The 144179-nt window shown below is 41.0% G+C and overlaps 2 pseudogenes; one reads left to right on the top strand and one right to left on the bottom strand.

The window, feature by feature from the left end:
• Window positions 1-29374: 29374 nt before the first annotated feature.
• LOC132625253 (5S ribosomal RNA) lies at window positions 29375-29494 on the top strand (annotated as a pseudogene).
• A 30773-nt stretch (window positions 29495-60267) lies between these two features.
• On the bottom strand, window positions 60268-119581 carry LOC132624174 (protein NRT1/ PTR FAMILY 4.3-like; annotated as a pseudogene).
• Between the last annotated feature and the right edge of the window lie 24598 nt (window positions 119582-144179).

Here is a 144179-nt window from a genome sequence, read left to right as displayed (position 1 = left end):
TGCTATCAAATCTCTCACCGGTAGGCTGTGGGGGTGCACTTCGCACTGGCTGAGAAGACAGTCTAACATACTGTTGAGCCTGCCCGCCTCGAAACTCCCTAGAATAACCAGCTGATCTAGCTCTCTTGGGCTGGCCCCGGTCATAATCTCTGTCGGGCTGACGCCCTCTACGTCTATCCTCCATCCCCTGGGCATATGCCTGTACCCGGGCAATATCCATCCCCGGCTGGGATGCCACCGCCATACAGCTAGCAATCAGATAATCATCCAACCCCATCACATATCGATGCAGCCGATTAGTCATATCAGCTACAATGGTGGGTGCATATCTGGCTAGGAAGTCAAACTCTAGGCTATACACTCGAACACTTCTGCCCCTCTGTCTCAACTGTACAAATCTATCGACCCTCGATCGCCGCATCTCTGGAGGCAGAAAATGGCCAAGAAAGTCCTCTGTAAACTCATCCCACACCACAGGGGGAGCATCCTCACCCCTAGACAGCTCCCAGGACTCGTACCAATAAACAGCTACGTCACGTAATCGATATGAAGCCAGCTCGTCAGACTCAGTCTCATAAGCTTTGACAATACCAACAGTCATTCTAATAATATCAACAATCAATTCAAGACGCGTTCTAACCATAGCAACATTCTTTCTACAAACTTCAACGATATTTCACTTATGTTCAATTCATATTTACTCACACATTCAAGTACCGCTCCAAAACCATTCAAACAATATTCAAGAACGCTTCAAACAATCCGCTCGACATTTCAAACGGCCAAACCAACACACTACCCGGGATCTTCCAAACTCAACAAGAACAATGACAACACATTTCTTTCTTTCAACTTCATGAATTACACCAACAATTCACACTAACAACATTATCTTCTATAAATACAAGAACACTATATTCAATTCACATTAACTTCTAAAACAAGTCCCCAACCATTACAACTTCACTAGGATCATTAAACTTTCATTATCAATACGAAATCCATAACAACAACAACCAAAATACTAAGCAAAATTGGTCCCTTAATTTTACACACACATACATATACACGACTACATCTAACATTCATATTTTCATGAATTTCTTTCATTTCCACATACCACAACATACAAAACCATCCATCATATATAAATGAAGATTAAATCTTACCTTTTTCCTTCAACTCCTCACTTAGCTAGGGTTGTGAACTTGCAACAATAAGAGGGATTCTTGCTTCAACAACTATACCACGTTAAAGAGGACCTTCAAATTAGTAGGAATACTAGAAGAAATAATTTTTTTGGATCAAGATTGAAGGCTTCAATTTTGCTTTACCTTGGCCGAATATATGGTGGTCTTTTATTTTCTCCAAGCTTCTTGATTTTTCTCATGTGATGAAGATGATAAAATGATAAGTTGGTCCTCCTGTTATTACTTATTTTAGCCTTCATATGGGTCTTGGCCCATATCCCTTTGGCCGGCCACCTTGGCCATTTGAGCAAGCCCATCTCTTTTTTTTTTTTTTTGCAATTCATGAAAATTATTTTTCAAATTCCAAATTTGCCCTTAGCCTTCCTTAATATTTCTATGAGCCTTCTTGCGAATTTCCTTTTTTACCCTAACCTTTTCTAATATTTCCATATCAAAATTTCTCATAAACAACTTATGTATTAAACAAGATAAAAAATATAGCTTTGCTCTTAACTTCCCGCACTTATCTTTAATTATCCGGATACGTAAAATGCGGGATATAACATCCTCCCCCCCTTTAGAACATTCGTCCCCGAATGTTGGACTGGCCTCATGGGGTATTACAATACTTCGGGGAGGTTTCCCGTATAGTTGTCACACACGATCATTTAGAACATCCATTTTTTTGAAGCTCAGATTGCTTGTGGCGTAGAAAACAATTAGGGATACTTCTCCTTCATTTATTCTTTCGGCTTCCCAGCCTTAACTAGTGGTGGAACCAGTATCAGTTTACTTTGTAACATCTGTACCATATGTTTCGCGTTTTCTCTTAAATTCCGTTCAACTAATGTCTTTCATATATCGCAACACTGGCTGTTGGGGTCCACCTGCCGATCGGTACAGTCATAAACGGGATATTATATGCATACTTATGCATTTACTACCATTTTGCCTACAAAATATTTCCAAACGCTATTCAAAATTACTCTGATTCTAAAGCTGCGTTGCGCTTTCTCCCTCTTCACTAACTTAGTCTGCCTTAGCCTACGCAACATCTTGATGGTTTCTAACCACTCTGTATATTCTAAATCCCTTTAGGTTATTCCAAAATTCCCATTTGTCTCTTATATCTACATTTGTGAAAAATTTTAGCATACTTCCCAGGGGGTCACCCATCCCAAAATTGCACTGGCCCTAGCACGCTTAACCTCAAAATTTTAATGCATTTCAATGCGTTAATGCTGGTATAATTGCACCCACTACCCCGAACGACCTCTTTCACGTAATCTAGGGCGAATCGGGGTCTTAACAATTTCCGGAAGGTTTTCGTAGCGGGTCCCACTCCGATCTACAGACGGTCGTTTATTTTTCTGATTATGTAATTACCGAGTTAGCCTTTTAAACTCTCAACATTCACCTTTTTATCTGTATGAATAGCTACCTCAAACGGTTCTATCAATTCGGGTTCTATCCCAAGTTTTTTTTTTTGGACAACCAGGGGAAGAATATATCCATCAATGCATATACATTTCGGAAGAAAATAAGTAGTATATCTGTAATTACATTCGGTGACGCCTCCTGATCCTGCCGGCTGACCAAAGCATATGTGCGGTTTGAAGGACCGCTAGGACCGGGAACTCCGCCTCGACCTCTACCGCGACCTGCCGGTGTCGGCCGCTTAGCTACAGAAGGGGAAGATGAACCATCAACTGATCCGGTGGGCTGGGCTGAACCACCTGGACCACCCCTAAATGGGCATTCCCTCATAACATGGCCCTGACGGCCACAAGAATAACAGGCACCGGTGGCAGGACGGCATTCTCCCAGATGGCGCCTGCCGCACTGGGGGCACTGAGGCATAAGTGGCCTCGTCTGGCTGACCTCTCTACTCGCCTGCGAACCGGAAGCCCTAGAGCTTTGACCAGCTCCTGAATATCCGATGCTAACAAATCTCTCACCGGTAGGCTGTGGGGCTGCACTTCGCGCTGGCTGAGAAGACTGTCTAACATACTGTTGAAGCTGCCCGCCTCGAAACTCCCCAGAATAACCAGCTGATCTAGCTCTCTTGGGCTGGCCCCGGTCATAATCTCTGTCGGGCTGACGCCCTCTACGTCTATCCTCCATCCCCTGGCATATAGAAAACAGAATCATAACCGGAATAACAGTACAGAACTAGGTACACCATCCAGAATACCATGATGTTTACCTTCCAGACACAAATCATGTATACCGATATCGTATGTCAGAAAAACTACAGAAAATAAGTGAATCTTCCAGAGTACCAAAAGAGCTCGCTTTCCAGACACAGATCAAGCATGACAGAATCATATATCATATATGCATATAACGTGCCCCGGCCCTCCCGTGAGGGACACGGTAAATCATATATCATGTAAACATATAACGTGCCCCGGCCCTCCCGTGGGGGACGCGGTAAATCATATATCATGTAAACATATAACGTGTCCCGGCCCTCAGTGAGGGACGCAGTGAATCATATATCATATATGTCAATATCATGTATCATATATGCATGGAACGTGCCCCGACCCACTTTTGCGGAACACGGTGAATAGAGTCATCATATGCCATCCTGGCCACCACCCTGTCATCATATCATCCTGTCAACATATCATATATAACGTGCCCCGGTCCGCAAGTGAGAGGGACGCGGTGAACAATGCAGAGGAGTACGCACGAGAACATATCCTGGCCCGGGCTCGGTTAAATCCGAACTGAGGCTTGCACGAACAGAATAATGCGAAACCCTATGCACATAAATCAAGACTCGATAGACACGTATACTTACCGACTACTGAAGGCTCAGAAACAAGTTTCGGGTCAATCCAACTTAGTATGAGAAAGTTACGGACATTTGAAGTACAGAACCTTCTACGAGCATTTCAGAAGCCATTTCTGAAAAACCAAAGCAATAATCATATCAAATATCCTTCGGATATCGTATAGATCAAATCAAATATAACTTTTAGAGTCATATGTACATATCAAGTATATCAGAGACTCGACGGAATAGTCGGACGTGCTAGCATTTGAAAAATCAAGACTTTAGTCATATCGATTATCTTTCGGATACCGTTATGGATCAAATCAATATACCGACGCCATATACCATATATACATATAACAGATTCATGCATGCATACTCATAGAACGTCATACAGTGTATTGCTGCGGAACGTGCAGCCCGATCCGTAAATATAATATATTACTGCCGAGGAACGTTCGGCCCGATCCAAGATTGTATGCAGAAGTTAGAAACATTAATACTTACAGAATCATTTTAAAAATATGAACTCTTAAACTTGGCTCATTATCCAATTATGCAATAATCTCAACCATGCTAAGTATACTCATATCGGTAGGCCAATAAGAATCGTAGACAAACTCGGAAACTTATCAACAGAGCTTCGGAATCATGGATACGTATCGGAACCATATGAAGTGACTTATGGAGATCAAAAATATTAGCCATCCTAGTGGATCTAAGATTAGGAATATCTTTGGAATCATACATATACATCATTTACTTGTTTCGTAAAGATCATGCCAGAAGGAAGAAAGGGGAAAGCCTTACATACCTTGCCCGCTTTCTACGCTAATCCAAATTTGAGACTCTGGCTCGCAAGATCTACAACAATATTCGTACATACCAAACATTAGCCATAAACACTTAGGAATCCAATTCTGGACCAACACTCTATCTACAGAAATTTCGGCAGCATTTCCCCTGTAAATGCAACATCCCCGAGAATTCAACTCGGCCAAACATACAACAACAAATCCGAGAATTTAACTCGGCCAAATTATCGACAACAATACCAACAGTCATTCTAACAATATCAACAATCAATTCATGACGCGTTCCAACCATAGCAACATTCTTTCTACAAACTTCAACGATATTTCACTTATGTTCAATTCATATTTACTCACACATTCAAGTACCGCTCCAAAACCATTCAAACAATATTCAAGAACGCTTCAAACAATCCGCTCGACATTTCAAACGGCCAAATCAACACACTACCCGGGATCTTCCAAACTCAACAAGAACAATGACAACACATTTCTTTCTTTCAACTTCATGAATTACACCAACAATTCACACTAACAACATTATCTTCCATAAATACAAGAACACTATATTCAATTCACATTAACTTCTAAAACAAGTCCCCAACCATTACAACTTCACTAGGATCATTAAACTTTCATTATCAATACGGAATCCATAACAACAACAACCAAAATACTAAGTAAAATTGGTCCCTTAATTTTACACACACACACGGCCACACACATACATATACACGGCTACACCTAACATTCATATTTTCATGAATTTCTTTCATTTCCACATACCACAACATACAAAACCATCCATAATATATAAATGAATATTAAATCTTACCTTTTTCCTTCAACTCCTCACTTAGCTAGGGTTGTGAACTTGCAACAATAAGAGGGATTCTTGCTTCAACAACTATACCACGTTAAAGAGGACCTTCAAATTAGTAGGAATACTAGAAGAAATATTTTTTTTGGATCAAGATTGAAGGCTTCAATTTTGCTTTGCCTTGGCCGAATATATGGTGGTCTTTTCTTTTCTCCAAGCTTCTTGATTTTTCTCATGTGATGAAGATGATAAAATGATAAGTTGGTCGTCCTGTTATTACTTATTTTAGCCTTCAGATGGGCCTTGGCCCATATCCCTTTGGCCGGCCACCTTGGCCATTTGTGCAAGCCCATCTCTTTTTTTTTTTTTTTTTTGTTTTGCAATTCATGAAAATTATGTTTCAAATTCCAAATTTGCCCTTAGCCTTCCGCAATATTTCTATGATCCTTCTTTCGAATTTCCCATTTAACCCCTAACCTTTTCTAATATTTCCATATCAAAATTTCTCATAAACAACTTATGTATTAAACAAGATCAAAAATATAGATTTGCTCTTAACTTCCCGCTATTATCTCGAATTATCCGGATACGTAAAATGCGGGATATAACATCCTCCCCCCGTTTAGAACATTCATCCTCGAATTTTGGACTAGCCTCATGGGGTATTACAATACTTTGGGGAGGTTTCCCTTATAGTTGTCACACGCGATCATTTAGCACATCCATTTTTTTAAGCTCAGATTGCTTGTGGCGTAGACACAAATTAGGGATACTTCTCCTTCATTTCTTCTTTCGGCTTCCCAGCCTTAACTAGTGGTGGAACCATTATCAGTTTACTTTGTAACATCTGTACCATATGTTTCGCGTTTTCTCTTAAATTCCGTTCAGCTAATGTCTTTCATATATCGCAACACTAGCTGTTGGGGTCCACCTGCCGATCGGTACAGTCATAAACGGGATATATATGCATACTTATGCATTTACTACCATTTTGCCTACAAAATATTTCCAAACTCTATTCAAAATACTCTGATTCCAAAGCTGCATTGCGCTTTCTCCCTCTTCACCAACTTAGTCTGCCTTAGCCTACGCGACCTCTTGATGGTTTCTAACCACTCTGTATATTCTAATTCCCTTTAGGTTATTCAAAATTCCCATTTGTCTCTTATATCTACATTTGTGAAAAGTTTTAGCATACTTCCCAGGGGGTCACCCATCCCAAAATTGCTCTGGCCCTAGCACGCTTAACCTCGAAATTTTAATGCATTTCAATGCGTTAATGCTGGTATAATTGCACCCACTACCCCGCACGACCTCTTTCACGTAATCTAGGGCGAATCGGGGTCATAACAATTTCCGGAAGGTTTTCGTTGCGGGTCCTACTCCGATCTAGAGAGGGTCATTTATTTTTCTGATTATGTAATTACCGAGTTAGCCTTTTAAACTCTCAACATTCACCTTTTTATCTGTATGAATAGCTACCTCAACCGGTTCTATCAATTCGGGTTTTATCCCAAGTTTTTTTTTTTGACAACCAGGGGAAGAATATATCTATCAATGCATATACATTTCGGAAGAAAATAAGTAGTATACCTGTAATTACATTCGGTGACGCCTCCTGATCCTGCCGGCTGACCAAAGCATATGTGCCGTTTGAAGGACCGCTAGGACCGGGAACTCCGCCTCGACCTCTACCGCGACCTGACGGTGTCGGCCGCTTAGCTACAGAAGGGGAAGATGAACCAGCAACTGATCCGGTGGGCTGGGCTGAACCACCTGGACCACCCCTAAATGGGCACTCCCTCATAACATGGCCCTGACTGCCACAAGAATAACAGGCACCGGTGGCGGGACGGCATTCTCCCAGATGGCGCTTGCCGCACTGGGGGCACTGAGGCATAAGTGGCCTCGTCTGGCTGACCTCTATACTCGCCTGCGAACCGGAAGTCCTAGAGCTTTGTCCAGCTCCTGAATATCTGATGCTATCAAATCTCTCACCGGTAGGCTGTGGGGGTGCACTTCACGCTGGCTGAGAAGACTGTCTAACATACTGTTGAGGCTGCCCGCCTCGAAACTCCCCAAAATAACCAGCTGATCTAGCTCTCTTGGGCTGGCCCCGGTCATAATCTCTGTCGGGCTGACGCCCTCTACGTCTATCCTCCATCCCCTGGGCATATGCTTGTACCCGGGCAATATCCATCCCAGGCTGGGATGCCACCGCCAGACTGCTATCAATCAGATAATCATCCAACCCCATCACATATCGATTCACCCGATCAGTCTAATCAGCTACAATGGTGGGTGCATATCTAGCTAAGGAGTCAAACTCTAGGCTATACTCTCGAACACTTCTGCCCCTCTGTCTCAACTGTAAAAATCTGTCGACCCTCGCTCGCCGCATCTCTGAAGGCAGAAAAAATGGCCAAGAAAGGCCTCCTTAAACTCATCCCACACCGCAGGGGGAGCATCCTCACCCCTAGACAGCTCCCAGGACTCGTACCAATTAACAGCTACGTCACGTAATCGATATGAAGCCAGCTCGTCAGACTCAGTCTCATAAGCTTTGACTAACCTCAGCGTACGCTGCATCTGTCGAATAAAGTCCTGGGGATCCTCCTCAGGCGTCGACCCGTAGAACTCTGGGGGATTACAAGTCAAGAAATCACGAACTATCCAGCTGTCACGTCTATCCACATCATCACCCCTAGCCCGCGTCTGCGAGCCTGCCCTGCTACTAGTCTAGTTAGCAACTGTACGACATCTCTCATCGCCCTATCCTCCGCCCCTGGCTGAGGAGCTAGAGGCTCGGGCGCTGGAGCCTCCGGAGCTAACGGTGGAGCCGCCCCCTGATCCATGGCGGCAGCTGCTGCTGCTCCAAGCTCCTCTGATGACGGCGGCGTAGCAGAGTCCGCTGACTGGGGTATAATCTCAGGTATAGTCTGGTCACGGGCCCTGGTAACTCTCTGGGCCTGGCTAGTCTCTCCAATTGCTGCTGACTTGCCCTTCTGGGCAGCTGTCGCCTTTCTCGGGGGCATCGCTGAAAACATAACATTTCGTTAGAATGGAACCATCCTAATAATACCGCTCTATCGCACGATCTAAGACCGAAAGAAAGGGTAACATCCTAAATGTCCTGTAGCCTCCTATTTATAGATGTGGTGCACAACACACCGATAAACAAGACTCTACTAGACACGGCCTGTAGAAATTCCGAGGACAAACCGTTCTGACACCACTTTTGTCACGACCCAACCCCCTGGGTCGTGACTACTGCCCGAGCTGGGCACTCATACTCATTCACTTACCAATTCGACATATGCAGAGGAGTACGCACGAGAACATATCCTGGCCCGGGCTCGGTTAAATCCGAACTGAAGCTTGCACGAACAGAATAATGCGAAACCATATGCACATAAATCAAGACTCGATAGACACGTATACTTACCGACTACTGAAGGCTCAGAAACAAGTTTCGGGTCAATCCGACTTAGTATGAGAAAGTTATGGACATTTGAAGTACAGAACCTTCTACGAGCATTTCAGAAGCCATTTATGGAAAACCGAAGCAATAATCATATCAAGTATCCTTCGGATATCGTATAGATCAAATCAAATATGACTTTTAGAGTCATATGTACATATCAAGTATATCAGAGACTCGATGGAATAGTCGGACGTGCTAGCATTTGAAAAATCAAGACTTTAGTCATATCGATTATCTTTCGAATACCGTTATGGATCAAATCAATATACCGACGCCATATACCATATATACATATAACAGATTCATGCCTGCATACTCATAGAACGTCATACAGTGTATTGCTGCGGAACGTGCAGCCCGATCCGTAAATATAATATATTACTGCCGAGGAACGTTCGGCCCGATCCAAGATTGTATGCAGAAGTTAGAAACATTAATACTTAAAGAATCATTTTAAAAATATGAACTCTTATACTTGGCTCATTATCCAATTACGCAATAATCTCAACCATGCTAAGTATACTCATATCGGTAGGCCAATAAGAATCGTAGACAAACTCGGAAACTTATCAACAGAGCTTCGGAATCATGGATACGTATCGGAACCATATGAAGTGACTTATGGAGATCAAAAATATTAGCCATCCTAGCTCTAAGATTAGGAATATCTTTGGAATCATAAATATACATCATTTACTTGTTTCATAAAGATCATGCCAGAAGAAAGAAATGGGAAAGCCTTACATACCTTGCCCGCTTTCTACGCTAATCCAAATTTGAGTCTTTGGCTCGCAAGATCTACAACAATATTCATACATACCAAACATTAGCCATAAACACTTAGGAGTCCAATTCTGGACCAACACTCTATCTACCGAAATTTCGGCAGCATTTCCCCTGTAAATGCAGCATCCCCTAGAATTCAACTCGGCCAAACATACAACAACAAATTCGAGAATTAAACTCGGCCAAATTATCGACAACAATACCAACAGTCATTCTAATAATATCAACAATCAATTCAAGACGCGTTCTAACCATAGCAACATTCTTTCTACAAACTTCAACGATATTTCACTTATGTTCAATTCATATTTACTCACACATTCAAGTACCGCTCCAAAACCATTCAAACAATATTCAAGAAAGCTTCAAACAATCCGCTCGACATTTCAAACGGCCAAACCAACACACTACCCGGGATCTTCCAAACTCAACAAGAACAATGACAACACATTTCTTTCTTTCAACTTCATGAATTACACCAACAATTCACACTAACAACATTATCTTCTATAAATACAAGAACACTATATTCAATTCACATTAACTTCTAAAACAAGTCCCCAACCATTACAACTTCACTAGGATCATTAAACTTTCATTATCAATACGAAATCCATAACAACAACAACCAAAATACTAAGCAAAATTGGTCCCTTAATTTTACACACACATACATATACACGACTACATCTAACATTCATATTTTCATGAATTTCTTTCATTTCCACATACCACAACATACAAAACCATCCATCATATATAAATGAAGATTAAATCTTACCTTTTTCCTTCAACTCCTCACTTAGCTAGGGTTGTGAACTTGCAACAATAAGAGGGATTCTTGCTTCAACAACTATACCACGTTAAAGAGGACCTTCAAATTAGTAGGAATACTAGAAGAAATAATTTTTTTGGATCAAGATTGAAGGCTTCAATTTTGCTTTACCTTGGCCGAATATATGGTGGTCTTTTATTTTCTCCAAGCTTCTTGATTTTTCTCATGTGATGAAGATGATAAAATGATAAGTTGGTCCTCCTGTTATTACTTATTTTAGCCTTCATATGGGTCTTGGCCCATATCCCTTTGGCCGGCCACCTTGGCCATTTGAGCAAGCCCATCTCTTTTTTTTTTTTTTTTGCAATTCATGAAAATTATTTTTCAAATTCCAAATTTGCCCTTAGCCTTCCTTAATATTTCTATGAGCCTTCTTGCGAATTTCCTTTTTTACCCTAACCTTTTCTAATATTTCCATATCAAAATTTCTCATAAACAACTTATGTATTAAACAAGATAAAAAATATAGCTTTGCTCTTAACTTCCCGCACTTATCTTTAATTATCCGGATACGTAAAATGCGGGATATAACATCCTCCCCCCCTTTAGAACATTCGTCCCCGAATGTTGGACTGGCCTCATGGGGTATTACAATACTTCCGTTCAACTAATGTCTTTCATATATCGCAACACTGGCTGTTGGGGTCCACCTGCCGATCGGTACAGTCATAAACGGGATATTATATGCATACTTATGCATTTACTACCATTTTGCCTACAAAATATTTCCAAACGCTATTCAAAATTACTCTGATTCCAAAGCTGCGTTGCGCTTTCTCCCTCTTCACTAACTTAGTCTGCCTTAGCCTACGCAACATCTTGATGGTTTCTAACCACTCTGTATATTCTAAATCCCTTTAGGTTATTCCAAAATTCCCATTTGTCTCTTATATCTACATTTGTGAAAAATTTTAGCATACTTCCCAGGGGGTCACCCATCCCAAAATTGCTCTGGCCCTAGCACGCTTAACCTCAAAATTTTAATGCATTTCAATGCGTTAATGCTGGTATAATTGCACCCACTACCCCGAACGACCTCTTTCACGTAATCTAGGGCGAATCGGGGTCTTAACAATTTCCGGAAGGTTTTCGTAGCGGGTCCCACTCCGATCTAGAGACGGTCGTTTATTTTTCTGATTATGTAATTACCGAGTTAGCCTTTTAAACTCTCAACATTCACCTTTTTATCTGTATGAATAGCTACCTCAAACGGTTCTATCAATTCGGGTTCTATCCCAAGTTTTTTTTTTTGGACAACCAGGGGAAGAATATATCCATCAATGCATATACATTTCGGAAGAAAATAAGTAGTATATCTGTAATTACATTCGGTGACGCCTCCTGATCCTGCCGGCTGACCAAAGCATATGTGCGGTTTGAAGGACCGCTAGGACCGGGAACTCCGCCTCGACCTCTACCGCGACCTGCCGGTGTCGGCCGCTTAGCTACAGAAGGGGAAGATGAACCATCAACTGATCCGGTGGGCTGGGCTGAACCACCTGGACCACCCCTAAATGGGCATTCCCTCATAACATGGCCCTGACGGCCACAAGAATAACAGGCACCGGTGGCAGGACGGCATTCTCCCAGATGGCGCCTGCCGCACTGGGGGCACTGAGGCATAAGTGGCCTCGTCTGGCTGACCTCTCTACTCGCCTGCGAACCGGAAGCCCTAGAGCTTTGACCAGCTCCTGAATATCCGATGCTAACAAATCTCTCACCGGTAGGCTGTGGGGCTGCACTTCGCGCTGGCTGAGAAGACTGTCTAACATACTGTTGAGGCTGCCCGCCTCGAAACTCCCCAGAATAACCAGCTGATCTAGCTCTCTTGGGCTGGCCCCGGTCATAATCTCTGTCGGGCTGACGCCCTCTACGTCTATCCTCCATCCCCTGGCATATGCCTGTGCCCGGGTAATATCCATCCCAGGCTAGGATACCACCGCCATACAGCTATCAATCAGATAATCATCCAACCCCATCACATATCGATGCACCCGATCAGTCATATCAGCTACAATCATGGGTGCATATCTGGCTAGGGAGTCAAACTCTAGGCTATACTCTCGAACACTTCTGCCCCTCTGTCTCAACTGTAAAAATCTGTGGACCCTCGCTCGCCGCATCTCTGGAGGCAGAAAATGGCCAAGAAAGGCCTCTGTAAACTCATCCCACACTGCAGGGGGAGCATCCTCACCCCTAGACAGCTCCCAGGACTCGTACCAATTAACAGCTACGTCACGTAATCGATATGAAGCCAGCTCGTCAGACTCAGTCTCATAAGCTTTGACTAACCTCAGCGTACGCTGCATCTGTCGAATAAAGTCCTGGGGATCCTCCTCAGGCTTCGACCCGTAGAACTCTGGGGGATTACAAGTCAAGAAATCACGAACCCTCCAGCTGTTACGTCTATCCACATCGTCACACCCTAGCCCGCGTCTGCGAGCCTGCCCTGCTACTAGTCTAGTCAGCAACTGTACGGCATCTCTCATCGCCCTATCCTCCGCCCCTGGCTGAGGAGCTGGAGGCTCGGGCGTTGGAGCCTCCGGAGCTAACGGTGGAGCCGCCCCCTGATCCATAGCGGCAGCTGCTGCTGCTCAAAGCTCCTCTGATGCCGGCGGCGTAGCAGAGTCCGCTGACTGGGGCATAATCTCAGGTATAGTCTGGGCACGGGCCCTGGTAACTCTCTGGGCCTGGCTAGTCTCTCCAACTGCTGCTGACTTGCCCTTCTGGGCAGCTGTCGCCTTTCTCGGGGGCATCGATGAAAACATAACATTTCGTTAGAAAGGAACCATCCTAATAATACCGCTCTGACACCACTTTTGTCACGACCCAACCCCGTGGGCCGTGACTACTGCCCGAGCTGGGCACTCATACTCATTCACTTACCAATTCGACATATCAATGACTTATTAAGCTAATTTACATAGATACTGAGAACAGACGTCATCTTAAGTGGACACGTGTATCGGAATATCATACAAAAGCCAGTCATATGCATAAGTATATATACATGCAAGTCGTTAAGGCAGTCATAGCAGACAGGACCGCTTAGAGGCAAATCACAGACAAAACCGAACAAGCACGACCCATGACCCCGCATATATGTCTACAGGCCTCTAACGAACATAACAGAATCATATGACGGGACAGGGCCCCGCCGTACCCCTGAATAGTCATATATACATAAATATGTACAACGGAAAGATCTGTACCAAAAGTGTGGGCTCCGGATCAAAGGAGCACTTCCAAGTAGCAGAATGGGTACCCCAGGCTGGCGGAACACCACAATAAGCGTCTGTACCTGCGGGCATGAAACGCAGCCCCCCGAAGAAAGGGTTCAGTACGGAATATGTATTGAGTATGTAAGGCATGAAATACAGAAAACAGAATCATAACCGGAATAACAGTACAGAACTAGGTACACCATCCAGAATACCATGATGTTTACCTTCCAGACACAAATCATGTATACCGATATCGTATGTCAGAAAAACTACAGAAATTAAGTGAATCTTCCAGAGTGCCAAAAGAGCTCACTTTCCAGACACAGATCATGCATGACAGAATCATATATCATATATGCATATAACGTGCCCCGGCCCTCCCGTGAGGGACGCGATAAATCATTCTAATAATATCAACAATCAATTCAAGACGCGTTCCAACCATAGCAACATTCTTTCTACAAACTTCAACGATATTTCACTTATGTTCAATTCATATTTACTCACACATTCAAGTACCGCTCCAAAACCATTCAAACAATATTCAAGAACGCTACAAATAATCCGCTCGACATTTCAAACAGCCAAACCAACACACTACCCGGGATCTTCCAAACTCAACAAGAACAATGACAACACATTTCTTTCTTTCAACTTCATGAATTACACCAACAATTCACACTAACAACATTATCTTCTATAAATACAAGAACACTATATTCAATTCACATAAACTTCTAAAACAAGTCCCCAACCATTACAACTTCACAAGGATCATTAAACTTTCATTATCAATACGGAATCCATAACAACAACAACCAAAATACTAAGCAAAATTGGTCCCTCAATTTTACACACACACACGGCCACACACATACATATACACGACTACACCTAACATTCATATTTTCATGAATTTCTTTCATTTCCACATACCACAACATACAAAACCATCCATCATATATAAATGAAGATTAAATCTTACTTTTTTCCTTCAACTCCTCACTTAGCTAGGGTTGTGAACTTGCAACAATAAGAGGGATTCTTGCTTCAATAACTATACCACGTTAAAGAGGACCTTCAAATTAGTAGGAATACTAGAAGAAATAATTTTTTTGGATCAAGATTGAAGGCTTCAATTTTGCTTTGCCTTGGCCGAATATATGGTGGTCTTTTATTTTCTCCAAGCTTCTTGATTTTTCTCATGTGATGAAGATGATAAAATGATAAGTTGGTCCTCCTGTTATTACTTATTTTAGCCTTCATATGGGTCTTGGCCCATATCCCTTTGGCCGGCCACCTTGGCCATTTGTGCAAGCCCATCTCTTTTTTTTTTTTTTTTGGCAATTCATGAAAATTATTTTTCAAATTCCAAATATGCCCTTAGCCTTCCTTAATATTTCTATGAGCCTTCTTGCGAATTTCCTTTTTTACCCTAACCTTTTCTAATATTTCCATATCAAAATTTCTCATAAACAACTTATGTATTAAACAAGATAAAAAATATAGCTTTGCTCTTAACTTCCCGCACTTATCTTTAATTATCCGGATACGTAAAATGCGGGATATAACATCCTCCCCCCCTTTAGAACATTCGTCCCCGAATGTTGGACTGGCCTCATGGGGTATTACAATACTTCGGGGAGGTTTCCCTTATAGTTGTCACACACGATCATTTGGCACATCCATTTTTTTGAAGCTCAGATTGCTTGTGGCGTAGAAAACATAGGGATACTTCTCCTTCATTTATTCTTTCGGCTTCCCAGCCTTAACTAGTGGTGGAACCAGTATCAGTTTACTTTGTAACATCTGTACCATATGTTTCACGTTTTCTCTTAAATTCCGTTCAACTAATGTCTTTCATATATCGCAACACTGGCTGCTGGGGTCCACCTGCCGATCGGTACAGTCATAAACGGGATATTATATGCATACTTATGCATTTACTACCATTTTGCCTACAAAATATTTCCAAACGCTATTCAAAATTACTCTGATTCCAAAGCTGCGTTGCGCTTTCTCCCTCTTCACCAACTTAGTCTGCCTTAGCCTACGCAACATCTTGATGGTTTCTAACCACTCTGTATATTCTAAATCCCTTTAGGTTATTCCAAAATTCCCATTTGTCTCTTATATCTACATTTGTGAAAAATTTTAGCATACTTCCCAGGGGGTCACCCATCCCAAAATTGCTCTGGCCCTAGCACGCTTAACCTCAAACTTTTAATGCATTTCAATGCGTTAATGCTGGTATAATTGCACCCACTACCCCGAACCACCTCTTTCACGTAATCTAGGGCGAATCGGGGTCTTAACAATTTTCGGAAGGTTTTCGTAGCGGGTCCCACTCCAATCTAGAGACGGTCGTTTATTTTTCTGATTATGTAATTACCGAGTTAGCCTTTAAAACTCTCAACATTCACCTTTTTATCTGTATGAATAGCTACCTCAAACGGTTCTATCAATTCGGGTTTTTTCCCAAGTTTTTTTTTTTGGACAACCAGGGGAAGAATATATCTATCAATGCATATACATTTCGGAAGAAAATAAGTAGTATATCTGTAATTACATTCGGTGACGCCTCCTGATCCTGCCGGCTGACCAAAGCATATGTGCGGTTTGAAGGACCGCTAGGACCGGGAACTCCGCCTCGACCTCTACCGCGACCTGCCGGTGTCGGCCGCTTAGCTACAGAAGGGGAAGATGAACCATCAACTGATCCGGTGGGCTGGGCTGAACCACCTGGACCACCCCTAAATGGGCATTCCCTCATAACATGGCCCTGACGGCCACAAGAATAACAGGCACCGGTGGCAGGACGGCATTCTCCCAGATGGCGCCTGCCGCACTGGGGGCACTGAGGCATAAGTGGCCTCGTCTGGCTGACCTCTCTACTCGCCTGCGAACCGGAAGCCCTAGAGCTTGGACCAGCTCCTGAATATCCGATACTAACAAATCTCTCACCGGTAGGCTGTGGGGCTGCACTTCGCGCTGGCTGAGAAGACTGTCTAACATACTGTTGAGGCTGCCCGCCTCGAAACTCCCCAGAATAACCAGCTGATCTAGCTCTCTTGGGCTGGCCCCGGTCATAATCTCTGTCGGGCTGACGCCCTCTACGTCTATCCTCCATCCCCTGGCATATGCCTGTACCCGGGTAATATCCATCCCAGGCTAGGATACCACCGCCATACAGCTATCAATCAGATAATCATCCAACCCCATCACATATCGATGCACCCGATCAGTCATATCAGCTACAATGGTGGGTGCATATCTGGCTAGGGAGTCAAACTCTAGGCTATACTCTCGAACACTTCTGCCCCTCTGTCTCAACTGTAAAAATATGTGGACCCTCGCTCGCCGCATCTCTGGAGGCAGAAAATGGCCAAGAAAGGCCTCTGTAAACTCATCCCACACCGCAGGGGGAGCATCCTCACCCCTAGACAGCTCCCAGGACTCGTACCAATTAACAGCTACGTCACGTAATCGATATGAAGCCAGCTCGTCAGACTCAGTCTCATAAGCTTTAAATAACCTCAGCGTACGCTGCATCTGTCGAATAAAGTCCTGGGGATCCTCCTCAGGCTTCGACCCGTAGAACTCTGGGGGGTTACAAGTCAAGAAATCACGAACCCTCCAGCTGTTACGTCTATCCACATCGTCACACCCTAGCCCGCGTCTGCGAGCCTGCCCTGCTACTAGTCTAGTCAGCAACTGTACGGCATCTCTCATCGCCCTATCCTCCGCCCCTGGCTGGGGAGCTGGAGGCTCGGGCGCTGGAGCCTCCGGAGCTAACGGTGGAGCCGCCCCCTGATCCATAGCGGCAGCTGCTGCTGCTCAAAGCTCCTCTGATGACGGCGGCGTAGCAGAGTCCGCTGACTGGGGCATAATCTCAGGTATAGTCTGGGCACGGGCCCTGGTAACTCTCTGGGCCTGGCTAGTCTCTCCAACTGCTGCTGACTTGCCCTTCTGGGCAGCTGTCGCCTTTCTCGGGGGCATCGCTGAAAACATAACATTTCGTTAGAAAGGAACCATCCTAATAATACCGCTCTGACACCACTTTTGTCACGAGCCAACCCCGTGGGCCGTGACTACTGCCCGAGCTGGGCACTCATACTCATTCACTTACCAATTCGACATATCAATGACTTATTAAGCTAATTTACATAGATACTGAGAACAGACGTCATCTTAAGTGGACACGTGTATCGGAATATCATACAAAAGCCAGTAATATGCATAAGTATATATACATGCAAGCCGTTAAGGCAGTCATAGCACACAGGACCGCTTAGAGGCAAATCACAGACAAAACCGAACAAGCACGACCCATGACCCCGCATATATGTCTACCGGCCTCTAACGAACATAACAGAATCATATGACGGGACAGGGCCCCGCCGTACCCCTGAATAGTCATATATACATAAATATGTACAACGGAAAGATCTGTACCAAAAGTGTGGGCTCCGGATCAAAGGAGCACTTCCAAGTAGCAGAATGGGTACCCTAGGCTGGCGGATCACCACAATAAGCGTCTGTACATGCGGGCATGAAACGCAGCCCCCCGAAGAAAGGGGTCAGTACGGAATATGTACTGAGTATGTAAGGCATGAAATACAGAAAACAGAATCATAACCGGAATAACAGTACAGAACTAGGTACACCATCCAGAATACCATGATGTTTACCATCCAGACACAAATCATGTATACCGATATCGTATGTCAGAAAAACTACAGAAATTAAGTGGATCTTCCAGAGTGCCAAAAGAGCTCGCTTTCCAGACACAGATCATGCATGACAGAATCATATATCATATATGCATATAACGTGCCCCGGCCCTCCCGTGGGGGACGCGGTAAATCATATATCATGTAAACATATAATGTGCCCCGGCCCTCAGTGAGGGACGCGGTGAATCATATATCATATATGTCAATATCATGTATCATATATGCATGTAACGAGCCCCGGCCCTCTTTTGCGCAACGCGGCGAATAGAGTCATCATATGCCATCCTGGCCACCACCCCATCGTCATATCATCATGTCAACATATCATATATAACGTGCCCCAGTCCGCAAGTGAGAGGGACGCGGTGAACAATGCAGAGGAGTACGCACGAGAACATATCCTTGCCCGGGCTGAGTGAAATCCGAACTGAGGCTTGCATGAACAGAATAATGCGAAACCATATGCACATAATTCAAGACTCGATAAACACGTATACTTACCGACTACTAAAGGCTCAGAAACAAGTTTCGGGTCAATCCGACTTAGTATGAGAAATTTACGGACATTTGAAGTACAAAACCTTCTACGAGCATTTCAGAAGCCATTTTTGGAAAACCGAAGCAATAATCATGTCAAGTATCCTTCGGATATCGTATAGATCAAATCAAATATAACTTTTAGAGTCATATGTACATATCAAGTATATCAGAGACTCGATGGAATAGTCGGACGTGCTAGCATTTGAAAAATTAAGACTTTACTCATATCGACTATCTTTTGAATACCGTTATAGATCAAATCAATATACCGACGCCATATACCATATATACAAATAACAGATTCATGCATGCATACTCATAGAACGTCATACAGTGTATTGCTGCGGAACGTGCAGCCCGATCCGGAAATATAATATATTACTGCCAAGGAACGTTCGGCCCGATCCAAGATTGTATGCAGAAGTTAGAAACATTAATACTTACAGAATCATTTTAAAAGTATGAAATCTTATACTTGGCTCATTATCCAATTATGCAATAATCTCAACCACGCTAAGTATACTCATATCGGTAGGCCAATAAGAATCGTAGACAAACTCGGAAACTTATCAATAGAGCTTCGGAATCATGGATACGTATCGGAACCATATGAAGTGACTTATGGAGATAAAAAATATTATCCATCCTAGTGGCTCTAAGATTAGGAATATCTTTGGAATCATACATATACATCATTTACTTGTTTCATATAGATCATGCCAGAAGAAAGAAAGGGGAAAGCCTTACATACCTTGCCCGCTTTCTACGCTAATTCAAATTTGAGTCTTTGGCTCGCAAGATCTACAACAATATTCGTACATACCAAACATTAGCCATAAACACTTAGGAGTCCAATTCTGGACCAACACTCTATCTACAGAAATTTCGGCAGCATTTCCCCTGTAAAATGCAACATCCTCGAGAATTCAACTCGGCCAAACATACAACAACGAATCCGAGAATTTAACTCGGCCAAATTATCGACAACAATACCAACAGTCATTCTAATAATATCAACAATCAATTCAAGACGCGTTCCAACCATAGCAACATTCTTTCTACAAACTTCAACGATATTTCACTTATGTTCAATTCATATTTACTCACACATTCAAGTACCGCTCCAAAACCATTCAAACAATATTCAAGAAAGCTTCAAACATTCCGCTCGACATTTCAAACGGCCAAACCAACACACTACCCGGGATCTTCCAAACTCAACAATAACAATGACAACACATTTCTTTCTTTCAACTTCATGAATTACACCAACAATTCACACTAACAACATTATCTTCCATAAATACAAGAACACTATATTCAATTCACATTAACTTCTAAAACAAGTCCCCAACCATTACAACTTCACTAGGATCATTAAACTTTCATTATCAATATGGAATCCATAACAACAACAACCAAAATACTAAGCAAAATTGGTCCCTTAATTTTACACACACACACGGCCACACACATACATATACACGGCTACACCTAACATTCATATTTTCATGAATTTCATTCACTTCCACATATCACAACATACAAAACCATCCATAATATATAAATGAAGATTAAATCTTACCTTTTTCCTTCAACTCCTCACTTAGCTAGGGTTGTGAACTTGCAACAATAAGAGGGATTCTTGTTTCAACAACTATACCACGTTAAAGAGGACCTTCAAATTAGTAGGAATACTAGAAGAAATAATTTTTTTGGATCAAGATTGAAGGCTTCAATTTTTCTTTGCCTTGGCCGAATATATGGTGGTCTTTTCTTTTCTCCAAGCTTCTTGATTTTTCTCATGTGATGAAGATGATAAAATGATAAGTTGGTCCTCTTGTTATTACTTATTTTAGCCTTCATATGGGCCTTGGCCCATATCCCTTTGGCCGGCCACCTTGGCCATTTGTGCAAGCCCATATCTTTTTTTTTTTTTTTGTAATTCATGAAAATTATTTTTCAAATTCCAAATTTGCCCTTAGCCTTCCGCAATATTTCTATGAGCCTTCTTACGAATTTCCCTTTTTACCCCTAACCTTTTCTAATATTTCCACATCAAAATTTCTCATAAACAACTTATGTATTAAACAAGATGAAAAATATAGCTTTGCTCTTAACTTTCCGCAATTATCTTGAATTATCTAGATACGTAAAATGCGGGATATCAAAAAAGGTGAAACTGGCAGCATCGGAGCTTTTCCTGGTTACTCCACTCTTAACAAAGTCTACTATATATGTTGCACTGATTCATCCGGAACCTCCAACGGGTCTGTTTCCATAGAAGACATGATCTTAGATGGGTCCGTCTCAATGGAGGGTACGTCCTTACTTGGGTCTTCCTCTAAAGTGTAAATTCTCCCTCTGTTATCATCACAATCCTCCCATCACCCGTAGTTATTTCTAAAGAAGTCATCGTCAACTGTAAAGTAACAAAGGTCAGAATTGAAGATTTACACCCTATGACTCAGCTCTATAGCACGATCTAGGATATAAAGAAGGGTAACCATCCTAAATGCCCTGCAGCCTCGTGTTTATAAGTGTGGCGCGCTTCACACCCATAAATAAGACTCTAGTGGACATGACTCGTAAACACATCCTAGGACGAACTTCTCTGATACCACTTTTGTCACAACCCAACCAGAGGGCTATGATGGGCACCCAAAGCTAACCTACCAAGTACCATAACACGTCCATGCATCTCATATCCATACATGAGTGGGCCATAATGCTACCTATTAAATGCCATAATCTGTAAGGGACATAATCCCAAAAGAAATATATACATATATACGTTATCAAGCTGGTCTCAAGTATTCGAGCCGACAAGGCTACTAAAATAATTATACAAAATAAGAGGGACGGAGAAGATCACCAAACATCTAGATGTACATATCTGTCTACGAGCCTCTACTGGAATCATAACATAATAAGGAAGGGACAGGACCCCACTATACCTATATGTACATAAAACCATGCCAACTGGACTGCGACTACGGAATAAGTGGAATGCTCCTGTACAGGCGCTGAAATGGCAGCCTATGAGTCTGAACCGTCTCCTTGTCTGTCTGCGTGCATGAACGCAGCGTCCACAAGAAAAAGGACATCAGTACAAATAATGTAACATATATGTAAGGCATGAGTGACAACATAATGAAAGTATGAAAAGAACATATGATAAAAGAAATCAACATGTACCTCGGAATACCTATTAAGGCGAATGTCATGCATGCTTAGCATTTAAAAAAAACATTTTCATACATATATTTGTATATTGCTACGGAACGTGCATCCCAATCCGTATATCATATCATCCCGCGTCCGGGGCAACATCATAACGTACTTACTGTAGTGGTTTGCACATCTACGTGTCGTACCCGGCCGACTATAGTGCGGCTCGGTGTGAGAAAATACATACATACATATAAAGCATGCATAAGATCCCAAATAAAAGCCATAAATCTATCGGAGTGACATAAGGTCGGTAATCCTCCGATGTGTCATTATGGAGTCATCATCATCGCTATATCTCACCTTAAAGGAACAAATATCATAAGATGAGATCAACAACAATGAGTGAAAATCAACAATCACACAACAATCTCAATAATATCATGAGAACATAAAAAACTTTATGCTTCGGTATCTCTGGAAATGAAATCATCATCATCATATTTATCAATAATATCATAAGAACCTTAAGAATCATGAGTTTCTAGAATTTTTAGGAATTGGGATATTATAGATATCGTGTGAAAGTTTACAATAAAAGAATCATGTATGTGAAACCAACTCCAAATCAAAATAAAGCCCAAACATCAATAACACATCAACAACAACATAATCAAGAGCCACATATCAAAATATAAGTGAAACCATCTCAAAACCCCTTTCAAAAATTGTCCCTAAGCAAACAATATCTACACGCCAAATTTCAACATTTATGCCACGACTTCCTTTACTTTAAACTAACAAATTTCTTGAAATACCATTTATCAACAAAGTTTAGGGTAAGAACATACCTTAATAGATTCAAAACTCCAACTATAACACTCCTCTTCCGAGCTATGAAGCCAACAACTTGCCAACAACACTAGCTACAACCTTATCTTAACTTCCCTCGGGTTCTACGAGGTTAATCTGTGCTTCAACTTAGACACAAGGTTATAAGGTGCTAGGGGGAGTTTAGGGTGTTTAGGATCTATTGGGATGAGAAAATTGAAGGGTTGAAACTAAACAAATAAATATATAACAATTGGAACAACCTATCCACCGCCTTACTATTACGGACCGTCAATGCACATCGACGGTACCGTCGAACTTCGATGGTCCTTATTTCTCACCATCCTTCTCCAAATTGAATTCTGCCAGTTGTGTTGGAAAGAAGACTCGCTGAACTTCAGTTTATATAGGTTATGGATTCCATAATTCCTCGTATTCTAGGAGACATTCCTCTCTAAATTTTACCAAAAATTTCCTATCCAAAATTTTGCTAATTTTTTCAAAATTTTGATAAACTTAATTTCTTTGATTTGCTTGATCCTAGAACTTTTAGACACTTGCTTGGCACTTGTTAAAAGTATTACTTAGCCTTATAAGGGTTCCATGACCTCTCCGAGCTTACGTTAGTTTACGTACGATGCTAACGACGCGAAAGTTATCTAGGCGTAATAATAGCTTTCCCCTTTCGCAAAGCTTCCGAATGTTCAAAGTCTAGAAATATATCGCTACATGAGTATTCGAATTATCTACTCAGACAATACAACAATTAGGTAAAAGAATCCAACTACTTCTACTACTTTTAAATGGGTGAACTATCACTAAGCGTGAATTCATACTAGTATTGATCCCAATAATCATATTATATCCGTTCATGCATTTTCTAATCATTTCAATCCTTTGACAAGCAGATTTTATGCTAAAGTTACCATCTTTGAGAAACCCCAAGTCTCAATACATCATTCCCATCATGCAATAATCAAATTCTCATCCTAGAAAGTGATAATCTATGCTCCTAGATGATTACACTGCAATAAAATCAGTAACCCATTCATTTATTCGAGGGTTTACAGTTTATAGGGTTCTATTCTTTCATTCACAATTAGAGACCCTTTAATTAATCATGAAACCTAACACTATGATGGAAGGAACAAGGTGAAGGATTGAGACTTACCTCTCAAGAGCATTTTAGCCCTAGCCTTAGAATTTCGCCACAGGAGTTCTTGGAAACTGTTTTGGAGTTGTGTGGGGAATGAGTTCGCAATAAAGAATGTAAATCCAGGATTCTACCTCGCGTCCACCACTGCAAAGGTCACTCTATAGCGGGAAGCCTCCCGCTATGACGGACCTCACTAATCTCCTGCTCCCCGCGATAGCGACCGTAGCACCACTATAACGTAAACGCTACAACGGTTCCTTACCCACTGCAGCTGTCCATTTTGACTAGTAGCTCGAATTTTCCACCAGTTTTTCACCGAAAAATCCCAACACCAATCTAAGGCCCTACAGACACAAACAAAACATGCACATATACATAAAAACACGCTACGGACTCACTCGCTAATTTAGAATTCCCAACGGAGGTCTAGTTTTCTAAGTCACCCCTTATAATTAGAATTCCTAATGGAGGTCTAGTTTTCTAAATCACCCCCCCCCCCATAACGACCTAGCGGCTCGTTACACTACCTTACTATGATTTCTTTAATATTCCTAGACCCTTCCGTCTCGGCTTTCTATTCAAAAATGGAAGATGAAGACCAAATGGATGTTCGTGGCACCTGCTCAGCGTTGAGGTAGGTTACGCCTTACTTGATTTAGGATTCAATTAGGATTTCAAATATGTGCAATAGAGAGTGACGGAGAAAGCGTGCCTAGGTCTCCAAACATGAGGTTGGTACAGTTATGTGTTTTATTGCCTCTTGTTCTTATTGGTTTTCTCCTTGGTTGTGAATGTTAGTGTCGGTATGACATGACTGAGTCCGTACCATATTTTGTAGTCCTATTGATGATTATTATTACCTTATGGTTAGACTTCAGTTAGCAAAGTATTTGTAGAGTTAGGGATTGTTGGAGAAAGAATGTTACACCTTCGTGTATGAAGTTGGGATAAATTACTTAGGTTGGTACTATTGTTTGATGGTGGTTTGTTGCCTTGCTGTGATCTTGTGGCTTTTTTCCATGTTTGTGATACTAATTTTGATATTAATAGATTCACGTGATATGTTTCCATGTGTGGCACCATTGATATTGGAAGATTCTCGTGATATGTGTCCATGTGTGGTACCGTTGTTATTGATAGATTCTCATGATATGTGTCCATGTGTGTCACCGTTGATATCCATAGAGTCTCTTGGCATTTATATCATTCAAGCATTCGTACCCCTACATGTGGATCGGGTTGTGCCGCAACATATCTTGTACTTATAATGGATCGGGTTACATGCCGCAACATATATTAAACCTATTTTGGTTTGGGTTACACGTTCCACAGCATATATATATATATATATATATATATATATATATATATATATATATATATATATATATATATATATATATACTATTGTTAGATTGTGGCTTGTTGCCTTGTTGTTTTCTTTGGGCTTTTTGCCACGTTTGTGATACTAATTTTGATATTGATAGATTCACGTGATATGTGTCCATGTGTGGCACAGTTGATATTGATATATTCTTATGATATGTGTCCATGTGTGGTACCATTGATATTGATAAATTCTCGTGATATGTTTCCATGTGTGGCACAGTTGATATTGATATATTTGTTATATCCCGTATTTTCGAGGAAGCACTTATCAAATTTGAAACATAAGTATGTTGAGTTATGGTTAAGTAAAACAACTTTGGAATAAGGAGTAAGCATTATTAAGTATATTTAATGAGGAAGGATGTATATAAGGTATACCAGAAGGTTTTATAAGGAAATGAGTGGAAGAAAACGAGTAGTACAACTTCGGAGAAAGGATGGGTACTGTTTTGTGTGAAAATTTTGGTCCAACTTGAGGGACGCGTATCTCTTAGCATATGAATTGTTTTAAGGTGAAACAAAAGCCTAAAATGAAGTTTGTCGAGTCTAGTTGCCAACGCAACAAACCGCTAGTCGATAGGATATAGGAGTAGAGAATTATGGACGTTACAAGGTCAGCTGATAGAGCAGAAACGCGTGCTACAGTAACCGGCTGCTACAGTGCTGCTACAGTAAAATTCTACAGTGAACCCGGCCCGAATTTGACCCTTGTAAAAAGGATAAGGACCCCTTTTTTTCACCAGATTTTGCTGGAAAATTCCAGAAATTGAAGAGAGAGAGTGAGGAAAACAAAAAGTATCGGAGTAGTGGTTTAGGTCCGGGTAAAGCATGGCTGTGATTCTAGTATTGTTTTACGGTGGATTTTAGAGTGGATATTGAGGATATTGCTGTCTTACCAATAAAAAAGGTATGAATCTATCTCTTTTGGTATTATTTAAGGATTATTTACGGAAATAAAGTCCCTAAACAATCATGTAGTAAGTTTGTTAGTTATGGAAGTTGGAAAACAGCGTGTGGGTTGTTTTATGGTACATATTGGTGTTGGAAATGATGTTGTAGATGTTGGTATTGTTATTGTTGTTGTTGGTTGTTGAATTGAGAATTCGGGCTAGGCATATAAACAGGGGAGGTGCCGCCCGATTTTCGGCAGAATATAGAGTAGTATAATTTGAAACTTGGTACAAGTGTGCGATGAAGAGGCTAACGTTAGTATAAATCCTCTTAAATGTAGACTTGCGAGCTCGGACACGTAAGCGTAGCTACTAGGAGGTTGAACAGGTATGTTAAGGCTCGTCCCTTTCTTTCAAAGGCATGATTCCTATGGTACAATTCCATAAGTGTTTTCATAACCTCCTTGATTTCAAAGCTAGAATTTTATGAATCTTAAAGCTTCTTATCATGTTAAAAATGAAAATGTTTTTATGAGGATTACATTGAGGATGATTTTATGCTTAAAGGTCTCAAATATGATTTCAACGATGATATGAAAATGTTAAGCTATTTCATGATTTTCTCGATTTATTTCATTGTTGTTGATCTCACCTTATAAATTGTTCCTCCAAGGTGGGATAGAGCGATACTTTTCATTTGAACTCCTATGCATGCCATGAGTATAATATATGAATATGGCTATTTTGTGACATTACAGAGAGCTCTATTATTTCATTTTGATTATGCACTGCACTCATTTTCATTGTTCATGCATATGTAAGGCACAACTGACAGGGGTGTGCTGTGGCCTTTGTTTTGTATATATATGGCACAGTTGACAGGGGGGTGTGCTGTGGCCTTTGTTGTGATGTGTATATGTATGGCACAGTTGACAGGGGGTGTCCTATGGCCTTTGTTGTGTATATATATGGCACAGTTGACAAGGGGTGTGTTGTGGCCTTTGTTGTGATGTATATATGTATGGCCCAGTTGACAGGTGGTGTGCTATGGCCTTTGCTGTGATGTATATATATATGTCACAGTTGACAGGGGGTGTGCTGTGGCCTTTGTTGCGATGTGTATATATATGGCACAGTTGACAGGGGGTGACGCTGTGGCCTTTGTTGTGATATTTCTATGGATATATGTGTTTCTTTGATATAGCTATACTGATGCATTTATTTTGCCCATTCATTGACACGCCTCAAATGTTTTCCATGATTTTATGTATATATTGATTTCATGCCTTACATGCTTAGTACACTATTCGTACTGACCCCCTTTCTTCAGGGGCTGCGTTTCATGCCCGCAGGTACAGACTCTCAGCTTGGTTACCCTCCGGCTTAGGATTTCTGCCTAGCTGTTCGGAGAGCTCCATTGTCCCGGAGCTTGAGCTATTTTGGTACAGATCTTCTTATACAGACTTTGTCGTACTCCTAGAGGTCTGTAGACATGTGTGGGTTATGTATATGGTTTGGTCAGCTATACAGATGTAGTTCGTTTTGGATATTCCCGTGTATATTGGCAGCCTTGTCGGCTTGTGTATTTTGTTATGTTTGGTTAACTGTGACTCTTCAGGAGACAGGTTTATTCTGATATATGGCATTATGAGTCTACAACATATTTTCCATATTTCCACATTGTCCTTAGTATCAGTCTGATTGTATTTAACAGGTTCCTGTACGAGTGTCCAATTCCGACACTAGTCATGGCCCATCGGTTTAGGTCGTGACAAAAGTGATATCAGAGCAGTTCATCCTCGGAGTGTCTATAGACCATGTCTAGTATAGTCTTATTTATCGGTGTGTTGTGCACCACATCTATAAACAGGAAGCTACAGGACGTTTAGGATGTCATCTTTCTTTCTGATCTTAGATCGTGCAGTAGAGCCAATGATAGGAAAGCTCGTTCTTGGTACGATTTTTGTTAAATTCAAGGATTGTATTGGAGAAGAGGACAAGTTCAGTTAATAGGAACGTAAGTGAGGCTCCGAAGGGGGACATGAGACCCGTATCGCCCGTCGACTCAGGATCAAAGATGTCAAGAGGTATAAGAAAGGGCATCAGTTATTCCATTAAGGCAGACCCATTGGAGGATGTGGCTCTAGTAGGAGGAGACCCGACTGAGAAATCAAATGACAAAGACCCGTTTAAGGGTCACGAGACTCTTATGGATGAAGACGTAATTGAGGAAGTACAAAGTTGGCACATCTAGATTTTCCTTATGTTTCAGCATTATGTTAGGCCAGACTAGTAGATGGTGGGAAGACAAGGATGAAGAGCACACTTCACTCTATAGCCTACCAGATCAGGCTAAGGACCGATCGACTACAGGTATACGTGTTATTATTGGAACTTCCTATGTGCGTATGTATTTACTTCAGGGTAATACTGAATAGTGATGAGCGGAAATCCTAAAGGGGATCAGTGACTTAAGTATTTGGAAGTAACTGCGATCAAGATGCCTTCGCTACCATTGGGAATCTTGAAAGCTAGGATGAAAAGTAGTCATACATGTAGATTGAAGGTGATTATTGAGGATTTCAAAGGCCAAAATAGCATTTGCTTAGTCGGACGAGTAAGAGATCCTTTCTATTTCTGAGGGAGATGCATTACGAGAATGTTTCGGAATCTGTTAAAACTTCAACTTGCTTTAAGTTATGTGAGGAAGGTCACTCAGTAAGGTGTATGCGATTATACCAGCACTAACGCACCGGATCCCATTAGCACTCCAAGGTTAAGCGTGCTGGGGCTAGAGAAATACTAGGATGGGTGACCCCCTAGGAAGTATATTAAGAGTCCTACAAATTCAGACATAAGAGACAGATGAGAAGCTAGAGTAGCCTAAGGGAAATTGGAGTATGCGGAGTGGTTAGAAACCATAAAAGGTCGCGAAGGATGAGGCGGACTAGACCATGTCACGACCCAAACCCCGTGGGCCGCGACTGGTACCCTAACTGGGTACCCATACGTACCTACCCGATCGAATTCGAATCAAACAGATTTTTTTTTTTTTTAAAACAGAAGTTACAGAAGTAGGCCGATACAACTACGGCACGCGCGCAAACATATATATATCTGGACATACAGAAACATACAGATAAGTCGATAAGGCTAACATACAGACGAAACCCGTAACCCACACATCTATCTACAGGCCTCTACAGACATACAGAATCATATGATGGGACAGGGCCCCGCCGTACCCAGAATATCCATACATACAGAGTATACAGAAGACAGAAGATATATATACCAAAAGTATACGCTCCGGATCAAAGGATCTCTTCAAACAGCAGAATTAGAACCCTACGCTGGCGGCGTATCACCTGGTGCGTCGGTACCTGCGGGCATGTAGCGCAGCCCCCGAAGAACGGGGGTCAGTACGAAAAATGTACTGAGTATGTAAAGCAGAACATAACAGATATAAACATAGTCCGAACTGGAGTCACAGAAATATAACGAACAGAACCATAAATCAGACTGATGGACAGAGTCATGATCCAGACAGACATACAGAACCGAGTCCCATACAAATAAACAGAATTATGGTTCGGACAGACAAACGAAATCATAATACGGACAGACGAGCAGAATCAGAATCCATACGGACATACAGAATCAGAATCCATACGGACATACAGACGTAGTCGTCTTTCAGACGGACAGACAGAAGTATGTCGGACAGAATTATGCATGCAGAGTAGTACAGAATCATACCGAATCATACAGAGGCATGTGCTTATATAAATATAGATAGCACACGCATACATTCATACAGATCCCGGCCCTGTCTGGGGGCACGGTAACAGAACCCGGCCCTCTTAGTACGGGACGCGGTGGACAGACAGAATCAGATCAGATCATATGCCATCCTGGCCGCCATCCCCATACACAGATCATAATATCATACAGACATACAGATCCCGGCCCGTACGCCGAGGGACGCGGTGAACAATGCAGAGAAATATGCACGATAACAGAACCTGGCCCGGGTCGCAGTGAAAGAATGCATTGGGACAGACACGAACCGATAAATGAGAAACTACTTACATACAGACTCAACATACAGACTCAATCAAACTGAAGGGTGCCAAACGGCGAGCCCAAATCAGAATATCCAGATAGTATGCATAGTACGCGCCTATGTCCTAGTTGGGAAGGCACGACAGATTATCATCGGAATCGGATTCTCAGATGTTCAAAAATCATTTGTATAAATTACACAAAAATAGCCATATTATACACAAAATAATAGTCCAGAAGTTTTTTAGAGAAAATCGGACCAAAACGGAAGTATTTAAAATTTTACAGAAGATATCGGGCCTTGTGGGCCCGCCTCGGACCAACTCGAGGCTACATAGGTAAATTATTGCTAATAGACCTTATGAGGTCATCCATAGTCGTTTGGAAGTGTTCCGACTCCGTTTAGGGAAGTTTTGTACAAAAATTCACTTTAAAGGCAATTTGTAAGAAAATAGCTTCAATTGAATTGAAGGAATTGGAGCGGTTTTCCGTCTCGAATTCCGGGGAACGGAGTCGTACTTAAGGCTCGCGGCCGAGCCTATCACATCCAGAACATGCCTAGGAACAAAGGGAAATGCTTCACATACCTCGATGGCGCCTTATGCTCGCTTGGCGTCAATCCAAATTTCGTCCAAATTCTGGAAATGGTCAAGTTTACCATTTGTTAGTTTCATTCTTTCCATATTCCAATTTTACACATACTTGCCTACCGAAATTTCGGCAGCATTTCCTCTGTATATACGACATCCCCGAGACTTAGCTCGGCTCAATTCATCAACACAACAACCCATGAATGACATCAAAACATCAATGGACATTAAACATGCACTAAAGCATCATTAGCCATCTTTCGACATAACGAAACATTTTTTCGTTTCAAACTTGCATTTCCAAACCAAACTTATTATTTTCATATTCATTATCCATCAAAGTCATTACGACATACATCGGAGGCATCCATACCATTTTCACATAATATTCATAAGATACACAACATTCAAACTTTCCATTAAGTCACTACTTTTCCAATCTTTTCCTAACTTTCAACATACAAGTTCATTATACATTTCCATCCTCCAAATTCATCAACAATAATCATAATTTGCCTCTTGACACATTCATTTCCATTTTTACATAATTCATAACAAGGTTGCATACTTTCCTGCAACAACTTGATAACCATTTTTCCAAAACAATAAAGATTGTTATCTTTCCATTCACTTCACCATAACATACTTAACATACAAACAAGATCAAATTCATACTCCATCAACACATAACAATACCACACGGCCACCTCCTACATTCTTCAATTTTCACTAATTCATTCCACTTCCATTTCTAATAAAATTTCCACCATACTACGACTAAATTACAACATGAATTCAAATCATCCAAATCATGCAATATACATATATATATTCGGCCAACACACACTTAGTTCCAACACACAAAATTTCCATGTTTTTCATTCATTCACACATACTACATCATACATATACCATTTATAACATAACAAGAGCATGAAATCCTCACCTTTCTTCAAGTTCTTCACTTGGAGGATAAGATTCTTTTCTTGCTACAATACTTATATCAACTTGTAGAGGGCTTTGCACTTGGTAATAATTTCACAAGAGATGAACTTTTAAACCAAAGAATTGGCTCCAAAAAAAATTTCTTTCTTTTCTTTCTTTTTCTCCCTTCCACCCGAATTCTCTTCTTTCTTTTCCTTTGTTCTTGCTTTTTGTGTTTCTTGAAGGTTCTTGATAATTATCCAACTATATAATACCACATAATTAAATTGTGGACTTGGGCTATTTTTTTCACACCATGGCCGGTTGGGCCTTCCATTATTGGGCCTTGCTTTATTATTTTTTTTGAGCCCAAAATTGATGGCTTAATCTTGTAATTCACTAAGCAAGTTTCCAAAATTCCAATTTTGCCCTTGGCCTCTTTTCGTAATTTCACACCAATACATTCATAGCCGACACATTCATACCAAGTAAGGTCCAAATATGGCCTTATTCATTTCAAGTCAAGTTATCTCGAATTTTTTGAATATGCAAAAATGCCGGATGTAACAGACCAGCAAAGAGAAAAAAAAAAGTGTATCACAGCTCTAGAATTAGCATGAGTTCGAATAGTATTGGGAAGTACTTTGTAAGCGAGGCGTTAGTAAACATATATATATATATATATATATATATATATATATATATATATATATATATGTGTGTGTGTGTGTGTGTGTGTGTGTGTGTGTGTGTGTGTGTGTGTGTGTGCGTGTGTGTATGACATCCTATATGTGGCTGCGCCAATCGGTATATGTGTCCCAGCAACCGACGTTGCGGTATACTGAAGGCATCAATCGAACAGGGTAGTGAAGTTCAAGTGATAGATGTTACAAGGTAAGTTGATGATATTGTCACCATAGGCTAGAGTTGGAAAGTCCTAATGCAACAACATCAGGGAAGGAAGAAATTGAATATATAGAAAGTAAAGAGATTAGAATGCCTTCAGAAAAAAAAAGTGTAAGAAACGAGGGTAAGTGAAGCTTCCAAGAGGGACGATGGGTAAGGCAAGGGACTATTTCGATAAAATTCGAAGGTAGGCATGCGAAAGGGATAAAGTATGGTAGTGTGAAATAAAAGATGAATGTGTGGGGTCAGAACATATATTTCGATCAGTGGGACTAAAGGATGGTAATCACAAATAAGGATGTGAAGTAAGAGAGAGAATGATCAGGCCTTGCAACGATACTAAGATATTTCCAGCTCTCGTGAGGTTTCTAGAGGGATAAATGTGTAGTCATACTGATACGGTTGCCTCGGAAACAGAGAAGCTTTCCTAAAAAATGATTTAAGAATAGAACGAATTTGCACGTTTAAAGGAATATTTTTCGAACGTTAGGGTCAGTACTATAAAATAACAAGTGGAGAAGGGTGCTTGGGGAGGAACGAACTCAAGGAAGGTTTGAGGATGAAAGCAAAAAAGGTACACTAATGGGCTGGTCAAAAGAAGAAGAAAGGAAGAAAAGAAAAATTGAGCAATCACCAAGGACAAGCGAGAGGTTAATGAACTAACAAAGCTAACCGGGAGGTAGTACATCAATGAAATGGGATGAGGATAAGGAATACCGAGGTTTAATTATAAAGGAAATAGAATGATGCATGGGAAATATTCATGAGTATGGACTAGCCTTGGCGGCAGGAAAGAGAAGAAAGAAGAGGGTATAATTGCAAGGAATTCATGACACGAACAGGAAGTGGCAGAACACTGGACGAACTACAACGCATAGGTGGGACGCAAATAAGTAGTCAAGGAAAATTTCGGATAAGTGAGCCAAGAGAATGAAAAGATTGATAGTGGAAGGGAAAGAGTGTTGCATATTAACCCTCAATGATATATTGTAGACGTAGAGTGAAACCGGAAACTCAGAGTAAGAAGAATTTCAGTGATAATAGTTGTGGAGGAAGACGAGGGATAAAAAGAGCAAAGTGTGACCAAACGTTCCGTAAAATGTTTTGATGGATTCCAATGTTTCCATTAACCCGTTGATTCGGGAAATGTTCAGTCATAAAAGGTAGAAGTAGAAAGGCCTTAAAAATGGCAGCGAGAATGGATCTGTAATGCATAAGCGCTTCATTGAAATGCAAAGCCCTCGATTAGCAGAAAGGAAAATAAGTCAAGCTATACGATGAGAGAATTCTGGTATTATAAGAGACCAAAAGAGTCGAAGGATCATTAGGCTAGGCCGATGACTACTGATACTCGGGAGTTACTAGTGTATAAGAATACCCTTAAAAAAGGGGGAAGGGCAGATCTAGTCCTGAAACGAGGTATGGCATTGTCAAAAGTCCAAGGAAAGAAAGAGGTTAGGTTAAGGAGGCCAAAATTCAGGACGTAGTGGCATACCAAGAATGCATTAGCAGGCAGCAGGAACAAATTAAAGATAAGCATAGCACAAAGCAGGTATGAAAAGGAATTAAAATGGATCAAGAGAATACTTCATGCGGACGTGAGATATGATATTTCTAGACTAGGGAAATTTGTGCTGCACCTAAATAGGCAGCGGCATATCCTAAAGAGTAATAAAGAGAGTAAGAAAGCTCTGCAAGCTAACTACAAAGAGAATGATGAAATGGATGATGAGTACAAAGGACACTTTGGGTTACAACGGAATAAAATCTTGATATTAAAGGAAAAATATAAGAATCTTAACAAAGGGAGTAACGATAAGCGGTGTGGCGATCTCGAAAGAGAGGAAGAACGATGTGGGTGAGAATAGAAAGGCAGCAGCATCACTAGAAATTAGAAAGTATATCACGGGTCACTAACCATACTGAGCATAAGGGTATGTATTATAGAATTATATGAACCATCAGCATAAGGTTATGCCCCACATATGGGAATGGACACACGGGAAAGCCAACAAGGAATGACAGCTAACTAAGTGATCACTGGAATAAGGAAGTCAAGGGTAAGTATACCCTACCGATGTTGGAAAGAAGATGTGGTAAAGTGAGAATTTCCCTAACCTTATAATTATAAGTTATATTGCCAGATTTGAGGCAAAGGAATTAAAGGGAGAGTTTGACAAGAACTCGAAGATATTGTGAGCTATAGACTAGTTCGAACTATGATTATTGGTTCATCGCAATATATAATCCTGCTACGAGGAATAATAGAGATGGTGATGGAATATTAGGAATGTACGTAATTAAGAAATCGTATTGAGGATATGGTTATAACCCATCATGGAAAGGAATTAAGACGGATAGTTGAAGAATCGTAACCGTTAAAAGTAAGGATTTTTCAGTAGCAGAGTAACGTTGAAGAATCAACGGGACATTAGTATAAGAAAATCTATGATGAATCGGAAAGCTTGGCTAATGAATTACGAGGGGATAATCTAGCATGTATCTAAGCTCAACAAGTACAAGTAGGGATAGCCAAGATAGCATCGGAGGAGTCAACAAGAGAAAGAAGAAAGTGCTATATTCGAGCAAGGGAGTTATCCGTTAATAAAGAAATAAGGAACGAAGAGGAAGGACGCTCGCAGGACGGCGAGTAACCGTGGCGTGGCTAGTTAAATTATAGGAAGGAAGACAGAATGAGAATGGAATACTAGCTAACTTGTATACATGAGGATTGAAGACTTTACGACTCACAAATGAATTTGATAAAGAGTTAAGAAAGAGCAGGACGAAACTGACCAAATTATAGTATAAGTATATAGTAATCGAACAAAAATATTCAATGAGGATATTGAGGATCGGCTCACTACAACATTCGAGGACGAATGTTTTTTAAGAGGGGAAGGATGTTACACCCCGTATCTTCAAGGAAGCACTTATCAAATTCGAAACATAAGTACGTTGAGTTATGGTTAAGTAAAACCACTTTGGAATAAGGAGAAAGCATTATTAAGTATATTTAATGAGGAAGGATATATATAAGCTATACCAGAAGGTTTTATAAGGAAATGAGTGGAAGAAATCGACCAATACGACTCCGGAGAAAGGATGGGTACTGTTTTGTGTGAAAATTTTGTACCAAATTGGGGGACGCATATCTCTTGGCATATGAAGTGTTTTAAAGTGAAACCAAATCCTAAAATGACGGTTGTCGAGTCTAGTTTCCAACACAACAAACAACTCATCAATAGGACATCGGAGTAGAGAATTATGGACGTTACAAGTTCAGTTGACAGAGCAGAAACGCGTGCTACAGTACTGCTACAATACCGACCTGCTACAGTGCTGCTACAGTAAAATGCTATAGCAAACCCGACCCAAATTTGACCCGAATTTGGCCCTTATAAAAAGGGTGAGGACCCCTTTTTTCACCAGATTTTGCTGAAAAATTCCAGAAATTGAAGGGTGAGAGTGAGGAAAACAAAAAGTGAGCAATTTTCCCTGTATCTTCGAGGAATCACTTATTAAATTTGAAACATAAGTACGTTGAGTTATGGTTATGTAAAACCACTTTGGAATAAGGAGCAAGCATTATTAAGTATATTTAATGAGGAATGATGTATATAAGGTATACCAGACGGTTTTATAAGGAAATGAGTGGAAGAAATCTAGTAGTACGACTTCGGAGAAAGGATGGGTACTGTTTTGTGTGAAACTTTTTGTCCAACTTGGGGGGCACATATCTCTTAGCATATGAAGTGTTTTAAGGTAAAAAAAAAAGCCTAAAATGAATTTCATCGAGTCTAGTTTCCAACGCAACAAACCGCTCGTCGATAGGATATCGGAGTAGAGAATTATGGACGTTACAAGGTCAGCTGATAGAGCAGAAACGCGTGCTACAGTAACCGACCTGCTACAGTGCTACTACAGTAAAATTCTACAGTGAACCCGGCCCGAATTTGACCCTTGTGAAAAGGGTAAGGACCCCTTTTTTTCACCAGATTTTGCTGGAAAATTCCAAAAATTGAAGAGAGAGAGTGAAGAAAATAAAAAGTGAGCAATTTTCAAGTATCGGAGTAGTGGTTTAGGTCCGGGTAACGCATGGCTGTGATTCTAGTATTGTTTTACGGTGGATTTTAGCGTGGATATTGAGGATATTGCTGTCTTACCAAGAAAAAAGGTATGAATCTTTCTCTTTTGGTATTATTTATGGCTTATTTACGGAAATAAAGTCCCTAAACAATCTTGTAGTAGGTTTGTTAGTTATGGAAGTTGGAAAACAGCGTGTGGGTTGTTTTATGGTACATATTCGTGTTGGAAATGATGTTATGGATGTTGGTATTGTTATTGTTGTTGTTGGTTGTTGAATTGAGAATTCGGGCTAGACATATAAACAGGGGAGGTGCCGCCCGACTTTCGGCAGAATATAGAGTAGTATAATTTGAAACTTGGTACAAGTGTGCGATGAAGAGGCTAACGTTAGTATAAATCCTCTTAAATGTAGACTTGCGAGCTCGGACACGTAAGCGTAGCTACTAGGAGGTTGAACATGTATGTTAAGACTCGTCCCTTTCTTTCAAAGGCATGATTCCTATGGTACGATTCCATAAGTGTTTTCATAACCTCCTTGATTTCAAAGCTAGAATATTATGAATCTTAAAGCTTCTTATCATGTTAAAAATGAAAATGTTTTTATGAGGATTACATTGAGGATGATTTTATGCTTAAAGGTCTCAAATATGATTTCAACGATGATATGAAAATGTTAAGCTATTTCATGATTTTCTCGATTTATTTCATTGTTGTTGATTTCACCTTATAAATTGTTCCTCCAAGGTGGGATAGAGCGATACTTTTCATTTGAACTCCTATGCATGCCATGAGTATAATATATGCATATGGCTATTTTGTGACATTACAGAGAGCTCTATTATTTCATTCTGATTATGCACTGCACTCATTTTCATTGTTCATGCATATGTAAGGCACAGTTGACAGGGGGTGTGCTGTGGCCTTTGTTGTGTATATATATGGCACAGTTGACAGGGGGGTGTGCTGTGGTCTTTGTTGTGATGTGTATATGTATGGCACAGTTGACAGGGGATGTGCTATGGCCTTTGTTTTGTATATATATAGCACAGTTAACAGGGGGATGGCAATCCGTTCCTGTAGTTAATGAATTTCAGGATGTATTCCCCGATGAATTACAAGGTCTACCTCCCGAAAGGGAAATTGAATTTGCGATTGATGTGTATCCGGGCACTCAGCCCATCTCCCTTCCTCCTTATCGTATCTCCCCTGCTGAATTGCGGGAATTGAAGGTGCAATTGCAGGACTTGTTAGACAAGGGCTTCATTAGTCCCAGTACTTCTCTGTGGGAAGCACCGGTATTATTTTTGCGCAAGAAGGATGGCTCACTAAGAATGTGTATTAACTACCGAAAATTGAATAAGGTGACTATAAAGAACAAATATTCATTGCCTAGAATTGATGATTTGTTTGACCAGCTACAGGATACCAAATGTTTCTTGAACATTTACTTAAGGTCAGAGTATCATCAACTACGTGTAAATGGGGAAGACATTCCAAAAGACAGCCTTCCAAACGAGATATGGGCATTTTGAATTCTTAGTTATGGCTTTCGGATTGACAAATGCTTCTGCGGCATTTATAGCGCTAATGAATACATTATTCCGGCCCTTCTTCGATGTTTTTGTTATTGTATTCATTGACGATATCTTGGTATATTCTCGTTCGGAGACGGAACATGCTGATCATCTCCGAAGGGTGCTGCAAACATTGCGAGATCAAAGGTTGTACGCAAAAATTTTCAAATGTGAATTCTAGCTGACCTCAGTGGCTTTTCTAGGCCATATTGTGTCTGATGAGGGTATTAAAGTTAACGATCGGAAGATCGAAGCCGTTAAGAATTAGTCTCGGCCAACAACAGCTTCGAAAATCCGAAGTTTCTTGGGCTTTGCGGGGTATTATCAGAGATTTGTAGAAGGATTCTCTTCTATAGCAGCTCCCTTTAATAAATTAACTCAAAAAGGGGCCAAGTTTCAATGGTCAGAAGCGTGTGAGCGAAGTTTCCACAAATTGAAAGATAAGTTGACATCCGCTCCTGTTCTCATCCTTCCAGAACGCACTGAGGGTTACACCGTATACTGTGATTCGTCACGCACAGGATTGGGATGCGTGCTAATGCAAAATGGTCAAGTTATCGTTTATGCCTCTCTACAGTTACGAAAACAAGAGCAAAATTATCCAACCCATGATCTGGAGTTGGCAGCAGTGATTCACGCTCTGAAGATATGGAGGCAACGAAGATGGCTTAAATTGCTAAAGGATTATGATGCCGAAATTTTATCACCCTGGCAAAGCTAATGTTGTAGATGATGCTCTAAGTCACAAATAAATGGGCAGTCTATTGTATGTCCCCGCGGAAAAATTGGAAATGACTAGAGAAATTTATCGCTTAGCAAATTTGGGAGTTCGCCTACTAGATTCAGAAGACATGGGATTACTTTACAGAATATATCTCAATCGACTCTTGCCTCAGACGTAAAGGTTCAACAGTATGAGGATCCAGTCCTAATCTCTATCAAGGAAGGAGTTCAACAAAATCGGATCTTAGCTTTTGAACTTGACTCAAATGGGGTTCTCAAATATCGAGGCCGCCTGTGCGTTCCAAATGTAACCAGGCTTCAGGACAGGATCATGTCAGAATTTCATTATTCCCGGTATTCAATCCATCCCGGATCCACGAAGATGTACCATGATCTCAAGGGCTTTTATTGGTGGAATGGTATGAAGAAGGATATTGCTAATTTTGTAGCTCAATTACCTACTTGCCAACAGGTAAAGATCGAACATCAAAAACCCAGTGTCTTATTACAAGAAATAGAGATCCCAACGTGGAAATGGGAAGTGATTAACATGGATTTCATCACGGGATTGCCCCATTCTCATCGCAAATTCGATTCTATTTGGGTAATCATTGATAGGTTAACCAAATCAACCCATTTCTTGCCGGTAAGGACCACCTATGCTGCCGAAGACTATGCTAAATTGCATCTTAAGGAGATTGTGTGCCTTCACGGCATTCTTGTGTCAATTATTTCTGACAGAGGCGCTCAGTTTACGACAAAGTTCTGGAAATCTTTTCAGGAAAGTCTGGGTACTTGAGTAAAATTTAGTACGACTTTCCATCCGTAGTCAGACGGGCAAGCTGAGCGGACTATTCAGACTTTGGAAGATATGTTACGAGCCTGTGTACTAGATTTTCAAGGAAGTTGGGATGATCATTTGCCTCTGATAGAGATTGCTTATAACAATAGCTACTATACCAGTATAAAAATGGCTCCATATGAGGCTTTATATTGTAGAAAGTGTAGGTCTCGTGCTGGTTGGTTTGAAGTTGGAGAAGCAAACTTATTCAGACCAGACCTTGTTCATCAGGCTATTGAAAAGGTAAAGCTTATTCAGGAACGGTTATGCACAGCTCAGAGTCGTCAGAAATCTTATGCAGATGTACGACGACGAGAATTGGAGTTTCAAGTAGGTGATTGGGTGTTTCTAAAAATATCACCTATGAAGAGCGTGATACAGTTTGGTATGAACGAGAAGCTTAATCCCCGATATATCGGAGCTTATAGGATCATCCGAAGGATAGGCCAGGTAGCTTATGAATTGGAGCTACTGTTATGTCCCGTGTTTTCGTATAATTGGAAATCGAGAAATAATTACGACTTGTATGTTATAAGGAAATATTTTGATTTTTGTGCATAGGACCATGTTGGTTATGGAATCATTAATGTCAAGACCTCGGGAAAGGCCGAGGGTAAATTTGGAATTTCGGAAATTAGTTTCGGGAATTACAAAACGGGACTTTTAATGAATTGGGCCAAGAATTGGACAACAAAAATTGAAGCCCAAAATTGTAGGGTGGCCGGCCAAAGGCCAAGGCCCAAACCCATTTTTTTTTGTGTCATGTGCTATGCACATGACCATTACTAATGGATATATATCAAGATGTCTTGCTAATTATCAAGAACAATAACCACACAACAAAAAAAAAAGTGAGCTAGTCCATAAGAAAGGCTCTCGGCCGAGAGTGAGGAGGAGAGAAAGGAAAAAAAAATTCTAGCCCTTGTTCAATCCAAAAATCTTAGTTTCCACATAGTTGTGAAGTACTCAAGGCCCTCTTCCACGGGGTATAATTAGTTTGGCACAAGAACCTCGTTTGCGACAAGTCGGGTTTTCAAGAAAAGGTAAGAATTCTTCCACTTTTATGTTATGGAATTGGTATGAATGTTATGATGAATGAAATGAAATGAGAATTTTGTGGTAGTAGTGTATATGTGTGCAGCCGTGTGTGTGTGTGTGTTGGTGTGTGGCCGTGAGCCATGAGAGTTAGAAGGGGAGGTGAATTGAATCCTATTTAGTTCGTTAGTTGTGTCGTTATAACCTTTAAGACGCAAATGATCGATTGATGAATTAAATTGGCGTTGAAAGATGATTTCGGACATCCTCGGAAAGTGTATGCCTTTTGTATATTTACGTATATCATTGTATATCGGTGGTACTAAGGACTTTAAACATGATTTATTGTTGATATTAATGAATTCGCAATGAAACGACGCAAGTTAGAATGTTCGTTGTAAGTTTTGATGTTTTGAAAGAATTATGGAAAGTAATGGATTTTGGGCAATTTCGTGTATGGCACGGAATGTATTTGGAATGTGTTGGCATAATCTTGAATGAGAGAATGAATACAATAATATGGATATAGATTTGGGATTTTGAAGTTTGAATGAAAGATCTCCAACTTGTGCAGTAAGGTGGACCTTTGAAGTTAGAGTGGTTTGATTATGATTTGTGTTGTTGTTGATGTGTGGGCTGTGGTTGTTGATGTATTTTGAGCCGAGCTAAGTCTTGGGGGTGTTAGATTTATAGGGGAAATGCTGCCGAAATTTCGGTAGGCAAAAATGAAGTTAATGGCATTTTTAAGCCTAAGAATCTCAATTGCTAACTTTGACCATTTGCAGATTTCAGACGAAGCGGGACTTGACTTTTGGGAGAGCATACGACGTCTGTAAGGTATGTAAAGCTTCCCACTTCTTCGTTTGGCATGTCTTAGTATGCTAGGTGAATATTGGAACCTCCGCAGCATCTCTGCTCCTCGAAACCCGATCCACAGAAAAGTTACTATTCATTCAATTCAATTGAAGCCTAAGGGCTCTATTTTGGCTAGAATGCCACCAATCGTTCGAAACCTATCGAAACGTGGTCGGGTAACTTAGAAATGATTACGTATGAACTTTTGGCCCCTAAATGTTCGTAAATTATGTTCGCCACCTCAATTCGACTCGAGGTGGGCCCGCTAACCCCGAGACGCCCTATTTGTCTTATTGGGTTGTCCCTTTGAATAAAGTTTGATATGATACTTTCGGTTTTGGAACTTCCTCCTACGAGTTATGTTTTGAATATTATGATATGCTAAGTTACGTTTTGAGCCATACGTAATATTTTGGAAACGCTTTGTGAAATGAAACTTTGTATCGACTAAGTATTCGATTATTTTGTACTATGAAATGACTTATGAGACTACTAAGTTTTGAAAGGCTATTTTGAAATATGAATTGCATTTGTTTGCTCACGACTCCGCTCGTGCCTTATTATGACTTCGTTCACCGGTTCCCGGGCCGGTTATGATTCGTGCGCCTTACAATAATTCGGTCGTATGCTGTGTTACGGTTCCCGAGGCTTCGCCATAGGGCCGGGTTCCGTTTGGAGTTATGCTGTGATATGGCTCGTGATGCGATACGCTCACCTATGTTGTGTTTGTGTTCGGAGATACGGAGATTTGAAACTTTCTGGTGTTATGCTGTGTGTGGCGCCAGCGTCGGAGTGGCGACCACGTTCTTAAGCGTTTGCATGATTTCGTTTGCATTATGTATACGTATACGACTTTGATACGGATTTTGACATACTGATTTGTACTCCACTTTGTTATCTGATTTGCTTTCAGTTTTGATCCATATTTCTGTACTCCGTGCTTTACACACTCAGTACATATTTCGTACTGACCCCCTTTCTTCGGGGGCTGCGTTTCATGCCCGCAGGTACAGACATTGGTGATCCTCCACTGTAGGCTTCACTTTCTGTTATTTTGGAGTACTCCTTCTGATCCGGAGTCCACTTTTGGTACAGACTCCTTTTGCTATGTATATGCTCTGTATATTTGACGATTTGGGTACGGCGGGGCCCTGTCTCGCCATATGTCTTTGTTTTGAGTTCGTAGAGGCCTGTAGTCATATATGTGGGGTGAGGGTCCTATATATGTTTGTTTGATTTGTTTTCTGGTCTTAAAGCGGTCCGTTTGTTTTGATGGCCCTAAATGGCCCTTATGCTTATGTTTGCACCTTCGACCGGCGATGTCTATTCCGCCGCTCAGTTTGTATTTGATATGGCATTTTGATTTGTGCGACCGCTTAAGACATATTTGATAAAGATTCAGTTTGATATGACTTTTATGAATTTTTGGAACATGCTCGGATTTGGGAAATGAATATGCGGTTTGGTCTGGGTACCCAGATAGGGTGCCAGTCGCGGCCCACGGGGCTGGGTCGTGACAAAAGTGGTATCAGAGCAGTTTGTCCTCGGAATGTCTACAGGCCGTGTCTCGTAGAGTCTTGTTTATCGATGTGTTGTGCACCACATCTATAAACAGGAAGCTACAGGGCATTTAGGATGTTGCCCTTCTTTGGATTCTTAGATCGTGCGGTAAAGCTATATGATTAGGATGATTCTCCCCTACGAATTGCTGTATCTACAGCGAGGCTCCAGAAGAGCAGAAGTGTCGGTATTTGGGGAAAATGTTTCTGACCCTCTTCCTGCAGGTGATCGTAGGTTGATAAATAATGAAGAGGAGCGCTTCGGATGATGGGGATGGGGGTGCTAATAAGGCCCCTAGGACATCACCAGGACCGAGTAGGCAGATCCCCAGCTACTCGATTGAGACAGATCCTTCGGAGGATCCAGAGACAATTCCTCCAGAGTTTTTGATCCCCAGAGCAGAGGCTCCCAGGGAAGACAGTTATGATACCGACCCTTCGGAGGACCCAGCGACGATACCTCCAGAGTTTCTTACTCCCAGGGAGGAGGATAGCCCCGAGGCTGTGCCACTAGAGCACTCCTCTGGGACGCCGGAGGAGGAGATCCCCGAGGATGTGCCAGCAGCTCCGGTAGTGGAGCAGTATGTTAGACAGGCTTCCCCAGAGAGTGTTACGCCCTATTCCAGCCCTTTGTCCTGGCCGTCGGTGAACCAGGAATTGCCAGGCTACCTACACTCCTCCGATTCAGATGCAGGTAACAGTGGGGGCCAGACCGACGACGATGATGAGGGACACAGTTCCCACGGCAGCTCCCCAGGTTAGACCCGAGTTGATCAGTTATGAGTACGTAAGTTTCCTAGAATTTTCGATATGTGTATGATATCTGTAAAACGCTGTTCTATGAAGACGACGGAAATTTAAAAGGATTAGAGACCTAGTGACCAAAGGCAAGGGCGACTGAGATGTCCCCACCGGCAATGTGAGTCTAGAAATCCCGGATGAAAGTAAACAGGAAAGTGCCTCCGATGCTGTCGAGTTGGGCACGTGTGGTAGGTGTCGACAACGTTATAATTCTTACTTGAGGTTATCAGCCCCGTGTGGCTGCGATACGACCTGATATGATATGTATGTGTGTGTATATGTGTTGGCCCTGTGAGGCATAATTGGTATTTCTGGTGTACAGGTTTCGGACAGTAAGAAAAACAGAGGAACCTCTGCCCAAATTTTTCCAGAAATATAGAAGTAAATATGTAGACTAAGTACAAAGAGGTCCCGCAATGCTTGTTGGACTTTAGTTTTCTTCTGCCAGTGGCCGGAGGACACCTTACGGTGATATTTTATCAGATTCCACCGATTATTTGGAGGCGGAATTCGTGGGACGAAGACTTAAATCCGTGGGTTATCCGTAATCACATGTATATGTGTATGAAGGTGAATGTTTAAGATTCAGAAAGGCGACATGGTAATGGTACAACTTAGCCGGGGGTGGGACCCGCTACAAAAATTTTCCGAAAATTTGCTAAGACCCCGATCTGCCCTAAAATTATGTGACAAAGGCCCTGCGGTGTAATCGACGGAATTATATTAGCCCTAACGCGTCAAAATGCATGAAAGTTTCGGGGTTAAGCGTGCTCAAGACAGAGCAATTCTGGGATGGGTGACCCCTGGGAAGTAATGTAAAGTTTTTCATAAGTGAGTATGCTAGATATAAATAAAAATTTGGGGTAATCTAAAGGAAAAGAGAATGTGTGGAGTAATTAGTGCCCTTACAGGAGTCGCGCAGAACGAGGCGGACTAAATGGGCAAAAAGAAAAGGGTACAACACCGCTTGGGAAATTGAGCGAATTTGAATAACAGTCAGAGACGTTCGTCAGTAAAGGATGAGTAAATATATCCGTATGTGTGTATGTGTATGTGTATGTGTATGTGTGTGGGTGTATGATTTTCGTTTGGTGCCCATGTGGGATAAGAGCCGAGTCCCGGCAACCAAAGTTGTGATAGACGAAAGGTTTTACTAAACCGAATACTTGAAGCGAAGCGGGGGCGACGATCCGAATATTGTCAAGGGATAGAAAATCCCCAACTACATTATAACTTAGTTTGGAAGGATGATGTCTGAAAGAGAAAATGAGTATGGAGGGTAGGAAAGATGAAGGATAATCAGTGGGAATAAGTGGGATCTTTGAAAGAGTTGATACGCGAGACGCAAGACAATTTGTGTGACAGCTTGGCGAACAAGTTTACAAATAAAGGGAAATTTTTCATGAATCATTGGAGCCTTAATAAGAGTGATCTGATCCTAATTCGGATTCTATCTGCTATACTTCTGCACTCCCGATGATGATAAGGCTCTGTCTATTACGCCTCTATGCTTCCGGCCTCGATTGTGTTCCCATTTGATAAACCTTGGTACATCTGGTTCTGAATCTGATTTTGGTTGTAATACCTCTGCATGATTAGCTCTGATCGCGAATCCGTCTGACACATCTCTGTTTGTCTGACTCTGGATGCGAACCTGTCTGATATGCCTCTGTACGTCTGATTTTGATCACGCGTTTGTCAGATACATCTCGGTATGTCTGATTCTGATTACGACTCTGTCCGATACATTTCTGCCTGTCTGACTTTGGTCATGATTCTGTGTGATATAGTTCTGTACGTCTGATTCCGGTTTCGAATCTGTCCGATCTGATTCCGTACGTCTGACCCCGATTGTGAATCTGTCTGCTAAATCTCCGGTATGTTCGTATGTGGATCTGTTTTGCCTTCTTAAGAGGCCCGTATGCTACTATGGCCAAGGTGGCCCATGAGGTTGTACGTGTGTATGCATTTGGGCGATGTATATTCCGCCACCTTTATGATTTTGATATGACTGTTCTGCACGGGCGACCGCTTAGGAAAAGTGTTCGATAAGTGCTTGTGTGACGTCTGTTGTTAATTTTCAGCTCGAACAACGTATGTTGAGTCTGAATGAGCCTGAGTACGATGATCTGGTTGTGAGTTCGTTTGGAGTGACAGAATATTTCCGTGTGTTTGATTCTGATTACGAATTCGCCTGATGCGCTTTTGTACGTCTGACTCTGACCTCAGATTTGTCTGACATACTTCTGTACCTCTGATTTTGACTATGAGCCGTCTGCGATAGTCTAGTATGTCTGCCTCCGATTACGAGTTCGTTCGATATGCTGCTAGGCGTCCGGTCCTAGTTTTAAATCCGTTGATGTGAAGTGCTTGGTATGATTTTGAATTCGTTGCTGTGAACTGTCTGGTATGAAGTGATTTTGAATCCGTTGGTGTGAGGTATCCGGTATGAAGTGGGATTTCGATAATGTGGTAGGGAAATCAGTGGTGTGATAAGGAATGATATTGGCTATGACGTCTGGAAAGCGTTTGTCCGTTACAGAATATAGCGTGTGGCCCTTAATAAAACAAAGACTCAGTTTGAACTCTCGCCTGAAGGAGTATTATTATATGACGGCAGATTCTGTGTACCGGACGTTGCGGGCTTACGACAGCAGATTATGGGCGAGGCACCTGATGCACGGTACTCTGTTCACCCTGGTTCCACTCAGATGTATCGTGATCCCAGGTGTTTGTATTGGTGGGACGGCATGGAGAAAGATATTGCCGAGTTTGTTAATCAGTGCCCGAACTGCCAGCAAGTTAAGATCGAGCATCAGAAGCCCGGTGGATTACTGACCGAGGTGCCCGGTTTACGGCTAATTTCTGGAGGTCATTTTAGGACGGACTAGGGACTCAGGTGAGCCTCAGTGCAGCTTTTCATCCTCAGACCGACGGGCAGGCCGAGTGCACTATTCAAACGCTCGAAGATATGTTGCGGACCTGCGTTATTGATTTTAGGGGCAGCTGGGATGATCATTTGCCGCGTATAGATTTTGCTTATAATAACAGTTATCACTCCAGCATTCAGATGGCCCCGTACGAGGCCCTTTATGGCGGGAGACGCAGATCTCCTATTGGCTGGTTTGGCGTCGGCGAGACTAAGTTGATTGCGCCAGACGTGATCCAGAAAGCTTATGCTGATAGACGACGTCGACCGTTGGAGTTCCAGATTGGCGACTGGGTATTCCTGAAGGTGTCGCCCATGAAGGGCGTTATGAGATTTGGCAAGAAGGGTAAGTTGAGCCCGCGGTACATCGGGCCATACCAGATTGTTCGGAGGATAGGCGCAGTCGCCTACGAGCTACACTTGCCATCCGATTTGGAGGCCGTACCCCCGGTGTTTCATGTATCTATGTGGCGGAAGTGTATTGGTGATCTTTCCAGGATAGTCCCAGTAGATGATCTTCAGGTGACGGAGCAGTTGTCTTATGACGAGCAGCCTGTATCTATTCTGGATAGTCAGGTGAGGAGGTTGCGCACTAAGGAGGTGCCTTCTGTCAAAGTCCTGTGGCGCAATAATAACCGGGAAGAGGTGACTTGGGAGGCGGAGGATGAGATGAAGAAGAGATACCCCATTTATTCCCTACGCCTCTTGTAATCTAGACTTTTGTATTTGTTGTACCAAAGAACGGATGAACCATGTGTGCTATTCTTATATAAAATGGTTTTCCCGTTATGTTTGTGAGTCTTCATAAGATTTATTTAACATTCGGGGACGAATGTTCTTAAGGGGGGGAGAATGTTATGTCCCGTGTTTTCGTATAATTGGAAATCGAGAAATAATTACGACTTGTATGTTATAAGGAAATATTTTGATTTTTGTGCATAGGACCATGTTGGTTATGGAATCATTAATGTCAAGACCTCGGGAAAGGCCGAGGGTAAATTTGGAATTTCGGAAATTAGTTTCGGGAATTACAAAACGGGACTTTTAATGAATTGGGCCAAGAATTGGACAACAAAAATTGAAGCCCAAAATTGTAGGGTGGCCGGCCAAAGGCCAAGGCCCAAACCCATTTTTTTTTGTGTCATGTGCTATGCACATGACCATTACTAATGGATATATATCAAGATGTCTTGCTAATTATCAAGAACAATAACCACACAACAAAAAAAAAAGTGAGCTAGTCCATAAGAAAGGCTCTCGGCCGAGAGTGAGGAGGAGAGAAAGGAAAAAAAAATTCTAGCCCTTGTTCAATCCAAAAATCTTAGTTTCCACATAGTTGTGAAGTACTCAAGGCCCTCTTCAACGGGGTATAATTAGTTTGGCACAAGAACCTCGTTTGCGACAAGTCGGGTTTTCAAGAAAAGGTAAGAATTCTTCCACTTTTATGTTATGGAATTGGTATGAATGTTATGATGAATGAAATGAAATGAGAATTTTGTGGTAGTAGTGTATATGTGTGCAGCCGTGTGTGTGTGTGTGTTGGTGTGTGGCCGTGAGCCATGAGAGTTAGAAGGGGAGGTGAATTGAATCCTATTTAGTTCGTTAGTTGTGTCGTTATAACCTTTAAGACGCAAATGATCGATTGATGAATTAAATTGGCGTTGAAAGATGATTTCGGACATCCTCGGAAAGTGTATGCCTTTTGTATATTTACGTATATCATTGTATATCGGTGGTACTAAGGACTTTAAATATGATTTATTGTTGATATTAATGAATTCGCAATGAAACGACGCAAGTTAGAATGTTCGTTGTAAGTTTTGATGTTTTGAAACAATTATGGAAAGTAATGGATTTTGGGCAATTTCGTGTATGGCACGGAATGCATTTGGAATGTGTTGGCATAATCTTGAATGAGAGAATGAATACAATAATATGGATATAGATTTGGGATTTTGAAGTTTGAATGAAAGATCTCCAACTTGTGCAGTAAGGTGGACCTTTGAAGTTAGAGTGGTTTGATTATGATTTGTGTTGTTGTTGATGTGTGGGCTGTGGTTGTTGATGTATTTTGAGCCGAGCTAAGTCTTGGGGGTGTTAGATTTATAGGGGAAATGCTGCCGAAATTTCGGTAGGCAAAAATGAAGTTAATGGCATTTTTAAGCCTAAGAATCTCAATTGCTAACTTTGACCATTTGCAGATTTCAGACGAAGCGGGACTTGACTTTTGGGAGAGCATACGACGTCTGTAAGGTATGTAAAGCTTCCCACTTCTTCGTTTGGCATGTCTTAGTATGCTAGGTGAATATTGGAACCTCCGGAGCATCTCTGCTCCTCGAAACCCGATCCACATAAAAGTTACTATTCATTCAATTCAATTGAAGCCTAAGGGCTCTATTTTGGCTAGAATGCCACCAATCGTTCGAAACCTATCGAAACGTGGTCGGGTAACTTAGAAATGATTACGTATGAACTTTTGGCCCCTAAATGTTCGTAAATTATGTTCGCCACCTCAATTCGACTCGAGGTGGGCCCGCTAACCCCCGAGACGCCCTATTTGTCTTATTGGGCTGTCCCTTTGAATAAAGTTTGATATGATACTTTCGGTTTTGGAACTTCCTCCTACGAGTTATGTTTTGAATATTATGATATGCTAAGTTACGTTTTGAGCCATACGTAATATTTTGGAAACGCTTTGTGAAATGAAACTTTGTATCGACTAAGTATTCGATTATTTTGTACTATGAAATGACTTATGAGACTACTAAGTTTTGAAAGGCTATTTTGAAATATGAATTGCATTTGTTTGCTCACGACTCCGCTCGTGCCTTATTATGACTTCGTTCACCGGTTCCCGGGCCGGTTATGATTCGTGCGCCTTACAATAATTCGGTCGTATGCTGTGTTACGGTTCCCGAGGCTTCGCCATAGGGCCGGGTTCCGTTTGGAGTTATGCTGTGATATGGCTCGTGATGCGATACGCTCACCTATGTTGTGTTTGTGTTCGGAGATACGGAGATTTGAAACTTTCTGGTGTTATGCTGTGTGTGGCGCCAGCGTCGGAGTGGCGACCACGTTCTTAAGCGTTTGCATGATTTCGTTTGCATTATGTATACGTATACGACTTTGATACGGATTTTGACATACTGATTTGTACTCCACTTTGTTATCTGATTTGCTTTCAGTTTTGATCCATATTTCTGTACTCCGTGCTTTACACACTCAGTACATATTTCGTACTGACCCCCTTTCTTCGGGGGCTGCGTTTCATGCCCGCAGGTACAGACATTGGTGATCCTCCACTGTAGGCTTCACTTTCTGTTATTTTGGAGTACTCCTTCTGATCCGGAGTCCACTTTTGGTACAGACTCCTTTTGCTATGTATATGCTCTGTATATTTGACGATTTGGGTACGGCGGGGCCCTGTCTCGCCATATGTCTTTGTTTTGAGTTCGTAGAGGCCTGTAGTCATATATGTGGGGCGAGGGTCCTATATATGTTTGTTTGATTTGTTTTCTGGTCTTAAAGCGGTCCGTTTGTTTTGATGGCCCTAAATGGCCCTTATGCTTATGTTTGCACCTTCGACTGGCGATGTCTATTCCGCCGCTCAGTTTGTATTTGATATGGCATTTTGATTTGTGCGACCGCTTAAGACATATTTGATAAAGATTCAGTTTGATATGACTTTTATGAATTTTTGGAACATGCTCGGATTTGGGAAATGAATATGCGGTTTGGTCTGGGTACCCAGATAGGGTGCCAGTCGCGGCCCACGGGGCTGGGTCGTGACAGCTACCATCAGAACTGCAAGCAGTTCATCCAGTTTTTCATATATCCATGCTGAGAAAATGTATTGAAAATCCCTCTAGAATGGTACCTGTTGATGATATACAAGTTACAGAGAATTTGACATACGAGGAAGAAGTAATTGCTATTCTTGACAGATAGGTCCGCAGACTCAGAAACAAAAATGTGGCCTCAGTGAAAGTTCTATGGAGGAGTAATGACAGGGAAGAGATGACGTGGGAAGCTGAAGCAGAAATGAAGTCCAAGTACCCTCATTTATTCCCTGCCACAGATAATATCGTTCAAGAAGAAGCCTTGCAAGATTCTGCTTTATTCGCAAATCACCTACAAGTTAAAAGTCATATCTAAACCCTTGAGAATCAATATGATGAGAAATATTATTCTATTCATTGTATGATTACGTGTCGTGGATTACAGTATCTTGTAGGGCTTGTAGATTGGAACTTGTGGTATGCAGGAGATTATTAGTGCTCCAATCACAAGAGATACTTTAATAAAGTCCCGTGAAAGTTTGAAATATATGATTACCCCTGGGGTATTGCAACATTCGGGGACGAATGTCGTTGAAGGGGGGGGGGGGGGGGAGAATGTTACACCTCGTAGTTTTGTACGTGAAATATATTAGGTATTAGTCATTTTAATTGTGGAACCTGGAGTACTTCCTAGGATATATGAGATTGTATACACCTATCTCATGGTTACAAGAGTTTAAGTTCATATGATAAGCTAGGGAAAGATTGGAGGACAACTGAATTAAGGAAATTAGGTTTGTTGAAACTTTGAAGAAAAAATGGGGGAGGGGTAATATTGGCCTTACTTGAGGAAGGAATATCTCACGGTATACTAGGAGTTTTGTCACGACCCAACCCCGTAGGCCGTGACTAGTGCCCGAGTTGGACACTCATATCCCCTGTTAACTATAATCTTTTATAACCAGCATATTATGAACTTATTTGTATAAAAGGCAGGACGTTATTTTAAAGCTGTCACAATTCTGTATGTCGTAGGCACCTGTCTCCTGAGGAGTACGATCTTCAACAACAACATATATATATATCTACGCAAGTCGACAAGGCTACCACTACACGCAACATCCCAAACATACATATATATATATGTATATATATATGAAAGCCGACAAGGCTGCCATTACGAATGGGTACGCCCCAAACATAAGTCGTATTCATACAACGCAACATCAACTATATACAGACCCACACATGTGTCCACAGACCTCTAAGATTAATGACAGTATCATATGACGGGACAGGGCCCCGCCGTACCCCAAATAAACACATACATATACAACAAAAGGGAGTTATACCACAAGCTAGGCTCCGGAACAAAGGAGCACTTCAAAGTAGCTGAATAGATATCCTAGGCTGGCGGATCTCCGAAACGAGCGTTTGTACCTGCGGGCATGAACGCAGCCCCCCGAAGAAAAAGGGGCAGTACGGAATGTGTACTGAGTATGTAAAGCATGAAATATAGTAATAGACTCATACTGAGACAAGGTGTGTAGGACCCAATGCAACAAACAGAATTTCATAAAACTTGCCTTTGAACATAAATCATAAGTGTCAACATCATATCCATGTCATTATAGAGTTTTGTAACCAAGGCTGAATAATTATTCTGTATATAACATATATAACGTGTCCCGGCCCTTTAGTGAGGGACTTGGTAATTATAATCATAGCATCATAACATAAACATATACGTGTCCCGGCCCTCTAGTGAGGGACTCGGTAATAAGGAATATATGCCCTCCTGGCCGCCATCTCCATATCATCATGTCATCATATCATCATCATATCATCATATCATTATATATATATATATATATAACGTGTCCCGGCCCTCTAGTGAGGGGCTCGGTGAGTAATATAGTAAATGTGCGCACGAAAACGTGTCCTGGCCCGGGACTCAGTGAAGGATATAGCGGTAAGCACGAGCAGAATAATAAGCAACCACATATATGCAATTCATCTTTTGAGACTCAATAGGTAAGTAACTAACCAGCTCTAAAGTGTCAGGATAATAATCATAATCAGTTCTTTTTAAATCTCATTACAAGTTATAGCAAGGAACGTTTCAGATTTCATGTACATGTATCAATTTGACATGGTATAACTTTTGATAGTCAAGTATGCCTCTAATTATGCAATTCTTTAAGAGTAGGAACTTCTATACATCATTCATTAGTCAATCATATAGTAGGCTCGTGACCATAACATTACGGAATGAATAGAATCATAAGTCATGCTTGGAACTAGAGAGTAGAATTTACCCCAAGGTTCATATCATTTCGTACTTACGTCTAGGACATGCCAAAAGAAAGAAGGAAAAGGCTTTACATACCTTTAGCGTTTAGTCGTATTATAACTTGTACTTGCTGCCCAATAGTACTTATCCTATATCAAGATATCAAGAGGTACAATTAGTCTACGAGGGACTTCAATATGTATTTTAACGTTAACAATCCCTTTCCAACATTTAAACGACGTTTCGTTCGCATTCAAACCAACTAGTACTACAAGCTAATATTGTTAGTTATTCTTTCATGTATCAATCCGAACTTGTTTAAACATGACTTAAGGGAACTTTGGACAGTCCGTACATCATTTAAAACAGGCCTTTATCCACGGCCAAACAGCACACACAACATTACCATTTTCGCTTCGCAATTTTCCAACTTCAACTACAACGACAACAACACGTTTACAACATTACTTATACGATTATTGGAACTGTTTTAGCATCATATTAACTCTTACAACAGCCCACAAACCATTTCAATTTCAACTTGAATCATTAAACTTCACTTTCACTATACGTTCATAACAATAACCAACATTCAACATACACTAATTCACTCCTAACATTAAAACAGTCCACGGTTTGGACTGTTTTCCCCCTCCAACATGATTCATTTCTTTAACACCTCAATTCACATATTCATAATGCATACAATACACTACAATGTCCATAACAACAACAATCAAAACATGGCACAAAACAGTCCATAAATTCCTCTAAAACAGCCCCCTACACGGCTTCAACACCACTACGACAACTTCATGATTTTCATCCATTTATCCACACTACAACACATTCAATTTATTCCCAATACATGTACAAGAAGATTAAGCATGATTCCATTTAAGTCTACAACACACGGCCCACTTCAACTTCAAGAAGAACAGTCCAATACCAACATGCAACATCATAAACATACTTCTACAATCTTTGTTCATTTACATATGTTGACACACGTTCAACCCATCAACAATACATGCAAAATGAGACCAACATGGCTTCACCCAAGCTCACGGCTCACCTCAACTTCAACCACAACAACAAAAAAACAACAGCATGCACGAATTATACCTTCAAATCATCATACAACACAAGAAAAATGATCATTCTTACCTTGTAACTAAACACTTCAATCGGCTAGCCCTTCACTTTCACTTCTTGAATTTTAACTCTTGTTCTTGCTATTCCAATGAATGCTACACGTTAATACACCTTTAGGGGAGTTAAATTGCCTAAGAAACTGATTTTTTTTGGAGCAATTTGGAACACCTCACTCTCGGCCAGCTTGTAGCCGAGAGCTTCCCTCTCTATCACTATGTGTTCTTGACTTGTAAAGATGAAAATGATGTAGTTAGTTGATAGTGAATCAGCATTTGTGTTATATATATGCATTACAAGATTTGGACATGTGTCCCACTTAAATTTTGGGTCAATTATCTTTGACCATCCCACTAAACTACACGGCCAACTATGGCTATTTTTAATGGACTGATTTAGTTTTCCAATCCCACTTAATAATCTAATCATGGTTAATTTAATCCCAATTTTCCATTAATGCTTCTATACCAAACGAAATTTGTAGGTAACTTGTGACTTGAAACGAAATCGGAAGTTAAAGTCTCTACTTCGTATCTTAAAATAGTCTTGTCTTTAACTTGTCGCGTTTAGTTTAAAACGTCCCAATGTATGAAAATATGGGATATAACAAGTTTGGAAGTGAAACCAAATCCTAAATTAAAGTTCAGGAAGTCTAGTTTCCAACGCAACAAACCGCTCATCGATACGACATCGGAGTAGAGAATTATGGACGTTACAAGGTAGGCGGGCAGAGCAGGAATTAACCGTGCGCGAACGCCACCCTAGGGCCGCGAACATGAAGAGTAACCCTGAGAAACCCTTCCCGAACGCTACCCAAGGCCGCCAACACGAAGGTCAAATTTAAGTCGGTTTCCACCGACTTCAACACACTATATAAGGGATAAAACCCTCATTTTTCTCAATAATAATTCCCCAAAACACTGACCAAACATATAAGTGTATATATATGTTACAAAGTGAGTATTTCGAGAGTTTTCAAGTGACGGAGTATTAATCGAGGTCCGGGTAACGTGTAATCGCGATTATAGTTTTGTTTTGCAGCGGAGTTGGTTCGGATTCAGCACAAATATTGAAGGTCTTGCTATTCTAGTACGTATAAGGTATGAATCTCTCTTTATTAACGTTAATTTAGGAATATTTACAAGAATAAGAGTTAAAGTTTGTTCCCATTTGCTCACAGACTTAGACTGAGGTCCAGTTTGAACATTGGGAACTTATCTGTCTAAGGTGGATCAAAATACCACCCTGTATGCTTTGCAGGCCTGATTCTGAATGATGGGAGGCCCCTTTTATCCATGCGTAGAGGTCCTAGAGCATCAGCTGGCAGGCCACTCTATTGGTAATAAATTTTTTCTTGATTCAGGCTGTTGGAAAACTTGGACAATGCATCTGCAACCATGTTGGCTTCTCTGTATCAGTGTATTACTTTGACATTTCCATTTAAACCATAAAAAGAACGAAAAACTTAAGTACAGATGATCTCACTGCTGATAACGCTAGAAACTATGATAAGTCTATTGACTAGAAGGATACAGCTACAATTTATGCATCAAGAAGTATTATGCATGGAGGGGGCCATGTAAACCTTTCAGCTAACATTTTGATGTGGAATTAAACAGTGGTGTCCAGGATATAGGAATACAGAGGGGTATCTAAAAAGGGAGGGCCTATAAGCTCCAAACTTCCAACTCAGGAACATGTCACAGACATGCTCCTTTGGAGAAAACTAAATGATTGAGAAAAGAACAATAAAATGAGGACACCATCTCTCAAAGCTTACTAGATTTTCCATTTGATTGTCGATACAAGTCTCCTACCCTGCCTCCCACCCAAAAGTAAAAAAGTTTTTAACTTTTATACACAAATATAAATATTTGCGTTTACAATATTTGAACATTTAAAAAATAATTACTCCCTCCGTTTCAAAAAAATTGTCTTACTTTTCTTATTAGTTTGTCGGAAAAATAGTTACAGTGCACCCTAACGTTTGCCCGAATTAATTATAACGCACTCAACCTTTACGGGTGACTATTACCCCCTGGACAATTTTAAAGTGAAATTAATTAATACCTCCCTGAAAAGCCATAACCAGATCTGCCTCATGTGGGTGAATTACACGCGCCTTACATGTGTATTTTACCACCAAAACCACCAGTTACCCCCTTTCTCATTGGAAAAAATGGCCAAATCTGGACACTTGTGTATTTTTCCATATCTTTTCATTGGAAATTTTCCATATCTTTTCATTGGGAATTTTGCTTTAGTCACCCCCTTTTTCACTGGAAAAAATGGCCAAATCTAGCCACCCCTTTTTGCAGCTAATAGTTGGCCGAAAAAATAATTTTAGCTTACCTTTTTCAATTTGGTGTTGGCATTTTACATCTTTAAAATGGTATAGTTTTGGAGAAATGTTCCTCCCAATTTGGAAAAAAATATGTGACTTTTAACAGTGGAAACATAGAATATGAAAGGGTGTAGATTAGAATGTGGAGGGGTGTAATTAATTCTCAAACTGATATTGTAAATTGAGGCATAGCAGTTTCCAAAGTGCTTTTAGTGCTTTTTAGTAGGAAGAAACTGTTGGTTTTTATATAATTGACTGTCCGTGCACAGAAAAAATTGCCGGAAACTACATATTTCCGGTGAGAGGAAGTGTGTGTAACAAAGAAGAAGAAGAAAGGAATAAAAGAGAAAGAAAAAAAAAAGGAAAATAATAAGAAAAGAGAAAAAGTAAAACGAAAAGTAAAAATGTTGAAAAGTATTATTTTAATATTTTTATTTGCTTCTCACTCTGAGTGAACTACACTCTTTGTGCCACTTTACCATCCAAGGAGGTATTAATTTCACTTTAAAATTATCTAGGGAGGTAAAAGGTCACCCGTAAAGGTTAAGTGTGTTATAATTAATTCGGCCAAACGTAAGGGTGCATGTAGCTATTTTGCCTTAGTTTGTCCCAAAAAGTTGATACATTTCTATATTTATAAATAGTTTAACTTAATGAGATGATTTACAGCCAGATAAATATCTAAGACTTGTTTGGAACTACACATTTCAAAATTTTCTTAAACTCCGTGTCAAATCAAACTAAGATAATCTTTTTGGGATGGAGGGTGTATGAGAAATTTCCAGAATAGGTGGAATTACTATAATAAAAATAGTATATAATATTTTATTACACGTTAAATTACATTTTGAAGGTGTAAACATGTTATTAGTGAATATAAGAATCCGCCTGCTGGTAATGCTAATAATATTCCTAATGCTCGTGGTAATGGAAGAGGTAAAGCAATTGCTAACTCTGCTAATGTGGATCAAACTTTACTTTATGGTTTGGCTCATAGAGAGGCGGCTGAAGCCTCAGATGATGCGGTTACATATATTCTCCCTATTTTCTCTTTTGATGCGTATTTGTGGATCGACCCGGCTGAAGCCTCAGGTGATGTGGTTACAGGTATTCTCGCTATTTTCTCTTTTGATGCATATTTGTTGATCAACCCTGGTTGGAATCTTTCTTATGTGACACCAACAATTATTAGTACCCTTTTCTGTGTAAGCTAAACTTAGAATAAATTTAAAAAGAAAGGAAACCCACTTAGGCCTAGTAAATGCTCTTTTTGACTTTATGATAGAGACTTCCATTACGTTCCATGAGTATGCATCTCGTTGTAGTAGTTCGATTTTGGCCAAATACATAGATAGCCCTTAAACTTGATACTATTTTTCACTTAGATATTTTAACTAAGATTTGTTCCTATCAAGCATCTGAACTCCATGCCAAATGTGCCTATCCAACCCAAATTAACTATACCAAATCAAAACTGTTGTGTGAAACTCACTCTCTTTTGAAGTGGCAGCCTAGACGAATAAAACATTTCCATGTCAGCAAACCCAAAAAAAAAAGAGAGAATTTTTTTTTTTTTTTAAAAAGAGAGTGAGACCCAAAAAAACAAAAATCTAACCAAAAATTAAGAAAACGAAAGTAGGTGATGGTCGGGAATCCATTGTCGGCACTCCGGCAGAGAGGAGTTGTGTGTGTCCTTGCCCTTTTTCGCTTTTTAATTTAATTTTTATAAATCAAAGATGAAGAAAAAGAAGGTGGCGGTGATTATTGTGGTCGCTGATTGGATATGAAAAAGGCCTCAATCAGTATCCCCGAACTTTCAAACCTTCGTTTCTTCCCTCTTTTTCAAAATTACTTAACTAAAAGCCTAAGAATTTTATTGGAATCGGTTGGGTTCGTGTTACTTTGATTTCATTGTCAACTGCACGAGCGGATATTCTCCAAAGTGAATTTATCTTTTATTGGTGTAAATTAAAACTATAAGGAATTAGAAGACATCATTTTTAGTTAGGACCATCTCAACTAAATTTCCTTGGAGCAAAAGAGGCTTAATAGGTGGCATTGGCAATGGCAGGAGAAAGTACCGTAGAGGAAAGGAATGGTTAGGGAGAGAGAAAGAGGAGGAAAAAAAAATATAAGATAGTTATTCTCTTGGCTTTTCACGCACTCAAAGAATATGTATTACACTTGCTATGCCACTTGAGCAGTTTGTGTCTAATGGCACACTTTATATTTAGATCAAGTGTTCAATAGAAACACATCATAATTTAGTGATCTAAATAGAAAATAGTATCAAGTTTAAGGGGCTATTTATATATTTGGCCTTAGATGTTTTTCCTTTTAGAAGGAACCTTTTCAAACCCCCCACCCCCCCCCAAACTTACAAATCTCGTCCCTCTAAGTAAAGGCTAGGAAATCGGTAAGCCACCAGTCAGTTGTAATCTTCTTTTTGTGTTATTCAAGAGAAATAATAGTTCCTGAATTGCGTGCACGATCAAAGAAGTGATATGATGTAATAGAGAAAGATGCATTAAATCTTCTAATGGGATGGTGCCTAAATTTTCACGAAGCAAAAGGCCTGGAGGGGTGGGGGGGAGGGGGACCAACTCAAAGAACCTTGAAAAGAGGGCCTCCTTTTTCTTTAGAATGTATGCATAATACCCGTATATCATCTGATGCTTCGCCTACTTTTTCATTATAAAGTATGTCGCTAATACACAATTAAAAGAAAGTTTTCCTTAAAGATAATGAAATCATCTTATAACAGGAAACTAGTATCTATTATTGTATTGGTAATTTAATTATGTACATTCACAGATAGCACAGTGGCCTAAATAGAGCTCAGTCATGCTTAAAGGGTAGCCCGGTGTACTAAGGTCCACTATGCCTACTCTTCTATATTTCTCTATATTTATTAATGCAATAACACTATTAGAAACAGAGATTTTTTCTACCGACATTCAATGAGAAATTTATGCTATAAAACATGATTTTTCCACCGAACTAGCTCACTTGGAAAACGTATGATTGGAAACAAGTTCTCATGGAAACGCTAGAAAACTTCATAATTTTTCCCTGTGAAAACACTATTGTTTAGATTTTTCCTACCGACATTCAGTGGAAAATAGCCACGGAACATTTTTCAGTAGGAATGACGGAAATGATTGAACGTTTTTCAGTAAGAAATGAGTAGGAAAATAGAGATTTTTTACTAGTGGAACATAGGAATTTTGAAACTGCTAATTCCCTTTGGATTACATTGAGGTTATTATGCTATACTATCATCTCCAGAAACTTTTGAAATAAAATCAAGCTGTATTTTGGCTGATCGATTTCACGAATACCATCTAGCCCAAAACAGATAGTTGATGAAGTTGAGGAAGCTCAGCACTGCTAGTAACCAATAGAAAAGATCAAGCCTGTCTTTATTGAGATTGTTGTCGCTGAGCCAGCCACCATGAGAGGACCCTGAAGTGATCTTATTCACATGGGAAACAAGCAATGAACTTAAGTAAAAACCAAATGAGTATGAGCAATAAGTAATGGCTGTTAAAAATGATTGCATTCCTTTTAAGGACTGTTTATAGAAGAACTCAATTAGGCCAACTGCAGTGAACATTTCCGATACCCCGAAAATTACGAACTGTGGGGTGATCCAAAATATTGATAATGTCTTGTTCGAGTTCACTGCAGCATTTCTCCTTTTATATTCCATGACCGCTGCTGATACCATGGAGAAAGTTGCGAAGAATAGGCCGAGGCCTATACGTTGCAATGGCGTGACACCGGAGTCATGACCGGTGATTTTTCTAGCAAAAGGGACAAAGAATGTGTCGAGCATTATGTAAGGAATTGCTTGAAGGGAAGCTGGAGCGATATGGAAGCTCTTGATCAGCTTAGTGTTCATAGAACGTCCTTGTTGAACTGAAAAAGTTTGAAGTTGGGCCAAGATGGTGTTGAAAACTATAGTACAAGCAAAGATAGGAATAACTGAAGTAAGGATCTTGACTTGTTCCACTTGGGTTACTGTGCAAAGTTTCCATGGACTCTCATTTGTGTTGTTTCCATCTTGCACTTCGATGCAAGCTTTGTCCAAGAACCTGAAAAGGTTGCTCTACAATAGTGAGGTTGGATTACCAAAATACGTGCTAAAGGAAGAAATTCTTATTTGCTATAATCTTTAATACCAAAATATCATTATGGCTTAAAGAGAAGTATGTATAAATTAAACAAAGCTTGTGGTTAGTATATCACTGCTAGTAATGTCTATTGTCTACATACACTATGTCACAAACACTATTATTCCCTAGGTGTCAATTTATGTGATACTATTTTCTTATTAGTCCGTTAAAAAATGACATATTCTTAAATTTGAAAATAATTTAACTTGAAATTCACATCTTACGTACCCCTAATGAGAAGTTTTTCTAGCCACAAATATATTGTGGCATGTTTAAGCCCAATTTTTAATACCCTTAAATCACACAAATGATGTAGCATATATAATTAAGACCATAAATTTTAAAAGTATTCATTTCTTTTTTAAATTTAATGTTGAATCAAATAAGGTCACGTAAATTCAAATGGAGGAAATAATATATTCTTATAAAACATTATGTATATGTACCTGAATTGATTGGTGTGATGAAGTATGCCAATATCATAGACATGTTGGAAATGCTATTAGGACCCTTGATTGAGTGGCTCCCATGAATCATTCGTGCATCAGATGGACACACTTCATTTCTCTTCAAAAATGCAGCCACAAAAACCTGCATCAAATAAAAAGAATAAACAGTGGTTCACAGTAAAAAGAATTTATTCTAGCTCTATTTTTCTTTTCCTGGTGACTTTTTTTTTGGGGTTGGGTGGAGGGACTAGCTAGTAATATGATACATGGAAGGTGCCCAAATCCTCCGACAATATATAAATATGGACACCTTAATGACGAAAAGCTACAACACTTGCACTTTATTTAAATTATTTGATTTAACAAATGGAGAGATTTTATTTTAATCTTTTACTATTTTAATGGTGTCAGCAAAAGAAAACAATATTGCATCCATAATCAATAGAATCATAACAGACTATAGTACAGTTCTAAATATTGAAAACAAAAATTAGCATAAACAAAGTATTGAAATGGAAGCCAACCCTATTCACTACAGGAAAGTACAGAAATGGCAATAACTTTTTTGGCAATAAAAATGTTACACCTCTCTCTTTCGCCGTAAGAAAGTCCATGGCTTTCTAGTGGTGAAGTATACCCTTAGTATGGAGATTCGTACCCGAGTTCGAGATCGTAAGTATCTTACCCCATGTACCGAAGTATAAGTACATGTTCCTTGCAATACGACAAGATTAGAAGTTAAACGAATCGAATCGAATCCAATCGAAGCGAGTGCGATCGACTCAGGAAAACCTGCAGAAACGAGTTGCCTTCAACGGGCCGTTGACACGTAGACGAGCCGTCGTTGGGCACCGTCGACGAGTTGCCGCCTCTGAAGTTTCAGGAGGCAGGTCGACGGAGCACGTCGACGAGCCGTCGACCCTGCTCGTTGAACCGCACCGATGGAACCTTCTTGATCCATCTATATATATCTAGTCCCACAACTTTATTTCTTATTTTCTCAGTCCCAAACCAGAGAAAGCCTTAATATATTTGCCCTCAACATTTTCCATCAAATTGGGGGAATTTTAGCAAGATCTGAGCCCCGTAAAACCCGAGTTAGTGAAGAAGAAGGTTGATCCCACGGTTTCTTTGAGTTGATGAGCTTGGGAATTGGAGTTGAATTTTGATTCTTGGTATTCTAGTTCCTTCAAGGTATGTATATGATTTCTATCTTTGTGATTGAGTCAATTATCAAGAGTTTTAGTGGTTTTAAGTAAATGAAATATAGTTATGAAAGTTTAAGTTGAATAAGGGTGAAGTTGGGCTTGATGGCTATTTTGAGGGACAATTTGGAGTAGAATTGATTATACTGTGATATGTCGGAATTGATATTGTTGTAGTTGATGTTTGAGTTGAATTGGATAGTAAGTGATGTAAATGGTCTAATGATGGCTTATGTTATATTGATTGTAGACTTACGAGTGCAAGACGTAGGCGTTGGACGATTAGATACGCTCCAACGTATGTTAAGGCCGTCCCTTTCATTCTTTTGGCATGATCCTTATCTTATGAATGAACAGAGTAAGCAAGCAAGTTCCAAAGACTCTACTCCTAGATGGTATAGGATCCATCGCATCCTTGACCTCCTATGTATTATATCTATGGCTTCCAGAGATCTTATGTTGCTCAGAGTAGTTCAGAGTATCCTTTTCAGAGTCTTTCATGCATATATATATATATATATGTACAACTATTTTCTCACACCGTGCCGCGCTATACTCAGTTGGGCAGGCGCTTAGATACGCACACCACTACAGTGTGCAGCTTATGATATCGTCCCAGACGTGGGATGCCCGGACGCGGGATTGATGATGATAACACTGTGCCTATATGGCCGGGCAGTATACTATTCAATTGATGATAACACCGTACCTAGATGGTCGGACAATCTACTATATATATATATATGATTTTAAAGAGAGCATGCGTATCATGCGCCGCGGAGGCACTTTCAGTTATACAGAGTTATACAGATGTTTTCAGATATTTCAGTTATTCAGATGCACTTAGACAGGCAGTTGGTTTATGAGCTTCAGATTCCTTTCATGATTCTTGTGTATATGTTACTCTTATGCCTTACATACTCAGTACATTATCCGTACTGACTCCCTTATTTATCGGGGGGTTGTGTTCATTCCCGTAGGTTTAGGTAGATAGATAGGCGGTCTAGCTTAGTAGGACTTCCATTCAGCAGTGGTCAGTGCGCTCCACTTGATCCGGAGCTGCGGTCTATTTTGGTATGCCATTTTGAGATGTATATGCATATATGGGTATGGCGGGGTCCTGTCCCGTCCTTTCTATAGTTTTCTATTCCAGTAGAGGTCTGTCGACAGTTGTATGTAGATGACATGTGATGTAGCCTTGTCGGCCCCCATTCTTTTGTGTACAACATATGTAACGACCTTGTCGGCTTGCATTGTTCTTTCTAGCTTATATATATATATATATATATATATATATATATATATATATATATATATATATATATATATATATATATACATATATTACAGAGTTCATGATGTCCTCCTTTCTTGAGTCAGTATAGTTCAGTTTGAGTTACTTATAGGCCTTTTTTATTCAGTATTATCCAGGTACGAGTATAGGGGTGTTTGGTCAATAGAGATCAGGCACTCGTCACGGCTCACCGGCGTGGGTCGTGATAGAAGTGGTATCAGAGTAGTTCCGTCCTAGGGTTGTCTACAGACCGTGTCTAGTAGAGTCCTGTTTATGGGTGTGTCGTGCACCATACTTATAAACAGGAGGCTGCGGGACATTTAGGAAATCGTCATTTTTTCTCTCTTAGATCATGCGATATAGCCATGTGTGAAGAGTTCGTTTTCTAATAATTTGTTATGATTTCAGCGATGCCTCGGAAGAAAGCTACGGCTGCCAGAAGGGAAAGGGAGTAGCTGGTAAGGCCACTAGTCGTACCCAACGGGCTACCAGGGCTCGGGGTGAGACTAAGAGTGAGAGTCCATCTCAGACTTCGCATACCTCGCCTCCAGCACTTGCCCCACTGCACCCAGTTCCTCAGCCAGATGTGCTGGGCTAGGATATGCGAGATGTTATATAGTTATTGACCAGATTGGTAGCCGCTCAGGCGCATCGTTTGGGAGTTGGTGTTGATCAGGCAGACCGAGCTAGTAGTTCGAGGGTTAAGACTTTCCTTGGTTTAGAACCTCCAGAGTTTTCTGTGTTGAAGCAAAATATGGATCCTCAGGACTTTATTGATAGTATGTAGAGGACTTTGAGGGTTAAGCACACCGATGAGGTCGAGTCAGCGGAGCTGGCTTGTTATAGGTTCCGTGATGTTGCAGTGCAGTGGTATCAGACATAGGGAACATAATGCCCCTCCAGCCGTTTGGTGAGATTTTTCAGATGCTTTTATTCGCCATTGTTTACCACCAGAAGTCCGACGGGTCCGAGCAGATAGGTTCTTGCGTATTGAGCAGGGCAGTATAAGTGTTCAGGAGTATTGTGCACACTTTGATTCTTTGGCTAGATATGCCCCAGCCATGGTGGCTGAGATGGAGGACAGAGTTCATCATTTTGTGGCTGGTCTAGGGCCATATTTGATAGATGAGTGTATGACAGCTGTGTTACAGCTGGGCATGGATATCTCCCGTATACAGGCATATGCACAAAATTTGAAGGATCGTAAGCGTCAGCGGAGGACAGAGCGCGAGCGTGACCGGGGCCATGGTAAGAGGGCCAGATCTTTAGATATTGCTGGTGAGTTTAGAGGAGGACAGAGACAACAGTATTTCCGATATCCATTTCATTGGGCAGGGAGTGCACCTCCGCGATTTTCAGGCCCTAGGTTTGATTAGTCTTCTTATTCAGGAGTGGGCCAGAGTTCTAGAGCATCAGGTTCTCTGCATAGATTGGAGTCAGGCCAGGTTAGACCACCCTTGCCACAATGTACCCAGTGTGGTAGATTACATTTCAAACAGTGTCGATTTGGATCCGATGTTTGTTATGCTTGTGGCCGGCCAGGTCATGTGATAAGGGAGTGTCCGTCGAGGGGTGGTGTAGGAATTGTTCAGCCTATCGGGTCCGTAGCTGGTTCTTCTTCATTAGTACACCCCTCAGGGCAAGGTTCTCAGATACTAGCAGGACGTGGTAGAGGAAGGAGTGGAGCACCTAGCTCGAGCGGTCCTCAGCACCGCGTATATGCACTAGCCGATAGACAAGATCGTGAGTCATCTCCTGATGTTGTCACAGGTATATTATCAGTCTCCTCCTATGATGTATACGCACTGATTGATCCAGGTTCCACCTTATCATATTACTCCATTTGTTGCTGGCAAGTTTGGGATAGAGCCCGAATCGATCAAACCGTTTGAGGTGTCTACGCCAGTTGGTGATCCAGTTATAGCTAGGCGAGTATATCGAGGCTGCGTTGTGATAGTTTGTAACCGCCATACCCTGACAGATTTGATTGAGGTAGATATGATTGATTTTGATGGCAGTATGGGTATGGACTGGTTGACTTCCTGTTACGCTAATGTCGATCGCAGAACAAAGGTAGTTCGATTAGAGTTTCCCGATGAGCCAATCCTAGAGCGGAAGGGTAATGCTGCTTCGCCGAGGGGTAGGTGTATTTCCTACCTTAAGGCAAGGAAGATGATCAGAAAGGGGTATATTTATCACCTAGTTCAGGTCCAGAATGTGCAAGCAGAATCACCGACCCTTCAGTCTGTCCCTGTGGTCAATGAGTTTTCAGAGGTATTTCCAGATGAGCTTCCAGGTATTCCACCAGAACGGGAGATCGATTTTACTATTGACCTATTGTCAAATACTTAGCCGATGTTTATTCCTCCTTATAAAATGGCACCTGCGGAATTGAAGAAATTGAAGGAGCAATTGAAGGACTTACATGAGAAGAGCCTTATTAGGCCCAGTACATCACCGTGGGGAGCATCAGTATTATTTGTAAGAAAGAAGGATGACTCTCTGCGGATGTGTATTGATTACAGGCAACTGAATAAAGTGACTGTAAAGAATAAGTATCCGCTTGCGAGGATAGATGATTTATTTGACCAGCTGTAGGGTGCTAGATATTTCTCGAAGATAGATTTGAGATCGGGGTATCCTCAGGTTAGGGTGAAGGAGGAAGACATTCTGAAGACGGCATTCAGGACCAGATATGGGCACTATGAGTTCTGTGTTATGTCATTCGGGCTAACTACTGCCCTAGCTGTATTCACGGACTTGATGAATCGTGTATTCAGACCCTTCCTAGATTTGTTCGTGATCATGTTTATAGATGATATTCTGGTTTACTCACCGACATAAGCTGATCATGCAGATTATCTACGTGCAGTGCTTAGAGTTCTTCGAGATAAGGAATTATATGCAAAGTTTTCCAAGTGTGAGTTCTGGTTGAACTTTTTGGCTTTTCCTGGTCACATTATTTTGGATGAAGGCATTAGAGTGGATACTCAAAAGATCAAAGCTGTGAAGAATTGGACAAGGCCCACGACACAAACGGAGATACGTAGTTTCTTGGGTTTAGTAGGATATTATAGAAGATTCGTGGAAGGATTTTCTTATCTTTCAGCCCCATTGACTAAGCTGACCGAGATATTAGCTAAGTTTCAGTGGACGAATGCATGTGAGCGGAGTTTTCAGATATTGAAGGACAAGTTGACTTCAGCACCCATCTTGACTCTTCCAGAGAGGACAGATGGCTATGTGATATATTGTGATGCTTTAGGTACTGGACTAGGTTGTGTATTAATGCATCACGGTAAGGTTGTTGCCTATGTTTCTAGACAGCTGAAGAAGCACGAGAAGAATTATCCAACCCATGATCTTGAGTTAGCCGCAGTAATTCATGCCTTGAAGATGTGGAGACATTACTTATATGGTGTTTATGTTGATATTTATACCGATCACAAGAGCCTCCAGTATATCTTTAAGCAGAAGTACTTGAATTTACGTCAAAGACGATGGCTAAAGTTGTTGAAAGATTATGACGTTGATATTCTGTACCATCCTGGAAAGGTTAATGTAGTAGCCGATGCCATTAGTCGTAAATCCATGGGTAGCCTGTCATATGTGCAGCCGGAGAAAAGGGAGATAGTTCGCGAAGTTCGCCAATTAGCCATCCTTGGAGTTCAGTTGTTAGATTCAGGTGATGCAGGAATTACGATCCAAGATACCGCGATGTCTTCTTTGGTACCGAGACACAACACCTCAGAAAGAAAAGACACCCTTTGTGATTACAGGGGATGGAGTACTCAGGTATCGAGGTAGATTATGCATCCTTATGTTGCAGGACTTCGTCAGCAGGTTATGGGGGAAGCACATTATTCTCGCTATTCCATTCATCCGGGCATAACAAAGATGTATCATGATCTCAAGAAACTTTATTGGTGGGATGGTATGAAAAGAGATATAGCAGAATTTGTCGCTCAATGTCCAAATTGTCAGCAAGTCAAGATAGAGCACCAAAAGCTCGGAGGTTTATTACAGGCTATGGAGATTCTGACATGGAAATGGGAAGTAACCAATATGGATTTCATCACAGGTTTGCCCCGTACTCAGCGGAAGTATGATTCAATATGGGTCATAGTTGATAGGCTTACAAAGTTAGCCCATTTCCTGCCTGTCAGAACTACTTATTCAGCTGAAGATTATGCGAAGCTCTATCTTAGAGAGATTGTACGACTTCATGGTGTTCCGTTAGCCATTATTTCAGATAGAGGAGCGAAATTTACAACTAACTTCTGGAAATTTTTTCAGAATGGATTGGGGACTTAGGTGAGTCTTAGTACTGCATTTCATCCGCAGATAGATGGACAAGCGGAGCGCACTATACAGACACTTGAGGACATGCTGAGAGCTTGTGTGATTGACTTCTGAGGTAGTTGGGATGATCATTTATCTCTTATTGAGTTTGCATATTAGAACAGTTATCATACCAGTATCCAGATGGCTCCTTATAAGGCTTTATATGGGCGAAGATGTAGATCACATATAGGATGGTTCGATGTGGGATAAAATCAGTTAGTAGGCCCATACTTGAGGCAACAAGCGGTTGATAAAGCGAAAATGATTGGAGAAAGGTTGTTAGCAGCACAGAGTCAACAGAAATCCTATGTAGATAATCGGCGGTGCAAGTTAAAATTTGAGGTAGGCGACTGGGTTTTCCTGAAAATTTCTCCTATGAAAGGAGTTATGAGATTTTGCAAGAAGGGTAAGTTAATCCCTCGATACATTGGGCCTTATAAAATTATTCGTACGGTGGGTAAGGTGGCATATGAGCTAGAACTGCCTTCTGAGTTGGAGTCTGTGCATCCAGTATTCCATGTGTCCATGCTCCGTAAGTGTATAGGAGATCTCTCGAGAATTGTACCGGTAGATGATATCCAGGTGACCAAGCAGTTATCATACGAGGAGACCCCAGTGGCTATATTGGATAGACAGGTTAGTCGATTGCTAACTAAGAATGTTGCTTCTATTAAAGTACTCTGGAGAAATAACAATGTTGAAGAGATGAGAAGCTGAAGAGGAAATGAGGGCTAAATACCCTTATTGGTTTTCATCGTCTAAGGAGGCTCAATCTGAGGCATTATCTCCCCCAGGTATTGGTTTCATTTACACTTATTGTGATTGGTCGTGTGAGGCCATGGTGTTGTATATTTTAGCATGTGGCCCAGTGTGGCAATATTTTAGTTAATGTGTACAGGTTAGATGGGTATATTTACAAGGGAAACTCTGCCAAAATTTTCATAGCCCAAGACTTGTATGAACATTCGAGGACGAATGTTTCTAATAGGGGGAGAATGTTGCACCTCTTGTTTTCGCCGTAAGAAAGTCCACGGCTTTCTAGTGGTGGAGTATACATTTAGTATAGAGATCCGTACCCGAGTTCGAGATATTAAGTATCTTACCCCATGTACCGAAGTATAAGCACATGTTCCTTGCAATATGACAGGATTAGAAGTTAAACAAATTAAATCGAAGTGAGTGGGATCGACTCAGGAAAACCTGCAGAAACCAGTCACCGTCATTGGGCGCCGTCGATGAGTTGCCGCCTCTAAAGTTTCAGGTGGCAGGTCGACGGAGCACGTCGATGAGCCGTCGACCCTGCTCGTCGACCCGCACCGCTGGAACCTTCTTGATCCATCTATACATATCTAGTCCTACGAATTTATTTCTTATTTTCTCAGTCCCAAACCAGAGAAAGCCCTAATATATTTGCCCTCAACATTTTCCATCACATTGGGGGAATTTTAGCAAGATCTGAGCCTCGTAAAACTCGAGTTAGTGAAGAAGAAGGTTGATCCCATAGTTTCTTTGAGTTGATGAGCTTGGGAATTGGAGTTGGATTTTGATTCTTGGTATTCTAGTTCCTTCAAGGTATGTATAAGATTTCTATCTTTGTGCTTGAGTTAATTATCAAGAGTTTTAGTGGTTTTAAGTAAAAGAAATATAGTTATGAAAGTTGTAAGTTGAATAAGGGTGAAGTTGGGCTTGAGGGCTATTTTGAGGGACAATTTGGAGTAGAATTGATTATACTGTGATATGTATGAATTGATATTATTGTTGTTGGTGTTTGAGTTGAATTGGATAGTAAGTGATGTAAATGGTCTAATGATGGCTTATGTTATATTGATTGTAGACTTACGAGTGCAAGAAGTAGGCGTTGGACGATTAGATATGCTCCAAGGTATGTTAAGGCCGTCCCTTTCATTCTTTTGGCATGATCCTTATCTTATGAACGAACAGAGTAAGCAAGCAAGTTCCAAAGACTTTACTCCTAGATGGTATAGGATTCATCACATCGTTGACCTCCTATGTATTATATCTATGGCTTACAGAGATCTTATGTTGCTCAGAGTAGTTCAGAGTATCCTTTTCAGAGTCTTTCATGCATATATATATATATATGTGTGTGTGTGTGTGTGTGTGTGTGTGAGTGTGTGTGTACAACTGTTTTCTCACACCGTGCCACGCTATACTCGGTCGGGCAGGTGCTTAGATGCGCACACCACTGCAGTGAGCAGCTTATGATATCGTCCCGAACGCGGGATTGATGATGATAACACCTTGCCTATATGGCCAGGCAGTATACCATTCAGTTGATGATAACACCATTCGTAGATGGTCGGGCAGTCTACTATATATATATATATATATATATATATATATATATATATATATATATATATATATATATATATATATAGAGAGAGAGAGAGAGAGAGAGAGAGAGAGAGAGAGGTATATGATTTTAAAGAGAGCATGCATATCATATGCCGCAGAGGCACTTTCAGTTATACATATGTTTTCAGATATTTCAGTTATTCAGAAGCACTTAGACATGCAGTTGGTTTATGAGCTTCAGATTCCTTTCATGATTCTTGTGTATATGTTACTCTTATGCCTTACATACTCAGTACATTATCCGTACTGAATCCCTTATTTCTCGGGGGGCTGCGTTCATGCTCGCAGGTTTAGGTAGATAGACAGGCGGTCCAGCTCAGTAGGACTTCCATCCAGCAGTGGTCAGTGCGCTCCACTTGATCTAGAGCTGCGGTCTATTTTGGTATGCCATTTTGAGATGTATATGCATATATGGGTATGGCGGGGTCTTGTCCCGTCCTTTCTATAGTTTTCTATTCCAGTAGAGGTCCATAGACACTTGTATGTAGATGACATGTGATGTAGCCTTGTCGGCTCCCATTCTTTTGTGTACAGCATATGTAGCGGCCTAGTCGGCTTGCATTGTTCTTTCTAGCTTATATATATATATATATATATATATATATATATATATACATATTGTACAGAGTTCATGATGTCCTCCTTTCTTGAGTCAGTATAGTTCAATTTGAGTTACTTATGGGCCCTAGTTAGTCAGTATTATCCAGGTACGAGTATAGAGGTGTTTAGTCAATAGAAATCAGGCACTCGTCACGGCTCACTGGCGTGGGTCGTGACAAAAAATAACATAGTTGGCAAAATTAAATACTTGAAAACAACTTAGTTATATTATTGGCATATGTGATGAATCTTTTAAAAATGAACTTTTTTTGTTGTCAAACAATTTAATTTTGATGTCATAGTATTGAGTATTGTTGCAAAAAGTACTTTTGACAATATAAAAAAAGTTTTTGCACGTCGTTGCAATAACAGCCGTTAGGAAAAGTTAATGCAACAACAAAAAAAATGTAATTGCCAAAAATTCTTTTTTCAATAATAGTGTATCTATGGCCAAAAAAAAAAACAAAAAAACAATGTTGACAAATGTCTTCTTTCTTACCGTGATTCTGGCTACTAGCTACTTCATAATAAGACATTCCTATTAATAATGTCATCTAAAGGCCAAACAAGGAGACAAAGTCAAAGATGAACTACAATCAAGGAATCCAAAATAAACATGAATAAACAAAACAAATGAATAAACAAATAACATAACCTTTTTATATTTTCTCTGGTTAGTTGACGTAAATCAGAAAAAAAAATCTGCTATTAATCTCTTACCTGCACTAATCTTCTATGTGACCGGATATTGTAAAGATTCTTCAACACTATTAACGAACTAGAAGTTAAACTTTGAAATAGGAGACATGGAGAAAGCTAATAAACAGCGCTTAGTAATAAATACCTGTGCCAATAGGAGTGAAAATACTTGCTTGAGGGGGTTTGTTTCTGTATAGAAGTGTGCCACAAACTAAGCTAATTAATCCCATAGCCATGGCAGCAGCTGAGACTCCAAAACCAACATCCATCCCCGAATGTATTTGTACCCAACCCAGAACAGTAAGAGCAATGAGTTCACCCATGGAGAAGGCAAAATATGCTGCATTGAAATATCTGGAAAGTTGTTTAGACTGTTTTGGGTTGTCTTGGTTAAACTGGTCAGCACCATGAGCTATCATGTTTGGCTTCACACAACCACTCCCTAATGCAACCAAGTACAGTGCCATAAAAGATATCAAAGCTTTGAAGCCCTTTGCCTCCTCACAATTGTTTACCCCGAATTTAGGTAATTAATTAAATTTATTGGTAAGGTATAGGATATGTGGTTGAGCTTTAATCTATTTGATTGAAAAAAGATGTATATGGATATGCTAAGAGGAAGTGAATAATAAATGATGGTTTGCACTAAATATATGTATTTAATAATATATGAATATTGTTAACCGAATAAAGCTAAAGAACAGAACACTGAATCCGGAACCAAATCAGAGAATGAGAGAGGGAGATTTATATATTTTGCTATTACAATGTTCTAGAACTCAAGAAGTCAACCCTTGAAAGTAAAATAATGTCTCCTATTTATAGCTTTGCCTTGTGGGCCTCTTACAACATAAAACCCTTTTGAATAAAGAAAAACCCTAAAAAGGATAAGGTTGGGTTGTACGGTCTGACACCCGTACGATTGGCAGTACAAAGTGACAGAACGGTATTGACGCGTGGCAATTGTGTAACGGACTACCCGGACCAACGACCACGATCAACCGGGCCAACGGCCACGATCAACTCGGCTATGGAGAAACCGGACCAAACGATGTCCTTCGCTTTCTTCAGATCAAGTACTTCTCCGGTCCCAAAAGAATGTCTTCATGCTCGTGCTTGTTTCTTTCTTCCCTCGGTATCCGGTCTCACCGGTCTAGCATGTATCCGATTTTTACCGTATACAGATAGTCCCCACACTTTCCAGACCGTAGCTTTATCGGAGTAACGGGAAGTGGATGAATCAAGAAATCGGTGGCTCTATTTGTTCGTTGTTATCTTTTCATTTTGGCGGGAACAGTTGCGTCACGTCCCTCTGTCATCGGCCACGTGTCTCATCCTGGATGGTCAGCACTGACAACTGCCGTAATGCACGTCGTTTCAAGTCACTTCTTATTAATTATGGGACACGTGGCATTGCCCGGTTGGCTGGGAGCTATAACCGCCTCGATCCCATATCTATATAACATCTTCCACCACCTTAATTTTCCATTTTACGCTTCATTTCCCTTCTCCATTTTCATTTCTTCACTTCATCTCTCCATTTCATTTCTCTTCATTTCATCTCTTCCAATCATCTTTCATCTCATATTTCTTGTTGATTCAACCATTTTATCCCCTTTGATTCATTGCTTATACTGCGTGAAAGGAGAACAGCTCCATCAACTTCTTCGTTAGTTGCCTTTTGTTTAGAAAGTGCTGTTGCTTTTTCTTCTTTTCGATACTGAAACCACTGCTTTGGACAATCAACTGCTCCCTTACACTTTTTTTTAGCTTCTTTTTCGAATTCTCCCAATCTCTTTTTCCATACTTTCAAATGTCTGCTAACACTGAAACCACCTCCCATGATGTTCCCTCGATTTCTTCTCAAGAAACCGAGCCAACTTCTCAACTCAGGGGGAAAATCGCCTTTGAGCCCACTACTTTGGACATTGTACCGTCCAAACCCAACTATAACAAGGATTTCGAGGTTGAGAAACCTTCTCTGGTTTCCGATAGAGGGTTCAATGTAAGACGATACCCCTCGTCCATTACAGGGGACAAACTCGATTTAGTTCGGGCTGATTGCGGATAGGATAACTATCCGGTTCAAGTTTTTGCCCCCGGAAGAGATGAATCAGTCACCGTCCATCGGGAGGGCTTCTTGTACGTTTATACTTATCCTTTCACCCTCAAGTTCGACCCTCCGATCGATCCGGTCATTTTAGATATATGCCGGACTTATAATGTAACCCTGCCCCAGATTGGTCCGATTGTCTGGAGGACCGTGGCCTACCTCCGGCTGTTGGCCAATAATACAAAAAAAGAGTTCACGCTGGCCCACTTCATACAGTTATACTCCCCGAGGTTGTTCCGGGGTGGTGTAATAAAACTCGCTAAGCGAAGCCGGAATCCAATTTTTTAAAAAATGGACGAAGATAGGGACCGGGGTTGGTTGGAGCGTTACGTCCGAGTGAGGACCACGAACATTATTCCGGCCAACCACATGCCCTTTTCGGAGAGGTGGAATGATGATCGTAAGTCTCTGTTCTTTTAATAATTGCTTTTGAATTCTTTGTTAAACACTAGTTCTTCCACATTCTCACTACTTGTCTTCTTCTTTATACCAGCCGTGGGTTGGATACCTCCGGCTGTCCGGAATATCAACGAATGGGTTAATGCTCTCCTCAGCCAATATACCCACAAAGCTCGGTCATGGGGACTCCTGTCGCGTGGCCGATGGGTCGCTCAAAACCACGGTAATACTTTGCTTCTATCGGTATTTATGGCATTTTATACCTCTTTTGTGTAACGTCTTCGGCTTTCAGGTTTGCCCAAGGGCTCGGTGGACCCGAGACCGGAATCAGTAGATGAACTCGCTACGTTGGCACACGAGTTCAACTCAGCGGGTACATCCCGTATCCTTGCTGCCGCCAACAAAAGAAAAAAGCCCTCGGACAAAGGGCAGAAACCGAAGAGGAGGGCGAGGAGCGTCGTTCGGACTTTAAGAGATGAAACAGAGCCCGAACTCCTCGTTCGGAGGATCGTTGTGGCCCCTTCCATTGCTTCTATTCTAGAGGAGGGTATCACCATTTCATCGCTTCCTTCAGTCGGGGAAGGACCTTCAGCTCCGGCATTACACACAGGTGGGGAAGAAATTCATTACCCGACTCCTCTAAGGTCGATTAAATTCATTGATATTTCAAGTGATGCTTCATCCGAAGAAACCCCCCTACAAAGGACAAGAAGATCCGGGAAGGCACCTACTGCCGAAGCCGGTCAAAGGACTGAGCCGGTCCCTGAGACCGAAGTTCCAACGGATGTTGGTCCATTGCCCGACTATGAGATTGCTGCTACTTCGGAGATCCCCTCCTTTGCCGAAGCTGCTGAGGCCGCTCCGAGTTCTCCAACTCCGGCTTCAAGGTCGGATGAGTTTGATGACATGTTCTCGGATACTCCTCCTGCTACCGGGGAAGCTGCCGGTTTTGGACATCTCCCTATTCCTTGGGCTACGAGGGCGGCTAGCCTGTCCACCGAGACCGGTACTAGGGATAGCTTGGTGCGCATCTTTCCGGCCCCGAGTGTGGAACCTAGGAGGACAAGATCAGCTGTGATCACTGTCCCCGAGGACTGCAGCTTTTTGTCTCGTCCGGTGGGCGTGGCAAGCTACCTGAGGCCCCTTGTCTCGGACTCGGACAAACGGAAGATGAACGGAGTCCCCTGGCAGTGTCTCATTAACGAGGGCATGCACGCGAGCAATTGAGTAAGTTTATCAGCCATCCTTTGCATAATTCATTGAAAATTTTAGTTTCTCATTTATCCGAGTTTTAACTTGCTTCTTTTACAGAGTGTGGTGCTTGTTAACGAAGCCTTCGTCCGTGCTTAGCAAGAGGTTGACGATCTCAAGGGCCAGCTGGATGCACAAGGTCGAGAAACGGAGAAATTTCAGCACCTTTTGCGGGTGAAGGAGGATGAGTTGAACCGAACAGTTACTCTTTTCAACCTCCAACCCGAGCTCGATGCGCCAAAAGTCGAAAACCTTCGATTAAAGGATGAGCTGGCCGAGATGATCGAAAAGAACCGGCTTCTAGAAGCGGACAAATTCGGCCTTAGCCGGGACAACATTCATTTTTCCTCAAGGCTTGGTGAGCTCGAAACCACCATCTCTCAACTCCGGGGGGAGCTGGACTTGGTCAAGTCTGATGCCACGAGCATGGCTGAAAGGCATCTACTGCTCGAATCTGAGAGTGCCATGTACAAAGAGCGGATAAGGGTGTTTGAGCAGAAAGCAGAGGAAAGGGCCCGGATATGTGATGAGCTGAAAACGGAACTCAAGGAGACGACCGATGCTAATGACCTTCTCAAGGCCGAGCTCGAGTCGGCCACTCAAGTCCAAAGGGTCTTCGAGGAAGAGTGGGATGAACTGGTGGCCAAACTAGCCCAGGCTGAGGCCGATTTGGCAGAAGCCCTTAAGAGTGTGGAGGCTACCGAGGCTCATGCTACGATTGCTATGGAGTATGAACGGTGGAAGTCTCGGAGAATCACCCTTGAGCAAGCCGAGCATGGCTTTGCGGATCTTCCGGCCCTGATACTCGAAGCTAAATGGGTCGAGGAAGAAGCTAAGAGAGCCCTCGAGACTGACTCCGACGACTCCGAGTGGACAGTGTCCGACCACTCCGGATCCAGCCATACCGAATAGACCAGGGCCTGTACTTAGCCTTTTGTTTTTTTGCCTTTGTAAGGGTTTCCGATGTAAAAAACTTTGTATAAATGGAACATGCATTTTTCCTGATTTTCTTTATTCTTTTGTTTGAATGTTTGTTATGACTTTTGCCCGAATTGTCGGTCCGATTTAAGGACAAGCAGACTCGGAGTCGTTATCCCGCACTGTGCCTGATCGAGTTTTTTGCCCGTGGGACTTATCTAATTCTTTGTGAATTCAGACGTCTCCGAATCACGATAGGCATTTTTAGGGCCGGTGTTTTTCGGACACCTGAATCCCAGCCTTAGCAAAATTTGATATAGCAGTCCCCATTCGAGGGAGTTTAAAGATTTTGGCTCGGTTAACTGTGACCTTGTTGCCTTTGTCGAATTTCGACCGTAGTGCCCGGAATAGGGTATATGAATGAGGCAATGCCGAAATACGGCGATAATCATCGGGGTAGGGTATTTTAGCAAGAAGTCATCCGAAATACCATAATATTTGTATTGCAAGTATTTGTACATACATGATATGAGAATTTTGTTTCCTTCTGCTTTTGCCGCAGCAAGTACTAAATGGACACGATTCATTCTGATCGTTTGGTCCTTAAATCGAAACCTAATGCAGAAGGTCCAGTCTTGGTTTTGCCGTAGCAATACTGAGTGGACACGATTCATTCTGATTATTTGGTCCTTACATCGAAACCTACTATAGAAGGTCCGATTTTGATTGTTGAGCTCCTCCGTTTTCCACTAACCGAGGTAAACCTCGATGTAGGTATAATAGTCCCCTAGTGCTTATCCGAGCTGCAAGATCGGGCAAGCGCTATTAAGCCCCCACTCGTAGGCCGTTGTCACGACGCAGCCCCGTGGGCCATGACTAGTGCCCGAGCTGGACACTCGTATACGTACCTGTTAGATATAGTCAAACTGGACCTAAGAACAATATGGAAACATGCAAAAGAACTCCAAAGGTTCGTAACGTCGTCATATACATATCCCGATAACCTGTCTCCTGAGGAGTCACAACTAATCAAAACATAATATGATACGCAAGCCGACAAGGCTGCCACTACATGTCAATATGATATGCAAGCCGACAAGGCTGCCACTACATACGAACATATCCATAGCACATCGTATAGACACAGCTGAACAAAACTTATACACAACCCACACATATGTCTACAGACCTCTAAGAGTTTTGATAGTAAAATATGATGGGACAGGGCCCCACCGTACCCCTGGATAAACATATATATACATCAAAAGATCTGTACCAAAAGTCTAGGCTCCGGAACAATGGAGCTCTCCAAGACAGCTGAGTAGAAATCCTAAGCTGGAGGATCACCAAATTGAGTATCGGTACCTGCGGGCATGAAACGCAGCCCCCCGGAGAAAGGGGGTCAGTACGAGATATGTACTGAGTATATAAAGCATGAAATACAATAAAGAGGATCATGACAGAAATAGGGATTCACAGGAGACAAGTATGACATTCAAAATACCAATACACTTGCCTTATGAAATGTAGATCATGCATATCAATATCATATATCGTACCCGGCCCATTATAGGACTCGGTGAATAAAGTCATCACATGCCATCCTTGACGCCATAATCACATCATCATATCATCATATCATCACATCATCATATCATCATATATATATACCGTACCCGGCCTTCTAGTGAGGGACTCGGTGAACAATGCCGTGAAACTGTGCATGAAAACATACCCGGCCTGGGACTCGGTGGAAGATATATTGAGACATGCACGAGAAGAGTAGTGAGTAATCATATGAAAACTAAGTACCCTTCGAATGTCACTATGGATTATATCAAAATAGAACTTTCGGAATCATAGACACGTATCAAGCCACAATGAAATAGCTTCTGGAAATCAAGAACATTAACCATCCTAGTGGCTCAAAGAATAGGAACTTCATTGGAGTTATACATTTGTCGTCTGTTTATTTCATATGGATCATGCCAAAAAGAAAGAAGGGCTAGCTTAACATACCTGTTATAGATTAACCGTAGCCAAGTTGCTTCGTCGCCTCTTTATCCTATTTAATATTGAAGTAACACTATTGTCAGTAACCTACAATTTCCTAGCTTATAAATCTACTACCAATCACTTATAGGAATCATTTCTTAGTTCACACTTCTCGATTAGTATTTTGATTAGTTAAGAACTTAATGGGAATCGGGCAGCATTTCCTCTATATAACTCGCCTAACCCGAACTCCCAATTAATCTCCGATTATCACCACAACACCAACAACAACGATAACAACCCAATAACCTCTCCTAATTCTTTTTCAATTCAGATCATTAACATCTAAGATTTTACACCAAACATACCGACATGCGTTTCTTATACCATATCTTATATGTTTGCTTTCTTCCAAATTTACGAGTCATCTTAACAACAACATGTCAACAACATCAACCACCATCCGTGTGCAATAAAACTACTTTAATGTCATCAATAACAAGCTCGAAACAGTCCACCAACATAAACACACGGAAAGAGCATAATATTGCCGTGAACAGTAGCACCTATACTTATTTATAATTATATTTCTAGCCCTCCAACATAAACAAATTATCTTAAATTACACTACATGGACCTTTATCTTTACATCAAGAAGAACTCAAGGTGAAGTTTTCTAAAGTGAAGATGAATTTATTTAAAAGAGTTGCTGAATTCTTACCTTAATTATTAGAGGAAAGGGAGTAGGATGGACAGAAAAGGAGTCTCCCCAATTGTTATATCCCGTATTTTGTAATATTCGGATATTTCAAGATAGTCGCGATAAGTTAAGGGTAAGGCTATATTTTGATCTTGTTTACCACATAAGTTGCTTATGAATATTATTGGTATGGAATTATTAAGAAAGGCTAGGGGTAAAAAGGAAAATTCACAAGGTGGTTCATGGTAATATTGAGGAAAGGTTAGGGATAAAAAGAAAAATAAACGGAAGAAAATTGGTCATGAACACCACACTTGGCCGTGTGGCTTGTGTGGACCCCACTCATGGCTTGGCCAATTGTTTCAAGCCATGAGTAGGGCATGTGTATACTTGGTATTTGTAGGAGCTTTATATATATATATATATATATATATATAAGTGGTCACAAGCAAGACTCATTCATCTTTCAAATTTAGAAGCTTGGAGAAGAAAAACAAAAGGAGAGTATTTGGCCATGGTAGCCAAAAATTGAAGCTCTCAAATCTTGATCAAAAAATTATTTTCTTCTAATATTCCAACCAATTGGAAGGTCCTTATTAACGTGGAGTAACTGTTGGAGCAAACAAACCACTCATCTCTTGTAACTTACAACCCTAGCCAAGCTAAAAAGCTACGTGAGAAGGTAAGGTTTAAGTTTCTTTTACATGTGTTAGGGGTGATTTGTATGTGTTGTAGTGTATAGAAGTGAATGAAATTCATGAAATTAGGTGTGTTGTGTTGTAGCCGTGTAGGTGTTGGTGGTGTGTAGAAAGGATGAATTAATTTTACTTAGTATTTTAGTTGTTGTTGTTGTGGATTCTATGATGCAAATGAAGGTTTAATGGTTCAAGTTGGGATTGAAATTGTTTATGTGTTGTTGAAGGAGTTAATGTGATTTTGACATAGTTTCTTGTAATTATGAGAATGAAGTTGCTAATGTATAGATTGTTAGTGTAGTTCGTGAATTTGAAAGAAAAGAATGTGTTGTTGTTGTTCTTGATTAAGTTGGAAGATTTTGGATTGTATTGTTGTGGTTAATTTGAACATAAGTGAAATGCCATCGAATTGTGTAGAAATGGTTACCGATGTTAGAATGCGTCCTGAATTAACTGTTTAAGTTGGAAATATGGTTGTTGGTATTGTTGTTGATGATTTGGCCGAGTTATATTCTCGGGGTTGGTTGTATTTACAGGGGAAATGCTGCCGAAATTTCTGTAAACGAAGTGCTAGTTTAGAATTGGACTCTTAAGTGTCTATAGCTAATGTTTGGTATCTACGTCTACTATATTGTTGTAGATCTTGCAAAAGCCGGGACTTAAGTTCGGATTAGCTTAGGAAGCGGGCAAGGTATGTAAGGCTCACCCTTTCTTTCTTTTGGCATGTCCTAGAGCTAAGTAACGTATGATACGCATCTCGGGGTAACTCCATTCTTTAATTCCGAGCTTGTTTACGATTCTTATTCACTTCTTGACACGAGCATACTTGGTATAGTCGAGCCTATTGTATGATTGAATAATGAGCAAAGCATAAAGAGTCCCTATTCCAAAAAGGGTTCTATAAAGATTAATGTCCCTAACTTTCATAGGCGGTCTCGGATTGCTTTGAAACGTTCGTAGATGTTTACGTGATGAATAATGTCCATAACTTTCTTATGCTAACTTGTATTGACTTGAAACGTGTTTATGGTTTATTAATGATTTCGAGAAAAATTAGTTTTGTACTAAAGGAAACATAAAGTTGATTTTCAAAACCACTCTGAAGGGGGTGCGAGATTTTACTATTTCATTTCAGTTACGATGTATGTTTACACTCCATAGCATCATTTCCTTGTATTGATATTTGTGGATTAAGTTATGTTGACATCATCATTATTAAGTCGGAAGCGGCTGCTCGAAGAGGCCATTATTATTAAGCCGGAAGCGGCTGCCCGAAGGGGCCATCATTATTAAGCCGGAAGCGGCTGCCGAAGGGGCCATTATTATTAAGCAGGAAGCTGCTGCCCGAAGGGGCCATCATTATTAAGCCGGAAGCGGCTGTCCGAAGGGACTATGGTTTTGTTAGCCGGAAGCGGCTGTCCGAAGGGACTATAGTTTTGTTAGCCGGAAGCGGCTGTCCGAAGGGACTATTGCATTATTAGCCGGAAGCGGCTGTCCGAAGGGACTATTGCATTATTAGCCGGAAGCGGCCGTCCGAAGGGACTATTGTGTTACTATATTTATATGGGGTATCCTAGAATTTGTGTATGCTGTATTTATATTGTGTATGGTAGAATTTGTGTAAGGTACTATATGGCACGGTTTAAAATGCTATTCCAGGTTACTCTCGGGTTGCTTCTAAACTTGTTTACTGTTATGCTTTTCCTTGTTTATGATTCAGTAATGCCTTACATATTCCGTACTGACCCCCTTTCTTCGGGCTCTGCGTTTCATGCTCGCAGGTTCAGGGACACGGTTCGGCAATCCAGCTACCTAGGAGGAGTCAGCACTGAGAGTCAGACAACTCCACCTGCTTCGGAGACTGTTCCTGTTTTGGTAAAATTTAGTGTATATATTGCGGGCACGACGGGGCCCTGTCCCATCACTTATGCACGGTCATACTCTTTTAGTAGTCTGCGAACAGCGTGGGTGTCATGGTTACTGTTTGGCCTTATCGGCCATTATTTTGTTGTACAGAAGTGTTGGTAGCCTCGTTGGCTTGCCTTGTCATATGTTATGTATATATAATCATGCTTTGGGATGATTTTAGTTGCAGGTCGACTTCGGTATTTTATTTACAGCTTTCAGACTTAGTTAAACAAACCCTGTTGAATGCCATGTTTGAGTACAGGTAACATAAGTCGGGTTATCGGGCAGGTTAAGCTCGGTCACTCGTCATGGCCCTAGGTTGGGTCGTGACACCAACATTTCCATAAACAACACCTTCAAAACCAAGATGAAAATTGCAAAGAAATTGCATCAAAGGGCTGGCCGTATGGTTTTTCTTGGTAGCCATAGTTGTCTTGCTTCAACTAAACCTGTGAAGATGAATGTGTTGTATTAGTCATCATATTGTTAATATATAGGCTGCCTAACATGTTTACACATACCCCCTCCACTTGGCATGTCATTATTCATGCTATTTTCTAATTATTAAATCTGGTGGGGCCCATTCATGGTGTAATTAACTTAATTAATCATTAATCCCCACTTAATAATCTAATCATGGTTAATTAATTCCTAATCTCCACTAATATTTCTACACTAATTGGAATTTACAAGCAAGTCGTGCCATATTAAAAATTGGGATTAAAAGTCCTTGTCTCATATCCCAAAAATAATCTCGTCCTTAAACTTATGTCGATTAGCTAACGAATAATCCAACGTACAAAAATGCGAGATATAACATCCTTCCCCCCTTTGGAACATTCGTCCTCGAATGTTAAACTAGTCCTGCACTCCTAATATTTCCTTGAATGTTCTTTTATTGAATTATGCCCTTCACATGCCTCTTTCGTTGGTCGATTCCCTTCAATTTATCATGACGCATTCCAGATCTCTAAGTAACCATTCCCGTAATCTTTCCTCTTTCTGTTGCTTCTCGAGGTAATAATTCCACGTTGTTGTCTTTATGGTTGACAGTTGTATTGCAAGCTCTCCTGCTGAAATGTTACTCTCTCTCTCTCTTGTCTGCATACTGTTCAGTTGTATTCATGGTGCTCTTAGTCATAACTCAACTCTTTCTTCTCCTATAGTTACTCCTTTAAGATGTATCATTCACCGCGCTTTACCTTTCAATCTTTAAATAAGGTCTTATAACGCGCAAACTTCCCTCATTGATTTATTAGACTTTACAATTCTTGGAGTATTTCATACCTCTGGTAACTCGTAGACCCTTCACAGACTCTACGAATAAAACGACATTTCCCAAGGTGTAACATTATTTTACTTCAATAACCTTGTATTCTGGAATCCTCAGCATCATATGTTACTTCTCGACTTTCTTTTTAAAAGTTTTTAACTGTCACTTTTCCTTTAGCTCTTAATCTCGATCTTTAGGGTTGGCTATCGAGTAGCGTTGGAGTTACCTCATATAATAACTTTACATAAAGCCGCTCTGTAATCTTGCTATATAATTCTGAAAGAATTTTTGGTCTGACATATAAATTCACTGTCTTCTAGTAACCAGCTCGTTCTGATCATCTCGCTTAAACCATTTCATAATTTCCCTTAACCCAACTTGTAACACTTTAGGCATATTATCTCGTGTCGTTTCCTTATTTTTAATTCAAACTCTTCTATTGATTCTTTACTCGGATTTTGCTCTTAGTTCTTCTATCACACATTATGTTGCAATCTTTACAAGAATATACGAAGGTGCTCAAATTAGCCCGAATAATACCTTAGCGTCGTTTCGCTAGTCGTTATGCTTTACCTTGCATTCTCTTCTTGTACCTTTCAATCGGTATCGGGGCTCAACAATGGCCATGTCTTATTTGTTATGTCCCGTGTTTCCGCATAATTGGAAATCGAGAAATAATTAAGACTTGTATGTTATAAGGAAATATTTTGATTCTAGTTAATATGACTATGTTGGTTATGAAACTATTGGTGTTAAGACATTGGGGAAGGCCGAGGGTAAATTTGGAATTTCAGAAATTAGTTTCGGGAATTACAAAACGGGATTCTTAACGAATTGGGCCAAGAAAATTGGAACAAAAATTGAGGCCCAAAGATATGGGGTGGCCGGCCACAAGGCTTGGCCCAAGCCCATTTTTAAAAAGTCATGTGATATCCATGTGACTCTTAAATGTGGATATATATCAATGATCCCTTAGAGTTATCAAGAAAAATCATTCAACACACCCTTGAGCTTATAATACTCCCTCTCGGCCGAACCTCACTTTCCATCAACCAAAAATTCTCTAGCCTTTGTTATTGATCCAAAAACCGTGCCCTTTCCATATTTGTAGTGTACTCAAGACGCTCTTCAACGGGATACAATTAGTTTGGCGAAAGGTGCACGTTTGCGACAAGTCGGAATTTCAAGAAAAGGTAAGAATTTTGCCCTTTTAATGTTATGGAATTGGTATGAATATGTTAAGGATTGAGAATAGACGAGAATTACGTAGTATTGATGTGTGAATGAAACCGTGGGTATATGTGTGTGTGGTGTATTGGCCGTGACTTATGTGGTTTGAAAGGGGAGGTGAATTGAATCCTATTTAGTCCGTTAGTTGCGTCGTTATGGCATTTATGACGTAAATAAATGTTTAACGAATTGAATTGGCATTGGAAATGGTTGTGGATTTATTATGGGAAAGTATATAATTTCGGTATATTTGTGTATATCCTTGTATAATTATGATATTAAGACTTTAAATGTGACTTATGGTTATTGTTAATGAACTTGGAATGAAACAATGCGCGTTAGTATGTTCGTCGTAATTGTTGACGATTCGGATGAAATATGAAAAGTGACGAACTTCTTGAATTTGCGTATATTGTTTGGAGCATAATTGGGATGTGTTTGAATAATCTTGAATGAGTGAATGAATACAATAAAGTGGACATTAGTTTGATATTGTGAAGTTTGAATGAAAGTTGTCAACTTATATGATAAGAAAGAATGTTGGAGTTAGAATGATTTAGTTGTGGTTTATGTTATTTGTGATGTTTGGATTGTTGTTGTTGATGTTTATTGAGCCGAGCTAAGTCTCGGGGGTGTTAGATATATAGGGGAAATGCTGCCGAAATTTCGGTAGGCAAAAATGAAATTAAGGGAATTCTTAAGCCTTAGAATCTCTAATTGGTAACTTTGACCATTTGCAGATTCTGGACGAAACGGGATTTGAGTTTGGGGTGAGCATAAGACGTCTATAAGGTATGTAAAGCTTCCCACTTCTTCTTTTGGCATGTCTTAGTATGTTAGGTTGATATCGGAACCCCGGGAGCATTTCCGCTCCTCGAAATCCGATCTATAGAATGGCTACTATTCATTCAATTCGATTGAAACCTAATGACTCTATTTTGGCTAGAAAGCAATCAAACGTCCGAAACCTATGTAAATGAGATCGAGTTACTTTGAAATCTTTATGTATGATCTTATAGACCCGAAATGTTCATAAATTATGTTCGCCACCTCGACTTGACCCGAGGTGGGCCCGCTAACCCCGAGATGCCTTATTCGTTCTATTAGGCTCTCTCTTTGGATAAGCTTTGATAAAGAATTTTTGATTTTGAAATTGTCCTCTATGAAATAATGCTTGATCACTATGATATACTAAATTATGTTTTGAGAGATACGTACCACTTTGGAAACATTTTTGTGAAATAAACTTCCGTACTAACTAATTATTCGACTACTTTGTTTAATGAAATGACTTATGAATCTTTCAAGTTTTGAAAGGCTATTTTGATATACAATTGCATTGTTGGCTCACGACTCCGCTCGTGCCTTATTATGACGTCGTTCACCGGTTCCCGGGCCGGTTATGATTCGTTCGCATTATGATAAATTCGGCCGTATGCTGTGTTACGGTTCCCGAGACTTTGCCATAGGGCCAGGTTCCGTTCGGTGTTATGCTGTGATATGGCTAGTGATATGATATGTTGATATGTGTGTACTCGGGGATGTACGGAGATTTGAACATTCTGGTGTTATGTTGTGTGTGGCACCAGCGTCGGAGTGGTGACCACGTTCCTGAGCTTTGCATGATTTCGTTTGCATTATGTATATATGATTTTGATAAACATTTTGATAAACTGTTTGGCATTTCTCTCTTTTGTATTCTGTTCGCTTTCAGTTGTGGCCTATAATTTTGTACTCCATGCTTTACATACTCAGTACATCTTTCGTACTGACCCCCTTTCTTCGGGGGCTGCGTTTCATGCCCGCAGGTACAGACGCCGGTGATCCACCACTGTAGGCTCCACTTCTGCTATTTCGAAGTACTCCCTTTGATTCGGAGTCCACTTTTGGTACATACATCTTTTGCTATGTATATATATTTCTGTATATCTGACTATTTGGGTACGGCGGGAGCCCTGTCCCGTCATACGATTCTGTCGGTCTGTTTAGAGGTCTGTGGACATGTTTGTGGGTTAGGGTCTTTTTGTATGGATATGTGTATATGTTGTTTGGGCGATCCCATACGCCGAGGCGGCCGGTCCGCATATGTCTATACGTTTCTTTGTTAGCACTGTGTGGCCTTTGTTGGTGTTTGTTGTGTACAGGGTTATTTTGGATAGTCTGTAAAACAAAGGAAACTCTGCCGAAATGTTTCTGGAAATTATCTAAATTTGAAATATAGCCTTGTCGGCTTCTGCTATTTACTTGAATGCATTGGATAGATGGGTTAGGGTGTCCAGGTAGGGCGCCAGTCGCGGCCCACGGGGTTGGGTCGTGACAAAAGTGGTATCAGAGCGGTTTGTCCTCGGAATGTCCACAGGCCGTGTCTCGTAGAGTTTTGTTTATCGGTGTGTTGTGCACCACATCTATAAACAGGAGGCTACAGGGCATTAAGGGTGTCACTTTTCTTTGGAATCTTAGATCGTGCGTTAGAGCTGTGCTATTAGGATGATTTTGATCTGATTCGTTATTGTGTTTGCAGTGATGCCTCCGAAGAAGGCAACGGCGGCCCAGAGTGGCAAGGCAGGGATGGCAGGCACTAGTCAGGCACAACGAGTTACCCGGGCTCGTGTTTATGATTTGCCCGAGGTTGTGCCCCATTCCGAGGGATCCGCTACACCACCACAGGCGGAGCCTGGAGCAGGTCCATCAGCAGCTCCAGGGGCCCGAGTACCCGCACCCGAGCCTCCAGCTCCTCAGCCCGGGGCGGAGGACAGGACCCTGAGAGAGGCTGTGCAGTTACTAACCACATTGGTAGCGGGGCAGGCTCGCAGACGCTGGCGGAGGGACGATGATGATGATGACAGGCGGGACAGCCTGAGAGTTCGGGAGTTCTTATTATGTGGCCCTCCAGAGTTTTTCGGGTCTAAGCCCGATGAGGACCCCCATGACTTTATTCGGGGGATGCGGCGCTCGCTAGACTTGGTCAGGGCTTCAGAGACCGAGTCGGTCGAGTTGGCCTCGCATAGACTTCGGGATGTTGCTACTCACTGGTATGAGACCTGGGGGGGGGGGAGAATGTTATGTCCCGTGTTTCCGCATAATTGGAAATCGAGAAATAATTAAGACTTGTATGTTATAAGGAAATATTTTGATTCTAGTTAACATGACTATGTTGGTTATGAAACTATTGGTGTTAAGTCATTGGGGAAGGCCGAGGGTAAATTTGGAATTTCGGAAATTAGTTTCGGGAATTACAAAACGGGATTCTTAACGAATTGGGCCAAGAAAATTGGAACAAAAATTGAGGCCCAAAGATATGGGGTGGCCGGCCACAAGGCTTGGCCCAAGCCCATTTTTAAAAAGTCATGTGATATCCATGTGACTCTTAAATGTGGATATATATCAATGATCCCTTAGAGTTATCAAGAAAAATCATTCAACACACCCTTGAGCTTATAATACTCCCTCTCGGCCGAACCTCACTTTCCATCAACCAAAAATTCTCTAGCCTTTGTTATTGATCCAAAAACCGTGCCCTTTCCATATTTGTAGTGTACTCAAGACGCTCTTCAACGGGATACAATTAGTTTGGCGAAAGGTGCACGTTTGCGACAAGTCGGAATTTCAAGAAAAGGTAAGAATTTTGCCCTTTTAATGTTATGGAATTGGTATGAATATGTTAAGGATTGAGAATAGACGAGAATTACGTAGTATTGATGTGTGAATGAAACCGTGGGTATATGTGTGTGTGGTGTATTGGCCGTGACTTATGTGGTTTGAAAGGGGAGGTGAATTGAATCCTATTTAGTCCGTTAGTTGCGTCGTTATGGCATTTATGACGTAAATAAATGTTTAACGAATTGAATTGGCGTTGGAAATGGTTGTGGATTTATTATGGGAAAGTATATGATTTCGGTATATTTGTGTATATCCTTGTATAATTATGATATTAAGACTTTAAATGTGACTTATGGTTGTTGTTAATGAACTTGGAATGAAACAATGCGCGTTAGTATGTTCGTCGTAATTGTTGACGATTCGGATGAAATATGAAAAGTGACGAACTTCTTGAATTTGCGTATATTGTTTGGAGCATAATTGGGATGTGTTTGAATAATCTTGAATGAGTGAATGAATACAATAAAGTGGACATTAGTTTGATATTGTGAAGTTTGAATGAAAGTTGTCAACTTATATGATAAGAAAGAATGTTGGAGTTAGAATGATTTAGTTGTGGTTTATGTTATTTGTGATGTTTGGATTGTTGTTGTTGATGTTTATTGAGCCGAGCTAAGTCTCGGGGGTGTTAGATATATAGGGGAAATGCTGCCGAAATTTCGGTAGGCAAAAATGAAATTAAGGGAATTCTTAAGCCTTAGAATCTCGAGGATGTACGAAGATTTGAACATTCTGGTGTTATGCTGTATGTGGCACCAGCGTCGGAGTGGTGACCACGTTCCTGAGCTTTGCATGATTTCGTTTGCATTATGTATATATGATTTTGATAAACATTTTGATAAACTGTTCGGCATTTCTCTCTTTTGTATTCTGTTCGCTTTTAGTTGTGGCCTATAATTTTGTACTCCATGCTTTACATACTCAGTACATCTTTCGTACTGACCCCCTTTCTTCGGGGGCTGCGTTTCATGCCCGCAGGTACAGACGCCGGTGATCCACCACTGTAGGCTCCACTTCTGCTATTTCGGAGTACTCCCTTTGATTCGGAGTCCACTTTTGGTACATACATCTTTTGCTATGTATATATATTTCAGTATATCTGACTATTTGGGTACGGCGGGGGCCCTGTCCCGTTATATGATTCTGTCGGTCTGTTTTGAGGTCTGTGGACATGTTTGTGGGTTAGGGTCTTTCTGTATGGATATGTGTATATGTTGTTTGGGCGATCCCATACGCCGAGGCGGCCGGTCCGCATATGTTTATACGTTTCTTTGTTAGCCCTGTGTGGCCTTTGTTGGTGTTTGTTGTGTACAGGGTTATTTTGGATAGTCTGTAAAACAAAGGAAACTCTGCCGAAATTTTTCTGGAAATTATCTAAATTTGGAATATAGCCTTGTCGGCTTCTGCTATTTACTTGAATGCATTGGATAGATGGGTTCGGGTGTCCAGGTAGGGCGCCAGTCGCGGCCCACGGGGTTGGGTCGTGACATTATTCGCCCTCAGTACTAATCCCATCTCGGTAATCTAGCTCAAACCATCTTACGCCTTCCCTTAATGTATCCAAACTATCACAACCGCATTGTTATTACTGAATCCTTACTCTTCTTATCAAGTACTCACTTGGTCTCATCCTTAGTATACAAATATTCGTTGGTTGCATAACTATTCTTGTACAACTTATATAAAACACATCCAATCTTAGTCATAGCCTTTCCTTCTCCTGGTTCATTATGCTCTACTTAATTCATCCATACTAAAATGGGCTCGTAGCCTATCTTGTCATACTTCTTTCCCCTCCTTTATTCACCCTTTGATTTTCTCGTATCCTACTATAGGAGATTCTCTACCCCTTCTCCTTACTGCAAGAAAATTACTCCGATACCATTTCAATAGCAATCCGAAACAGCCCACTAAGACTACAACATCAAAAATATAATTTTCCACCTTTACTTCGCAAAACTACAACCACACGGAGAAAAGTATAATTTTGTCATGGACAGCAGCACCTATACGTATTTATCACTAAATTTACAGACCCTCAACATGAACAAATTATCTTCAATTACCATACAACAATAACGACAACACTAATAAAATTTAACCCATCGTTGCTAAATTGGAACAACACCAACACGGTCCAAACGGAACCTTAACGTTAACGTATATAATTTCTTGCATCCAATTCCACTTAATGAGAGTTAATCTCTCGATTAAAACATCATCTAATCCAATTACACCATAAAAAGAGAAGGTCTTACCTTAATTTAATTGGAGCAAATTCTACACTCACTTGCACCAATTGCACTATTTCCTCTTTCTCAATTCAATTCCTTATGCTGCTACCACCTCCTTGGACGTGTAAAGTACCTTAGGATTAATTTTTGTTTAAAGAGGATTGCCATGGTTGTGAGCAGCCATGGCTAAACTATGAATTTGTTTTCAATAAAATGAGAAGGTGAAGTGGAGTCATGGCCCACGGGGCTAGGTTGTGACAAAAGTTGTATCAGAGCTGGACACTCGTATACGTACCTGTTAGATATAGTCAAACTGGACCTAAGAACAATATGGAAACATGCAAAAGAACTCCAAAGGTTCGTAACGTCGTCATATATATATCCCGATAACCTGTCTCCTGAGGACTCACAACTAATCAAAACATAATATGATACGCAAGCCGACAAGGCTGCCACTACATGTCAATATGATACGCAAGCCGACAAGGCTGCCACTGCATACGAACATATCCATAGCACATCGTATAGACACAACTGAACAAAACTTATACACAACCCACACATATGTCTACAGACCTCTAAGAGCATCGATAGTAAAATACGATGGGACAGGGCCCCGCCGTACCCCTGGATAAACATATATATACATCAAAAGATATGTACCAAAAGTCTTAGCTCCGGAACAATGGAGCTCTCCAAGACAGCTGAGTAGAAATCCTAAGCTGGAGGATCACCAAATCGAGTATCGGTACCTGCGAGCATGAAACGCAGCCCCCCGAAGAAAGGGGGCCAGTACGAGATATGTACTGAGTATATAAAGCATGAAATACAATAAAGAGGATCATGACTGAAATAGAGATTCACAGGAGACAAGTATGACATTCAAAATACCAATACACTTGCCTTATGAAATGTAGATCATGCATATCAATATAATATATCGTACCCGGCCCATTATGGGACTCGATGAATAAAGTCATCACATGCCATCCTTGGCGCCATAATCACATCATCATATCATCATTTATATATATACCGTACCCGGCCCTCTAGTGAGAGACTTGGTGAACAATGCCGTGAAACTGTGCACGAAAACATACCTGGCCCGGGACTCGATGAAAGATATATTGAGACATGCACGAGCAGAGTAATGAGCAATCATATGCAAACTCAGTCACATCTGAGACTCGATAGAATAATCAAAATGAACCATCATTTGATAATCAAGAAAACAGTCATATCAAGTACCCTTCGAATGTCACTATGGATTATATCAAAATAGAACTTCTAGAATCATAGACACGTATCAAGACACAATGAAATAGCTTCTGGAAATCAGGAACATTAGCCATCCTAGTGGCTCTAAGAATAGGAGCTTCTTTGGAGTTATACATTTGTCGTCGGTTTGTTTCATATGGATCATGCCAAAAAGAAAGAAGGGTTAACTTAACATACCTGTTATAGATTAACCGTAGCCAAGTTGCTTCATCGCCTCTTTAGCCTATTTAATATGAAAGTAACACTATTGTCAGTAACCTACAATTTCCTAGCTTATAAATCTACAACCAATCACTTATAGGAATCATTTCTTAGTTCACACTTCTCAATTAGTATTTTGATTAGTTAAGAACTTAATGGGAATCGGGCAGCATTTCCTCTATATAACTCGCCTAACCTAAACTCCCAATTAATCTCTGATTATCACCACAACACAAACAACAACGATAACAACCCAATAACCTCTCCTAATCCTTTTTCAATTCAAATCATTAACATCTAAGATTTTACACCAAACAGACCGACATGCGTTTCTTATACGATATCTTATATCTTTGCTTTCTTCCAAATTTACGAGTCATCTTAACAACAACATGTCAACAACATCAACCACCATCCGTGTGCAATAAAACTACTTTAATGTCATCAATAACAAGCTCGATACAGTCCACCAAAACTACGACATCCAAATACGATTTTCGATCTTTACTTCGCAAAATTACAAATACACGGAAAAGCGCATAATATTGCCGTGAACAGCAGCACCTATACTTATTTATAATTATATTTCTAGCCCTCCAACATAAACAAATTATCTTCAATTACACTACATGGACCTTTATCTTTACATCAAGAAGAACTCAAGGTGAAGTTTTCTAAAGTGAAGATGAATTTATTTAAAAGAGTTGCTGAATTCTTACCTTAATTATTAGAGGAAAGGGAGTAGGATCGACAGAAAAGGAGTCTCCCCAACACTTCCACAAACAACACCTTCAAAACCAAGATGAAAATTGCAAAGAAATTGCATCAAAGGGCTGGCCGTATGGTTTTTCTTGGCAGCCATAGTTTTCTTGCTTCAACTAAACTTGTGAAGATGAATGTGTTGTATTAGTCATCATATTGTTCATATATAGGCTGCCTAACACGTTGACACATACCCCCTCCACTTGGTATGCCATCATTCATGCTATTTTCTAATTATTAAATCTGGTGGGGCCCATTCATGGTGTAATTAACTTAATTAATCATTAATCCCCACTTAATAATCTAATCATGGTTAATTATTTCCTAATCTCCACTAATATTTCTACACTAATTGGAATTTACAAGCAAGTCGTGCCATATTAAAAATTGGGATTAAAAGTCCTTGTCTCATATCCCAAAAATAATCTCGTCCTTAAACTTATATCGATTAGCTTATGAATAATCCAACGTACAAAAATCCGGGATATAACAGCCGTGACCTCGAGTTTCCGGGCGTTTGCCCTTGTCTTTGTCAAGTAATGCGTTGTACTTGTTGCGTCATTAAAAACCTTGTCGGAAAACCCATTTTGGGACAAAACCGTACTAATGAAAAGAGTGCAACACGTGTTTTCAGACCTAGATTCTGACTTTATCCGGTACTTGACTTCCTGCAAAAAAGAAAAGGGTTAATAGTAAAACACGAGGTGTCCATACCTTAGCAGTAGTATCTCTTCAAATGAGCCACATTCCAGTTATTGCGCAACCGTTGTCCGTCCATGGATTCCAGCTGATACGATCCTTTGCTCATTACCTCAGTTATCTTGGACGGTCCTTCCCAGTTGGGACCCAGTTTTCCTTCCTTGGGATTCTTGGTGTTCAAGGTAACTTTTCGAAGCACCAAGTCCGCAACTTGGAAATGTCAAAAATTGGCTCTCCGATTATAGTACCTTTCCATTCTCTGCTTCTGGGCTGCAATACAGACCAACGCGTTTTCACGAAGTTCATCCGTGAGATCGAGTTTTACGGCCATGGCCTTCTCGTTTGACTCCTCGGTGGTATACCTGAACCGGAGACTCAGTTCACCAACTTCTACGGGAATGAGGGCTTCAGCCCCGTAGACCAACGAGAAAGGTGTTTCCCCCGTGCTTGATTTCGATGTGGTTCTGTAAGCCCACAATACCTTCGGTAGTATTTCCCTCTAGTGATGCTTTGACGCTTCAAGTCTTTTCCTCATATTTTGAATTATTTTTTTATTCGTGGATTCCGCCTGTCCGTTCGCACATTGGTGGCATGGAGTTGTTACGATTTTCTTGATCTTCAACCCTTCAAGAAAATCATTGACTTTGCCGCCCACGAACTGAGGACCATAATCACAAGTTATGTCGGCCGGGATGCCGAAACAACAAATGATGTGGTCCCATATTGTCACGACCCAGCTAGGGGCCGCGATGGGTACCCGGGGCTAACCACCGAGCACCGCTCATTCTATTACTCTTCATGCTCATTAACTACTCTTTTACCGATTTTATACTCAGATCATAAGTAAGTCATGTTTCATTTGTAGACATAAATAGTTTCATATACATAAGCCCTTTTTTGGCTATCAAAATAATATATATACAACTATACCATAGTGACTTTATCAGGCCACATAACCCACACTGTGTATCTACGAGCCTCTACTGAAGTACAAAATGCATAGACGGGACAGGACCCCATCGAGCCCAACATATACAAATATACACAAAAGGATAATCAAGCACCTCCAGAACAAAGGAGTGCTTTCGATCGGCTAACAGCTCCTACGAGTCTGGCTCGAGCTCGCCTCCCTGACTACCTATGGGTATGAACACAACATCCAAAGAAAACGGATGTTAGTACGAATATTGTATTGAGTAAGTAAGGCAAGAATATAACAAATATAATAGGAGGATCATGAGCCATATGAGAAAGATATAACTTGCAAGAGTGTCATAAGCAATTACATTTCGTACATATATCATATTTTACATAAACATGGTACATATGTCATCACATCACCTATCTCGTCACATCACATATCTCATCACATCACATATCTCGTCACATCGCACATCTCATCATTATCCCGCGTCCGGTTAACCATCATATGCCGCCCACTAGTGGTGATCATGCCCGGCCCTCTAGGCTCGATGGAACATCGCAGCCTGCCTTAGCGGTGACATGCCCGGCCATCTAGGCACGGTGGAACCATATGCAGCCCGCCTTAGCGGTGACATGCCCGGCCATCTAGGCACGGTGGAATCTCATCATCACAAAATCAATCGTTACCCATCACTATTGCATGTCTCATGAACGTATTACAATCTCATCATAGCTTGGCATATTCATACATAACATAGGCATATTATAAGCTAGCATCATTAATCATCTTATAGACATATCATGACTTAGCATTATTTCACATTTAGTATTAGGAGCATACATTAGCCTTTGAAGACAACCATAGCTATGTCGGAGTGACGTAAGGTCGTAGACCCCCGATTATATTATGAACATTTATGAATACCTTGCCTCACCTTGAAGGAAATAGTGCATAAGGTGAGTGTTAACAATAATGATATCATCCGCGTTATGGGATCATCATATCTGTTATATCCCGCATTTTGTACGTTCGGATAATTTAAGATAATCGCGGGAAGTTAAGGACAAGGTTATATTTTGATTTTGGTTTAGCACACAAGTTGTGTATGAAAATTTTGAAGTGGAAATATTAAGAAAGGTTAAGGGCAAAAAGGGAAATTCGCAATATGACTCATGGAAATATGGAGGAAGACTAAGGGCAAATTTGGAATTTGGAGAATAATTTTTTCATGAAGTGCAAAAAAAAAAAATGATGGGCTTGCACTAATTGGGCCAAGGTGGCCGGCCAATGGTGATGGGCTTAGGCCCACATAGGAGTTTAATGGACAAAATAAAAGATGACTAAGTCATCATAATTTTCATCTTGATCCATAGAAATTTCAAGAACCTTAGAGAAACAAAAAGAGTAGGAGAAAACCCAAGGGCCATTCGGCCACCTCTAACCAAACAAGAACCTTGGAGAAAATTTATCAAGAAATTATTTTCTTCTAGCTAAACAATCCATTGAAGGGCCCTTAGCAAAGTGAAGTGGTCATTGCAGCAAGAAAAACACATATTCTTGCAAGTTACAAATTCTAGCCAAGTGAGAAGTCAAGGGAAAAAGGTAAGGTTTAATCCTTTTCTTATATGTTATGGATGATTATGTATGTTGTGGTAGGTAAAAGTGGATGAAATTCGTGAAAATAGGGATACTATGTGTGGCCGTGTATATGTAGTATATGGCCGTGTATATGTAGTATATGGCCGTGTGGATATGGTGTGATGTGGAAGAATATGAATCAATTTTACTTAGTATTTTGATTGTTGTTGTATGGAATCCATGATGAGAATGAATGTTTAATGATTCTAGTTACAGTTGTAAGTGTTGGAGAGTTGTTTGGAAGTTAATGTGATGTTAAAAATCATTTCTTATACTCATGGAAAATGATGTTGTTAGTGCGTAAATTGTTAGTGTGGTTTATGAACTTGAAATAAGAAAATGTGTTGTTATTGTTCTTGTTGAAATTGGAAGGTCTCGGGTGAAGTAGTATGTTGATTGGGTTGTTTGGAATGTTATGTAAATTGTTTGAAGTATTCTTGAATCATGTTAGAAAGATTTCGGATTAATACTTGAATGTGGGATCATTGGTGTTAGTTGGACTATATGTGATTGAATTGAATATAAATGAAATGCCGTTGAATTGTGTGACGAAGGTTGCTAATGTTGGAATATATTTGGATTGATTGTTGAAGTTGTTAGTATGATTGATTGGTATTGTTGTTGATAATTTGGCCGAGTTGAATTCTCGGATTGTTGTTGATAAAATTGTCCGAGTTAGATTCTCGGGGATGGCGTATTTACAGGGGAAATGCTGCCGAAATTTCGGTAGATCATAAGTGAATTTATTTGAGAAAATAAGGCAAGTGTATGACGACGAATCTAATAATTGTGTAAATTCTTTTGAATGTAGACTAGCAAGCTTGGATAAATAAGCGTAGCTAATAGGACGTGGAGCAGGTATGTTGAGGCTCGTCCCTTTCTTTCAAAGGCATGATTCCGATCTTATGAGTTCATAATTGTTTCCATATCTTCCTTGTTTTCGAAAGTTAGATGTTTATAATTCCAAGGCATGATTCTCTTCCCGATACCTCGTAAATGTTTTTCCAAAGTGTCTGTATTCTACCAAAACAGAGGCTTATGATTTTGTAAGATCTTATGACAATAACGATGGATATGTTTTACAATGACATTGACGATGCCGAGGATGAGAATATTTCTATGATGACTATGATAAGAATGATTTCATGTTTAAAGGTACTTGATATGGTTATTGCTTTGATTTTCCAAAAATAGCTTCCGAAACGTTCGTAGAAGGTTCTGTACTTCAAACTCTCATAACTTCCTTATACTAAGTCGAATTGACCCGAAACTTGTTTCTGAGCCTTCATGTGTCGGTTTATGTACGTGCCCATCGAGTCTTGAAAATTTGTTCTATGTGCATATGTATATGAAGCGACACCTTAAGAGACTTATGATCTTATTCCATGTCCTCTTAAAGCTGTTATTCGTTGCTAGTCTCACCTTATAATAATTGTTCCTTCAAGGTGAGACAAAGCCATGATGATTATGCCATAATACATTCGGAGGTTACCGACCTTACGTCGCCCCGATAAAGTATAGTCATCCTTGTGTCTTTCTGCATGTTCTATGTTAAACATATGATGATAGTATTACACCGCACCTATATGGGCGGGCAATTATATACACCACTATAGTGGGCAGCTTATACCCCGGACGCGGGCTTACACACCGATCCTATATGGACGGGCAGTTTATACACCGTTCCTATTTGGACGGGCAGCTTATACACTTTGTATATATGGTACGAGGATGAGTAAGAGTAAGGCAGTTTGGCTTATTCTCTTTATACTTGACAGCTTGGTTATGATGTTTCGTATTGATGTCTTTCTTTTCATTATTGTCTTATTTCACTGTTCATGCCTCTCATACTCAGTACAATATTCGTACTGACGTCCGTTTTCTTTGGACGTTGTGCTCATGCCCACAGGTAGACAAGGAGGTGACCCCGATCCAGATTCGTAGTAGCTGCCTGACTGAGAGCACTCCATCATTCAGAGGTGCTTATGCTTATTCTTTTGGTATATATGTATATATATATATATATATATATTTTGGGTATGACGGAGCCTTGTTCCGTCTATATGTACGGTATCTCAGTAGAGGCTCGTAGATACGCAATGTGGGGTAGATGGTCTCACTACATGACTATGGCATATTTGTGCACGTTATTTTGTTAGCCTTTAGAGGCCTATGTGCATATGTAAGTTAGTCACATATTTTTTGTACACATCAGCTTATATTGAATTTGGTTATTATACGACTAGGTTCTACTAAACAGAAAAGAAAGGTAGAATGACTCCGACGAGTGAGGAAGTAAGGGGTGCTCGGTGGTCAGCCTTGGGTACCCGTCGCGACCCCTAGTCGGGTCGTGACAATAACATGAACTATCTAATCTCTATGCTTGTCACGACCCGACTAGGGGCCGTGACGAGTACCCGATACTTGTACCGAGCACCCCTTGTCTATCGTTTTACTTTTACCTCTTAGCAGGCCGTATGAACTGTGCCATATGTTTATTATATTTTTTTTTGAACATTAACATTAGCAGCGTCATTATGAACATAGATTAGTAAACTTCGCTATCACTTTACATAGCAGCATTAAGATGCCAAAATACCACATATCTAACTGTACATAACTGACTGTGCATATCTGTCTACGAGCCTCTAGACATAGTACATTTATGCATAGAAAGGGCCAAGTACTGTCGTGCCCGAGAATACCTACACAAAAATAGTACCACTGAAGTGAGGCTCCGGAACAACTGGAGCGCTGTGGAGTACCGCTGGTAGAGCTCCTAAGGATCAAGTCCCCCTGTCTGCTGACCTGCACGACATGAAACGCAGCGTCCACAAGAAGGGACGTCAGTATGAATAGTGTACCGAGTATGTAAGGCATGGAAGATAACACAAGCAATAACATAGTGTATGATTAATAATGTCATGGAGTCATAGGACATAGAAAATAGAACTTATATAATGTCATGTATTATCATATCGTATCATATCGTATCATATCTTATCTTGTCTTGTCGTAGCATATCGCGTCATATTATATCGTGTCATAGTATGTCAGGCTATAGTATATCATATCATAGCATAGCATGTTATAGCGTGTCGTGTCATAGCATAGCGTGTCATAGCATGTCTTACCATAGCATAGCATGTCATAGCGTATCATATCATAGCGTAGCTTGTCACATCATGTCCTGTCGTGGCAGATCATAGCATATCATGTCATAGTATAGCTCACCATAGCATATCTTATCATAGCATGTCTGGTCATGACATGGTAGGTCATATCATAGCACCGAACAATGTCGGCTCACCCACATAGCGCCGATATACACCGGCTCACCCATATATCCCGCGTCCGTGCACCCCGCGTCCGGGATGATAAGCCAGCTGATCAGGTGGCAGTGAAACATATTTCCCTTCCCATTCCCCCATGTATCCTTTCCCCCCAGCCCAGGTTCATATACATAGCTTGCATATATGTACTTTGTATGCATATACACATCTTATATACGTACACATATTTTTGTATTCATATACATAGCTTGTATACATATACATGTCTTATATACATTTACTTATCTTATATACATATATACATATTTTATATACTTATACCTATCTTATATACATATACATGTTTTATATATATATATATATATATATATTATATAAATATACATGTTTTATATATATATATATATATCATATAAGCACACAAGGGAGCCCAAGGAAAAATCATGTAGCCATCGGAGTGACGTAAGGTCGGTGACCTCCGATTACATTATGGAATACTCGTGATCGCTTTTGTCTCACCTCGAAGGGACGAATATTTTAAGGTGAGATGGTCAACGGAGAATAGTATTAAAGTAAACGTAGAATGAAATCGTGGGCGTCATAGATGACAGTTCATAGGCTTGGGAGTCTTTAGAAAGTAAAGTCATAGCTAGGGGATATAAATAAGATTCAAGAATTAGTTTATCACTTTCGTATTCACATAGAATACTTAGCTCAGGAATCTTAGTCATAGAATCGTTCCGGTAGTACTTATCATAGGCATATCCTCTTGTCTAACATCATTGTCATCATTATCATCATGGAAGTCTCCTCGTTAGAGTACTTATAGTACTTATCATTTGGTAACGAAATCGGGATCAAAGGATTCCCTTGGATTCAACTTCTAGTAAGTCCAACAAGGCTGTAAGGAAAATCCGAGAGTAACGGGCCCACCTCGGCCGGATGAGGTAGCGTATACTATTTGCATATGTTACATGTCATGGCGTTACTTGTGGGGGTTCTAGGGTAATCGGGTCCCATTTATGCAAGTTCTAGGAGTTTAAGGGGTCTTTCCATCATTTTGCACACTTTCTAGTTCAATTCTATTGAACAAAAAGGAGAAAACTTTAGGTGCGGATTCCGGGGAACAGAGTTGTCCCCGAGGCTCGTACCCAACTTATTATATCTAAGACATGCCATAGAAGGAAGGGTAAAGCCTTACATACCTCTTTCTGCTCCTTTTGCTGTTCCAAATTCACGTTGCAATCTCGTCAAAATCTGCGAATTGGTCATGTTTACCAAAACTCTTATTAGGATACTTAGAGTTAGAATCTTAAGGAAACACTTGGCTACCGAAATTTCGACAGCATTTCCTCTGTAAATATACCATCCTCAACATTCAACACAACCGAATTCTCATCAATCACAATCCGGGAATTCAAACCCGGCCAAACTATTAACATAATTCAACAACTACACTAGCGATTCACATATTTCATTCAAGATGCATGATCTCAATTTACCACTTTCTTCAAAGCCTTCCAACTTCAATGAACACAATAGCAACCTTATAATATATATTCCAACAACATCATACTAATTCCATTACATGCTATCCATGCAAGAACATTGTCTTTCAATATACATAATCTTCCAATTATCAATACTTCACCAAACTTATCAAGCCTTTATTTGCAATATAAAATCTACAACACAACAACCAAAACATTAATTATAACTTGCTCATTATTCTTTCACAACTCACCAATATACACGGCCATACATCATGTACACACGGCCACATATACATGCCACAACTCACGGCCACAACATGCATGCACATCTACATTCTTTCCAAATTCATTAAACTTCCATTTTCCACATATCATTCACAATCATAACAACCAAACACTAGACAAAATAATTGAAATATGATTCCTACACATATATACACATGCTACACCTCACGGATACAACACAACATCAATATTTCCATGAATTTCATCCACTTTCACATACTACAACATGCATAAATATTCATAACATCTAAAAAAAGAAGTGAATTCTTACCTTCTTCCTTAATTCTTCACTTGGCTAGAATTTGCAACCATATGAATATAGGTTTTCTTGCTCCACCAATCACCCCACTTTGCTTAGGATCCTTCAAGGGATTGTTTGGCTAGAAAAGAAAGATTTTTGGATGAAAAATTTCCAAGGTTCTTGTGGGCATAGGGGTGGCCGAATGGCCCTTCAAATGTTTCTCCTTGTTCTCTTGTTCTTGCTTGTCTTGAAATTTTTAGAAAATTGTGGAATAAGATGACTTAGTCATCCTTTAAATGGATGAAATTAAAATACCATGTGGGCTTAAGCCCACCAAGAGGTGGACGGCCAACATGGCCCAACCCTAGCCCACTTCTTTCTTTTTTTTCTCTTTTTTTTTTGAGTTCTAGAATTCATGAAAAATTATTTCCCAAATTCCAAATTTGCCCTTCGTCTTCCTCCACGTTTCCACGAGTCATATTGCGAATTTCCTTTTTATGCCCTTGACCTTCCTCATCATTTACACTTCTAAATTTTTTTTTATAAGCAACTCATATGCCAAACAAAATAAAATATGGCCTTGCTTGTCGTCCTCCCGTGATTGTCTTGAATTATCCGATTATACAAAATGCGGGATATAACAATGCTTTAACTCATTATCATCACTATCATGCTCGTATGTAATTTAGTATATTTAAGGACTCATAAGTTCCATCACATAGGAGGATCATGGAAAGTTTGAAAGATTCACGCCTTTGAAGGAAGGGATAAGCCTTACATGTATCACTTGCGTGTTCTCCTTTAATGCACACGTTCTACCTTCAAGAGAATTTATATTGTCATTAGCTAAGCAATTATAAGAACGGGCTTTCTAAAGCTAGGGAAAATTGGGCAGAACTTCCTTTGTTTATACTACTTTCCCCACATTCTATATCAACTCCGAACACTCACAACAACATTCACAATATAGCAATCAACAATCATCATTTATATACAATGACCATAATCCACCATTTCTCTTCAATTTCTCCACATTTATGGTTATAGCTTACTATCGCATTTCCTCGTATATAACACTTATTTCATGGCCTAAATTTCATTTATAACGTATTCATAATCACAACACACCAACATTTAGGATACAATCCAACTACCATCCAACCATGACACTATTCACTCATTAATGACCCATTTCCTATGTCCTTCTACAATTCAAGTATCTTAACCCTCCAATACCTTAAACAACATGGTATAGTCATGAAACTTACCTTAGATGTTGGTTGAACAAGTCTTGAGTGGATTTTCTCCTCTAGCACCAAAACCCTACTTTACCTTCCCTTGGGTTTTCTTGATTTAGATGAGCTTTCACTTGAGTTTCATACACTTTGTTTCATGGATTTGGTGTTGTTGATCTTGGTTTTCCTTTGATTCTCTTGTGGAGGAGTATTAGAGAGTATTCTATATTTTTCTTGAGTGTGGAGTGAAAATGGAATGAAAAAGGGTCCTTTATACTTAACTTAAAAAGCTGGCCGACCAACTTTATACGGACCAACATATGGTCCGTACTATTTATATGAACCGTATGTGTGGCCGTATGTTTGTTCCAGTAGCTGGTGCCCTCCTTGGCCAATTATATTTTCCAACATACGGCTGGTACAATTTATACGGTCCGTAGGTTGGGCCGTATAATGCCCAGTGGTTCCGTTTTCGTTCTCGTCGACTCGTTTGATCTCCGATCCTTATGGAACCTTCTTTGCACTTGTTTAACATCTCAATATCAATCGTAGGGGTGTTATTACTCTTCTCTAAGACATCATTATTCCATCATAGACTCGTTGCTCGAAATTCTTATCCGATACACAACATATGTTTCGCTTTCCTTGGCAACTTTCTTTCCTTGCATTATATGCCTTTGAAATCTCGTTGAGGGTCATCAAATACTATTTCTTACTCATCAAAACATCGCATACGCTATGTCCTTTGTTAGCCTATTCACTGTACATATACAGGGGATTTTCCAAGGTGTAACACATATGAAGTCAATGACTTCCTTCTCTTTAATTTTTTCGAGCTTCAACCCATTTGGAGAAATAGTCAGTCGTAAACAGAATAAAACGGCATTTACCTGGTGCCCATGGTAGTGGACCAACAATGTCCATTCCCCACTTCATGAAAGGCCAAGGTGACACCACCGAATGCAGCAACTCCCCGGGCTGATGAATCATCGGGGCATCTCTTTGACACCCGTCGCATTTCCGGACAAAATTCTTCGAATATTCCTTCATCCGGTTCCAGTAATAACCGGCTCTGATAATCTTTCGGACCAGGGCTTCAGCACCGGAATGGTTGCCGCAAGTCCCCTCGTTCACCTCTCTAATCACATACTCCGTTTCTCCGGGACCCAAACACTTGGCCAGGGGTCCGAAGAAAGACCGTCGATACAATTGGCCGTCTACCAAGTAGAAACGCGCAGCTTTTGTCCTTAGTGACCATGATTCTTTTGGGTCACTCGGGAGCTTTCCGTCTCGCAAGTAGTCGACGTATTTGTTGCGCCAATCCCAAGTTAAACCCATTGAGTTTATTTCGGCATGATCGTTTTCTATTGCTGAATTCATCAAGTGAACCGTAGTCCCCGGGTTGATTTCTTCCCCTTCGACTGAAGATCCCAAATTGGCCAATGCATCGGCTTCGCTGTTCTGCTCCCTCGGTACATGCTGCATGGTCCATTCTTTAAACCGGTGTAGTATCACTTGGATTTTTTTCCAGATACCTTTGCATCCGTTCGTCCTTGACCTCGAAGACGCCATTCACCTGGTTAATGACCAAAAGAGAATCGCACTTTGCATCGATTATTTCGGCCCCATACTCTGGGCTAATTCCAAACCTGCAATCATAGCCTCATACTCGACTTCATTGTTAGTCAATTTAACAGTTCTAATGGATTGTCGAACGGCATCCCCGGCCGGGGTTGTAAGGACGATTCCTAGCCCAGAACCTTTGAGGTTCGAGGCTCCGTCCGTATGTAGCGACCAAATACCCGAAGCTTTCCCCGAGGTTAGCATAAGTTATTTCTCAACCTCGGGGACCATAGCCGGGGTGAAGTCCCCCACAAAATCAACAAAGATTTGGGACTTGATGGCAGTCCGAGGCTTGTATTCGATATCAAATCCGCTAATTTCTACGACCCATTTAGTTAGTCTACCCGATAATTCCGGTTTGTGCATGATGTTTTTTTGGGGGTAAGTAGTCACTACACATATCGGATGGCATTGAAAGTAAGGCTTGAGCTTTCTAGAAGCACTTACCAATGCCAATGCCAACTTTTCCAAGTGGGGATAACAGGTCTCCGCATCCCCCAAAGTTCTGCTTACATAATATATAGGGAATTGCGTACCTGATTCCTCTCGGACCAAAACGCCACTTACCGCTACCTCGGAGACAACAAGGTAGAGAAAACGCTGCTCGTCCGCTTTTGATGTGTGCAATAGCGGTGGGCTGGACAAGTACCTTTTCAATTCTTGTAAAGCTCTTTGACACTCCGGTGTCCAAACAAAGTCGTTTTTCTTCCTTAGTAAGCAGAAAAAGCGGTGACTCTTGTCCGAGGACCTTGATATGAAACAACTCAGTGCCGCTATCCTTCTGGTAAGCCTCTGCACTCCTTTGACGTTATTCACCACCTCAATATCCTCGATGGCTTTGATCTTGTCCGGGTTGATTTCAATCCCCCGGTTTGACACCATGAAACCCAAAAATTTTCCAGACCAGACACCAAAGGCACATTTTTCCGGGTTAAGCTTCATGTTATACTTGCGGAGTACATCGAAGGTTTCCTGCAAATGCTTTAAATGGTCCTCTGTTTCCAGGGACTTGACCACTATGTTGTCAATATAAACTTCTATTGTTTTCCCTATTTGTTCTTCGAACATTCCATTAACTAGGCGTCGGTAAGTTGCACCGGTATTTTTTAATCCAAAAGGCATGACATTGTAATAGTAAGTCCCATATCGGATAATAAAGGATGTTTTTTCTTGATCCTCCGGGTGCATCCGGATTTGGTTATACCCGGAGTAAGCATCGAGAAAACTTAACATCTCATGCCCGGCCATCGCATCAATCATTCTATCGATGTGAGGCAACGGAAATGAATCCTTCGAGCATGCTTTGTTTAGATCCTTATAATCAATGCACATTCAAAATTTATTACCTTTTTTCAGCACCACTACTACGTTAGCTAGCCAGTCCGGGTATTTTACCTCCCGGATAGAGCCTATTTTTAAAAGCTTCGTTATCTCATCCTTTACGAAGGCGCATTTTGCCTCTGCCATAGGCCTTCTCTTCTGCTTCATCGGGGGAAATCTCCCGTCTAAGCTGAGCTTGTGAGTTTTTACATTCGATGGCACACCTGTCATATCTATATGGGACCATGTGAAACAATCGGCGTTAGCTCGAAGAAATTTAATTAACTTGTTCCTGAGCTCTGAGGTTAACCTCGTGCCCAGGTATACCTTTCTATTCAGCAGACATTTGGACAAGGTGATTTGCTCCAGCTCCTCTACTGTTGACTTGGTCGCATCCGAGTCATCCGGCATGACGAATGATCTGGGTACACCGAAATCATCCTCTTCATATCCCAGGTCCAACCTCGTGTGCTTTGATTGCTATTTGGTATCCTTTCCCCCGGTTGAATCTTCTTCCTTTTGATTCGATTTTTGGGCTGAGGTGTCGCTTCCTCGACCGCGAACATCTCCCTTGCAGCAGGCTGTTCACCTTGGATGATTTTTATCCCCTCCGGGGTCGGGAATTTCAGCAGTTGATGTAATGTCGACGGCACGGCCCTCATGCTTTGTATCCAAGGTCTACCCAGCAATGCATTATACTTCATATCTCCTTCGATTACATAGAACACCGTTTGCTGGATAGTGCCATCAATGTTTACCGGCAATGAGATCTCCCCCTTTGTGGTTTCGCTCGCCATGTTGAACCCGCTGAGTACCCGTGCTACCGGTACGATCTTATCGAGTAGCCTTATTTGTTCGACCATTCTCCACCGGATGATGTTAGCCGAGCTACCTGGGTCAATCAAAATACGTTTAATTTGAGTTTTAAAAATAAGTATAGAGATTGCCAATGCATTATTGTGCGGTTGGATGATGCCTTCTGCACCCTCATTGCTAAAAGAAATTGAACCCTCGGGTAAATAATCCCGGCTGCGCTTCTCACGCACAATAGAAACCTTGGTCTATTTCATCACCGGCCCTCGTGGGGTATCGGTACCCCCCGATTATCATGTTGATTATATGCTGAGGTTCTACTAGTTCGGCCCATTTATGAGTCTCCCTTTCCTTGTAGTGACTTTTGGCTCGTTCACTTAGCAATTCTCGGAGATGGTCGTTCTTTAGTAACCGAACCACCTCCTCTCTTAGCTGACGACAATCCTCAGTTCTGTGTCCATAGGTTCCATGATATTCACACATCACGCTTGGGTCCCGTTGGCCCAGGTCGGACCTTAGTGGCCTCGGCCATCTTACATCTGCGATACGGCCAATAGCTGAGACGAGGTCCGAAGTGTTGACGTTAAAGTTGTACTCCGATATCCTCGGCAAGTCTTTGTTGCTGGCCGAGCTTCCGGCATCGCTCCTGAATGAGAGACCTCGACTGTTCGACGGGCGCTCGGCCCGTTTGTCAGCCCGACTGGAGAAATGACTTGGGCCAACCCTAGATTTTTCCGACCTGAAGCTTGGTTTTTCCGAATGAGAGTATGGCCGATACCTTTCCCTCGATGGTCTAGCCTCCGTTTTCTTAATTCTTTCGTTATCTTTCAGAGCTTGTGTTTATGTTTATGGGCCCCGGGGGAAGCTCGAGTTGGTCATCCTTTACCCGAATCTTTGACTCGTATTGGTTATGGAGGTCCGCCTAGGTCACAGCCTCGTGTTCCAGCAAGTTTTCCTTTAATTTGAACGAAGCCGTCGAGCTCCGAGGATTGAGCCCCTTTGTGAAAGCTTGTGCAGCACATTCCTTCGGAACCGGAGGGAGCTCCATTCTTTCCCTTTGGATCGGTTGACAAATTCACGCAATAACTCATCGTCTCTTTGGGCTATATGGAAATTATCCGCCTCACGGGCCTGCACCTTTTTGGCACCGGCGTGAGCTTTTATGAAAGCATCGGCGAGCATTTCGAAAGAAGTGATCGAATGCTCGGGCAAATGGTACGTGCAAATGGTCGTACCAAGTCAATGCTCCCTTTGACAGAGTTTCCCCAAACTTTTTCAGCAACACAGTTTCGATTTCATCCTCTTCAACGTTATTTCCTTTTATAGCGCAGGTGTATGAAGTCACGTGTTCCTGAGGGTCCGTTGTGCCGTCGTATTTCTGGATATTCGGCATCTTGAACCTCTTCGGGATCAATTTCGGAGCCGCACTCGGAGAAAAAGGACTCTGAATATACCTCTTCGAATCCGGTCCTTTAAGAATAGGGGGAGCCCCCGGTATTTGGTCCACCCAAGAGTTATATGTTTCCACCCTCTTTTTGGTCGAGTCTACCCGCTTCGCCAATGTTTCGAGCATTCTCAGAACCTCGGTGGATGAACCAGCTCTGGACCCATTGCTCTCAACCATCCGTGTCTCATCCCTTCTGGGTTCAGCAACACCCTTCGCCTTCTCCGCGGTCGTTTTATCACTTCTGTTTTGCAACTGGGCTATTGCGATTCCTTGTTCAGCAATCGCTGCTCTCTGTTTCTGCAACATTTCAAAAATTAAACGTAAGTCAATATTATCATCCGGGGTATCCGGTACTTTTCGGCCTTGTGTCCGGGACAAAGTAATTGAATTGTGAGTATTTAAAGGATCGGTGGTCGGTGGGGGCGGGATTCTCCTGATTCACGGTGTTTTGCCGGTTGAGGCCCTCCCTCGAATTAACGGGGTTCGGGTCAGCGGGATTCGCTAGTAATCCTCGTGGCCCACTGTCTTCATTTTCGGCCACAATCTCGTTGTTGTTGACGTGACCAGATTGTTCACTGTTAGCCATTTGGTCCGTTTTTACAGAGACGAACAAAAGATATTTTTGATTCTGACGGGTAAGATAGAAATCAAGATCAAAGACCACTATTATCCTAGCCCCACGGTGGGCGCCAAACTGTTTACCCCGAATTTAGGTAATCAATTAAATTTATTGGTAAGGTATAGGATATGTGGTTGAGCTTTAATCTATTTGGTTGAAAAAAGATGTATATGGATATGCTAAGAGGAAGTGAATAATAAATGATGGTTTGCACTAAATATATGTATTTAATGATATATGAATATTGTTAATCCAATAAAGCTAATGAACAGAACACTCAATCCAGACCAAAATCAGAGAATGAGAGAGGGAGATTTATATATTTTGCCATTACAATGTTCTAGAACTCAAGAAGTCAACCCTTGAAAGTAAAATAATGTCTCCTATTTATAGCTTTGCCTTGTGGGCCTCTTACAACATAAAGCCCTTTTGAATAAAGAAAAATCCTAAAAAGGATAAGGTTGGGTCGTACGGTCTGACACCCGTACGATTAGCAGTACAAAGTGGCAGAACGGTATTGACGCATGGCAATTGTGTAACGGATTACCCTGACCAATGGCCAAGATCAACCGGACCAACGACCACGATCAACCGGGCCAACGGCCACGATCAACTCGGCTATGGAGAAACCGGACCAAACGATGTCCTTCGCTTTCTTCGGATCAAGTACTCCTCCGGTCCCAAAAGAAAGTCTTCATGCTCGTGCTTGTTTCTTTCTTCCCTCGGTATCCGGTCTCACCAATCTACCATGTATCCGATTTTTACCGTATACAACAATGGTGTCCATCAGTTAGCATATGGGCTTGGACCGATGCAGATGGGCTTGGACCGATAGCAATATAAAACCCTATAATTAAAAAATAAAATTGTGTAAGTTCAAGAATTTCGAGAAAATGGATGACGAATACATCCAGCGATAAAGAATCTTGATGAACATCTTTCCGGTAGTTTAGTTCCTAAAGACTACATAATTTGAACCTAACCAAAATCGGACTAGTAAGAATTTATTCTTTTTTTGGCCATAAATGTGAAACCTCTTCATGATTATCTTTTAATAAAACCATCTGTTACTAAGACCTTCGGGTTTCTTGAGAAAAATGTGTCAAAACTGAAGTCTCATATAAACTTTTGTTTGCTTTATCAAATAAATGTAATTAGTGGACTTTAGAATTCATTATTATATCATGAAGGTACGCCTTTTCACATCTCCTGATTAATTAGCCATTGATTATGCATTTTACGGATCCTCTATATCCCCATGTTTATAGTTATACAAATTTTAGTTCGATTTTGGAATAGTTACATCAAACTAGCTGTGAATCTTCAAGTATGTATGCCTTCTCTTTGGCATCTCAGGTAATATCTATTGTCACTTAACATATGTCTCTATTTCACCTAACTGAACTTGGATAAATGTCTTGCATGTGTTTGAGTTGTTTGAGGAGACAGTTGATTGTTAGTTTTCAAATTTATTTGAAAGTAATTTTTCAGTATAATTATATTGTGATCCGTAATGATAATAAATATCGGTCGAATAGGCTCACCGTTCATTAGTTTGAGCTTGCATTTTTTCCTTCAATTTCAGCAACTCATTACACACTTAATATCCCCTTCGTCCCAAAAAGATTATCTTCCTTTCCTTTTTAGTCTGTCCAAAAAGATTGATACCTTTCTATATTTAGAAAAAATTTAATTTTATAACATGATTTAAAGCCACACAAGTATCTAAGGCTTGTTTTGGACCACACATTTCAAAAGTCTCCTTTTATTTCTTAAATTTTGTGTCAAGTCAAACTAAGACAATCTTTTTGAGACAGAGGGAGTATAGTATTTTTAACACATTTGTACAATAAATTAGCATGGGATACACGTGCGTTATACACGTGCGTTATACACGTGCCAAAAACTAGTTGTTTATACACATAAATGGTGCTAAATTATTGTTATGATTCATGGTCTAAAACATGAAAGGGACAAGCAAAACTAACAATTGGGTTTCGACAGCTACCAACCAACACAGAAGTTGGAGTAAGGTCCATATTCCAAGAAGGTTAATTAAAGCAAAGATACTCGTGTTTCAAACGAAAATGTGAACTTCCACAAAACACACATTAAACACATTTGAGCATGAGAAATGTCGCTTTCTTTATTTTTTTCTCTTTTTTGGGGTACCTTTGCTAGCTGTATCTGTGCATGATATAACATAGAATATTAAAATGGAGCCTTTATATATATAGTATATGGCAAAGATAGAAAGGGCAGAAAGAGACAAAAAGAAAAGAGAAAAAGATAATACCGAAAGTTCGACAAAGCCAAAGATGAGCATGGTCCAGAAGCAACCAAGATAAGAGTCGGATAGGTAACCTCCAAGCAGTGCAAGGATAAAGACTGTCCCTATAAAGTTTGTCACTGTGTTTGCAGATTTTGACAATAAAAAGTGCATCTCATTTATCACATATGTTATGAGGTTGTTTCCAACTGATGCTTTTTGTATACGGTAAAAATCGGATATATGCTAGACCGGTGAGACCGGAGACCGAGCATGAAGATTTTCTTTTGGGACCGGAGGAGTGCTTGATCCGAAGAGAGCGAAAGACATCGTTTGGTTCGGTTTCTTCATAGCCGAGTTGATCGTGGCCGTTGGCCAGGTTGATCGTGGCCGTTGGTCCGTTTGATCGTGACCGTTGGTCCGGGTGATCCGTTACACAATTGCCACGCGTCAATACCGTTCTGCCACATTGTATTGTCAATCGTACGGGTGTCAGACCGTACGAACCAACCTTACCCTTTTTAGGGTTTTATTTTATTCAAAAGGGCTTTAGGTTGTAAGAGGCCCATAAGGCAAAACTATAAATAGGGGCCATTACCCTACTTTTAAGGGTTGACTTCTTGAGTTCTAGAACATTGTAATAGCAAAATATATAAAATTTCCCTCTCTCATTCTCTGATTTTGGTCCGGGTTCAGTTGTTATTCTTTAACTTTGTTTAATTAAATAATACTCATATATTATTAGATACATATATCTAGAGTAAATCACCGATTATTATTCGCTTCTTCATAGCATATCCTTATATATCTTTTTTCAACCAAATAGATCAAAGTTCAACCACATATCCTATACCTCATTCATAAATTTAATTGATTACCAAAATTCGAGGTAAACAGTTTGGCGCCCACCGTGGGGTTAGGATAATAGTGGTCTTTGATCTTAATTTATCTCTCACCCGTCAGAATCGAAAAAAATCTTTTGTTTGTTTCTGTAAAAACGGACCAAATGGTTAACAGTGGACAATCTGGTCACGTCAACAACAACGAGATTGTGGCCGAAAATGAAGACAACAGGCCACGAGGATTACGAGCAAATCCCGCTGACCCGAACCTCGTTAATTTGAGGGAGGGCCTCAACCGGCAAAACACCGTGAATCAGGAGAATGCCGCCTAGCCGGCCACCGATCCTTTAAATACTCACAATTCAATTACTTTATCCCGGACACAGGGCCGGAAAGAACTAGATACCCCGGATGATAATATTGACTTACGTTTAATTTTTGAAATGTTGCAGGAACAGAGAGCAACGATTGCCGAACAAGGAATCGCAATAGCCCAGTTGCAAAACAGAAGTGATAAAACGACCCCGGAGAAGGCGAAGGGTGTTGCTGAACCCAGAAGGGATGAGGCACGGATAGTTAAGAGCAATGGGTCCGGAGCTAGTTCATCCACCGAGGTTGTGAGAATGCTTGAAACATTGGCGAAGCGAGTAGACTCGACCGAAAAAAGGGTGGAAACATATAACTCTCGGGTGGACCAAATACCGGGGGCTCTGCCTATTTTGAAAGGACCGAATTTGAAGAGGTATATTCAGAGGCCTTTTCCTCCGAGTGCGGCTCCGAATTTGATCCTGAAGAGGTTCAAGATGCCGGATATCCAGAAATACGACGGCACAACGGAACCTCAGGAACACGTGACTTCGTGCACCTGCGCTATAAAAGGCAATGACGTTGAAGAGGATGAAATCGAATCCGTGTTACTGACAATGTTTGGGGAAACTCTGTCAAAGGGAGAATTGACTTAGTACGACCATCTGCCCGAGCATTCAATCACTTCTTTCGAAATGCTCGCCGATGCTTTTATAAAAGCTCACGCCAATGCCAGAAAGGTGCAGACCCGTAAGGAGGATATTTTCCTTATAGCTCAAAGAGACGTTGAGTTATTTGTGAATTTGTCAACCGATTCCAAAGGGAACGAATGGAGCTCCCTCCGGTTCCAGAGGAATGGGCTGCACAAGCTTTCACAAAGGGGCTCAATCCTCGGAGCTCGACGGCCTCTTTCAAACTAAAGGAAAACTTGCTGGAATACGACGCTGTGACCTGGGCGAATGTCCACAACCGATACGAGTGAAAGATTCGGGTAGAGGATGACCAACTCGAGCTTCCCCCGGGGCCCGTAAATATGAACAAAAGTTTGGAGAGACCAAGAAAGAATTACGAACCGGAGGCCAGATCATCGAGGGAAAGGTATCGGCCATACTCTCATTCGGAAAAACCAAGCTTCAGGTCGGAAAAATCAAAGGTTGGCCCGAGTCATTTCTCCGGTCGGGGTGATAAACGGGCCGAGCGCCCGTCGAACAGTCGAGGTCTCTCATTCTGGAGCGATGCCGGAAGCTTGGCCAGCAACAAAGACTTGCCGAGGATATCTGAGTACAACTTCAATGTCAACACTTCGGACCTCGTCTCGGCTATTGGCTGCATAGCAGATGTAGGATGGCCGAGGTCACTAAGGTCGGACCCGGGCCAATTGGACCCGACGTAATGTGTGAATATCATGGAACTCATGGACACAAAACTGAAGATTGTCGCTAGCTAAGAGAGGAGGTGGCTCGGTTACTAAAGAACGACCATCTCCGAGAATTGCTCAGTGAATAAGCCAAAGGTCACTACAAAGAAAGGGAGACTTATAAATGGGCCGAACCAGTAGAACCTCAGCATATTATCAACATGATAGTCGGGGTACCGATACCCCACGAGGTCCGGTGATTAAACGGACCAAGGTTTCTATTATGCGTGAGAAGTGCAGCCGGGATTATTTACCCGAGGGTTCCATCTCTTTCAGTAACGAGGATGCAGAAGGCATCATCCAACCGCACAATGATGCATTGGTAATCTCTATACTTATTTTTAAAACTCAAATTAAACGTACTTTTTTAATTGACCTAGGTAGCTCGGCCAACATCATCCGGTGGAGAGTGGTCAAGCAGCTAAGGCTACTCGATCAGATCGTACCGGTAACCCGGGTACTCAGCGGGTTGAACATGGTGAGCGAAACCACAAAGGGGGAGATCTCATTGCCGGTAAACATTGACGACACTATCCAGCAAACGGTGTTCTATGTAATCAAAGGAGATATGAAGTATAATGCATTGCTGGGTAGACCTTGGATACATAGCATGAGGGCCGTGCCGTCGACATTACATCAGCTGCTGAAATTCCCGACTCCGGAGGGGATAAAAACCATGTGAGGCGAACAGCCCGCTGCAAGGGAGATGTTCGCGGTCGAGGAAGCGACACCTCACCCCAAAAAATCAGATCAAAAGGAAGAGGATTCAACCAGGGGAAAGGACACCAAATAACAACTAAAGTACACAGGGTTGGATCCGGGGTATGAAGAGGATGATTTCGGTGTACCCAGAGCATTCGTCATGTCGGATGACTCGGATGCAACCAAATCAACAGTAGAGGAGTTGGAGCAGATCACCTTGTTCGAATATCTACCGGACATAAAGGTATACCTGGGCACAGGGTTAACTTCGGAGCTCAGGAACAAGTTAATTGAATTTCTTCGAGCTAATGTCGATTGCTTCGCATGGTCCCCTATAGATATGACAGGTGTGCCACTGGAAGTAACAACTCACAAGCTCAGCTTAGACGGGAGGTTTCCCCCAGTGACTCAGAAGAGAAGGCCCATCCATGGCAGAGGCAAAACACGCCTTCGTGAATGACGAGGTAACAAAGCTTTTCAAAATAGGCTCTATCCGGGAGGTAAAATACCCGGACTGGCTAGCTAACTTAGTAGTGGTGCCGAAAAAAGGTAATAAGTTTCGAATGTGCGTTGATTATAACGATCTAACCAAAGCATGCCCGAAGGATTCATTTCCGTTGCCTCACATCGATAGAATGATCGATGCGACGGCCGGGCATGAGATGTTAAGTTTTCTCGATGCTTACTCCGGATATAACCAAATCCAGATGCACCTGGAGGATCAAGAGAAAACATCCTTTATTACCCGATATGGGACTTACTGTTACAATGTCATGCCTTTTGGATTAAAAAATACCGGTGCAACTTACCAACGCCTAGTTAATGGGATGTTCGAAGAACAAATAGGGAAAACAATAGAAGTTTATATTGACGACATGGTGGTCAAGTACCTGGAAACAGAGGACCATTTAAAGCATTTTCAGGAAACCTTCGATGTACTCCGCATGTATAACATGAAGCTCAACCCGAAAAAATGTGCCTTCGGTGTCCGGTCTGGTAAATTTTTGGGTTTCATGGTATCAAACCGGGGGATTGAAATCAACCCGGACAAGATCAAAGTCATCGAGGATATTGAGGTGGTGAATAACGTCAAAGGAGTACAGAGGCTCACCGGAAGGATAGCGGCGCTGAGTCGTTTCATATCGAGGTCCTCGGACAAGAGTCACCGCTTCTTCTCCTTACTGAGGAAGAAGAAAGACTTCGTTTGGACACCGGAGTATCAAAGAGCTTTACAACAATTAAAAAGGTACTTGTCCAGCCCACCGCTATTGCATACACCAAAAGCGGACGAGCAGCTGTTTCTCTACCTTGCTGTCTCCGAGGTAGCGGTAAGTGGCGTTTTGGTCCGAGAAGAATACGCAATTCCCTATATATTATGTAAGTAGAACTTTTGGGGATGCGGAGACCCGTTATCCTCACTTGGAAAAGTTGGCATTGGCATTGGTAAGTGCTTCTAGAAAGCTCAAGCCTTACTTTCAATGCCATCCGATATGTGTAGTGACAACTTACCCCTTAAAAAAATCACGCACAAATCGGAATTATCAGGTAGACTAACTAAATGGGCCGTAGAAATTAGCGGATATGATATCGAATACAAACCTCGGACTGCCATCAAGTCCCAGATCTTGGCCGATTTTGTGGCGGACTTCACCCCGACTATGGTCCCCGAGGTTGAGAAAGAACTTTTGCTAACCTCGGGGAAATCCTCGGGTATTTGGTCGCTACATACGGATGGGGCCTCGAACCTCAAAGGTTCCGGGCTAGGAATCGTCCTTAGAACCCCAGCCAGAGATGCCGTTCGACAATCCATTAGAACTGTTAAATTGACTAACAATGAAGCCGAGTATGAGGCTATGATTGCAGGTTTGGAATTAGCCCGGAGTATAGGGGCCGAAATAATCGAGGCAAAGTGTGACTCTCTTTTGGTCGTTAACCAGGTGAATGGTGTCTTCGAGGTCAAGGACGAACGGATGAAAAAGTATCTGGAAAAAATCCAAGTGATACTACACCGGTTTAAAGAATAGACCGTGCAGTATGTACCAAGGGAGCAAAACAGCGAAGCCGATGCATTGGCCAATTTGGGATCTTCAGTCGAAGGGGAAGAAATCAACCCCGGGACTACGGTGCACTTGATGAATTCAGCAATAGAAAACGGACATGTCAAAATAAACTCTATGGGTTTAACTTGGGATTGGCAGAACAAATACGTCGACTACTTGCGAGACGGGAAACTCCCGAGTGACCCAAAAGAGTCACGGTCGCTAAGGACAAAAGCTGTGCGTTTCTGCTTAGTAGACGGCCAATTGTATCGACGGTCGTTCTTCGGACCCCTGGCCAAGTGTTTGGGTCCCGGAGAAACGGAGTATGTGATGAGAGAGGTGCACGAGGGGACCCGCGGCAACCACTCCTGTGCTGAAGCTCTGGTCCGAAAGATTATCAGAGCCGGTTATTACTGGAACCGGATGGAGGAAGATTCGAAGATTTTTGTCCGGAAATGCGACGGGTGTCAAAGACATGCCCCGATGATACATCAACTCGGGGAGTTGCTGCATTCGGTGGTGTCACCTTAGCCTTTCATGAAGTGGGGAATGGACATCGTTGGTCCACTGCCATGGGCACCAGGTAAAGCCCGTTTTATTCTGTTTATGACTGACTATTTCTCCAAATGGGTTGAAGCTCAGGCCTTCGAAAAAATTAGAGAGAAGGAGGTCATTGACTTCATATGGGACCACATCATTTGTCGTTTCGGCACCCGGCCGAGATAACTTGTGATAATGGTCCTCAGTTCGTGGGCGGAAAAGTTATTGATTTTCTCGAAGGATTACAGATCAAGAAAATCGTATCAACTCCATACCACCCATGTGCAAACGGACAGGCAGAATCCACGAATAAAACAATAATTCAAAATCTGAGGAAAAGGCTTGAAGCGTCGAAGCATCACTGGAGGGAAATACTACCAGAAATATTGTGGGCTTATAGAACCACATCGAAATAAAGCATGGGGGAAACACCTTTCTCGTTGGTCTACGAGACCGAAGCCCTCATTCCCGTAGAAGTTAGTGAACCGAGTCTCCGGTTCAGGTATACCACCGAGGAGTCAAACGAGGAGGCCATGGCCGTAAAACTCGATCTCACGGATGAACTTCGCGAAAACGCGTTGGTCCGTATTGCAGCCCAGAAGCAGAGAATGGAAAGGTACTATAATCGGAGAGCCAATTTTCGACATTTCCAAGTTGGGGACTTGGTGCTTCAAAAAGTTACCTTGAACACCAAGAATCCCAACGAAGGAAAACTAGGTCCGAACTGGGAAGGACCGTACAAGATAACCGAGGTAACAGGCAAAGGATCGTATCAGTTGGAATCCATGGACGGACAACGGTTGCGCAATAACTGGAATGTGACTCATTTGAAGAGATATTACTGCTCTGGTATGGGCACCTCGTGTTTTACTGTTAACCCTTTTTCTTTTTTGCAGGAAGTACCGGATAAAGCTAGAATCTAGGTCTGAAAACACGTGTTGCACTCTTTTCCTTAGTACGGTTTTGTCCCAAAATGAGTTTTCCGATAAGGTTTTTAATGAGGCAACAAGTACAATGTGTTACTTGACAAAGACAAGGACAAACGTCCGAAAACTCGGGGTCACGGCCTACGAGTGGGGGCTTAATAGCGCTTGCCCGATCATGCAGCTCGGATAAGCGCTAGGGGACTATTATACCCCGGTTAGTGAAAAACGGTGGAGCTCAACAAATCAAAACCGGACCTTCTATATTAGTTTTCGATGTAGGGACCAAACGATCAGAATGAATTGTTTCCACTCAATATTTGCTACGGCAAAACTAAGACTGGACCTTCTACATTAGGTTTCGATGTAAGGACCAAACAATCAGAATGAATCGTGTCCATATAGTATTTGCTGCGGCAAAAGCAGAAGGAAACAAAAGTTTCATATCATGTATGTACAAATACTTGCAATACAAAAATTATCGAAACTTCGGATTACGATATTTCGGATGTCTTCTTGCTAAAACAACCTACCCCGGTGATTATTGCCGTATTTCGGCATTGCTTCATTCATATAACTTTATTCCGAGTACTACGGTCGAAATTCGATAAAGGCAACAAGGTCACAGTGAGCCGAGCCAAAATCTTTAAAATCTTTCGAATGGGGACTGCTATATCAAATTTTGCTAAGGCTGGGATTTAGGTGTCTGAAAAGCACCGGCCCTAAAAAATAGCCGAAAAACACCGGCCCTAAAAATGCTTATCGTGATTCGGAGACGTTTGAATTCACAAAGCATTATATAAGTTCCACGGGCAAAACTCGATCAAACTCCCGGACAAAACGTACCGGACGAAGAGAAAAGCCGATATTCAGGCACAGTGCTAGTCCTTAAAACGGACTGACAATTCGGGCAAAATCCATAACTGACATTCAAACAAAAGAATAAAGAAAATCAAGAAAAATGCATGTTCCATTTATACAAAGGTTTTTACATCGGAAACCCCTACAAAGGCAAAAAAATAAAATGAAAGGCTAAGTACAGGCCCTGGTCTATCCGGTATGGCTGGATCCGGAGTGTTCGGACACTGTCCGCTCGGAGTCATCAGAGTCACTCTCGAGGGCTCTCTTAGCTTCTTCCTCGACCCTTTTAGCTTCGAGTATCAGGGCCGAAAGATCTGCAAAACCATGTCCGGCTTGCTCAAGGGTGATCCTCCGAGACTTCCACCGTTCATACTCCACAACAATCGTGGTATGAGCCTCGGCAGCCTCCACACTCTTGAGGGTTTCTGCCAAATCGGCCTCGGCCTGGGCTAACTTTGCCACCAGTTCATCCTGATCTTCTTCGAGGACCCTTTGGATTTGAGTGGCCGACTCGAGCTTGGCCTGGAGAAGGTCATTAGCTTCGGTCGTCCCCTCAAGTTCGGTTTTCAGATCATCACATATCAGGGCCCGGTCCTCTACCTTTCGCTCAAACACCCTCATCCGCTCTTTGTACTGGGCACTCTCAGATTCGAGAAGCCGATGCCTTTTGGCCATGCTCGTGGCATCGGACTTGACCGAATCCAGCTCCCCCCGGAGTTGAGAGATGGTGGTTTCGAGCTCACCAAGCCTTGAAAAAAAGCGAGCATTGTCCTGGATAAGGCCTACTTTATCCGCTTCTAGAAGCCGGTTCTTTTCGACCATCTCGGCCAGCTCATCCTTTAATCGAAGATTTTCAGCCTTTGTCGCGTCGAACTCGGGTTGGAGGTTGGAAAGAGTAACTGCTCGAGTCAGCTCATCCTGCTTCACCCGTAAAAGGTGTTGAAACTTCTCCGTTTCTTGACCTTGGGAATCCAGTTGGCCCTTGAGATCGTTAACCTCTTGTTGAGCATGGATGAAGGCTTCGTTAACAAGCACCACACTCTGTAAAAGAAGCAAGTTAAAACTCGGATAAACGAGAAACTAAAATTCTCAATGAATTATGCAAATGATGGCTGATAAACTTACTCGATTTCCCGCGTGCATGCCCTCATTAATGAAACACTACCAGGGGACTCCATTCATCTTCCGTTTGTCCGAGTCTGAGACGAGCGGCCTCAGGTAGCTTGCTACCTCCACCGGGCGAGGCAAAAAGCTACAATCCTCGGGAACGGTGATTACGGCCGATCTGGTCCTCCTGGGTTCCACGCTTGGGACCGGGAAGACACACACCAGGCTATCCTTAGCTCCAGTCTCGGTGGTCCGGTTCGCCGCCCTCGTGGCTCGAGGGATCGGGAGATGTACGAAGATAGCAGCTTTGCCGGTAGCAGGAGGAGTGTCCGAGAACATGTCATCAAACTCATCCGACCTTGAAGCCGGAGTTGGAGAACTCGGAGCTGCCTCAGCAGCTTCGGCAAAGGCAGGCATCTCCGAAGTTGCAGCTGTCTCATAGTCGGGCAACGGGTCAACAACCGTTGGAATTTTGGTCTCGGGGACCGGCTCAGTTCTTTGACTGACCTCGGCAGCAGGTGCCTTCCCGAATCTTCTTGTCCTTTGCAGGGGGGTTTCTTCGAAAGAAGCATCACCTGAAATATCAACGAATTCAATCGAACTTAGAGGAGTCGGGTAATGAATTTCTTCCCCACCTGTGTGTAATGCCGGAGCTGAAGGTCCTTCGCCGGCTGAAGGAAGTGATGAAGCAGCGATACCCTCCTCCGGAATGGAAGCCACGGAAGGGGCCATATCGATCCTTCGAACGAGGAGCTCGAGCTCTGTTTCATCCCTTAAAGTTCTAACGACGGTCCTCGCCCTTTTCTTCGATTTCTGCCCTTTGTCCGAGGGATTTTTCTCTTGTTGGCGGCAGCAATGATACGGGATGTACCCGCTGAGTCGAACTCGGGTGCGACCGGAGAGGGTTCAGCTACTGATTCCGGTCTCGGGTCCACCGAACCCTTGGGCAAACCTGAAAGCCGAAGATGTTATACAAAGGAGAGGCAGAAAAATGTCATGAATACCAATAGAAGCAAAGTATTACCGTGGTTTTGAGCGACCCATCGGACACAAGAAAGGAGTCCCCATGTCCGAGCTTCGTGGGTATGTTGGCTGAGAAGAGCAGTAACCCATTCGTTAAGGTTCCGGACAGCCGGAGGTATCCAGCCCACGGCTAGTATAAATAAGAGGACAAGTACTGAGAATGTGGAAGAACTTGAGTTTGACAAAGCATTCAAAAGCAATTATTAGAAGAACTGAGACTTACGATTATCATTCCACCGCTCCGGAAAGGGCATGTAACTGGCCGGAATAATGTCCTTGGTCCTCACCCGGACATAACGCTCCAACCAGCCCCGGTCTCTGTCTTCGTCTATTTTTGAAAAAATCGGATTCCGGCTATGCTTAGCGAGTTTTATTACACCAACCCGGAACAACCTCGGGGAGTATAACCGTATGAAATGGGCTAGCCTGAACCTCTTTTTCGTATTATTGGCCAAAAGCCGGAGGCAGGCCATGGTCCTCCAAACGATCGGACCAATCTGGGCCAGGGTAACGTTGTAAGTCCGACACATATCTAAAATAACCGGTCGATCGGGGGGTCGAGCTTGAGGGTGAAAGGATAAGTATAAACGTACAAAAAGCCCCCCCCCCCCGATGGTCGGTGACTGACTTATCTGGTCTGGGGGTGAAAACTTGAACCAGACGGTTATCCCATCCGCAATCGGCCCGGACTAAATCGAGTTTGTCCTCAGTAATGGACGAGGGATATTGCCTTATATCAAACCCTCCATCGGAAACCAGAGAAGGTTTCTTGTCACGACCCAACCCCGTAGGCCGCGACTAGTGTCCGAGCTGGACACCTATACGTACCTAATAACCCAAACCAGCATATAAACGAAATATACAAATATAGAAGTCAAACGACGTTATTAACTATCGCAGATAAACAGATATAGCGCGTGGAAGCCGATGAGGCTATCACAGAAATACATCAACCCAAAACATATACACAACCCACAGGTATGTCTACAGACCTCTACGAATAACATCAAAATCATAAGACGGGACAGGGCCCCGTCATACCCCTGAATAACATATGCATGTACAGTAGAAAAGTCTGTACCAAAATATGGGCTCCGGACAAGAGAGCACTCCAAGACAGCAGAATAAAATCCTAAGCGGGCAGATCAGCAAATCGAGCGTCTGTACCTGCGTGGCATGAAACGCATCCCCCGAAGGAAAGGGGGTCAGTACGAAATATGTACTGAATATGTAAAGCATGAAGAACAGTAAACGAAATCATAACCGGAATAGAAAGTACAAAAAATGAGTGCAATGTCCAGATTATCAGAATGCATACTTACAAAACATAAATAATGCACGCTCCAGAATAGGGAATAACTCCGTAACATATCATATCATATCAGATGGCCATATCATGTCATATCATATCATATCAGAATATGTGTACATGGCACAGAATACTCCACAACCCATGTACATGTATACCTGCCCCCTCAAATCGAGGCACGGCGAATAATGCAGTGGAATACGCTTGATAACATAACCTGGCCCGGACTCAGTGAAGGAAGCATTGAGGCATCCAGGAGTAGAGTAGTGAGAAACTATATGCATCATAAAATATTTACAAAGACTCGATAGAATAGTCCGAATGATAGGTCATTTAGAAAAGAAGTCAGACGAGAGTCATAGTACGTACCTCTCGGATATTCCGATGAACTATGTCAAAACAAGACTTTTGGGATTGTTTGTATATGTCAAAATATATCGTAGGACTTAATGGAATGGTTAAAACAATTATCTTTTAGTAAACAGAACAATAACTAAAGATTTCCTTTACATATTGCTTGAAAACAAATCAATAGCACAATAGGAGAGGATTTGGAAATAGTGGGCCCACACCTCGGGTCAACTGAGGTGGCGCACACAAATTACGTACATAAAGCTTTATGGAGCCACTTATGAAGGTTTTAGTGTAATCCGGTTCCATTAGGGCAAATTATAGATGTTTAGGCAATTGTCTCAACAAGGCACGAAGTACTTAATTCAATTCTATTGAATGAAAAAAGGGCAAATTCAAACTCGGATTTCTAGAAATAGAGTTATCCCCGAGGCTCGTATCCAAACCTATTATGTCTAAGACATGCCAAAAGAAGGAAAGGTAGAGCTTTACATACCTTATTTGCCCTTTACGCTTGTCCAAACTCAAATCCCGTTTCCTCCAAAATCTACAATTGGCCACAATTACCAAATGTTAACTATAAGCCTTTAGGACTTGAATCTTAAGTTACCACTTTTCTACAGATATTTGGGCAGCATCTCCCCTGTAAATTCAACATCCCCGAGATTTTAACTCGGCCAAAAGTGTCAACAACAACACCCACAGCAATACCAACAATACCAACAATCAATACAAAACACATTCTAACATAAATAGTCTCCCTTTCTACATAATGCAACAACTTCTACTCCAACTTCACACTTTCAAACCAATATCAACATTTTCATATTCATTTACTAATTAAAGATCATTCAAATGAAATTCGGAAGCATTTCATATTGTTTTACAAATTATACAAAAATTCCACCGAAACCATAATCCATCCGAAACCTTCAACCTTCGACATAAATATTCACAACACATTTTTATCTTCCAATTTCATTAACAACAATCACAATTCGCACCTTAACAATTTCACTTTCATAATTACATAAATCTACCATAAAATCACAAAACTTCCTACAACAACTTAACAACCAATCTTTCATGTTAATATGGACTAGCATCCCTCCAAATTCACCAATCAACACAACAATTCACATTTAGGACTCCACTTCCATACTTACATAAAACTATATTAAAATCACATAATTTCCTATAATAATTTACAACAATTTTTCATGCCAACTTGAACCATTTTTCTTCCATTTCCATCACAAGGCCTCAACAACACAATTAACATAACAAATAAAATTTTAATCATCCCTATCCATCAACACCATTTTCGGCCATACACACACATACCTATAACACACAATTTTCATACTCTACATTCCTTTCCACATTCTACAACACATATATATATATATATTTCTTCCAAGACAAAAGAAATAAAATCTTACCTTTTTCTTCCTAGCTTCTTCACTTGACCAAGGTGCTAATTCGACGAAACAAGCGGCCTATCTTCCGAAACAACTATACCACGTTGTAGAGGGTCCTTGAATTAGTAGGAATACCACAAGAAAATAATTTTTGGAACAAGATTATAAGGGGAAAAATTTTTAGGGGATGGCCGAATGGCCTTTGTATTTTGCTCTTCCTCTTTTTGTTTTCTCCTTCTCAATTTTTTCTTGAAACTTCTAATGATAAGGACCCCTTTTATTTAATTTATCACGTGGAATTTAAGTGACATGGGCTTGGGCCATGTAGTGGCCGGCCACCCCTCACTTTTGGGCCTTGTTTTTTTTTTCTCTTTCTAGCCCAATTAGTTATGGGCCCTATTTTGTAATTCCCGAAACTAATTTCCGAAATTTCCAATTTTGCCCCTAGCCTTCCTCGATATTTCCACATTAATATTTCATGGACAACACACATATATTAATTAAAATCAACATATGACCTTATTTCTTACAAGTCAAAATTATTTCGAATTTTCCGAATATGCAAAAAATACGGGGTATAACATTTCTCAACCTCGAAATCTTTGTTATAGTTAGGTTTGGACAGTACAATGTCCAAAGCAGTGGGTTTGAAGGCGATCTTCCCCTTGGGTTAAGAAGTTGGCTCGGTTCCTTGAGATGAAACCGAGGGAACATCATGGGAGGTGGTTTCGGTGTTAGCAGACATTTGGAGATTATGAAAAAAGAAGATTTGGCAAATTCGAAGGGGAAGTTAAAAAATAGGAGTGAGGGAATAGTCAAGAAAGAATTCAAAATGGTAAAAGAGTAAGTAGAAGCAGCAGCAACACACTCTACAAAAACAACTAGTGAAGAAGTTGGCAGAGTTGTTTCCGTTATCGTAATGTAAGCATTGAAACAACAAGAAATATGAGTTCAAAGATGATGAAATGAAGAGAAGTAAAAGGATGAAGTGAAGAAATTAAATGGAAAGGTGAAGTGAAGAACTCAAAATAGAGAATGAAATGGATCGTAAACTGAAAAAATGAAGCAGTGGAAGACGTTATATAGACATGGATCGAGGCGGTTACAGATCCCAACCAACCGGGGAGTGCCATGTGTCCCATAATTAATAAGATGTGACTTGAAACGACGTACGTGACGGCGGTTGTCAGTGCTGACCATCCGGGATGAGACACGTGGCGGATGACAGAGGGACGTGACGCAATTGTTCCTGCCAAAATGAAAAGATAACAACGGACAAATGGAGCCACCGGTTTCTTGATTCATCCACTTCCCGTTACTCTGATAAAACTACGGTCCGGAAAGTGTGTGAATGTGGTCATTATTGTAAGCTAAGAACATCAAGGACCCAAGATAATCCGGGATGTCATTTTTGGCATTGTAAAGTGCCCGAAGTAAGTGTTTTTACAATTTTTTAGGGTTTAATTTTTTTCACATTATCTACATATTTTACTTTAAAAACTTATTTTCTTGTAATGTTTATAGGAAATGGGTGATTGCAAATATTTTCGTTGGGAAGATAGCATTCCCGTGGATAAAACGGTGGCGGCGAAGATTAAAATGCCTCCTATTGATAGAGATACCCCAACCTCACGTATCTCTGGAGATACCGTGAAGTTTGACTTGCAGTTTAAGCTTATGGAAGCTCAAGAAAAAATTGACCTTTTGGAGGTCTTGCTAAAAGAATCCAAAGGAAAACAAAGATTTTTCAAGGCTAACCTTAGAGACACTCAACACGAGAAAAATTCTTTGATAGAAAAACTAAAATTTTGGAAGATTATTTCTGCTATGTTGTTGTTGTTTATTATTTCTATGTATTTTGTTTATTAAGTTTAATATTTCTATGTATTTTCTATTTAGTTTGTTATATTTATGTACATTGTTTTTACTAGTTGCATGTTTTCATTTATTATGTAATCCGCACCCTTTATGTACTAATTTATTTGTGTTTTTTTTTTTAAAATTGTGAATTGTTGAAATTTTTATGTATTATTAACTCTAAGAATAGTATATAAATTAAAAATAGACTATAAGAATCAAAGCAAATTAAAAACATACTAAAAATATTCAAATTGATGACTTCATCATAGACTAAAAATACAAATTAACTGCATTAGTCCGAAACCTAAATGACCCAAAATCTAAGAGAGTGAACCAAAATATCCCTAATCATCATCAGAATAGAAGTCCTCAATATCGTCCTCAGAACAATATTTTGGGTTTCTTAAGACATCTTTTTTCTGTAGATATTAATTCTCTACTTGTTGATGATGCTTGTTCTTCGGCCAACTTTAGCATGTAAAATCTATAACGTCTTCCTAGCATTCTGTTGTTTTCTTTTCTAATCCATTGTACGACAAGCTCGCAAGTTTCTGGACCTACTCGAGGCATGGTTATTGAGTACCTTGTTGGGATTTGAGCTGTTACACCTCGCACTTTTAGAGCATGAGCATGCCACATACTTCACCGTATTAATGGAATATCGGAGATGTCCCATGAAGTTTTGTAAGGTACAAACCATAGGAAGTACGTAACAATGCAGTAAAGGATGAATTACGACCTCGTAAGTCGTAACCGGGAAGGACAACCTTGAAACCAAAGGACATGACCATTATCGAGTATGATTAATGATAAATATCATGTATGGAGAGTTTCGGAACCGGGACCAAGAAAATCGAAGAAAATAAGTTTGTCGAAAATTTGGAAAAAAGTTGGCAGAATTTGGACAGAATTTTGGGTCAACTTTGGAGGGGTATATCTCCAGGTATATTAGGAGTTTTAAGGTGTTTTAAAATCCTAAAATGAAGTTTGTCGAGTCTAGTTTTTAACGCAACAAACTTCTCATCCAAAAGACATCGGAGTAAGGAGTAATGGCCATTTTAAGATAACCCCTCAAACTGCCAAATGGCTCCCACTTGGGAAAGTCGGTTCCACCGACTTTCAAGGGGTATAAAAACCCCATCAACCCCATTTTTTCATCATTTTACATTTTCATGAGTCCTATAAACCTCCTAACACATCCCCAAACATTTATAACCCATTAAATCAAGAATTTAACAAGATTTCGCCGGACTAGTCCATGAAAGGTGATTGTTCTTGCTTCTACTTGATGTTGTGGTGAGTTTAGTCTTGAAGAAAGTTGTTGTGGCTAAAGTTCTTCAAGTATAAGATAGTTTCTTCATCCTATCTGTTATGTTGAGTTGATTTGAAGGTTTAGCAAGTCTTAAAAGTGAAAATAGTTATAGAGGAAAGGTCATAAAGTGTTGTGTTGTAGTTGTTGTGTTTATGGACTGTTTTGAGCATGTTATGGCCATGTGGTTGGGTTGATTTACATGTATATGGATGGTATCTAATGTTGTTGGTGTGTTGATAAGATTATGCTCCTTGATTGGGAAGAAAGGAAGTGTATATTGTTGTTGTATGTTGAAAAACATCGTGTGGGACGTTTTATGGAATATTTTGGTATTGATGATGATGTGGTTGATATTGGTATTGCTATTGTTGTTGTTTTGTTGGTATTGTGATTTCGGGCTAGAGATATAAACAGGGGAGATGCTGCCCAAATTTCGGCAGATTTTAAAAGGAATTAATTTGAGGGCTTAAGACAAGCATATGACGATAAGCCTAACAATAATATGAATTCTCTTGAATGTTGATTTACGAGCTTAGAAGGATAAGAGTTAAATAGTTAAAGTTAAGGCGACCAAAAAGGTATGTTAAGGCTAGTCCCTTTCTTTCAAAAGGCATGATTCCTATGTTATGATTCCATATGTGTTTCCATAACCTTCTTACTTCCAAAAGTTAGCAGTTCTTGATTCTTAAAAGCTTCTTATGATACTAAAGATGAGATGTTTTCTATGATGAACATGATGATGATGATTCTAATTCTAGAAATTCCAAAGCTTATGATTTTAATGCTATTATGAGATTATTCAGCATATTTCATAATTTTCTCGATTTTATGCATTGTTGTTGATCTTACCTCATGATAATTTTTCCTTCGGGGTGAGATATAACTATGATGATTGTTCCATAATATAAATCAGAGGTTTTATTTGGGCTCTCATGCATGCTACTTATATTATATATGTATATGATATATATATATATATATATATATATGTATATAGGGGATATGGGGAAAGGTGAGGCGTTATATATGCATAGCCACCTGATCAGTAGGTATATTATGATATCGTCCGGGACGCGGGATATATGGATAGGTAGATCGGGCCGTTCATTCCGCGGCAATATATATATTTATATATAATGATGATATGATATATGGATCGGGCTGCACGTTCCGCAGCAATATAAAATATTTATGGATCGGGCTGCACTGTTACACCTCGGCAATTTCATGTGGTTGCATCATGAATAGACTAACGTCAGTTAAGTCGAGCACGAGACCTTCACGACTACAAGAGGGTGATTGGCACCCTTAATGTTTATACGATTTGATTTTTTTTAGTCATAGGACTTGGTGAAACTAGGTTCGTCAAAGGAAGTGGAGTGTAAGTTATGTTTGGGGAGAATTTCATGGGTGTCGAACTAACGAATATTTAGTAAGCTCTTTAGTACGAGTTATAATGTCCGTTAGATATTTAAGGATGTGTTACACAAGTACCAAGAAGGTTTCATAAGGATTCGACGTCAAACGAAGTGATGAGAGCGAATCCGGAAAAGTATGGATTATACGGCCATACATACGGACCGTATAATTTGTACAGCCGTATGTCTGCCCGTAGAACCCCTCCAGAAAGGGGTAAGTTTCTGGAAGAAACATACTGTCCAATAAACGGACCGTATAAATCATACGGTCCGTATAGTGGACCGTATATTTCGGGTCGGGTCCGAATTTTATTTTATATATGTATGATTCCTCTTTTGTTTTCTCATTTCTCATCTCTCCAACACCCCTTAAACCTCTATAACTTTCTCCATATCACACTAACACATAGTCAAGAGAGAAATCAAGGATCAAACATCAAAAGTTGGTAGAATCAAGGGTGTGAATGCTTCCTAAGGGTTGATAGAAGTTGAGAATCTCTTTGGTTTTGAAGTGGAGTTCTTCTCAAGTGGAGTATTCTCATCCAAAGATCATCTCTACATAACTAAAGGTGAGTTTTACGATTATTTCATGTTAATGATGTTGAGGAAGTATTATGTGAATGATGAGCGCGATGTTGTATTATAGTTATGGTTATGGAGGATCTTGGGGGTGAATTTGGAAATTGAATAACATCTAGCCAAGGGAATTTATGTGTTATGATATTATGGGCGTTGCTATGATGTTTGGGAGCTGTTTTATTATTTGAGGGAAAGTTGTTGAAACAAACAAAATGCTGCCCGATTTTCGTTAGCCTTATTCGCTTTAGTTCAGGCTTAAGTATACCTTCAACAATCTAACCTTCGTGCGAATCCTTTTGTATGTAGAATTGTAAGCTGGAAGGAGAGCTCTTAGTCGACATCGTTAAGAAGATACAAAGGTATGTAAGGCTATCCCCTTTTTTTTTCAAAGGCATGACTCTTGTTTCATAATTTCTTCCCTATACTCCCATGACCTTCTTATATCCCTAAAGATTAAGTTTGAAGAACTTTAAGAACTTCTTACGAGATACGTTCCATAACGATAAAGATGACTTCATGATGCAGATATTTCTATGCTTATGGTTTCATTGATACTATTTTTCCTTGTTGCCTCACATCAAAATACTAGTTCCTTCAAGGTGAGCTGTAATGGTGAGGATGACGCCATAAGGTAATCGGAGGTTCACGACCTTACGTCACTCTGATAAAGTGCACTTTTGTTTGGGCTCTCATGCATCCTGCGTATATTATATTTGTATATGATATGTATATGTATATAGGGGACAGGGGGAAAAGGTGAGGCGCTATAGATGCATAGCTACCTGATCAGCTGGTATCTTATGATATCATCCCGGACGCGGGATATATGGGTAATGGATATGGCCGTTCGTTCCGCGCCAATTTATTGATATATGGATCGGGCTGCACGTTCTGCAGCAATAGATGATATGGTGATATTTTTACGAGCATGCTTGCATGACTCCGCCTTAAGAGGCAAGCAGTCACCGGTTATTTTCTTACCTTTATTTTATCTTCCTGTTCCTTTGTTATTTTATGATGCATGCCTTACATACTCAGTACATTGCTCGTACTGACGTCCCTTTCCTTCTTGGACGTTGTGTTCATGCCCACAGGTAAACAGGGGGACGACCCAACTTCCTAGGAGCCAGACCAGCTTCCACAGGAGCACTTCCATAATCCGGAGGTGCAATTTTTGATATATCCTTTTGTGTTCATACTTGGATATGGTGGAGTCCTATCCCGTCTTCATGATTTCAGAGTTTCATTTAGAGGCTCGCAGATACTCATGTGTGGGTAGTGGATGTTATGTGACACTCATTGTATATTCTGTATACTATTCTTCTGCCGCCGCGCGGGCTTATGTATACATGTATATGTGTACATGTTTTATGGAGTCTATATGTGTACAAGTTAAGACGATAGTAGTATGATGCGTGGTACTCGGTAGTCAGCTCCGGGTGCCCATCATGGCCCACTAGTCGGGTCGTGACAAAAGTGGTAGTAGAGCACTTTCGTCCTAAGGTGTGTGTACGAGCCGTGTCCAGTAAATTCTTGTTTATGGGTGTGAAACGCGCCACACTTATAAACAAGAGGCTGCGGGGCATTTAGGAATAATGACCGTCTTTCTTTTCATAGATCGTGCGATAGAGCCATAATGTAAGATTTTCTTTATTCTAATTGTGCGTTATGATTTCAATGATGCCACCAAGAAAGAAGCAAATCCACACAATATTAAATGCCGCGGGGGAAGGTACCAGCCGAGGACCTCCAGTTGAGTTGGGACATAGCGAGGTTCAGAGTGCTACTCCCTCACATGCCACTCCCACTCCTATCCCTCCAGCAGCAGAGGAGCATGAGAGGTCCCTAGCTCCTCCCCCTATTGCTCCAAATCAGGACTTACGAGATGCCATTCAGTTGCTAACTCAGTTAGTTGTCGCGCAGGCTCAGTGGCAGGGTGCAGGTCCAAGTGATAGGGTGACTAGTGCCCGAGCCCGTGATTTCATGAGCTTAAATCCTCCAGAATTTTTCGGATCGAAACCGGATGAAGATCCACAGGGCTTTATTGATGAGGTATTGAGGACGTTGAGAATTATTCATGCTTCGTCTACCGAGTCCGTGGAGTTGGCTTCGTATAGACTCCGGGACGTAGCTGTTTTATGGTATAACAATTGGATTTCTTCAAGAGGGGAAAATGCACCTCCCCCAAAATGGCAAGAGTTTATGGTTGCTTTTATTCGGCATTATTTGCCACCCGAGGTTCGTCAGGCTCGTGCCGATAAATTTTTGAATCTTAAGCAAGGGAATATGAGTGCCCGGGAATATAGTCTCCGGTTTAATTCATTGGATAGGTATGCTCCGGACATGGTAGCAGACATGGGAGACCGGGTATATCGATTTGTGAGGGGCTTAGGGCCACACTTATTTAAAGACTATTTAACAGCTTCGCTATTTGAAGGGATGGACATCTCGCATATTCAAGCGCATGCCCAGAACCTGGAAGAGCAACAACAACCGCATAGGGGAGATTGAGATATGGATAGGGACACGGTAAAAGGACTAGATCAGTGGGTGCTAGCAGTGAGTACAGAGGAGGCCAGGGCAGCAATATTCTAGATATTTAAGCCAGTCTCCATCTAGTGCACCTCCTCGGTTTGCGGGCTAAAAGTTTGACCGCCCTATTTATTCTGGGCCGAGTCAGGGTTCGGGAGCTTCAGGTTCCCAGTATCGTGGTGATTCTAACCAGAGGAGACCGTCGGTACCATAGTGCAGTCAATGCAGTAAGTTACATTTGGGTCAGTGTCGCCGAGGCTCAGATTCTTGTTATGCCTGTGGTCGAGTTGGCCACATGATGCGTGATTGTCCATTGAGGAGCGGCTGAGATGAGGCCCAACCTACAGGTTCAGTAGCTGGTTCTTCGTCGACCGTGCACCCCGTAGGGCAGGATTTCCAGGTTTCAGCGGGCCGTGGCAGAGGTAGAGGAGGAGCCTCTAGTTCGAGCGATCCCTAGAACCGTATCTATGCATTGACCGGACGACAGGAATTGGAGACCTCTCCCGACGTTGTAACAAGTATATTGACAGTATCTTCTTATGATGTGTATGTATTGATTGATCCAGGTTCTACCTTGTCTTATATTACTCCTTACATCGCTGGTCGTATCGGGATAAAACTCGAGCCAATCAAACCTTTTGAAGTGTCCACTCCAGTTGGTGATCCAGTATTAGCCAGACAAGTGTATAGAGACTGCGTAATTGTAGTGTGTGGCTGGCACACTGTAGCTGATTTGATTGAATTGGAAATGCTGGATTTTGACGTCCTTATGGGCATGGAATGGTTAGCTTCCTGTTATGCAAATGTAGATTGTAGGGCTAAGGTGGTCCGGTTCCAATTTTCGGGAGAACCAGTTTTAAAGTAGAAGGGTAACACTACATCTCCAAGAGGCAGGTTTATTTCCTACCTCAAGGCAAGGAAGATGATTGCCAAGGGCTATATTTATCATTTAGTTCGAGTTCATGACATGAAAGCAAAACCGTCGACTCTTCAATCTGTTCCGGTAGTAAGCGAGTTTCCAGATGTATTTCCGCACGAGCTTCCAGGTCATCCACCAGAACGGGAGATTGAATTCACTATTGATGTATTGCCGGATATTGAGACAATATCTATCCCTCCCTACAGAATGGCTCCTGCAGGATTGAAAGAATTAAAAGCACAGTTGAAAGATTTACTCGAGAAAGGATTTATTAGGCCCAGTTCATCGCCATGGGGAGCACCTGTCTTATTTGTAATGAAGAAAGATGGATCTCTACGAATGTGTATCGATTAATAGCAGCTGAACAGGGTGACAATAAAGAATAAATATCCACTTCTGAGGGTCGACGATTTATTCGATCAATTACAAGGAGCTAAGTGGTTTTCCAAGATAGACCTGAGGTCAGAATACCATCAAGTGAGAGTCAAAGAAGAAGATATTCCGAAAACGGCTTTTAGAAACAGATATGGTCATTATGAATTTCGGGTGATGTCGTTTGGCTTGACCAACACTCCACAGTGTTCATGAACCTGATGAATGATGTGTTCAGGCCATTCCTGGATTTATTTATAATTGTATTCATTGATGATATCCTGGTATACTCTAAATCAGAGGGAGAGCATGCAGAACATTTGCGTACTGTCCTTGGAATTCTTTGAGCTCGCAAATTATATGCTAAATTTTAAAAATGTGAATTTTGGTTGAACTCTGTAACTTTTCTAGGCCACATCATCTCAGCCGATGGTATTCGGGTTGACACCCAAAAGATCGAGGCTGTGAAAATGTTACATCCGACATTTTCGCTTATTCAAAAAGATTCAAGACAAATTGACGTGTGATGAATAAGGCCACAATTGGACCTTACTTGGTATGAATGTGTAAGTTATGAATTCAATGGTGTGGAATTACGAAAGGTGGCCAAGGGCAAAATTGGAATTTTGGAAACTTGTTCCATAAATTGCAAAATTAGCCAAGTTGGACTAAAAAAAAAATAAGAGAAAAAGGCCCAAACTTGGAGGCCCAACCGGCCATATTGGCCCAAAATCCATGGCCATAAGTCATGTGATTAGTCACATGACTAGTTAATATAAAGAGGTAATAATACATGTTTATCCAAAGAAGCTTCAAGAAAAAGAATTGAGAGGAAGAGAAAGAGGCATTTCGGGTTTGAAGGAGAAAAAGAAAGAAAAAGAAAGAAAATTTTTTGAGGCCTAATCTTTGGTTTAAAAATCAAGTTCTTGTGGGAATATTACCAAGTGCAAAGCCCTCTACAAGTAGGTATAGGTATTGTGGCAAGAAAGCAATTCTATCCTCCAAGTGAAGAACTTGAAGAAAGGTGAGGATTTAATGCTTTTGTTATGTTATAAATGGTATATGTATGTTGTAGTATGTGTGAATGAATGAAAAACATGGAAATTTTGTGTGTGGAAAAATATGCATGTTGGCCGAATACATGTACATGTATTACATGTCTTGGATGATTTGAATTCATGTTGTAATTTAGTTGTAGTATGGTGGAAATTTTATTAGAAATGGAAGTGGAATGAATTAGTGAAAATTGAAGAATGTAGGAGGTGGCCGTGTGGTATTGTTATGTGTTGATGGAGTATGAATTTGATCTTGTTTGTATGTTAAGTATGTTATGGTGAAGTGAATGGAAAGATAACAATCTTTATTGTTTTGGAAAAATGGTTATCAAGTTGTTGTAGGAAAGTATGCAACTTTGTTATGATTTATGTAAAAATGGAAATGAATGTGTCAAGAGGCAAATTATGATTATTGTTAATGAATTTGGAGGATGGAAATGTATAATGAACTTGTATGTTGAAAGTTAGGAAAAGATTGGAAAAGTAGTGACTTAATGGAAAGTTTGAATGTTGTGTATCTTATGAATATTATGTGAAAATGGTATGGATGCCTCCGATGTATGTCATAATGACTTTGATGGATAATGAATATGAAAATAATAAGTTTGGTTTGGAAATGCAAGTTTGAAACGAAAAAATGTTTCGTTATGTCGAAAGATGGCTAATGATGCCTTAGTGTATGTTTAATGTCCATTGATGTTTTGATGTCATTCCTGGGTTGTTGTGTTGATGAATTGAGCCGAGCTAAGTCTCGGGGATGTCGTATATACAGAGGAAATGCTGCCGAAATTTCGGCAGGCAAGTATGTGTAAAATTGGAATATGGAAAGAATGAAACTAACAAATGGTACACTTGACCATTTCCAGATTTTGGACGAAATTTGGATTGACGCCAAGCGAGCATAAGGCGCCATCGAGGTATGTGAAGCATTTCCCTATGTTCCTAGGCATGTTCTGGATGTGGTAGGCTCGGCCGCGAGCCTTAAGTACGACTCCGTTCCCCGGAATTCGAGACGGAAAATCGCTCCAATTCTTTCAATTCAATTGAAGCTATTTTCTTACAAATTGCCTTTAAAGTGAATTTCTTTACAAAACTTCCCTAAACGGAGTCGGAACACTTCCAAACGACTATGGATGACCTCATAAGGTCTATTAGCAATAATTTACCTATGTAGCCTCGAGTTGGTCCGAGGCGGGCCCACAAGGCCCGATATCTTCTGTAAAATTTTAAATACTTCCGTTTTGGTCCGATTTTCTCTAAAAACTTCCGGACTATTATTTTGTGTATAATATGTTTATTTTTGTGTAATTTATACAAATGATTTTTGAAGATCTGAGAATCCAATTCTGATGATAATCTGTCGTGCCTTCCCAACTAGGACATAGGCGCGTACTATGCATACTATCTGGATATTCTGATTTTGGCTCGCCGTTTGGCACCCTTCAGTTTGATTGAGTCTGTATGTAAGTAGTTTCTCATTTATCGGTTCGTGTCTGTCCCAATGCATTCTTTCACTGCGACCCGGGCCAGGTTCTGTTATCGTGCATATTTCTCTGCATTGTTCACCGCGTCCCTCGGCGTACGGGCTGGGATCTGTATGTCTGTATGATATTATGATCTGTGTATGGGGATGGCGGCCAGGATGGCATATGATCTGATCTGATTCTGTCTGTCCACCGCGTCCCGTACTAAGAGGGCCGGGTTCTGTTACCGCGCCCCCAGACAGGGCCGGGATCTGTATGAATGTATGCGTGTGCTATCTATATTTATATAAGCACATGCCTCTGTATGATTCTGTATGACTCTGTACTACTCTGCATGCATAATTCTGTCCGACATACTTCTGTCTGTCCGTCTGAAAGACGACTACGTCTGTATGTCCGTATGGATTCTGATTCTGTATGTCCGTATGGATTCTGATTCTGCTTGTCTGTCCGTATTATGATTCCGTCTGTCTGTCCGAACCATAATTCTGTTTATTTGTATGGGACACGGTTCTGTATGTCTGTCTGGATCATGACTCTGTTCGTCAGTCTGATTTATGGTTCTGTTCGTTATATTTCTGTGACTCTGGTTCGGACTATGTTTATATCTGTTATGTTTCTGCTTTACATACTCGGTACATTTTTCGTACTGACCCCCGTTCTTCGGGGGCTGCGCTACATGCCCGCAGGTACAGAAGCGCCAGGCGATACGCCGCCAGCGTAGGTTTCTGATTCAGCTGTTTTGAAGAGCTCCTTTGGTCCGGAGCGTATATTTTTGGTATATATCTTCTGTCTTCTGTATACTCTGTATGTATGGATATTCTGGGTACGGCGGGGCCCTGTCCCGTCATATGATTCTGTATGTCTGTAGAGGCCTGTAGATAGATGTGTGGGTTACGGGTTTCGTGTGTATGTTAGCCTTATCGGCTTATCTGTATGTTTCTGTATGTCCAGATATATATATGTTTGCGCGCGTGCCGTAGTTGTATCGGCCTACTTCTGTAACTTCTGTTTAAAAAAAAATCTGTATGATTCGAATTCGATCGGGTAGGTACGTATGGGTACCCAGTTAGGGTACCAGTCGCGGCCCACGGGGTTTGGGTCGTGACAGAAAACATGGCCAAGGCCTACAACGCCTACAGAAGTCGGTAGCTTTCTGGGATTGGCAGGGTATTACAGGAGATTTGTGGAAGGGTTTTCCTCTATTTCGGCACCGTTGACGAAGCAAACACAGAAAGCTGCTAAATTTTAGTGGACAGATGCTTGTGAGCGGAGCTTTTAAGAACTGAAAGACGAGTTGACTTCATCCCTAGTCCTGACACTTCCAGAAGGGTCAGAAGGTTATGTGGTGTATTGTGATGCCTCTGGTGTCGGGTTAGGCTGTGTATTGTTGCAGCACGGCAAGGTCATTGCCTATGCCTCTAGGTAGCTGCGAAAACATGAGAAGAATTATCCGACTCACGACCTTGAATTAGCTGCGGTCATTCACGCTCTAAAGATATAGAGGCACTATACATCTACACAGATCACAAAAGTCTTCAATATATTTTCAAGGAAAAGGAATTGAACCTGCGTCAGAGGCGATGGTTAGAGTTATTGAAGGACTATGACGTAAGTATTTTATACCACCCTGGTAAAGCAAATATGGTGGCTGATGCTCTCAGTCGTAAGTCCATGGGTAGTCGAGGTGATGTTCCATCAGAAAGGAATGAATTAGCTCGTGAGCTCCACCAACTAGCTAGCCTAGGAGTTCGCTTAATGGTTTCGGGCCACACAAGAGTTAAGGTTCTTAACCCAGCTACTTCGTCCCTAGACACAGAAGTGAAAAGACATCAATACGAGGATCCCAAATTGAGGTATTGTAGAGATGCACGTTCCCAAAAAGAGAAGTCAGTTAAGATCTCTGCAGATGGGATTCTCATGTACCGAAACAGGTTATGTGTTCCGGATGTTGCGGGACTGTGTCGTCAGATTCTGGAAGAAGCTCATGGCTCCCGTTATTCCGTTCATCCGGGAGCGACAAAGATGTCCCATGATCTCAAACTAATGTATTGGTGGGAAGGAATGAAGAGAGATATAGCTGAGTTTGTGACTCAATGTCCAAACTGTCAACAGGTAACAATTGAGCACTAGAAACCAGTAGGGCTCTTGCAAGAAATGGAAATTCCAACCTGGAAATGGGAGGCAATCAATATGGATTTGTTGTAGCATTACCTCGTTCGTGGCATAAATACGACTCCATTTGGGTGATTGTTGACAGGCTCACGAAATCAGCACATTTTCTACCGGTCAGATCTACATATTCAGCAGAGGACTATGCTAGATTGTATCTCAAAGAGATAGTGCAGCTTCATGGAATTCCTATATTTATTATTACTGGCAGAGGAGTACAATTCATAGCTAAATTCTGGAAATCCTTTCAAGAAGGATTAGGAACTCAAGTGAAGTTTAGCACTGCATTCCACCCACAGACTGATGGACAAGCTGAGCGCAGTGCGGGCTTGTGCATTGGACTTTGGTGGTAATTGGGAGGATCATCTGCCACTTATTGAATTTGCATATAACAATAGTTATCATGCCAGTATTTAGATGGCCCCTTATGAAGCCTTATATGGGAGGAAGTGTAGGTCGCCTATCGGATGGTTTGAAGTGGGAGAAACACAACTAATAGGCCCAGAATTGATCCAACAAGCGGTCGAGAAGATTAAGGTTATCTGAGATCGGTTGGTGACAGCTCAAAGCCGCCAAAAGTCTTATGCGGACAATCGCCGTAGGAATTTGGAATTTCAGGTCAATGACTGGGTATTTTTGAAAGTATCGCCAATGAAGGGTATAATGAGATTTGGTAAGAAAGGTAAGCTCAGTCCTCGATACATTGGGCCATACAAGATCGCACGCAGAGTGGGCCAAGTAGCTTATGAGTTGGATTTACCCCCAGGGCTGACCTCAGTCCATCCAGTCTTCCATGTATCGATGCTTCATAAATGTGTTGGAGATCCGACCAAAATAGTACCCGCAAGAGACATTCAAGTCTCTAAAAAATTAGCTTATGAAGAAGTGCCTGTTGCCATACTAGATAAACAAGTGCGGAAGCTTAGAAACAAAGAGGTAGCCTCAGTTAAAGTTTTATGGAGGAATGATAACAAAGAGGAGATGACTTGGGAAGCATAAGAAGCTATGAAGTTTAAATATCTGCATCTATTTTCACACCCAGAGGAGACTCAAGATGAAACATCAGTGCCCCCAGGTATGAGATGTTTTACTTTATTACTTCTAGGTCGTGTGTGGCCATATATCTTATTGTTAATGTTATAGCCCTGTGTGGCGATACTATTTTGGGTTACTGTGACAGGATGGTAGTGCCAAATTATAGGGGAAAATATGGAAAAATTTCGGTAGAATTCCCGAGATTTTAACATTCGAGGACTAATATTCTTAAGGGGGGAGGATGTTACACCTCGGAAATTTCATGTCGTTGTGTCATGAAAAGACTAACGTCAGTTAAGTCGGGTACGAGACCTTCACGACTACAAGAGGGTGATTGGCACCCTTAATGTATATACGATAAGATTGTTTTTAGTCATAGGACTTGGTGAAACTAGGTTCGTCAAAGGAAGTGGAGTATAAGTTATGTTTGGGGAGAATTTCATGGGTGTCGAACTAACGAATATTTATTAAGGTCTTTAGGACGATTTATAATGTCCATTAGATCGTTAAGAATGTGTTACACAAGTACCAAGAAGGTTCCATAAGGATTCGAGGTCAAACGAAGCGATGAGAGCGAATCCGGAAAAGTATGGATTATACGGCCATACATACGGACCGTATAATTTGTACGGTCGTATGTCTGCCCGTAGAACCCCTCCAGAAAGGGGTAAGTTTCTGGAAGAAACATACGGTCCAATATACGGACCGTATTAATCATACGGTCCGTATAGTGGACCGTATATTTCGGGTCGGGTCCGAATTTTATTTTATATATGTATGATTCCTCTTTTGTTTTCTCATTTCTCATCTCTCCAACACCCCTTAAACCTCTAGAACTTTATCCATATCACACTAACATATAGTCAAGAGAGAAATCAAGGATCAAAGATCAAAAGTTGGTAGAATCAAGGGTGTGAATGCTTCCTAAGGGTTGATAGAAGTTGAGAATTTCTTTGGTATTGAAGTGGAGTTCTTCTCAAGTGGAGTATTCTCATTCAAAGATCATCTCTACAAAACTAAAGGTGAGTTTTACAATTATTTCATGTTAATGATGTTGAGGAAGTATTATGTGAATGATGAGCGCGATGTTGTATCATAGTTGTGGTTATGGAGGATCTTGGGGGTGAATTTGGAAATTGAATAACATCTAGCCAAGGGAATTTATGTGTTATGATATTATGGGCGTTGCTATGATGTTTGGGAGCTGTTTTATTATTTGAGGGAAAGTTGTTGAAACAAACAAAATGCTGCCCGATTTTCGTTAGCCTTATTCGCTTTAGTTCAGGCTTAAGTATACCTTCAACAATGTAACCTTCCTGAGAATCCTTTTATATGTAGAATTGTAAGCTGGAAGGAGAGCTCTTAGTCGACATCGTTAAGAAGATACAAAGGTATGTAAGGCTATCCCCCTTTTTTTCAAAGGCATGACTTTTGTTTCATAATTTGTTCCCTATACTCCCATGACCTTCTTACATCCCTAAAGATTAAGTTTGAAGAACTTTGAGAACTGCTTACGAGATACGTTCCATAACGATAAAGATGACTTCATGATGCAAATATTTCTATGCTTATGGTTTCATTGATACTATTTTTCCTTGTTGCCTCACCTCAAAATACTAGTTCCTTCAAGGTGAGACGTAACGGTGAGGATGACGCCATAAGCTAATCGGAGGTTCACGGCCTTACGTTACTCCAATAAAGTGCACTTTTGTTTGGGCTCTCATGCATGCTGCGTATATTATATGTGTATATGATATGTATATGTATATAGGGGACAGGGGGAAAAGGTAAGGTGCTATAGACGCATAGCCACCTGATCAGCCGGTATCTTATGATATCATCCTATATGGGTAATGGATCTGGCCGTTCGTTCCGCGACAATATATTGATATATGGATCGGGCTGCACGTTCTGCAGCAATAGATGATATGGTGATATTTTTACGAGCATGCTTGCATGACTCCGCATTAAGAGGCAAGCAGTCACCGGTTATTTTCTTACCTTTATTTTATCTTCGTGTTCCTTTGTTATTTTATGATGCATGCCTTACATACTCAGTACATTGCTCGTACTGACGTCCCTTTCCTTCTTGGACGCTGTGTTCATGCCCACAGGTAAACAGGGGGACGACCCAGCTTCCTAGGAGCCAGACCAGCTTGCACCGGAGCACTTCTGTTATGTCCCGTGTTTTCGCATAATTGGAAGTTTTAAAAATAATTAAGACTTGTATGTTATAAGGCAATATTTTGATTTTTGTTAATATGCCTATGTTGTTTGTGGAAATATTGGTGTGGGAGTATGGAGGAAGTCCAAGGGCAAATTTGGAATTTCGGAAATTAGTTTCGGAAATTACAAAACAAGAGTTTTAATGAATTGGGCTCAATAAAACTTAAGAAAATTGAGGCCCAAGTTTAAGGGGTGGCCGGCCAAGAGGCTTGGCCCAAGCCCCATTTAAATGGTCATGTGATTTCCATGTGACCCTTTAATCAAGCATGATATATTCATGTATATCCATAGAGAGTTCAAGAAGCAAAAAAAAATTAAACTCATCTTTGAGCTTCAGAAGCTCTCGGCCGAACCCTTAGAAAAAAAAAAAATTCTAGCCTCCAATCTTAATCCAAAAATCTTGTTCTTCTTGTATTTGTAATAAGTTCAAGACGTTCTCCGACGGGATACAATTAGTTTAGCGAGATAGCGACGTTTGCGGCAAGTCGGAATTTCAAGAAAAAGGTAAGATTTCTATGTTTTTATGTTATGGAATGGGTGTATATGTGTTAGTGATTAGAGTTGCATGAAGATTATGGAATTGTGTTGTGTTCGTGAGTAGCCGTGCATGTGTGTGAAGTGGTATGTGGCCGTGAGCCACTTTGTGGTGTAAGAGTAAAGGATTAAATTCTATTTAGTTCGTTAGTTACGTCGTTGTGGCATTTGTGACGCAAATTAAGGTTTAATGACTTAAGTCGACGTTGAAGTTGCATGTATGTCGTTATGGGAAATTATGTGTTTTAATAAAGTTATTATGTAATCTTGCAAGTAAAGGTCTAAAGTGAGAATTGATGTTGTTGCTAATGAATTTGGATGAAAACAATGCGAGTTGGTAGGTTTGTCGCATTTGTTGAAGTGTCGGATGGAATATGGAAATTGGCGGCATACTTGAATCCATGTATATTGCTTGGAACGCTATTGAAATACGTTTGAATAACCTTGAATGAGAAAATGAATACGATAATGTTGATGTCAGTTTGATGTTGTGAAGTTCGAATGATACTCGTCGCTTTATGTAGAAAAGAAGAGTATTGATGCTAGAACTTATTTTGTTGTGATTCTTGATTCATTTGGTATTGTTGGGTTGTTGTTGTTGAGATATTGAGCCGAGCTAAGCCTCGGGGATGTTATATGTATAGGGGAAGTGCTGCCAAAATTTCGGTAGACAAATATAAAGTTAAATGAATTCTTGAAGTCTTGAAATTCCTAATTGGTAACTTTGACCATTTGTAGATTCTGAGCGAAACGGGATTTGAGTTTTGACGGGCGTAAGACGCTTATAAGGTATGTAAGGCTACCCATTCCTTCTTTTGGCATGTCTTAGGTATACTAGGTCGATATTGGAGCCCCGAGGGCAATTCTGTTCATGGAAATCCGAATTTGAAATTGAGTACTATTCATTCAATTGAATTGAACTATAAAATCCATATTTTGTCGAAAAGTAATCAAAGGTCCGAAATTTATGCAAATTTAATCGAATCGCTTCAAAACTTCCATGTATGATTCCATAGACCCCGAATGCCTGTAATTCATGTCCGCCACCTCGACTTGACCCGAGGTGGGCCCGCTAACCCCGAGATTCCTTTGTTTACTCTATTAGGCTCATTTTTGTATAACGTCGGCAAAGAATCTTTGTTTATGAATTTGGATATCATAAAATAATGTTTTGATTGCCATGATATTCTAAATCATATTTTGTGCTATAAATATCATTTTGGAAATACTATTGTGAAATGAGCCCCGTATTGACCGTTGAATTAACATATGATTTTATTAAGATTCAAAAGGTGTTTTAATATATACATTGCATTGTTTGCCCACGACTCTGCTCGTGCCCTTATTATGACTTCGTTTACCGTTTCCCGGGCCGGCTATGGTTCGTGCGCGCTATGATAAATTCAGCCGTATGCTGTGTTACGGTTCCCGAGACCTCACCATAGGGTCGGGTTCCGTTTGGAGTTATGCTATGATATGGCTGGTGATATGTTGTGATGATATATGTATTCGGGGATGTACGGAGATTTGAACCTTCTGGTGTTATGCTGTGTGTGGCACCAGCGTCGGAGTGGTGACCAGGTTCCTGAGCTTTTGCATGATTTTATCTGCATTATGTATATATGTTTTCAGTACAGATTTTGATATACCGTTCAGTATTTCCCTTTTGTATCCTGTTTGTGTTCAGTTGTGGCTTATATTTCTGTACTCTATGCTTTACATACTCAGTACATCTTTCGTACTGACCCCCTTTCTTCGGGGGCTGCATTTCATGCCCGCAGGTACAGACGCCGGTGATCCCACACTGTAGGCTCCACTTTCTGTTATTTCAGAGTGCTCCCCTTTGATCCGGAGCCCACCTTTGGTACATATATCTTTTGTTATGTATTTGTTACTGTACATTTTACTATTTGGGGTACGGCGGGGCCCTGTCCCGTCATATGCCTTTGTTTTGATGTATAGAGGCCTGTAGTCTGATATGTGGGTCGAGGGTCCTATATGTGTCTGTTTTGTTTACGATCTGTGTCTTAATGCGGTCCGTCTGTTATGGTGGCCAAGATGGCCCTTATGATTATATTTGTACATATGACCGGCGATGTGCATTCCGCCGCTCCCTTCTGTTCTGATATGATATTGTGGTACGCGTGACCGCTTAAGACAAGTTTTGATTTAAACTATGTTTAAAACGGCTATTATGAAATTTGAGCTAAGTTTGGGTTTGATAACTGGATATGTGAATAGGTCTGGGTGCCCAAGCAGGGTGCCAGTCGCGGCCCACGGGGCTGGGTCGTGACAACTTCCATACTCCGGAGGTGCAGTTTTTGATATATCCTTTTGTGTTCATACTTGGATATGGTGGAGTCCTGTGCCGTCTTCATGACTTCAGAGTTTCAGTTAGAGGCTCGCAGATACTCATGTGTGGGTAGTGGATGTTATGTGACACTCATTGTATATTCTATATACTATTCTTCTGCCGCCGCGCGGGCTTATGTATACATATATATGTGTACATGTTTTATGGAGTTTATATGTGTACAAGTTAAGACGATAGTAGTATGATGCGTGGTACTCGGTAGTCAGCTCCGGGTGCCTGTCATGGCCCACTAGTCGGGTCGTGACATGCACGTTCCGCAACACTATTATTTATATATATCTGAGGAATGTTTTTTTAAAAGAAAGCTAAGCATGCATGGTATCCGCCTTATTATGCAATCAGATGTATAGGTTATCTTTATCTCATGTTATGTTCTATATTTCTTATTATATTGTTATTCGTGCCATACATACTCAGTACACTGTTCGTACTGACGTCCTTTCTTATGGACGCTGTGTTCATGCCCGTAGGTAGACAGGTACACGGATTTGACCCGTTGGTGATTTATCAGCTGATTCTCAGGAGCACTCTACTTAGTTCGGAGCTGCAGTCTATAGGTATTGGTCCTTATGGTCACTTGTATTCTATATAGAGGCTCGTAGACATGTGTGTATAGTTAGACATTTCATAACCCTACCGGTCCATTTCATTGTATAAAATTTTAGTAGCCTTGTCGGCTGGTGATGATGGACA

Source organism: Lycium barbarum, chromosome 12, assembly GCF_019175385.1.
Source record: "Lycium barbarum isolate Lr01 chromosome 12, ASM1917538v2, whole genome shotgun sequence".
In the NCBI taxonomy this organism is placed as follows: domain Eukaryota; kingdom Viridiplantae; phylum Streptophyta; class Magnoliopsida; order Solanales; family Solanaceae; genus Lycium; species Lycium barbarum.
The sequence above is the reverse complement of the archived record's forward strand: the minus strand, read 5'-3'. Positions and strand labels throughout refer to the sequence as shown.